Consider the following 142,327-nt stretch of genomic DNA (forward strand, 5'->3'; position numbering starts at 1 on the left):
AACCAGCATAATAAACCAACTAGATCTAACAGGCATATAAAGAACACTTTACCCAACAAGAACATATGCATATGTTTGGAAGTGCACATGGGACATTTGCCAGGATAGACCATATGTTTGGGCAAAAATTAAGTCTCAATAGATTTTAAAAGATATATATCACACAAAGTATCTTCTCCAACTATGACAGGATAACGTTAGAAATCAGTAACAGATGTAAAACCAGAAAATTTACAAATTTGTGGAAATTAAACAGACACTTTAAACAACCATTAGTTGGAAGAATAAACTAAAGGAATATTAGAAAATCCTTAGAGACAAACAAAAACAAAATCACAACATACCAAAACATGGAATGCAGCAAAAGCAGTGCTAAGGGAGAAATGTATAGCTGTAAATGCTTACATTAAAAAAACAAGAAAGATACCAAGTCAACAACCTAGCTTTACAACTTAAGGAACTAGAAAAAGAAGAACAAATGAGACCCAAAACTGCCAGGAGGAAGGAAATAATAAAGATTAGAGCAATATACAGAACAGAGAATAGAAAAAACAATAGAGAAAAATCAATGAAACCAAAAATTGTTTCTTTGAAAAGATCAACAAAGTTGACAAGCCTTCAGTGAGATGGACTAAGGAAAAAAATAGAAAAGACAAAATACTAAAATCAGAAATGAAAGTGGGGACATTACTACTGATTCCATAGAAATAAAAAGGATTATAAGAACAATTGTATGCCAACAAATTGGATAATCTATATGAAATGGAAAAATTCCTAGGAACACACCACCTACCAAGACTAAATCATGAAGAAATAAAAAACTGAATAGACCTATAACTAGTAAGGAAATTGAAGCAGTAATTTAAAAAATCTCCCAGCAAAGAAAAACATTGGACTTCATGGCTTCACTGATAAATTCTACCAAGCATTAAAGAAAAACTAACGCCAATCCTTATTAGACTTTTCCAAATAATGGAAGAGAAGGGAAAACTTCCTAATTTGACATATGAGACCAGCATTACCCTGACATCAAAGGCAAAGACACTGCAAAAAAGAAAAACTACATTATAGTATCCCTTATGAACATTGATGCAAAAATCCTCAGGAATATACTAGCAAACTGAATACAGCAGTATTTTAAAAGGATTACATACCATGACAAAGTGGAATTTATTCCTGGGTTGCAAAGCTGGTTTAACATACAACAATTGATTGATGCAATACACCACATTAACAGAATAAGGGAAACAAAAACCACATGATCATCTCAATTAATGCAGAAAAGACACTGATAAAATTCAACACCCTTTCATGATTAAAAAAAAACAAACCAACAACAAAAAAACAAACAAAAAAACCAGCCAGGCGTGGCGGCTCACGCCTGGAATCCCAGCACTTGGGGAGGCTGAGGCGGGTGGATCACCTGATGTTCACCAGCCTGGCCAACATGTCAAATCCCCGTCTCTACTAAAAATACAAAAATTAGCAGGGTGCTGGCATGCACCTATAATCCCAACTACTGGGAGGCTGAGGCAGGAGAATGACTTGAACCCAGGAGGTGGAGGTTGCAGTGAACCGAGATCACGCCACTGCACTCCAGCCTGGGAGACAGAGCAAGGACTCCATCTCAAAAAACAAACAAACAAACAAACAAATTCATCAAACTAAGATTAGACAGAAACTACCTCACCATAATAAATGTTCAATTGTTCTAGCTGAGGCCATCTTAGATCAGTCTATAGCCAGCTGAACCTCAGACATGTGAGCAAGCCTAGTTAAGATCATCTGAGCCTTCAGACAACCCACAGCTAACAGCTAATTGCAGACACATAAGGAAGCCCAACCCAGATTAGCTGAACCCCACAGACTTGTGAGCCACCTGTGGATTGTTGTATGCCAACTGAGGTTTGGGGTGGCTTTTTAAGTTAGCATTAGAGTGCCAAAAATTATCTAAAACAACCAGGCAGAAAATCAACAAAGGTATAAAAGATTTGAACAATACTGTAAACCAACTAGACCTAACATCTATGGAACATTCCCCTCAACAATAGCACAATATACATTCTATTTAAATGTGAATGGAACATTCACCAGGATGGACCATATGCTATGCCATAACACAAGTCACAATAAATTTAAACGAACTGAGATATACAAAATACATCTTCTGACCACAGTGGAATTAAATTACAAATCAATAACAAAACAAAATTCAGAAATTCACAAATATGTGAAATTTAAATAATACACTCATAAATAACCAATAAAAGAAATCACAGTGGAAATTAGAAAATACTTTGAGACAAATCAAAACAAATATACAACATACTGAAACTTGTGGAATGCAGTGAAAGCAGTGCTTAAGAAAAATGTATAGCTGTAAACACCCGTATTAAAATAGAAGAAAGGCTAGGCGCGTTGGCTCACGCCTATAATCCCAACACTTTCAGATGCTGAGGCAGGCGGATCACCTGAGATCAGGAGTTCAAGACCAGCCTGGCCAACATGGTGAAACCCCATCTCTACTAAAAATACAAAAAATTAGCCGGGCATGGTGGCTGGCACCTGTAATCCCAGCTACTCGGGAGGGTGAGGCAGGAGAATCACTTGAACCCGGGAGGTGGACGTTGCAGTGAGCTGAGATGGCGCCATTGCACTCCAGCCTGGAGAACAAGAGCAAAACTCTGTCTCAAAATAAATACATAAATTAAATTAAATTAAAATAGAAGAAAGATTTCAAATAAATAACCTAAACTTCCATTTCAAGAAATTAAAATGAAAAAAACTAAACCCAAAACAAGCAGAAGGAAATAATAAAGATTAAAGCAGAAATAAATGAAATGGGGTATACAAAGAAAAAAACTAATAAAATCAATAAAACCAAAAGTCAATTCTCTGAGATCAACAAAAATGACAAACCTTCAGCTAGACTGAGAAAGAGACTCAAATGACTAAAATCAAAAGTGCAAAAGCAAATTGTCTTAGTCTATTCGTGTTGCTGTAACAAAATACCTGAGATCCGATCGCTTATAAAGAACAGACATTTATAAAGAACAGTTCTGAAGGTTTGAGAGTCCAAGATTGAGCACCAACAGATTTGGAGTCTGGTGAGAGCTGCTTTCTCCAAGATAGCACCTTCTTGTTGTGTCCTCACATGGTGCAAGGGGACAACAAGAGACTAATGCTGTGTTCTTACAGGGCAGAAGAAATGGAAGGACAGGCCAGGCACGGTGGCCCATGCCTGTAATCCCAGCACTTTGGGAGGCCAAGGTGGGTACAGCACCTGAGGTCAGGAGTTCAGGACCAGTCTGGCCAATATGGTGAAACCCCGTCTCTACAAAAATGCAAAAATTAGCTGGGCATGATGGCGGGTGCCTGTAATCCCAGATACTCGGGAGGCTGGGGCAGGAGAATCGCTTGAACCTGGGAGGCAGAGGTTGCAGTGAGCCAAGATCGCTCCATGAAACTCCAGCCTGGGGGACAGAGCAAGACTCCATCTCAAAAAGAAAAAGAAATGGAAGGGCAAAAGGCACCCAGGCATTCCCTTTACCCTCTTTTTAAAAGAGCACTAATCCATTCATGAGGATGCAACCCTCATGACTTAATCATTTTGCAAAAGGCCTCCTCTCTTATTACCATCACCCTGGGGTTTAAGTTCCAAAATATGAATTTGGGAGGGATGCATGCATTCAAACCATAATGGGAACATATCTGCCAACCTTATGGAAATTAGAAAAAGTGTTATAAACAGCTGTATGCCAACAAATTAGGTCACTTAGATGAAATGGAAAAATTCCTAGAAAGCCACAAATTACTGAAACTAACTCAGTAAGAAATAGAAAATCTAAAGGAACCTAAAATGAGTAGAGATTGAATTGGTAATTTTAAAACTCCCCACAAAGAAAAGTCCAAGCCTAGGCAGCAGAGCAAGCCCCCATCTCTACTAAAAAGAAAGAAAAGAAAAGCCCAGGTTCACATGGCCTCACAGGTGAATTCTGCCAAACGTTTAAAAAAGAACTAACAGGTGGGGGGCGGTGGCTCACGCCTGTAATTTCAGCACTTTGGGAGGTTGAGGCAGGTGGATCACTTGAGGCCAGGAGTTCAAGATCAGCCTGGCCAACATGGTGAAACCCCATCTCTACTAAAAATACAAAAATTAGCTGGGTGTGGTGGTGCACGCCTGTTGTCCCAGCTACTCAGGAGGCTGAGACATGAGAATCGCTTGAACCAGGGAGGCAGGAGTTGCAGTTGACTGAGATCATGCCACTGCACTCCAGCCTGAGTGACAGAGTGAGACTCTGTCTCAGAAGAAAAAAAAAGAGAAAAGAAAAAAAACAAAAAACAGTAATCCTTCACCAAGTCTTCCAGAAGAGAAGCGGAGAGAACACCTCCCAACTCATTCTAGAAGGCCAGAATTACCCTGATACCAAAACCAGACAATGACATCACAAGAAAACTGTAGAACACTATCCCTTGTGAATATAGATGAAAAACCCTCAACAAAATACTAGCAAACCAAATCCAGCAACTTATAAAAAAGGATGATATATCATGACCAAGTGAGATTTATCCCAGGATTACAAGGTTTGTTTAATATTCAAAAATAAATTAATGTAATACACCATATTGATAGAATAAAGAAGAAGAACCACATGATCATCTTAATAGATACAAAAAAAAGCATTTTATAAAATCCAAAACTCTTTTATAATAACACTCAACAAACTAGCAATAGTAATGAATTCCCTCAACTGGATAAAGGGCATGTATGCAAATCTTGCAACTATTCAATGGGAAAAGACTGAATGCCTTTCTACTAAGATTGAGAATAAGATAAGGATATTTGCTCTTGCCACTATTCAACCTTGTACTGGAAGTTCCAGGCAGTACAATTAGTCAAGAAAAAGAAATAAAAGGCAACCAGCCTGGAAAGGAAGAAGGGAAACTATCTCTTTCACCAGTAAAATGGTCTTGTGTATAGAAAATCCTAAGGAATCTACTAAAACTATTAAAATGAATAAATTCAGCAATATTGTAGTTTATAAGATAAATATACAGATCTATTATACGTCCATATACTAACAATGAACAAGAAAAAAAAGTGTGTGGGCCTGGTATGATAGACAGTGGAATAAAATTAACAGTCCAGAAATACACCTTTACATGTATGGTTAACTGATTTTTGACAAAAGCACTATCACAATTCGATGAAGAAAACTCGTCTTTTCAACAAATAGTACTGGGATAACTGAATATCTATATCCGAACAGATGAAGCTGGATCCCCTACCTCATACCATACACTAAACTAACTCAAAATGGATCATAGACCTAAATGTAGGAGTTAAATCTATGAAACTCTTAGAAGAAATCATAGGACCAAAAGGCAATATTTTTTTTTACGTATGGCACCAAAAGTGACAAAAGAAAAAAATTTTTTGAGACAGGGTCTCACTCTGTCACCCAGGCTGGCATGTAGTAGCATGATCACAGCTCCCTGCAGCCTCATCCTCCTGGGCTCAAGGGATCCTCCCACCTCAGCCTCCCAAGTAGCTGGGACTACAGACATGTGCCACCACAACTAGCTAATTTTTAAACTTTTTTGTACAGACTGGGTCTCACTACGTTGCCAAGGCTGGTCTTGAACTCCTGGACTTAAGTGATCCTCCCACTTCAGCCTCCCAAAGTGCTGGGATTATAAGCATGAGCCACCACATCAAGCCAGAAAAAAAAATGTTGATAACTCAGACTTTATCAAAATACCAAGTTTTTGAGCTTCAGAGAACATCATGAGGGAAGTGAAAAGACAACCCACAAGCTGGGAGGAAATATTTGCAAATAATATATCTGATTTAAATTCAGAGTATTAAATAACTCTTATAATTCAATAGGAAGACAAATAGCTCAATTAAAACCATAGGTAACAATTTTGAATAAACATTTCTCCAAAGAAGATATACAAATATCCAACATCAGTAGTATCAATTAGAAAAATGCAAATCAAAACCACAATGAGATACCACTTCACTCTCTATAATGTCTGTAATTAAAAAGATAGACAAAAATGTGGAAAAATTAGTACACTTGTACATTGCTAGTAGGCATGTAAAATGGTGCCAACATTTTGAAAAACACTTTGGCAGTTCCTCAAAATGTTATCTTTTTTTTTTTTCTTTTTTTTTTTTTTCTGGAGACGGAGTCTTACTCTGTTGCCCAGGCTGGAGTGCAGTGGCGCCATCTTGGCTCACTGCAACCTCCACTTCCCAGGTTCAAGTGATTCTTGAGCCTCAACCTCCCAAGTAGCTGGGATTTCAGGCGCACACCACCATGCCCAGCTAATTTTTGTATTTTTTTTTTTAAGATGGAATTTCCCACTGTCACCTGGGCTGGTGTGCAGTGGCACGACCTTGGCTCGCTGCAACCTCCACCTCCCAGGTTCAAGTGATTCTCCTGCCTCAGCCTCCCGAGTAGCTGGGACTACAGGTGCGCACCACCATGCCTGGCTAATTTTTGTATTTTTAGTAGTGACGGGGTTTCACTATGTTGGCCAGGCTGGTCTTGAACACCTGACCTCGTGATCCGCCTGCCTTGGCCTCCCCAAAGTGCTGGGATTACAAGCGTGAGCCGCCGCACCTGGCCTAATTTTTGTATTTTCAGTAGAGATGGGGTTTCACCATGTTGGCCAGGCTGGTCTCAAACTCCTGACCTCAAGTGATACACCCGCCTCAGCCTCCCAAAGTGCTGGGATTACAGGTGTGAACCACCGCGCCCGGCCTCAAAATGATAAACATAGACTTATCATATGACTGTAAAATTCTACTCCTAGCTATCTATTCCAAGAGAAATAAAAACATATCTATGCAAAAAGTAGTACGCAAATATTCGTAGCAGCATTATTCATAATAGCCAAAAAGTAGAAATGACCCAAAGTTCCATGAACAGATGAAAGACTAAACAAAATTTGGCATATCTACACAATGGAATACTATTAAGTATTACAAAGGAATGAAATACTAACATAGGGCCTGGTGTAGGGCTCATGCCTGTAATCCCAGCACTTTGGGATTACAAATCCACCAAGGCAGGCAGATCGCTTGAGTCTGGGAGTTCAAGACCAACCTGGGCAATGTGGCGAAACACTGTCTCTACAAAAAATACAAAGATTAGCTGGGTGTGGTGGCCTGCACCAGTAGTTCCAGGTACTTGGGAGGCTGAGGTGGGAGGATTGCTTGAGCTGGGGGAGGCTGAGATTGCAATGAGCTGATATTGCACCACTGCCCTCCAGTTTGGGTGACAGAGCAAGACCCTGTGTCAAAAACAAGCAAACAGGCAGGGCACGGTGGCTTACACCTGTAATGCCAGCACTTTGGGAGGCTGAGGCGGGCGGATCACCTGAGGTCAAGAGTTTAAGACCAGCCTGGCCAACATGGTGAAACCCCGTTTCTACTAAAAATACAAAAATTAGCCAGGTGTGGTGGCACACACCTGTGATGCCAGCTACTCAGGAGGCTGACGTGGGAAGATCGCTTGAACCTGGGAGGTGGAGGTTGCAGTGAGCTAAGATTGCGCCACTGCACTCCAGCCTAGGCAAAAGAGCAAGACTCCATCTCAAAAAACAAACAAACAAAAAACAAACAAACAAAAACCTCATCTTGTGTAATTTTATTTATCTGAAACATTCAGAATAGGCAAATCTATAGTGACAAAAACTATATTAGTGGTTGCTGAGGACTGGGGAAATGTTGGTTTGATGAGAACAGAGAATGATCTCTAAGGGTATGGGGTTTCTTTGGGGGTTGATGAAAATTTTCTGAGTCTAGATTGAGTGATGGTTGCACAACTATGTAAATATTGAATTATGTACTTTGATAAATTTTATGAAGTGTAAATCATATCTCCATAAAGCTATTTTTAAAGAAGAAAATTGATATAATGTTGATACAGTTTGGATATTTGTCCCCTTCAAATCTCATGTCAAAATTGGATCCCCAAAGTTGAAGTCAGGGCCTGGTGGGAGGTGTTTGGGCCATGGGGGCAGATCCTTCATGAATGGCTGGGGTCCATCCCCTCAGTGATGACTGAGTTCTCACTCTCTTAGTTCTCATGAAAGCTGGGTGTTTAAAAGAGCGTGGCACCTCCTCCTCTCGCTCTTGCTCCCTGTCTCACCATGTGACAGGTCTGCTGCCCCTTTACCTTCTGCTATGAGTGGAAGCTTCCTGAAGCCTTCGCCAGAAGCTGATGCTGATGGTATGCTTCTTATATAGCCTGCAGAACCATGAACCAAATAAACTTCTTTTCTTGATAAATTACTCAACCTTAGGTTAAAGTTCCTTTATAGCAACACAAAATGAAGGAATACAACTGTCCTTCTCCTTCCTCTGCTTGATTTTTCTTTATTATACTACCTGAAATTATATGCTCATTTATTTTTTCTGTCTTTTTCTTCTCCAAACCAAAGTACAATTTTCATCAGGGCAGGTACTTTGACTATTTTTTTCACAGCTGTATCCTCAGCAGGTAAAACTATGCCTAATACATAATGGGGGTTCAATAAATTCTGCTAAATAAATGGAGTGAACAAGACAAGGAAATCACTGCTAAGTTTTACTGTTGATCGCGGACAATGACGTAAGAACGAAAGAGAGCAAAAGCGAAATTGGAAGGGACAAAATAATCACTACTTCTGGACAATATTGTCTACACAGAAACACCAAAAGAATCCATTAAAAATTACGATGACTAATAAGATAATTAAATTAGGTATCTGAGACCAGGTGTGGTGGCTCACACCTGCAATCATGGCATTTTGGGAGGCTAAGGCAGGAGGATCGCTTGAGCTCAGGTGTTTGAGACAAGCCTGGGCAACATGGTGAAAACCTGTCTCTACCAAAAATACAAAAAATTAAAAATAGCCAGGTGTAGTGGCATATGCCTGTAGTCCCAGCTATTTGGAGGGCTGAGGTGGGAGAATCGCTTGAGCCCAGGAGGTGGCGGCCCCCGGAGATTGTGCCACAGCACTCCAGCCTGGGTGACAAAGTGAGACTCTGTCTCAAAAAAAAAAAAAAAAGGTAGCTCAGTAAAAGCCCAACATTCAAAAATGAAAGCAACTTTTATCTATAGAGTCAATGAAATGTCAATTAAAATCTCAACAAGTTATTTTGTGGATATTGGCAAACTGATTCTAAAGTTTTACAGAGAGGCCAAAGAACCAGAATAGCTAACACAATATTGAAAGAGAAGAAAAAAGTTGTGTAACTGATATTACCAGACTTCAAGACTTCCTCCCATAATACTTTTTTTTTTTCTGAGATGGAGTCTTGCTATGTCCCCCAGGCTGGAGTGCAGTGGCGTCATCTCAGCTCATCGCAACCTCCGCCTCCCCAATTCAAGCAATTCTCCTGCCTCAGCCTCCCAAGTAGGTGGGATTACAGGTGCACACCACCAGGCCCAGCTAATTTTTGTGTTTTTAGTACAGATGAGGTTTCACCATGTTGGCCAGGCTGGTCTCAAACTCCTGACCTCAGGTGATCTGCCCGCCTTGGCCTCCTAAAGTGCTGGGATTATAGGAGTGAGCCACCGCGCCCATAATATTTTAATTAAGAAGTGTGATATCAGCAAAAAAAAAAAAAAAAAGCAAATACAGCAGTGGAACAGAATAGAAAACCCAGAAATAGACCCATGTAAATATAGTCAATTGATCTTTGACAAAGAAGCAAAGGCAATGTAATGGGGAAAAGATAGCCTTTTCAACAAATGATACTGGAATAAGTGGACATCCATACACACACACAAAATCTAGACACAGACTTAACAAAAATTAACTCAAAATGGACCGTAAACCTAAATACAAAAGGCAGAGCTATAAAAACTTTTAAAACTGTAATACTCCTAGATGATAACATAGGAGAACATCTAGATGACCTAGGGTTTGGCAATGGCTTTTAAGATACATCAGGCCAGGCCTGTAATTACGCTTGTAATCCCAGCACTTTGGGAGGCCAAGGTGGGTGGATCACGAGGTCAGGAGTTTGAGACCAGCCTGGCCAATATGGTGAAACTCCATCTCTACTAAAAATACAAAAATTAGCTGGGTGTGGTGGCGTGTGTCTGTAGTCCCAGCTACTCGGGAGGCTGAGGCAGAAGAATCACTTGAACCCGGGAGGCAGAGGTTGCAGTGAGCCGAGATCGTGCCACTGCACTCTAGTCTGGGTGACAGAGTGAGAATCTGTCTCAAAAAAAAAAAAAAAAAATACAACATCAAAGGCACAATCCTTGAAAGAAAGAATTAATAAGCTGGACTTTTGTTGAAATTAAAAACTTCTGCTCTGTGAAAGACACTGTCAAGAGAATAAAGACAGAAACCACACTAGGAGAAAATATTTACAAAAGACATATCTGATGAAGGACTGTTATCCAAAATATACAAAGAACTATTAAAATTAAGTAATAAAAAAGTAAACAACCCAGCTAAAAACTGGACCCTTATTTGATCATTACACATTGTAAACATGTATTGAAATATCACATGTACCTCATTAATATGTACAATTATTATTATTATTTTTTTTTTTTTGAGACAGAGTCTCATTCTGTTGCCCAGGCTGGAGTGCAGTTGTGTGATCTCGGCTCACTGCAAGCTCCACCTCCCAGGTTCACACCATTCTCCTGCCTCAGCCTCCGGAGTAGCTGGGACTACAGGCACCCACCACCACACCTGGCTAATTTTTTTGTATTTTTAGTAGAGACGGGGTTTCACCATGTTAGCCAGGATGGTCTCAAGCTCCTGACCTCGTGATCCGCCCGTCTCGGCCTCCCAAAGTGCTGGGATTACAGGCGTGAGCCACCATGCCCAGCCAATATGTACAATTATTATATGTCAATTAAAAATAAAGAAATATAAAAGGGGCCAACGATCTCAACAGACACCTCACCAAAGAAGATATACAAATGGCAAATAAGCATATGAAAAGATGCTGCTCATCGTATCATCAGGGAAATGCAAATTAAAACAAGATACCACTATACCTCTATTAGAACGGCCAAAATCAAGAACGCTGACAATACCAAATACTGACAAGGATGTGGAGCAACAGGAACTTGCATCCATTGCAGGCAGGAATGCAAAATAGTATAGTCACTTTGGAAACAGTGTAGTGGTTTCTTGCAAAACCAAACATTTTCAACACACAATCCAGCACTCACACTCTTTGGTGTTTACCCAAATGAACTGAAATCTTATGTTCACACAAAAATCTGTTCCTATGGTATAAATATGTCCCAAAGTTCATGTGATGGAAATTTCCTCCCCAGTGCAGCAGTGTTGAGAGGTGAGACCTTTAAGAGGTGATTCTTATGGACACCATTATCTAAGGAATGGGTTAGTTATCATGGGAGTGGGTTCCTGATAAAAGAATGATTTTGGCCAGATGCAGTGGCTCATGGCTGTAAACTCAGCACTTTGGGAGGCCAAGAAGTGAGGAATTGCTTGAGGCCAGGAGCTCAAGACCAGCCTGGGCAATATAACCCTGTCTCTACAAAAAATTAAAGAAAAAAAATTGGCAAAAGTGGTGGCATGTGCCTTTAGTCCCAGCTGAGTACTCAGGAAGCTGAGGCAGGAAGATCACCTAAGCCCAGGTGTTAAGGTTATAGTGAGCTATGATTATGCCACTACACTCCAGCCTGGGTGACAGAGCAAAACCCTATCTCTAAAAAAATGAAAATAAAAAATAAAATAAAAAGAATGAGTTTGGCCACCTTTCTCTCTCACTGTTGTGTGTGCCTTCCTGCCCTTTCATCTTCCACCATGAGATGATGCAGCCCTAAAACCCTCATCAGATGCTGATGCCATGTTCTGGAACCTTCCAGCCTCCAGGACCATGAACCAAATAAACTTCTATTGTTTGTAAGTTACCCAGTCTGTAGTAGTCTATTGTAGCAGCAGAAAACAGACTAAGACTCCTGCACACAGATGTTTATAGCAGCTTTATTCATAATTGCCAATATTTGGAAGCAACTAATATATCTTTCAGTAGATAAATAAGTGGACATGTCTATCAGTAGATAAATAAATGGATAAATAAGCTGTGATACATCCAGACAAGGGAATATTATTCAACACTAAAAAGAAAGAAGTTATAAAGCCATGGAAAGACATGAAGGCAACTTAAATGCATATTACTAAGTGAAAGAAGCCAATCTGAAAAGTCTACATTCTGTATAATTCCAAATCTATAACATTCTGGAAAAGGCAAAACTATGGAGAAGGTAAAAAGGTCAGTGGTTGCTGGAGGTTATTAGTGAGGGAGAGATAAATCCATGGAGCACAAAGGATTTTTAGGGCAGTGAAATGACTTTGTTTGATAACGTAATGGTAATTATGTCATTATACATCTGTCCAAACCCACAGAATGTACAACATCAAAGTGACCCCTGATGTAAACTATGGACTTTGGGTGATAATGATGTGTCAGTGTAGGTTCATTAATTATAGCCAATGTGTTACTCTGGTGGGGGATGTTAATAGGGGGTAGGCTATGCATGTATGGGGGAATGGGGTTTCCCACAGGAAATCTCTGTGCCTTTTGCTCAGTTTTGCTGTGAATCAAAAACTGCTCTAAAAAATAGTCTATGAAGAACAAAAAGGAGGAGGAAGAGGGGGAGGAGGGGGAGGAGGCCTAACTAAACTGAAGGGTGTGCTATAATAATAATTGCAAACAATAGCAAAGTCATGGAATCAACCTAGGTGCCCATCAACAGGGAACTAGATAACAAAAATGTGGTATATATACACCATGGAATACTATGCAGCAATACAAAAGAACAAAATCATGTCCTTGCAGCAACATGAATGCAACGGTAAGCTATTATCCTAAGTGAATTAACACAAAAACAGAAAATCAAATATTGAATGTTCTCACTTATAAGTGAAAGCTAAACATTGGGTACACATGGATTTAAAGATGGGAACAATAGACATTGGGAACTCCAAAAGTGGGGAGGTAGGCAGGAGGGGCAAGGGCTGAAAAACTTCCTATTGGGTACTATGTTCGCTATCAATAGAAAGATCAATAGAAGCACAAACCTTGCATTGTGCAATATGACAATGTAACAAACCTGACATGTACCCACCCCTTGAATCGAACATGATTTTTTTAAACAAAAAAGAAACAGCATGAGTATCCATCCCCTTTCTCCATACTGTGACGCCTTGTGTTGGCTCCTCTCCTGCTCCAGAGAAAGACTTAGGCCTAGTCTATGAAGAAAGTAAGACTTAGGGCCTCTAGTTTGGGATCAGATACAGTTGAGATTAAGGTTATTGTTCTGAAAACAGGATAAAGGGAATGCTTATTTGTTAAATGTTAAGACCTCTCAATCTTCCTCCTCTGCTCAGTTATCAGAAAGTTATCAACCAGGGTTATATCCTTTAGGCAGGAAAATGGAAGGTTTTTCACAGGGGAATTTGAACAGCTTAAGAGAAAAGAAAAAAAACAAATATACCAACATCAGGCGTTCTCCAACAATGGCCCAACCAGATCACCCTACAGCCGATGTTCTCAAAATCAGCTGCACATTAGATTTCCAAGGTCCTTTTGAAAACCTCTATGCCCAGGCTGTATCCCACGCCAATTCAATATGTAACTCTGGGAATAAAACTCAAATATCTATAATTCTTACTACTCTTAAACAGGATCTATAGCTATGTCCCCTTTCTGGTTCTGACTTTATTTGTGCCTCCTCTCTTTTATTCTAGATCAGTTTTATCAGTTTTTCTATCAGTCGTTTCCAAAAACCAATTTGTGCCTTTATTGAGTCTCTGTTATAAACCTGTTTTCTATTTTATTTGTTGCTACTCTTATCTTTATTTTTTATTTTCATTTTTTATTTAACTCACAGTATGTCTACTCCTATCTTTATCATTTCCTTTCTTTCTATTTTCTGTGTTTAATTTACTCTGTGTGTGTGTGTGTGTGTGTGTGTGTGTGTGTGTGTTTCTAACTTCTTGAGATGGATACTTACATCACTATTTTCAGGCTTTCTTTTTTGAACTATGTCATTATTTCTATATATATTCTATGGTTCAATTGACACGTTTTCAATTTTAAGGCTATAAATTTTCCTCTAATGGCAGTTTTTGTTGCATCTTGCAAGCTTAGCTATTCTTAACACTATTTAGTCCAAAATATCTTTTCCTGTATATTGTGATTTCTTTAATCCATTAGGTATTTAGAAGTATGTTGCTAATTTCCAAACATTCAGGGATATTCTAGTTACCTTTTTTATTATTGATTTCTAAATTAATTTAAGTGTGGCCAGAGAACATGCTCTGTTTGATTTTAATCATTTTAAATTTATTGAGTTGCTTTATGATCCAACATATAGTCAATTTTGGTAAATGTTCCATGTGTACTTGAAAAGAATGTATATTCAACAACAATTGTTGCAATGTTCTATATGTAACATTTCAGTAATATTTATTGCATCATTCAAATCATTTATATCCCTACTGATTTTTTTGTCTGATAGTTTTCTAGTTAACAAGAGAGGTATATTGAAATCTACTCTACTACTCTAATTAAGGATTTCTCTATTTCTTATTTTAGTTATGACTTTTTTTTTTTTTTGCTTTCTATATTCTGATGTCTTGTTATTAAGTACATACAAATTTTATATTGCTGTATTTTCTTGGTGAGCTGACCCCATTATTATTATGAAACATTTCTGTTTATTCCATTTTATTTTATTTTATTTTTTTGAGACAGGCTCTCAGTCTGTTGCCTAGGCTGGAGTGCAACCGTGTGATCTCAGCTCATTGAAACTTCCACCTCCTGGGCTCAAGTGATCCTCCCACCTCAGCCTCCCTAGTAGCTGAGACTACAGGCATGTGCCACCACACCCAATTAATTTTTGTATTTATTCTTAGAGATGGGGTTTTACCATGTTGGCCAGGCTGGTTATTCACTTCTTATCTTGCTTTATACATTAAAGTCTTTATGCTACATCTGCTTTCTTTTGTTTTGAATTTGTGTTGTATCTATATTTTTTTCATTCTTTTGCTTTCAAACTTTCTGTGTCCTTATATTTAAGGTGTGTTTATTATAATCAACATATAGTTGTGTGTGTGTTTTTTAAATCCAGTGTGACAATCTTCCTCTTTAATTGGACTTTTTAGTCCATCTATGTTTAATGTAATTACTGACATATTTGGGCTTAAAATCTATCTTATTGTTTCTGTATTCTGTATTTCTTTTTCTCTCCTTCTTGCCTTCTTTTGAATTTTTCAAATCTTGTTTTCTTTATCTATTAGCTTATTAGTTTATCTTCTCTTACTGTTCTTTCAATGGTTACTCTAGATTACAGCCTGCATCCTTAACTTTTTAAAGTATAATAAAAATTAGTACTTTTACCACATTTGGACAATGCAAAGACCTTAGAACTTTATATCTATTGACCCCACTCCTTTTTTTGGTAAAATTACTGTCATATATATGTAAATTTTCTATAAATTTTAATCCACAAAATATTGTTGGAGTTTTACCCTTTCCATTGCTCTTTATTTCTTCCTGAATTATTATGTTTCCATCTGAAATCATTTCCTTCTCCATAACTCTCTTCTGTATTTTCTTTACTGTGATTCTTCTAGGGATAAATTCTCTCAGGTTTTTTTTCTCTGAAACTGTATTTTTGTTTCATTCCTGAAGGATAGTGTCACTGGGTGTAGAATTCTTGGATGTTAGTTATTGTCTTTAAGTGCTTTTAAGTTAAAATTCACTGTCTTTTAGCTTTCATAGTTTTTACTGAAAATTTAACTCAGTCAGGCCAGGCGCAGTGGCTCATGCCTGTAATCCCAGCACTTTGGGAGGCCAAGGCGGGTGGATTGCCTGAGGTCACAAGTTCGAGACCAGTCTGGCCAACATGGTGAAACCCCGTCTCTACTAAAAATACAAAAAAATTAGCCAGGCGTGGTGGCACATGCCTGTAATCCCAGCTACTCGGGAGGCTGAGGCAAGGGAATTGCTTGAACCAGGGAGGTGGAGGTTGCAGTGAGCCAAGATCGCGCCACTGTACTCCAGCCTGGGCGACAGAGCAAGACTCCTTCTCAAAAAAAAGAAAATTTAACTCAGTCTAATTGTTGCTTTTGTTTTCAACAGCTTTACTGTAATCTGCCTAGGAGTAGATTCCTTTGTATTTATCCCTGTCGAGGTTGAACTAGCACTTCTTGAATCTATGGATCAACATCTCTTGACAGTATGGGGAAATTCTTAGTTGTTATCTCTCTGAATATTTCTTCAGCCTCTGCTTCATTCTCTCTCTTCTCATTCTGAAACTCCAGTTACACATGTTAGATGTTTTCACCTTGTTTCACACATCTTTTTTTTCTAGCTAGGTAGAAGATACTAGCCTTTTTTTTTTTTTTTTTTTTTTTGATAGGGTCTCACTCTGTCACTCAGGCTGGAGTACAGTGGCATGATCTTAGCTCACTGCAACCTTCACCCCCAGGCTCAAGTGATCCTCCCACCTCAGCCTCCCAAGTAGCTGGGACTACAAGTGTGTGTCACCACGCCTGGCTGATTTTTGTATTTTTTATAGAAATGGGGTTTTGTTATGTTGCCCAGGCTGGTCTCAAACTCCTGGATTCAAGTGATCCACCTGACTCGGCCTCCCAAAGTGCTGGGATTTACAGGCATGTGCCACAAACCTCTCTTATGAGCCAGCCTCAAACATCTCTTATGCTCTTATATGTACTTTATATTCATTGTCTCACCATATTTCAGCCTAGATATTTTCTTCTGACTAATCTTTTATTTCTTGTATTCTCTCTTCAACTGCTTCTAATCAACTGTTAAACCCATTATTGAATTATTAATTTCATTTATTGAATTTTTCAGTTCCAGAGTTTCCATTGATTCTTTTTTTTATAGTCTGTGGTTCTCTCCTGAAATTCTGCATCTTGTAATTTAATTTCTGGAACACATTAATCACAGTTATCTTAAATTATGTGTATGATTTCTCCAATATCTGGATCTTCCACAGGTCTCTTTCTATTGTCTGTCTTGTAACTGAATTTTTGGCAGTCTTGTCTTTTTTTGCATGCCTATTTTTCATTATCTAGATCTTCCATAGGTCTCTTTCTATTGTCTGTCTTGTAACTGAATTTTTGGTAGTCTTGTCTTTTTGTGTGTGCCTATTTTTCATTACATGCTGGACACTGTGTATGAAAAATTATAGCAATAATTTGAGGCACTGGACAATATTATCTTCAGTCAGAGAGGACTTATTCTTATTTATAAGAATGGTTAAGGTAGGGGCATGGCACCAGAATAAATCTAAAATTAGTTGCTTCAAACCAAATTTCAGTCTTTGAGAGTTAGTCAATTTTGGATCATCCTTACTCCTAGGATATAGCCCTTTAGGAATCCCAATTGAGAGTCTGGGATGTTTACCAGCTACTCAGGAGGCTGAAGTAGGAGAATCACTTGAACCCGAGAGACGGAGGTTGCAGTGAGCTGAGATCACACCACTGCACTCCAGCCTGGGCGACAGAGCAAGACTCCATCTCAAAAAAAAAAAAAAAAAAAAAAAAGAAAGTCTGGGATGTTTACTAGAACTCCTTCTTATTGATGAGCCCTGAACCACTGTTATTGTTTCCTCTGCCCAGAGAGACTTCCAAACACTCTGCTCAGCTTCTCATTTTCTCAGGTTTGACTTTGAAACTAGGAACACCTCAGTGGTGCCAGATGTTTGTCTCACCTCTGTGGAATTCCCCCTTCTCCAGAATCTTGACCCCTAAGTTCTTTTCTATCTTGGTAGTTCTCCAATGCTTCCAAACAGATATTTTAAAAATATTTTTGAACAGCTTTCCTAACTGTTCTTGATGGGAGGCTTGGTCTGGTTTGCAATGTCTTTGGGTCATTTCTATTTATTCTGCCTAGCTCAGTGAACTTGAAAAAGGAAGCCATTAACAGTACCCGGGGTATTTCTCAAAACTTCTCAAATGTAAAATTCTGCCAGTAATAACTTTGAGAACCCATTGGAACAAAACAAGACATTGTGACACATAATTCAGCACCGCTCCTGGCAGCGATGCTGAGATGGACCATTCTAAAGCCTTTTCTTTCCCTTGGCTTTCTTTATCTCTCCCAAACTATCAAGCAAAAAAAAAAAAAAAAAAAAATCTACAGGTACAAACCTCTTTTACGCTTTCCCAGTAGCCTGTTCCTCTATTTCTAATTATTCCCAATGTTAGGAATTCAAATTCATGTGTTTCTAACCTTAAATTTTGGAGATTGCAAAAAAAGGCTCACAGAAGTGAAAATACATTATAAGAGTTCATATAATAGGACTCCTTCATCAGAAATGAATTACTATTCTTGCATATCACTAAAATAATAGTGCTTTCTCCATATCTGTATCTCTAAAATGCTGCTCCTTCTTTTGAGAACATTCTCTTTCTTTATTTCTCATCATATGCCCCACTTCAGATTCTCTTGGCCTCACCTGTCTCCAGGACATTTGAATCCAGCTCCAGTCACTGCTGTTGGGAAAATAAATCTCGGGATCCCCAATCACTAAGCCAAAGAGGAAAGTCAAGCTGGGAACTCCTGAGGGCAAACCTGCCTCCCATTCTATGCCTAAAAAATGATAACTACCAAGATAAAAAACCTACACACCTCCCTCACAATTTGCCCAAGAGGAAACTCCTTGGGGACAAAGGACAGACAGAATTTAGTCATCCCTCTGCTCACTGAGATAAATGTATATCTGATTGCTTCCTTTGGAAAGGCTAATCAGAAACTCAAAAGCATTTGTCTCTTATCTACCTATGTCCTGGAAGCCTGCTTCAAATTGTCCCACCTTTCTGGACCAAACCAAAGTACATCCTACATATGTTGATTGATGTCTCATGTCTCCCTAGAATGCATATATAAAATTTAATATAGAATGTAATATAAAACCAAGCTGTACCCCACCCACCTTGGGCACATGTTGTCAGGACCTCCTCAGGCTGTGTCACGGACACACATCCTTAACTTTGGCAAAATAAACTTCCTAAATTGACTGAGACCTGTCTCTGATATTCGGAGTTCACAGGACTAACTTTGCATGGATTGCATTCACCTTCATGCAGGCACACGATGATGAGACCTTATTCCATACCAATACCACATGCTTATTTCCACCCTTCTGTTGATGCTGAGTCATCAAACACCAGGGGACACATATGTATGAGACAGAAGGGCAGGAGAGTTAACCCTCATGACAGGAAAAACAAAAGCCAGTAGAGAAATTCCTCTCTTCTTTTCCCAAAGCAGTTTGTTGAGGGATTGAAGATATCTTTAAACTATTCCCTCAAGCATAGTTTCCCGAGACACACTTAATACGACTTCTTGGAGGATAGCCCCATAGATTGAGCTGCCCAGATGCATTTAGTGGCAGCTACTTTGCAAACACATCCTCATATTAGCTTTGTTTATTTCCCTGTATATAAATCCTAACATTGCCTATGTAAAATAAAATGACAATTACTAATTTGTGGAGTTAGAAAGAAAAGAAAGAACCAAAAAATTAGACAACAGTACCATATAAGTCAGAAAAGGTAAGAAAATAATTAAAATATTCTAAATGTTTTATGCTATCTAGAAGAGAATGGTAAACATATTTAAACTTTATGCCTTGTTAGATTAAAATACATGACACATTTCTGAAGTAACCTCTAAAAAAATTAAGTATAATTCCAAATCTTTAGTGAAAACATGGAAGAGGGGGAAAGGTGCAAAAAGAACTCAGTTAATCAAAAATAAAAAATAAAAAAGCCCGAAAAAAAAAGCCAAAAAAAAAAAAAAAAAGCCCAGAGACCTAGAAAATGTAGAACAAATAGAAATAAAAAAGGAAGAATCAAAGTCTAAATATATAAAGAATCATAATAGGCCAGGGATGGTGGCTCAAGCCTGTAATCCCAGCACTTTGGGAGCCTGAGGTGGGCTGATCACCTGAGGTCGGGAGTTTGAGACTAGCCTGAGCAACATGGAGAAACCTCATCTCTACTAAAAATACAAAAATTAACCGGGTGTGGTGCTGCATGCCTGTAATCCCCAGCTACTTGGGAGGCTGAGGCAGGAGAATCACTTGAATTTGGGAAGTGGAGGTTGTCGTGAGCCGAGACCAGCGTGGGCAACAAGAGCGAAACTCCGTCTCAAAAAAAAAAAAAAAATCATAATAAATATACATGGAACAAAATTAGTAACAAGACAGATGATCAGTTAGGACTTTTTTTTTTGAGATGGAGTCTTGCCCTGTCACCCAGGCTGGAGCGCAGTGGCACCGCAATCTCGGCTCACTGCAAGCTCCGCCTCCCAGGTTCGCGCCATTCTCCTGCCTCAGCCTCCCCAGCGGCTGGGACTACAGGCGCCCGCCACCACGCCCGGCTAATTTTTTGTATTTTTAGTAGAGACGGGGTTTCACCGTGTTAGCTAGGATGGTCTCAATCTCCTGACCTTGTGATCCGCCCACCTCGGCCTCCCAAAGTGCTGGGATTACAGGCGTGATCAGTTAGGACTTTTTAATACAGCTGTATACATTAATACATCTAAAGCAAAAGAACTTAGAAAGGTTGAAAGTAAAAGGATTGCAAATATTACAAGTAAACACTCACTAAAAGAAAGCTGGTTTGTCTATGATAATATCAGACAAAACAGACTTTAAGACAAAGAGCAATGTAGGGATATAAAGGGATAACTGTGTCATGATATAAAATTTAATTCACCAAAATGTTAACACAATTCTAAACACATAAGCACCTAACAAAATGTGTTCCAAGTACAGGGAGCATAAATTGATAAAAACTGGAGAGGCTGACAAACCTACCATCATTGTGGGAGATTTTTCAACATGCTTTTGTCTGTGACTGGTAATTCAAGCAGAAAGCAAAAAGCAAAGATACAGGATATTTGAACAACAAAACTAACAATCTTGTAATAATGGACATATATCAATTTTGTACCTAACAATGAGAGAATACAAATTCTTATCAAGCTTGTATTTCTCAGATTAGATTATAAATTAACCAATTAGGCAAATATCACATTTTAAATAAAAGTATAATAAAAATTATTATTATTATTATTATTATTATTATTTTGAGACTGAGTTTTGCGCTTGTTGCCTAGGCTGGAGTGCAATGGTGCCATCTCGGCTCGCTGCAAACTCTGCCTCCTGGGTTCAAGCAATTCTGCCTCAGCCTCCTGAGTAGCTGGGATTACAGGCGGGCACCACCATGCCCAGCTAATTTTTGTATTTTTAGTAGAGATGGGGTTTCACCATGTTGGCCAGGCTGGTCTCGAACTCCTGACCTCAGGTGATCTGCTCGCCTCAGCCTCCCAAGGTGCTGGGATTACAGGCATGAGCCACCATGCCCGACCTAAAAGTATAATAAAAATTATGATAACAATGCAAATATGTCAGAAGAGACAAGGTCTCTGTTACCCAGGCTGCAGCATCAAACTCCTGGGCTCAAGTGATCCTGCCACCTCAGCCTCCCCAGTAGCTAGGACTACCATGCCTGGCTAATTTTTTATTTTTATTTTTTTAGTAGAGATGGGGTCTCTCTATTTTGCCCAGGCTGGTCTCAAACTTCTGGGCTTAAATGATCCTCCAGCCTCACCCTCCAAAAGTGTTGGGATTACAGGTGCGAGCCACCATGCCTGGCAAGAACATATCTTTTAAATAATGAGTCAAAGAAGAAACTACAATAAAAATTTAAATATTTTTGAACTGAATAATAATAAAAATGTTATATATCAAAACTTGTGGGATACAGAAAGCAGTGCTTTGAAGGAAATTTACTGCCTTAAATGTTTTTAAAGACAAGAAAAACATGGCTGAAAATTAATAAACTAAACACACAACTTTAAGAAATAACAGAATAAACTCGAAGAAAATGGAAGGAAGGGGATAATTATAAGAGCAGAACTAGAGATAGAAACGAAATAGAAAACAGGGAGAATCAACAAGGACAAAGTTGGTTCTTTGAAAAATACCAGCAAAATAAATAAACCTCTGCAATGATTTATCTAAGAAAAAATGATAAGAAGTTAAAGGCAAATAATTTTTATCAGTCAGTTTTCACTATAATATGCTTTGGTAACTACAAAATCCCAAATCTCTGTGTTTATTTCTTATTTGCTATATATGTTGACTCTGCTAGGCTCTCCTCCACATGTATTCTTCATTCTGGGGTCCCCAATCACGCACATGCCATTCTCATGGAAGAGAGAAAAGAGCAAGAAAGCTGGTAGAAACATGTACGATATCTTTTAAAGTTTCTGTTCATGTATGATGATCAAGCCCATTGACAGCTGGTTGGGTATGCATTCTTCTGTCACAAGAGTCACCTCAAGTCACATAGCATTAGGTAGAAATGTATAGTCCTCTTATAAGAAAAGGAACAAGTATTTGGAGAGCAATAACACAGTCTACCACAAGTAATATTATAAATGAAAAAAGAGCTATAAATACAGCAGAGATTAAGAAGATAATACAATCAATAACTATGCCAATGAGCTTAAACCCTTAGATGACATGGAAAAAATTCTAGAACCTATTATTTTATTAAACTGACTCAAGGAGAAAGAAAATAATTGAACAGTTTCATAACTATTAAATAAACCAAAGTCGTATTTTACAAACTTCACACAAGGAAAATACCCAGCCGAGATGGTTTTGCTGTGCTGTTCTGTTCTGTTTTGTTTGGTTTTTGTTTTTTGGAGATGGAGTCTTGTTGCTCAGTCTGGTCTTGAATTCCTTGCCTCAAGTGATCCTCCTGCTTGAGCCTCTCAAGTAGTTGAGATTATAGGTGTAAGCCACTGCACCCAGCTCCAGACAGTTTTACTGGTGAATTCTACTGATGCTTGAAAGGAAAATCACTCCAATCTTATTAAAATTCTTCCAGAGGATACAAAAAAAGGGAATACTCCTTATGTCACTTTATGAGCCTTGAAACCCAAACAGATCAAGACAGAATGAGAAAGGAAAATCACAAGTCCATATTTTTCATAAACACAAATGCAAAAATCCTACATAGAATATAACATAGACACAGAATATATAGAGCACAATAGCATATAAAATTGAGACTTTATGGTCCAGTTGTTTATCCTAGGAATGCAAGGATAAGTAGTTTAATATAAAATCTATAAATTTCATCTATCATATTAACATATTAAAGGGAGAAAGAAATTGTGTGATGATTTCAATAGATGTAGAAATAAATTAAATTCAAATCCATTCAAGATTTTTAAATTTTATTCAACTAGGAATAAAAGGTACCTTCCTTAACCTGATAAAGGAGATTTACAAAATGCCTACAAAAATATCATTCTAAATGTTTTATCATAAAATATACAAAAATAATACTAAGTTTCCCTTTCGAATATCAAGAGCATCAAGAATGCCCACTATCACCATTTCCAATAACACTGTACTGGAACAATGCACTGCCTTCTCCCCCAAACCAGTGTAACACTTTTTTTTTTTTTGAGATGGAGTCTGGCTCTGTCGCCCAGGCTGGAGTGCAGTGGTGCAATCTCAGCTCACTGCAAGCTCTGCCTCCCAGGTTCACTCCATTCTCCTGCCTCAGCCTCCCAAGTAGCTGGGACTACAGGCACCCCCCACCACGCCCGGCTAAGTTTTTGTATTTTTAGTAGAGATAGGGTTTCACCATGTTAGCCAGGATGGTCTCAATCTCCTGACCTCATGATCTGACCGCCTTGGCCTCCCAAAGTGCTGGGATTACAGGCATGAGCCACTGCGCCTGGCCAAACCAGTGTAACACTTTAAGATAGATAAAAAGCAATAAGGGTTGGGTGTAGGAAAGGGGGAAACTGGCATTATTTTCAGATAATGATTGTTTACATACAAAATCCAAAAGAATCAATAAATAAATTACTACAAACAAGAGTTTAGCATTGTGGCTGGATACAATATCAATGCACAAAAATCAAATTTATTTCTCTATGATCATCAAAAAATTAGAAAGCATATTTTTAAAGGACATCACTTATAATAGCAACAAAAACTACAAAGAATCTAGGAATAAAATCCCCAAAAGATGTGCAAGATCTGGACAAAGAGAATAATAAATCCAAATTAAAGCATTAATGAAGACCTAATAAAAAGAGAGTTATCCCTTGCTTATGGAAGACTCAGAATCATAAAATGTCAATTCTCTCCAAATTTATATGTTAGTTATTTATTATTCAATGCAATGCCAACAGGTTTTTGTTGTTGTTACTGCTGCGTGTGTGTGTGTGCAACTTGTTTGTGTGTGCAACTTGAGATGCTTGCCTTAAAATATGGGAAAACTAAAGACCAAGCATAGCCCAAAAAAAGAAGATGGATGAAGAATAAAAGGGAGATTTTGCACTACTAAATATCAAGACTTTTTATAAAGCTGTGGTAATTAAATAATGTGGTGTTGACATCAAGATAGACAAATTTTCCAGTGGAAGAGGATAGATAGATCAGAAATAGACCCATAAGTAACTGGAATGTTGATATATAACAAAGTTGGGAAAGGTGGGAAAGTTGGGAAAGGTGGGGCTAGTCAATAAACAAACCTGGGGAAAAATAAAGGTCATTTGTATGTAAAAAGTAAAATGGGATCCCTACCTCACACCATATACAAAAGTAAATTCCAGAGAGAATAAGGATTTAAAGATTTTTAGGAGTAAGAGTAAGTGAATATATATTAGGGTAAGGGGAAAAGAAAAACAGGATAAATATTAATAAATTCAAAGTTAAGAACATCTACCAAAATAGAAAATGAAAGGATACATATGGAAGGATAAATTTGCAACACATATAACTGATGAAGAATCAGTGCCCTAAGTTTGTGAATAATGTAGCAAACAATCCACTAAAACAATAATAAAAGACTCAAACTGACTGTTATATAAAGAGCCAAAGATGGCCTCTGTATCTGGGTCCCTGAGTTGTTTATTTCTTCACAGCAAGCTGGTATCTATTATCTCAAAAGCCTTTCAGCACCTAACTCAAATGTTTATACATCCAGGCATTTTAAATATAACCCAACTAAGCAGATTTTTAGGCATTTAGAGCTGCTTGCCTGCTTTGTATACCTCATGAAACTGTGCCCAACATCTGTTAGTCATGGATAAGATAAATCTGTGGTTTATGAAGACTCCAATTTGCTGCTGCCCTTGGGAGCTTTCTGAAACAGAGACTTCCCACAGGCCGCTGAACAACATCACCTGGACATGGTAAGGCCACTCCCTTCTGGAAGTTTCCTTCTCTTTTCCCCTTTTGGATGGTTCCTCTCCACCCCCAATCTCTGGATCTTCTCATGCTGCCAGGGACTTCCCCTAAATACAAACCTGTCAAAGCTCACACAAATAAAGCTTGAGTGTGCTACTGTCACCTCCTGGTCATATATTTTTTCTTGCTCAGCCCTAAAAATCCCTCAAATGCCCTACACTGACATTTCACAGAAGAGAAACTACAGATGGACAATACATATTTAAAAGAGATGCTTAACCTCAATAAGGGCAGTTTGAGACCATGCATTAGCAAAAGCCAAGAAATCTGAGGTGTTAGAGAAGATGTGGATGCTTGTAGGAGTATAAACTGGTACAACCACTTTGGATAAAAATTTGGTACTATCATATAAAGTGGAATACTGGCATTCCAAAGTCCTATCAATTTTATTCCTAGGTAAATACACCCAAGAGACATTTTTGCACAGGGGCACCAGAAAGCAATGCTGATTTCCAACACTGTTGGAAAGAGCAAAAGACTGGAAATTGCACAAAGACTTGGCAGCTGGAGAATGGATAAATTATGGTACATAATGGATTTTTATGTAGCAGTGAAAATGAACAAAATGTAACTTCGGTCAATAAAGATGAGTAAAGAAAAATGTACCAGGCCCAGGCCTCTAGATGAGAGTTTGGAAATACACACAAAACTAAGAAAAGTAAAAATACATTGCTTAGTAATATATATAAATGCGAAAAGAAATTAAAGCAATATAATAGTTGTGTAAACACAAATTCAGGATGGGAGTTACTTCTGATGGAGAGGCAGTGGCACAAGATGGGGACCACTTACAAGTTGATGAAAGTTAATTGATAATATTTTAGTTCTTGGTTAGCATGTCAAGTTAAAGAAGGTGTTCATTATATTATTTTAAAAATGAATTCGTTTAATTTAATTTAAACGGGCCATTCAAAGACTACTGGTTATAATGTATTATTGGCTAATTCTGTGGTCTATTTTTTAAAAGAGGATTGTACCTACGTATCTTCTCAGGCCTTCTGGCCCAACCACGTTATAAATGACTAAGGAGTTCAATCAAGGCCATGGGCAAAAATGCAGCATCCTAAACCCATGTACCTACTCCCCACTGTACCCAAAACAGCGGCATTAACACAACGTAAAAAACCAAGGAAGACGTAGCAACAAAAACCTTAATTTCCTAGAGCGCAAACAAAAGAGGTTGAATCACGTGGTTCTTCCTCCCACGCCCGGCGCGCCAATGATGTCACCAATCTGCGACCAGACCATTGATTCCCGACTGAAGGTAGAGAAGGCTACGTGGTGGGGGAGGGTGGGGGGAGGGTCGCGGCCGCACTGGCAGCCTCCGGGTGTCCGGCCGTGTCCCGAGGAAGTACAAGACCCGGTAAGAGCCTCTGTCCTTCTCGGCTACACCTGCCTGGGCTGGAACGCGCGGCCCATGCGGCCTCTCCAGTCTCTGGCGTTGATGTTAGAGGAAGCGCGGGGGCGCCCCGGCAGGGCACTGAGGGTGGCCGCTGGGCTGGGTGGGGACGCAGCTGGTAGGGGCACAGTGGCCGGTCTCGGCAGCCTTCCAGGAGGCGGACGCCCGGGCCGGTGTACTTTTGTGCGTGTGTGCGCGCCCGTGTGTGCGCGAGTGTGGGCGGCAGAGGCTGCGCACGGATGCTCCGGCGCTCGTGCCAGCCGGAGCCCAGCAGCTGGGTACCAAAGGCCCAACAGCTGGGTACCAAAGGCCCTTGTTTCCCTCTCGCCGGCTCCCCCGCCTCGGAGAGTGACTGGAGAGTGAGGTGCCTGGGACTCGCCGCGGTAGGCGCTTTTGCTGCGCCTTCTACCACAAACTGCGTTAGGACCGGCCCTTTATCCCAGAGATAACATCGCCGCCCTGGCGTGCCTTCCACAGGGAAGGCGTAGGAGGCCACTGTGGAAAGCTCACTGCGGGGTCACGGCCGCCGCGCTCAGCCTGTCTGGCCTGGTGCAGGAGGCCTAGTTGCGTCACCTCCCCTTCCTTCTCTGTTTAGCTTGATTTGGGGGCCCCACTAGAGGGTAATCCGGCCCCAGGTGTTTCGTGTTGGTATCAGAGTTTGGGAAACTTGCCTTCCAAAAAGGGATACCTGTCATTGGATTTTGAATGTTGTGTGGAGGAGCCCAAGTATGCAATTAGCGGAGGGAGCAGAGTCTAGGCTGCCACGGGAGGAGACTTGCAAACAGAGGCCTACACAGTGTCTTGTTGCTAGAGAGGGAGGCAGGATTGCTAGAGCGGGTCATTGGGGGCAGAGAAGGCAGGGGCGTCAAACTGTCAGCAGTTGTGATGCCAACTTCTTTCTCCACCAGAGAAGCCTTGTTCCCATCCTTTTAAAGACCTCTTGAAATATCTTGTTCGTTATTTACAAACAGTTAGTGCTTGCTATATGGGAAAAAGGGAAATAGAGTGGAAAGGGGACATGAACTTTGGAGTCAGGTCTGCCACTTAGCAGCTGTTTGACATTGAATGAGTTATTTAACCTCTCCACTCCTACTTGGGCTTATCTACAAAATGAGGATAATTATATCTACCTTGCCCGGGGTGTCAGAATTCGAAGTGTCTAGCTATTATTAGTAAGGGCCCAGTACCCAGGAGCTTGGACTTGCTCCCTTGCTGAAGGTTTCCTATTGGTACAGCTGCTTGAGAAGCAGGGGAACTTTTTGCTATTTTAGATGTTTGCTATTCTGCCAGATATGATATGCAGACTTGGGGGTGGTAGTGGAGGGGAAATCTCAAAATCCATAATCTCTCTGCTGTACACTTCATTAAATTCTAGAACTGCAAAGAGGTGAAGATCTCACTTTAGGCCGAGTGCAGTGGCTCATGCCTGTAATCCCATCACTTTGGGAGGCCGAGGCAGGTGGATCATGTGAGGTCAGGAGTTCGAGACCAGCCTGGCCAACATGGTGAAACCCCGTCTCTACTAAAAATACAAAAATTAGACCAGCATGATGGTGCACATCTGTGATCCCAGCTACTTGGGAGGCTGAGGCAGGACAATCTCTCGAACCCAGGTGGTAGAGGTTGCAGTGAGCCAAGATCCCGCCATTGCACCCCAGCCTGGACGAGAGCGAAACTGTATCTGAAAAATAAAATAAATAAATAAATAAATAAATAACTCACTTTATTAATTATAGCTTCTCATTTTATTTTATTATTTTTCAATTTTATCCCGAGTAGCTGGGATCACAGATGTGCACCACCATGCCTGGCTAATTTTTTTTTTTTTTTTTTTTGAGACAGAGTCTCACTCCATCGCACAGGCTGGAGTGCAATGACGCGATCTCAGCTCACTGCAAACTCTACCTCCCCGGTTCAAGTGAGTCTCCCTCCTCAGCCTCCCGAGTAGCTGGGATTATAGGAGCATGCCACCATGCCTGGCTAATTTTTGTATTTTTAGTAAGACAGGGTTTCACCATGTTGGCCAGGCTGGTCTCGAACTCCTGACCTCAGGTGATCCACCTGCCTCGGCCTCCCAAACTGCTGGGATTACAGGTATGCGCCACCGTGCCTGGCCTATGCCCGGCTAATTTTTGTATTTTTAGTAGAGATGGGGTTTCACCATGTTGGCCAGGCTGGTCTCGAACTCCTGACCTCAAGTGATCTGCGCACTTCGGCCTCCCAGAGTGATGGGATTACAGGCATAAGCCACCGCACCAGGCCTTTCGCTTCTCTTTAGCACTTGCTATGTACCTGACACGGTGTTGAGCACTTTACATATACTAACTTATTTCATCCCTCTAGCAACTGAGTGCACTAAATATTATCCCCATTTTACAGATGCAGAAGTGAATCTTGGCTAAGGTCCTGACATTAATTAACGGCAAAGCTGGAACTTGAAGCCAGCTGTGTGGTTTGAGTCTTGCTCTTTCTCAGTGTCTAGCAAGTCTTGCTCTTGCCCTTGCTCATCAGGCTATGTGGTTTGAGTCTTGCTCTTTCTCAGTGACTAGTATCCCAGCAATGTAAACCTGGTGCAGTGGGGGAAAGGAGGCCCAGACAGAGTTTAGTGGGCCAGGATTGGCTGCAAGAATAACATCTCAAATTGTCTAATGATACATTATCTTTTATTTTACATTTTTTACTCAGCATTGTCCAGATATGAACCAAGGTTTGGCCTTTTCACCCAGAGAAAAAGGACAGGCTCATGGGTACACTGTGCTGGGATGATGGGCACAAAGTAGGTATTCGGAAAATGCTTGTGGAAAAAAGAAATCCTGAGGCATTGTTATTTCTGCCAGAAGGAGGCCCGGTGCTTATTACACACAGGCTCCTTAAGCCAGCTATTTTTATACTATAACACACTGTAATATGAGCATTTTTCTGATTCATGGATTTAAAGATTTGAAGCCCTGTTTCAGACCAAGATTGGTAGTATTATCTGTGACCAACTGATTAGAGTTCTCAAATATGTGAACAACAGAATCTGAGCTTTTGGGCTTCTGTAGTAATCTCTTGAGATAGAGCAATTTGTTTTGCTATAACATCTGTTAGACTTGGACCTTAATGGGTACAACTGCTTGAGTTTTCTGGAGAACACTGGATGATTGTTTGACATCAGGGATAAAGAGTTCAAAATATTAAGTTTGTCTCAAAATTAAATATTTGGGAAAGACCTGTGATTGATGTGCATTCATTGTAGGAATAGTACACTAGTTTTAAACAGATGATATTCCTGGTATTTTTGATGAGCTATTCTGTGTCTTAAAGATGTTTAAAGATGACTTGTAGTTGTATAGTGAACTATTAGGAACATACAAAATTTATATAACCCATCCATATAGACTGTGACTTACACCCCCCTCAGTTCCTCCACCCAAGGAGGTCTAGTTGCTGCTTCTATACCCTCTGGTTACCTTGAAGCTACCTATTTTACCATCTTTATCAGACTTAATAGGTGAGACCCTCTGACATCAGCCTCCCTTTCCTTCTGTACCACCCCTTGCCACATGCACACAGAATGAAGCTCTTCTCCAAAAGGACTGTATATTAATCTACTTGCAAGTGGCACAAACCCAGTGTAAATTAACTTAAGCAAAAAAAGTTTTTTTCCTCCCTTTGATTATTTAACTAGAAAGTCCAAAGGCAAGCTTCAGGCATGGCTGGATCCTGGGGCTAAAATGATGTCATGAGGGCTTTCTTGGCCCTTCCTTTTTCGGCTCCGTTTTCTTTATTGACTTCATTCTCTCTTGCTGCTTTCTTTTTCTTTTTTTTTTTTTGAGATGGAGTCTTGCTCGTCTTGCTCTGTCGCCCCCAGGCTGGAGTGCAGTGGCACGATCTTGGCTGGCGGCAACCTCCGCCTCCCAGGTTCAAGTGATTCTCCTGCCTCAGCCTCCCGGGTAGCTAGGATTACAGGAGCCAGTCACTACCCCCGGCTAATTTTTGTATTTTTAGTAGAAATGGGGTTTCACTATGTTGGCCAGGCTGGTCTTGAACTCCTGACCTCAGGTGATCCACCCACCTCAGCCTCCCAAAGTGCTGGGATTACAGGCATGAGCTACTGTGCCCGGCCTTCTTGCTGCTTTCTCTATGCATATTGAAAAAGCTCCCTGTCAGCAACCCCAAGCCTATGACCTGATGGCTGTCTTTTAGCGTTGTAAATTAACCATTGCTGACAAGGAAATAGGGAGACCACAATTGGAGAGGTCTACATCATAGGCTCACTCTTGGGATGAGGAAGTAAACTGCCCGTCCATAACCTTATGGGATGGGGAAGTTCAGAGGTCCTAGGCAGGCAGAAACAGCACATGACTACTGCAGGGGTGTGTGGATGCACACATGTGTGCTTACATGTGTGCTCTTATCTCACTTCTTTGGGGTCCTTCTAGGGCCTTCCAACTGGAATGAATCCAGTGGGTTGTGTTTGTCCATCAAACTTTGACTCCCACTGTGGCATCCATTATGTGCTCTCCGTCCTTTCTGTACCTTTGCATCTGCTGTTTGGGTTGCCCTTCCCCATTGCTTCATCTGGCTGATCCTTCTAGATTCAGGTCATGCTTCTCCCAGAAGCCTTCCTTGACACCTTCCTTAATGAGCTAGGCATCCCTTCTCTCTGCTCCCATAAACACCTGAGCACAACCCCCTTGTAGATGTTATTTCTGTTTGATAATTATCTGTTTATTGGTCATGTCTCCACTAGACGGAGAGCCCCTTGAGGACAGAGTGTCCTTTGCTTCGTATTCCTTATCTCCTACCCTTAGCTAGTATTATTTGTCTTCATAGCACTCATAACTGACATTGTATATTTATTTGTTTATTTATTGCCTGTCTCTCCTCATTGACTGTCTTTCATTAGCTTCATGAGAACAATGTGGAAAGGAATTTTCTTTGTTATCAAAGCAAAACAAAACTACCTTGAGGCCTAGGACAGTGCCTCATACTGGCATATAGTATATGTTCAGTAAATGTTTATTAAGTGAATGAATGGAAATCTTCCCACAGGAAGAAAACACTGGCATTATGTTGATGAACATTCCAGTCTGCATGATAGATACACTTCTCACTGTAAAGATCTGAAAGTTGAGTACCATGGCATCCCAGGAAGGTAGCACACCTCTTCCCATATGTGTTTGAACCTGCAGAGGTCAGGCCCAAGGAGCCTCCAGCTGGAAATTCTACCCTGTGTGATGTTTCACTCCCCTCAAACTTTTCTGAACTTTGATGGGTTGTATATTAAGGCCTTCTCCATATTTTGAGGCCCTTTCCTTGGAGTATTTATTTTTAAAACATTTATTTAAGCACTTACAAGGTGACAGGCACTGTTCTTAGTCCTTTATAAATAGCAACTCACTCTTGGACTGGAGTTTGGGGACCAAGGGTTGTCAACTTTAAAACTTTTTTCTTTTTAAGTACCAAAACACTCAAGAACAGAAATAAGACTACTCTGCATCTAGTCCATCTTGCCCTCCAGAAGTAGAGCTATCTAACAGCCTGATATAGGTCTCGTCCCTGCCCTTTCCTTAGGTTTTTACAGCCATAGCTAGTAAATATAACATACTGCATCTCATCGCCTTTGTTTGGTCTTCACCCAAACGCAGCCACGCTCTGCCGCAGGATATGTGGCAGAGCCAGGTGGGGAATCAGTGGCTCAGAGCCCACTCTGCTTTTCAGGACATGGGCTGCTCAAGCATCTGTCTTCAGCCCTCTCCCAGGAAGGGCCTAAACCCACATCCTCAGGCCCCTGCAGAGCACATCCATCTTCCTGGTTACATGTTATGCCTTATCTGTGGGAACCCTAGCCACGCCACACCCACCCCTCAACACATGAAGAAGGGAAAAAATACCCCTTTCTTTCTTTTGACAACAACAAAAAAGTACTTCTCCTACAAATAGAGACTTGAAATGACAGGGTTATTATTTAACCCCGCTCTTACTCCAAACATCCAAGCGGCAGTTTCAGCCTAGCTGCAGTACTCTGTTGTAGTGCTTAGTCCTGATTTGCTTCCTAAGAAGTGAATACCAGTTTCCACTGCCATCAGCAATGCCTGAGTACTTACTGTGCCTCTCCCTCACCCTACCCTCCTCTCCAGAACTGAGTATTTTACTAAAAAAGGAAAATCTTAGCTAAATTTGAAATAGCATCTCATTTTAATTTGCATTTTTTATTATAATTAAGTTTGAGCCCTTTTTACCCATACTGAGCCATTTTTATTTCTACTTTTTAAATTTTTGGTTAATGTTTTGTCTATTCACTTATTGTGTTTAAGTGATTTTTAAAATATACAAATATTCTGAAAAACATGAGTTTATCATGGTAAAAAGCAAACAATTTTATTTGCAGTTAATTCTTTTTAGTTTATTGTTTGCCATCTAATTTTGGCTTTATCATTAAAAATACAAATCTATTTTTCATTCTTTTGTAGACAAATTTTGTTCTTTTTGATTTCTTTTGCTTGTGAGCATAAAAAGGTTTTTTTCCTTATTCTATATTCTAGTTTTTTTTATGGTTTGCATTTTTACATATGACTTTTAAAAAGCTAGCATTCAGTTTTATTTCAGATTTTAATAAGATATTTGATGAAAATAGTGTAATATTTTAAATAAAATCAGTTTTAATTAAAGGTCTATGTTTTGTTTTAAGGATGTTTATATTACTGTACTTATATTTTTTCTTTTTAAATAATTTATCAGAATAGCGAACAGCTTGCTTGACAAAACTAAGATTCACATATATAGATAATCATAATTTTAGTGTTCTTAGCGTTTCCATAAATTGCTGCATGAAAAGATATTTATGTGTGGCTGTCTGGTTTAAAGAGGCACTCGTGCTTGGCAACAGCTTTTCAGCATGTAGCCAAGATGACGAATTCAGCCTCTTCCAGTTCCTCTTCCTCACTATTTCCCTAAGATTTTTTTCATGGGAGCATAACTATGTGTATCTCTGTGCACAGATTTTATGTGTACCTTTCAATGTATTTTAACAAAAATATATCCATTTAACTATCCAAATCAAGAAATAAAACATTTTCATTACCTCAGAAAGCTCCCCTGTGGTAGTCACCACTACCCCCAAAGGCCAACACTATTGATGTCTGATATCTATCACTATAGATTAGATTAGTTTTGCCTGTTCTAAAATTTCATGTCAGTATGTGCTTTTGTTTGTGGCTTCTTTCAGTGAGGATCAACCATGTTGCATGTGTCAGTATCCATTGTGTGAATATGCATCAAGTTATTTATTCATTAGTTGATTGACATTTGGGTTATTCCAGTTTGGGGCTATTAAGAAGAATAAAGCTCTATGAACAGTTTTTTTCCTGTTTTTTATTGTAGTAAAATACACAACATGAAATTTACCATCTTAAACCATTGTTTGTTTGTTTTTTTTTGAGACGGAGCCTTGCTCTGTTACCCAGGCTGGAGTGCAGTGGCACGATCTTGGCTCACTGCAACCTCCACCTCCCAGGTTCAAGCAATTCTCTGCCTTAGCCTCCCAAGTAGCTGGGATTACAGGCACCCACCACCATGCCCAGCTAATGTTTGTGTTTTTAATAGAGACGGAGTTTCACCACCTTGGCCAGGGTGGTCTTGAACTCCTGACCTTGTGGTCCACCCGCCTTGGCCTCCCAAAGTGCTGGGATTACAGGCATGAGCCACCGCGCCTGGCCCGTAAACCATTTTTAAGTGTATAGTTCAGTAGTGTTAGGTATAGTCACATTGTTGTGCAACAAATCTCCAGAACTTTTTCATCTTGCAGATCTAAAACTATATTCATTAACAACTCCTCTTTTCCCCCATCCTCCAGCCCCTGGTTCTATGGACATTCTTGTACAAGTCTTTTTGTGGCCATTTTTCTTGGGTAAGTACCCAGGAGTATAAATGCTGGGTCTAGCCTTAGATGAAACTGCCTTACAGTTTTCTCGAATAGTTAGTCATACCATTTTATGTCCCCACAGTATACAAAAATGCTAGTTTGCTTCATATCCTCACCAACGTTAGGTATTGTGAGTCTTTTTTTATTTTAGCCATTCTGTAGCTGTGAAGCGGCATCCCATTGTGGTTTTATCACATGTTCTAGTCAGTTATTTACATGTCTGTTCCCATTACTAGACTGTGAACTTCATAAGGGAAGGTTCATGCAGTAAGTAGTTTTGTTTTTTTTGTTGTTGTTCTTATTAACCTTCCTCTTCTTATTTTGAGGGTGATACATGCTTTATTATTAAAAAGAACTTAAAAATTATAGAAAGCTATTAAAAAGCCAATAAAATCACAGGTTAGCCCACCTCTCAGACATCATCAGGAGTATTTTGGTCTTTCAGGCAGTGCTGTGTTGGTTCGTACAGACAGAACAGTTCCCATGATGGTTGATTCAGCAACCCAGCATTGTTCCAGCCTGCTGCCTTGCTATCCTCTGGACACCACTTATTCCCAGTGAGGAGCCCTTTTCTCAGACAGCCCCAGACAGATTGTTTTTGTAGTTTGCTGGCCACAAATGTATCACATGTATCACTGACAAAAGAAGTAGAATCCTCAATACTGGATTAAATTAGATTAATTAACATCCTTCCTCTGGGGCTGGGGAGGGAACCTGGCCTTCTTAGGAAAGTGGACAGAATCAGGGCACTCTCAGAAAGGGAGGCATAGTTCTAGCGTAGGCCACTAACATTATCTGCCTCTTTTTTTTTTTTTTTTTTTTTTTTTTGAGATGGAGTCTCACTCTGTTGCCCAGGCTGGAGTGCAGTGGCACAATCTCAGCTCACTGCAACCTCTGCTTCCCAGGTTCAAGCGATCCTCCTGCCTCTGCCCCACTAGTAGCTGGGATTACAAGTACCTGCCACCACGCCCGGCTAATGTTTGTATTTTTAGTAGAGACGGGGTTTCGCCATGTTGGCCAGGCTGGTCTCAAACTCCTGACCTCAGGTGATCCACCTGCCTCGGACTTCCAAAGTGCTGAGATTACAGGCATAAGCCACCACGGCCGGCCTGCTTCTTGGTGTTTTTATTTAATTTTTTTACACTTAGTCTTTCAATACATTTGCAATTTGTTTTGGCTTATTAATATAAGGCTAGACTCTAGACTTTTTTTTTTTTCCAAATAGCCATTCAGTTGGCCCAGCTCCATCTGTTGAATAACGCTTTTTCTCACTGCTGTTTTTGGTTCCTCATCATGCATTGGATTTCTGCACATACTAGGCTCTGTTTGCAGGGAGGTGATTCTTTTCTGTTAGTCTGAAGCTCTACCCTTGCTTCATACCAGTGCTGCCTTGGTTTAATTAGCGTAGCTGTCTTCTTTTTAAAAAACTGTTTTGTTTGTTCTTGTACTTGAACTTTATTTATTCCCATCCAATGACCTATTAATTGCATCTGAACTTTAGAGTAATCATTTTGTCAGGTATCCACTCCTTACTGCCCCAACCTCATAGTATTTGCAGTAAATCGTTATTTAATTTGATATTAATTAGTATTCATAAAGTATTCTACCATCACATTTGAGACTGATGTCCTTCTATTTAAGACATATATTCCTCAGCAGAGTTTTGTAATTTTCCACATGTAAGCTCTTCACATTTCTTAGGGTTAGTCCTAGATACTTCTTTTTTTTAATTTAATGTTTTATTTGCTATTAAGAATACCATATTCTTAATAGCAAATAAAACATTAAAGTATATAAAGAATATATACTTACTATATGAAGAAGGTATACTTATATATTACTATAGTAATGTATATATTACTATATAAAGAATATATACTTTATATGCATATATACATATGCATATAAAGAAGCTATTGTGTTTTATATGTTTCTCTTATATTCAACCATATTCCTTGACTGGTATTGGTTCTAAGAGTTTTTCAGTTGATCCTCTTGGATCAACTAGGGTTATGATGATATCATCTGCAAATAATCTATTTTTCTTTTTAATAGTTTATCTCTTATTTTTGTTTCATAATGTAGAATATGTAAGAATTTCCATATGTAGAAAAGATATTAAATATATATATTTAACATGTGTTAAATACCATATTTGTTTTAAGACCACTGAGCATAAAGACTTGCTATTGATTTAATAACAGATTTGGGGGGCACTATATTAAATGTATACTTACACTGTAATTCATATTCCAATATCAGAAATGTTAGGATGTAAAAAGCAGTGCATCTTAGAATTAAGGAAAATAACAATGGTAATGGTAGCCCTCCTTTTTCTCGTTTGAGTGGTAGTGTCTAACTGTTCCATTCTACATATGATATTGGCTGTTGATTTATGATAGACAGTCTTTATTATTAAGGGGTCCTCACACATCTTCCTGTTTGGAAGAGGTTTTGTGTTGGTTTAATCAGCTTAGGAGGGAAAGGTGATCATCAGGGTCACTTTCGTGCAGAATCCCACCTCTGCCCACAATTCCTGCCTTCTTTGAACTTTCTTTGTTAAAGTAAGAATCTAGACTCTGGCATCAAAGATTGATATGCTAAGCAGAAGTTTACTGCCCAGCAGAGAACCAGTTGAGTGCAAAAGTTAGGCTCTGAGATCTAAGCCTTGAGGGTGGCAATGAGGGATGAGGTAGGTTTTTAAAACTCATGGTCTCCATCCCATATTAGGAAATCAAAGTCTCCAAATGCTACTTATTGGCCAGTGTTATCTGGACTAGGCATTGTCTAAGCAACAAGCAGGACAGGACGCTTGCAGGAGTTTTTGATAAGTTATCTCTCACTATGTCTATGAGTCAGGATAATAGTGCCCCAGTCATTGTTTTGGTAGAAGTCCAGTCCACTGGCTAGGCAGCCATGTTGGGATTCATCACTTTGTAGTTTTTAACTTTTTACTGTATTCCATATTGGGAAGTTCAGCCCTCCTCTGAGATACCCATTGTCCACTAGAACTCCAGACAGAAGTGCTGGAGAGGGCAGTGGGCCAGGTCAGGAAGACATAAGCCAGAGTTGAAGTACAACAGTGGAAAGAACAAAGTCTTTAGAGCAGTGCCTCTTAACCTTCGTTCTGGGTACACAGATCTATCTGGGAGTCTGAAAGCTATGGGCTGTCTCTTGAGGGAAATGCGCATGTTGCGTTTTTCAGTAAATATTTTTGAGCACGCTGAAAGCAAAACACTTGTATAGCCCTAGCTTCTTGGAACTTGTAGTAAGAGAGACAGATATTTACCAAAAAACCACATGAAGAAATGTAAAATTACAAGTGTAAATATGCTCCAAAAGAGAGGAGGGGGTCTTGAAATCATGTGATGGGAGGGGGTAGGGGTTAGAGCTCAAGCTCTTCCTCCAGAAGTGTTGACTACCCTGAGATCTGAAGGGCAAATCATAGGATAGTGGAAAGGAGGAGAAATAATCCAGAGAGAGGGGCAAGTATGTGGCAAGAGGGAGCATGGCAATCTAGAGGGAGGAAAAGAAGGCTCAGGGAGGCTGGGGGACAGAGAGATGGGGCATGGTCCAACAGAAGGGAGAAGGATGGCAGGGCTAGGCCATGTAAGGCTTTGGAGCCATCGTGTAAAGATGTTTGCCTTTATCTTAAGAGCATTAGGAAGCCATCAAAGTATTTTTTTGTTAATAATGTAAATATTTGATATGCATAAAAGATTCCTGCAGCATATATGTATCACTGAAATACAACAATGAAACGAATGCACGTGAACCTAACACCTTCCCCTGAATGAGAACCTTATCTGTATTGCTGAAGCCTCCCTTGTCGCCTCTTGGATCCCATCTGCCTGTGTTCCCCCTCCCCCCTTAATTGCTAGTTTAGAATTTTCTTGAATTCCATGCATGACATGATCAGATTTTGGTTTTCAGAGATCACACAAGCTGTGTCGAGAAGACTGGATAGAAAAGAGGCCAAAGTACATGCGGGGAAACCAGTTTGGAGGTTGTAATCACAAAACACAATCTTACTAAAAGTTTGTCTGCATTTTATTTTATTGCCTTGGAAATTTATTTCTTTCACAGATGATTTATTTTCATCATTTAAAAAATATAAATTAATGGTATCTTCCTAGAAAAAAATAAAATCAGATAAAACTAAAAGCTCTAATTCTGTTGGACAATAATGAGAAGGCTGTACTGTTTGGCTTAACTAAAAAATGTGGTGAGGCATGATGGCTCACGCCTGTAATTCCAGCACTCAGGGAGGCCAAGGCAGGCAGATTGCTTGAGCCCAGGAGTTCGTGACTGGCCTGGGCAACATAGTGCGGCCCTATTTCTACGAAAAAAAATTTTTTTAATTAGCCAAGCATGGTGGTATGTGCCTGTAGTCCCAGCTGCTTAAGAAGCTGAGGCAGGAGGATTGCTTGAGCCCAGGAGTTTAGGAGTTTGAGATTGCAGTGAGACATGACTGTACCACTGCACTCTGGCCTGGGTGACAGAGACCTTGTCTTTTAAAAAATAAATAAATAAAGGACATCATGGCTGTGCATAAGTACATCTATGACAGCTAGTCTGTTTTGGCCTTTTCCCTTTGATGTACCCAAATGCAGAAACTCCTGTCTCGCCTAGCAAAGCCTCTGGCAGCCCTGGACTTGGAGCTCCCTGGTTTGTATTGTCCAGCAAAGATGCTGTAGTAGTTTCCCGTGGCTGTCTGCTGTAAAAAAAAAACCACAAACTAGGTGGCTTAAAACAACAGAAATTTATTATCTGACAGTGCTGGAGGCCAGAAATCCGAAATCAGTATCACTGGGCCATGTTGGCAGGGCTGTGCTCCCTCCAGAGGCTGTAGGGGAGAATCCATTCCTTGCTTCTCCCAACCTCTGGTGGGTGCTGGCATCGCTTGTCTTGCGGCTGCATCGCTCTAGTCTTCAAGGCTAGCATCTTCGAGTCATTCTCTACTCTGTCTTCACATGGCCTTTTCCTCTGTGTGTGTAGGTGGAAATTTTTTTGAACTTGCCAACACTAAAAGAAACACTTTTAAAGACCAGTGTTCACTTGAAAATGGCTCTCTGTCAAATTCCAAGAAAACCAGTTCACTGAAAGTCAGTTCTACAAAAGCCCCTCCATCCTACCCCTTTGCCTCCTCAGTTTCCTCCTCAATCTTCTGCTCTACAGCAGCAGGGAGACAGCAGAGCATATTTCCTCTAAATTCTATTAAGAAGACAGAATAAAAACTGGTCAATTAAGACTAGGGAGATTTAAGAAAAAAGTAAATGCAACATATTGGTTGTTTCGTAAATTGGTTATCCAAGGAATTGACCATTTGGCAAACTGACTTTCGGCAAATTGGCTGTTGGTGAAATCAGCCTATTTCCCTGAGAAACACTGCAGAAGTCAGGGCAGTGGCTGCCTTGAGCCTGCCCAGGACAGGACTGTGATTGTCCCCTCCTGCTTTCTACAAGCCATGGAGATAGGGGCATTGCTCTTGCATGAGGCTGGGGCTGAGAGCAGCCCCCTACAGGCTGGATCTGGATCCTAGGGAAGAAGAAGATGGGAGATCTCCCCCTTTGGGTCCCGACTCAATAGAACCCAAATGTAGGCCAGTAGCGGAACCTCTGTGCTAGCCGGAGTCAGGCCAGAAGTCAGTCAGGTGCTGCATCCAAGAACAATCTAGCATCGGAGAAGCGGCTTAAGGGTGTCAGAATATAATGTATAAAACCACAAGTTGTATAGGGTCACCCCGTGGGGTAGTTATCCGACTGAATGTACATTTATTAGTTATACATACTTGCAAAAGATTGCACACAGGCCTGTTAGTCATTATTATTAGTATTATTTTACATATGTAATATTATTGCAAATGTTATATCTTTATTATATAATACTTAAGCCTGGCACATATAGCTAGCTGATAAATACCACTTTTTTTCTTTGTTACTAGATAACTTACTGGAGTGGATAAACGCACTTAATAGCTTTTGGAGACCTTTTTCTTCTGGGGGTACCTGAGGCATTTCTTGCTTTCTTTTTTTTTTTTTTTTTTTTTTGAGATGGAGTTTCGCTCTTGTTGCTCAGGGTGGAGTGCAATGGTGCGATCTCGGCTCACTGCAACCTCCGCCTCCCAGGTTCAAGTGATTCTCCTGCCTCAGCCTCCCTAGTAGCTAGGATTACAGGCATGTGCCACCACACCCGGCTAATTTTGTATTTTTAGTAAAGACGGAGTTTCTCTATGTTAGTCAGGCGGGTCTCGAACTCCCGACCTCAGGTGATCCACCCACCTCGGTGTCCCAAAGTGCTGGGATTACAGGCATGAGCCACCGCGCCTGGCCGCATTTCTTGCTTTCTTGTAACTTCAAAAGCCAGTTTTAGCTGGGAGCAATGGTTCACGCCTGTAATCCCAGCATTTTTGGAGGCCGAGGCAGGTGGATCACCTGAGATCAGGAGTTCGCGACCAGCCTGGCCAACATGGTGAGACCCCACCTCTACTAAAAATACAAAAATTAGCCAGGCATGATAGCGCGTGCCTGTAGTCCCAGCTACTTGGGAGGCTGAGGCAGGAGAATCACTTGTACCTGGGAGGTGGAGGTTGCAGTGAGCCGAGATCATGCCACTGCACTCCAGCCTGGATAACAGAGTGAGATTCTGTCTCAAAAAAAAAAAAAAAAAAAGCCATTTGTGATTATTAACATCAATAGAATATATGTCAGCATAAATACTGCCACAGAGCACTACTCAGCCAGTTGGGCAACTCACTCTTCTCTACCAAAAGCTTTACAGGTTATCAAAGCAAGTGGGTTTACTGTGGGAGGCTACTGTGAATTTTGGAAATTAATGTTGAGGGACTAGCGCAGTGGCTCACGCCTGTAATCCCAACATTTTGGGAGGCCGAGGCAGGCGGATCACGAAGTCAGGAGATTGAGACCATCCTGGCTAACACGGTGAAACCCCATCTCTACTAAAAATACAAAAAATTACCCAGGCATGGTGGCATGTGCCTGTAGTCCCAGCTACTCGGGAGGCTGAGACAGGAGAATCACTTGAACCTGGGAGGTGGAGGTTGCAGTGAACTGAGATCGCACCACTGCACTCCAACCTGGGCAACAGAGCGAGACTCTGTCTCAAAAAAAGAAAGAAAGAAAGAAAGAAAGAAAATTAATGTTGTTAGGAACTGTTGTAGTGGAATAAAAACTCAGTGATAAAGAATTGAGGAGAAACGACGATAACAAAAAAGGAGGGCAATAAATTTGTGCCTAGCAACTCTGAATTGCTTACTATACATTTCCTAAGAGTTATTCTAAAATGATGCCCTGGTACTTAAAAATAACTGAGCAGGCTGGGCGCGGTGGCTCACACCTGTAATCCCAGCACTTTGGGAGGCCTAGACCGGCAGATCACGAGGTCAGGAGATCGAGACCATCCTGGCTAACACAGTGAAACCCCATCTCTAATAAAAATACAAAAAAATAGCCGGGCGTGGTGGCAGGCGCCTGTAGTCCCAGCCACTCGGGAGGCTGAGGCAGGAGAATGGCGTGAACCCAGGAGGCGGAGCTTGCAGTGAGCCAAGATTGCACCACTGCACTCCAGCCTGGGTGACAGAGCGAGACTCCATCTCAAAAAAAAAAAAAAAACAAAAAAAACCTGAGTAATTTATTACTTTCTTTGATAATATGTTGCAAATTGTTTAGAATACATTCACAGGCAGTACATTTCTGTCCCAGTATCACTGTATGAGCAAATACTGAAGGAGTTTGCAGACATCTGCTTTACAGTAGACAGGAGATAGATGTTCCAATTGGATATAGCCCATGTGTGTAGTAAAGTCTGGTTATAGGAAATTACAGATTAAAAAAGACTTGTTGTAAACATGTATCCCTGCACGCAGTAAGGTTAAACAGAAGATCCACAACAAACCAAATTAACAATTACTAAGTCAGACTAACAGTTACTTATAGTTAAAAAGCAAGAATAGCAGGGATTGGAAAACAAAACCAACTCAGGAGCCCTGATAATAGCATGTCCTTTCCTATAGGTGGGGAAGTCTCACCCCCTGAATGCACCTATAGAGCTAGAGCTTGGCACTGCTATGTGGAAGCCAGACTTCTGAGAATACTGAGTTTCTGAGTACTTCATTTGTAGACAGTAACTCTTAATCATTTAGGTGGTTTTTAATAAGTAGCCCTAGGTGGTATAGATACATCTGGGGTCATTTCACAGGCCCCTGGGGAGGTGAGCCATTCTTTATAGGAAGAGCTCCTCCCTTGAGAGGACTGGCCACCCATGTGTTGGCAGTGCCGTTACGCACGGGGAAGTTACGCACAGGGAAAATGCTCGAAGGGTAGGCACAGATGAATGATGAATTAACAATGGGTGATTTTTATTGTGTTTGCTTGTCTGTATTTTCTGAAATAAACCTATTATTTTTGGTTAATTTTTTTAAAGACTTTCATCCAACTCGTCAAGTTCCTACAATAGAACAGTTAAAAAAAAAAAAAAAGACATCATCACCTCACAACCATGGGGGAGTTAAAACAATTACTGAGGGGGAGGAGATGAAACGTTTATGAATAAGACTGTCTGCAGTTACTTGAGCTGCTAAGATTAAATGACAATAGGAGTTGTTGTTCTTTCAAGGCATAAACTGACCTTCTCTTGAGGAAAGTTCACTGCTTTGCCACTGTGTCCTATGTTAGATTAAAAGGGGTGGGGGGAGCAGCGGTGCAGCTTCCCTCGCACAGTAGTTGTGATTAAAGCTTTTCTGGATCATTTCTGAAGAAGGGTAAAGGCTTTCAGATTGTCTTGCCTGAAGACAAGAAAGCAGAGGTAAGATATAACTCCTGTTACTTAAACGGAGGAAAAAAAACATGGGGAAGTGGACTGGAATTGCAACAGCAAGAGTTTGTTGTGGTTCTTGTTTGTTTTTACCTTTTAAATTTGTGAAATACAGCATATATATACAGAAACATGAATAAAACATAAATGTATAATGAAATTATTGGAAAGCAAACATATGTAGCCACTACCCAAGTCAAGAGCTAGAACATCACCGGTACCCAAAAGATTTCTTCCCAGTCAAAACTCCCACCTTTCTCCCTAGAAGTGATTAACCACAATTTTGTCTTTTTTTTTTTTTTTGAGACGGTGTCTTGCTCTGTCTCCAGGCTGGAGTGCAATGGCACAATCTTGGCTCACTGCAACCTCCGACTCCCTGCTTCAAGCGTTTCTACCACCTCAGCCTCCCCAGTAGCTGGGACTACAGGCACACGCCACCATGCCCAGCTAATTTTTTGTATTTTTAGTAGAGATGGGGTTTCACCATGTTGGCCAGGATGGTCTCGATCCCCTGACCTCATGATCCGCCCACCTCAGCCTCCTAAAGTGCTGGGATTACAGGCATGAGCCACTGCGCCTGGCCTCATTTTGTCTTTTATGCAGAGCATACTATAGTTCAGTTTTGCCTGGCTTGGGACTTTCTGTAAGTGGGATCATATAGTATACATATGGCTTTTCCCACTCAGTATCATATTTAGATAATTAGCTACCTTGTTGCATGCGTAGATCTTTCATTTTTGTTGCTGTATTGTATTCCATCATGGGCATATGCCACCATTTATCCATTTTACTTTTGATGGACATTTGGGTTGTTTCCAGTTTGGGGGCTATTAGAGATATTACAAATAATGCAACCATGAACTTCTTGGGGTTTACCATTACCTTTCTAGATAATGGTAAACTGGTTTCCTGTAGTGACTAAGAGCTTCTCTGCATCCTTGCTGCCACCTGGTCTAATCAGATGGCTAATGCTGTCTGTCTGGTGAATGGACAGTAGCTCACTGTAGCTATACTGTGCATTTCTCTGATGTGATGGGGTTGAGAACCTTTTCATATGTTTGATATTTTTTATCTCCTGTGAAGTTGTCTTTCGATTGTTTTTGCCCATTGTTATACCTACTGAGGGGTCTGTTATTCTTTCAACTAACCAGCCCTCTGAAGGCGAATATAAGGATATAAAACATGCTTCCTGCCCCCGAGGAGATGACTTGACGATTCTAGAGGCAGATATATGAACAAGAAGTACATGATAATTGTGATTACTGAGGCATCCATCTTCCCTACCAGACTAGCTAAAGGATGGCGCTCTTATTTGTGTCATATCCTGGGTGCTTAACACAGTATCTGCCACATAATTAGGTGCTTAGTAAAGTTTTGTTAAATGATCGAATGGGGCGTTTTTAGCGCAGTGTGCAAGTGCCCTATTAGGGGTAGGTGCCCAGTAACTCGAGAAGCATGGAGTAAGAAACCACAAACAGCACCTGCTCCCCCTCCTCTCCCCCTACCTGCTGTGGGGAAGGCCTCCCTTGTAAATTTGAAAGGTTGATTCACGGGAAGCCGTGGAGGAGGTGCATGCTAGGCCAACGAATAGAATGTGCAAAGGCCCAGAAGGAAGACAAGAGCCCAGCCTGCAAGGGAATGTTAATTTGGAGTGACTAACACCATGAAAGGGCATCAGCTGGAGATACTGCTATAAAGGGACTGCCTTGTAATTTCATAAGCATGGGGGTAAAATTAAGATTAAACACAGGGAAAGAACATTCTCACAGGTGAGGATGGTGTTGAACCCTAGAATAATCGTTTCCCAGATACCTTGAACAAAAATCGAGCAGTTAGAGAAGCCTGACCATGAAGCAAATTTGACTTTTGTCCCTCTAGATAACAAAAGTTATCTTTTTGAAAGTAATGGTGTAATTAGAATGAGTGTAGAGAAGCGCTGAAGACTGAGCTTTACTAAAGCCTTCAGACCTGGATTTGGCAGCAGCGTGGCCTTAGTCAAGCCTCGGTTTCTACACCTGCAAAGTGGGAATAATGCCTACCTTGGAGGGCTGTTGTGAAGATTAAGGGAGATAATACATGTAAAGTACTTAACCATTTGCCTGGTGGGGTAGTTTTTATGACCTAGATCCTAAATTGTTCACTGCTGCTGTTGCTACTCTTGGTACTTTTTACTGGCTGGCATCTGCTTGCTTAAATTTATAACATAGTAGGAGCATTAACAAGGTCCCACGGTGGGAACCTTGGTCGTTTGACGAGATCTGCGCTCCCGCCCATCCCCCCCGACCTCCACATTGGAGACGCGGCCACCACCGCGCTGGCGCGGAGAGAGGGAGGACCGGGCGTCATGCTGTTTCTGGCCTGAGGTTTTGTGTGCCTTTGTTTTCCTTTTGCTCTATTCGTGTATTCCTGCCTACGGCCTGTGCGGGGAATTAGGAGCTCAGTACTGAAACGGCGGTTTTCCTAAACAGTACCGGACGGGCGCGGGGGCTGACGCCTGTAATCCCAACACTTTGGGAGGCCGAGGTGGGCGGATCTCTTGAAGCCGGGAGTTCGAGACCACCCTGGCTAACGTGGTGAAACCCTGTTCTTACTAAAAATACAAAAAAAAAAAAAAAAAAAAAAAGCCAGGAGTGATGGCGCTCGCCTGTAATCCCAGCTACTCCGGAGGCTGAGGCAGGAGAATCGCTTGAACCCGGGAGGCAGAGGTTGCAGTGAGCCGAGATTGCGCCATTGCACTCCAGCCTGGGCAAAAAGAGCGAGACTCCGTCTCAAAAAAAAAAAAAGTACCTTCCGTAGTTCTCATGCAGCGGAGGGGTTCGACTTGTAACCGGCCTGAAACCAAGCGTGGCGCAAGATTTGCTCAAGCCCCTCCTCTTGGCCAAACTTTCCGGAGGGGAAGGCTTTCCGAGGAAACGAAAGCGAAATTGAACCGGAGCCATCTTGGGCCCGGCGCGCAGACCCGCGGAGTTTCCCGTGCCGACGCCCCGGGGCCACTTCCAGTGCGGAGTAGCGGAGGCGTGGGGGCCTCGAGGGGCTGGCGCGGCCCAGCGGTCGGGCCAGGGTCGTGCCGCCGGCGGGTCGGGCCGGGCAATGCCTCGCGGGCGCAATGAATCCGCGGCAGGTAAGACGGGCCGGCCTTGGACCTTCGCCGCCGTCTGGGTTCGTTTACAACCTCACAGGCTTTGTGTTGCAGTGCGTAGCGTGTGCATCTTGTGAGTGTTAGAGTGTGTGTGTGTGTGTGTCGTCTTGCCAAGCAGCATTGCTGGTTTAGGAATTTGTGCGTCTTGTGAGTGTTTGTGTGTGTGTGGGTGTGTGGGTGTATGTGGTCTTGCCAAGCAGCATTGCTGGTTTAGGAATTTGTGCGTCTTGTGAGAGAGTGTGTGTGTGTGTGTGTGCGCGTGTGTGTGTAGTCTTGCCAAGCAGCATTGCTGGTTTAGGAATTTGTGAATTTGTATCCTGCTCATTAATTCTGCAGAATGGAGCAGTGCGTGAAGAGGGCTTGGGGGAAAATGCGCCCCCGTCTGAGTAGGAAGGCCTGAGCCCATGTCAAGGCAGACACATCGTCTCCCTTTCTGCTAGGGCCCCTTGTGAACCCCCTATCCCCGCTTTAGCCCCACTTGAACAACGTTCGGACTTTGAGCAGCGCACACTATCCTCAGCTCACCTTATCCACCTCCTGAAGGCCTTCTGGGAGTTAAAAATGGCACTTAAGCTGTAGGAGAAAGCTTGTTAACCACTTTATAAATTATAGCTAAAAACTGGGAAAACACAAATGGCCTTCAGCAGGTTAACAGATAAACTGAAATACATCCACATAATGGGATACTGCTTAGTAGTGAAGAGGAAATACTGTTACAAGTAACAACACGGGTGACTCGCAAGTGCGTTATGCTAAGCACGAGAAGCCAGACTCAAAAGGCTGCATACTGTATGAGTCCATTTATATGACATTCTGGAAAAAAAAAACCACAGTTATAGGGATGGAAAGTGGATCCGTGGGTGCCAGGGACTGGGTATCGTGGAAGAAATTGATTGTTGAGTGGCATGAAAAAACTTTTTAGGGAAATAGAAATGTTCTATATCTTGATTGTGGTGGCGATTGTCGAAACTCATAGATTTATACACTTAAAAGGATAAATTTTACTGTATCTAAATTATATACCTCAATTTTGTTAAGATATATATATATTTTTTTTTTTAAAGCACTCCTTTGAAAGGATTAAGGACGCCTGACTTGAAGGAAAAGCATTTCTGCACAGGTGTCAGTGTATTGCACTGTGGAACCTGTGTGGTAAAGGCAAAGGGGGTAGTGCTTATCTCTTGATCCTAAATATGTGAGACCAGATTAAAGTGAAATCTGGGAGGCAATGAATGTTAAATGAGTTGTTATGTGATTTGCATAGAGGTGATGCTGAGAGATTTAGAAAGGATCACTATGGGTTGCTTGCTCACTTTCTTGCTCTCCTATTCCGTAGCTTTCCAAATGGCTGTACTCAACGGTGGCTTGGTGTTTAGGGGATTTAAGGGGGGCAAAAAGAAAAATTAATAATCTCCTCCTCTCCCTCTAACCCTACTGCCCTAAGATATCCTTAGCAAACTTACATCTCCTTTCTTTTCTCTGTGTTCATTCCATTGTGCGCACACATACACATTCATGGATTTTCTCTTTTTGTTTAGGGAAAAAAATTATAATGTACATACTATTCTACAACTTTTTGTTTTATTGAACATTATATGATTCCTAACTTATCCCCAGGTGAATACAAATAGATATGACACATTTTTAAAAAATAAAATAACTGGCCGGGCGTGGTAGCTCATGCCTGTAATCCCAGCACTTTGGGAGGCCGAGGAGGGCGGATCAGGAGATCGACACCATCCTGGCCAGCATGGTGAAACCCCATCTCTACTAAAAATACAAAAATTAGCTGGGTGTGGTGGCGTGTGCCTGTAATCCCAGCTACTCCGGAGGCTGAGGCAGGAGAATCACTTGAACCCGGTGGGCGGAGATTGCAGTGAGCTGAGATCACACTGCACTCCAGTCTGATTGCAGTGAGCCGAGATCATGCCACTGCACTCCAGCTTGGCAACAGAGCGAGACTCCGTCTCACAAAAAAAAAATAACCGTGTGAGTACTATTCCATAGAATGAATGTTTCATAATTTAATTCTTCTATAGACAGACATTAAAATATTTTCCAGATTTGGGCCAAGAGTAGCAGTTTTAAAAACATTTAGCTTTTAACTGACTTTAGCCACTTTGAGACACAATTTTTTTTTCCCAAGGTCACTCAAAGAGCTAATAGGAGAACCCCTAAGTCCCATAATTCAGCTCTGGGAGCCAGCACTCACTCTGTACACACATTTGCCTCTGTCCCTAGCAATATGGTGGGCGTGAGGGTGCAGCAAGAGGAACAAGAAAGAAATGATTGCTTGCATAGTGGCGTCTTGTTCATGCAGTCATTAATTCAACAAATGTTTGTTGAGAATCAGCTTTGTGCCAAGTGCTAGGGAGGTTGAGATGATTGAAGCATAGTCCTTGACCCCCAAGAGCTCACCATGGAATCAACTGAAGCCCCTCATCAGTACTGTGTTGGGAATATTGAGAGTGGAGAGTTGAGTATAACTTATAGGACACCTAATGTTAATTACCTTTCAGACACTGCAATCTGTGTGTGCCATAAAAAAAAAAAAAAAATCCAGTAGCTCTGATACAAGGGAGAGTAAATGGTTTAACAGGTGCTGAGTAGGAGAAGCTCAAGGAGAGGAAACCCCAAGGGCTGAAGAAGGTGGGAGTCAGGAGTCTCCTGAAGCAAGTGGCATTTAAGGAGCTCTATAAGGAAAGGGTCAGAGTTGTGATAGGTGGCTGTGGAGGGAGATGTGCCACCTGGGTTGGCATGTAGAGGGATAGAAAGATTAGAGGCCTTTGCAATGGCCCAGTAAGAGGTAATGAGGGGCTGGAACTGGAAGAAAACACATTTAAGACACAGTACAGAGGTGGCAGACAAGGCGGGACTTGGCAACTACCTGATGAGATCCAGGAGATGAGGCCAGGAGGCGGGCAGCAAAGATGACGCAGGTTTCTAGCCTTAATAGGCTAGGAGGAGAGTGATGCCATTAGCAATAAGAACTACAGGAGAAGGAGCTGAGTTTGAGGGAACTATTAATTTGGTTCAGAATATGTGCTGTTTGAGTTATGGCAGGATATTTAAGTGGACAGACTGTCGACATAGTTGGAAATTCAGATCTTAAGCTCCCACACAAGGTAGTGGCTGGACATAGTAGATTTGAGTGCTCTTGCTTCAGAGGGCTAGTTTAGGTTGGGGCAGTGATTAAAGCAACCTAGGAAATAAATTATAAAGGAAGAAGAGGTCCTTAAAACCTTGGAGACTGATTATATAAAGGGTGGATCCGTTAATACAGTAGCTATTAAAAAATGATAAGGGGTGGGAAAAAGGGACAAAGAAGAAAAAAGAGGTGAAAGACCTTTGCTGGGTCACCAAACCCTGGGAGGAGAATTTTTTAAAAGAAGAGTACTCAATCCACAGTGAACTAAGGCATGTTTGTTAAACACAATTGACCACCACACAGCGAAGACCCAACTGAGGTTCAAGAGAAGGAATTTTTATGGACCCTGTTAGCACAAGTCAAGGTCCTTCTCCAGTACCGCTGGGAAGCTTTGGAGAAGAAAAGGGGGACAGTGGGCCTTGGGTGGAGAAGGGAACTGACCATGAGATCCAGGTGGGGTGAGGAGGTGTGTGAAGTCAGAGTGGGGAAGAATCAGGGTGGCTTACTGGCAGCTTCACCGGGGTCATGCGAGGAGCAGGTTCCACCAGAGTAAGGAGTGAAGTTGTAGAAACACAGGGAAGTCACCATCAGAAAAGAGCAGGAGTCAAGAAACTATGGCCCACAGGTACAAACTACCTGTTTTTATAAATAAAGCTTCATGGTAAATGAATTGTAAATAAAGTTTTGCATATTGTGTGAGGCTGTTTTTGTGCTACAGTGGCAGAGCTGTCTGGCCCTTTATAGAAAAAGTTTATCAGCCACTGGAAAAGAGTTGCAGGATTTGAGGTCTTGGTGTGATGGCCTAGGTTAGAGTCATAGTGAGATTGAAGGAGTAGCTAGACAAGCCAATTGTGTGGCAGAAAGGTAGGGATGGAGATCACTGGGTTAAGGATCCTCGTAGCCAGGACACCATGAGAGTGATTGACAAGAATGCTGAAATCCCCTAAGTGTGTCAGGATGTGGAAGAGTAGAAGGCTAGAGTTATGGAAGAAAGGGTCCCACCTCTACCTGTGCAGCCTTCAGGAGAGTCTGAGGAGGGGGCGGTGAGTGTGAGTAAATGTTGTCAGAATCCCTCCTCCCAGTCTACAAGCCCCAGGGAAAGGAAGCAAGGTGTTTACTGACACCCCCAGGCTTATAAGTACTTCCTGGCTCCATCACCCTCCAGTGAACAGCCCTGGGGAGAAGACAGTACTGGTTTGCAGGTGGGTGGGTGGGGAAAGGGGTCACAGGTGCTTGGTGTTCTGGTAAATGTGCATATGAGAACATGGGGTTGCTTGTGCCCTGTCCGTCAGGGTTCAGAAGAACGTGCGGTGGAAGCAGCTATGGGGAAGTAGCTAGGGAAGGTAGGACTGGTCTGAGGTGGTGAGGAGCAGATGCTGCCAGCTCCACACATCCAGGAGAGCCTGGGTGGTTTGGGCAAAAGTCTCTGGCATCCCTTCTGAGCCTGGGTACCACACTGAAGAGTGAGGACAGTGTGCCATTTTTATCAGGAAACCCTCCAGCTCCCTGAAAACCAAATTCTGATCCTCCTGGGATGGCAGTGAAGAGCCACAGAGATGACTCTGAGGTCCCGTGGCCTTTTCCCACCTGGAGATTGTTTTCGTTACTGCGCTGTTACAGCCTTGGCGGACTGGGGTTCAGTTTCATCCAATCACATTTCTTCTTTTGTCATAGTCATCTAAACGATAGATCTTAGAGACAGGTGGGCAGGGGGTGCACTGGTGAGCCTGACTTAAGGAGAGGTCATCTCGTCCCTTCCCTAGTCCCATCTCCCTTGGTTACTGTTATTTCATGTGATTGTTCTGGTTATTTCAGGTTATTTTGTTTTTGTTTTCAAAACAAAATAACATATATTTGTTGTTCTGATTTTAAAGGGGTAATTGTTTTGGTAACTAGAAAATTACCTTCTCAACTCCCTTAAATTCTGTCAAAGGGAAAAGTAAGTTAGGTTGCTGGAGAGGCTATGCTGAGGCCTCAGAACCTCTGTACTCCTGGAAGTTCTGCGTGCTTTGCCTCCTGCTCCCCTCTCTGTGTTCCTGTTGGCAGGCCCCTAGGCAGGATTTAGGAGGCAGGCAAGTCACCCTAGCCAAGTCATAAGCCCATGGCTCAATTGCCTTCTCAGCCCTTCAAGGGCTGTTCCACAGGCAGCAAAGGGAGGGGCCTCCACAGGTTCACCACTGCAGCCCTAATTCATTTTCTTTTCCACTGTCTTATTCTGCAGGGGTATTCCCTCAACGGATACTACACCCATCCATTTCAAGGCTATGAGCACAGACAGCTCAGATACCAGCAGCCTGGGCCAGGATCTTCCCCCAGTAGTTTCCTGCTTAAGCAAATAGAATTTCTCAAGGGGCAGCTCCCAGAAGCGCCGGTGATTGGAAAGCAGACACCGTCACTGCCACCTTCCCTCCCAGGACTCCGGCCAAGGTTTCCAGTACTACTTGCCTCCAGTACCAGAGGCAGGCAAGTGGACATCAGGGGTGTCCCCAGGGGCGTGCATCTCGGAAGTCAGGGGCTCCAGAGAGGGTTCCAGCATCCTTCACCACGTGGCAGGAGTCTGCCACAGAGAGGTGTTGATTGCCTTTCCTCACATTTCCAGGAACTGAGTATCTACCAAGATCAGGAACAAAGGATCTTAAAGTTCCTGGAAGAGCTTGGGGAAGGGAAGGTCACCACAGCACATGATCTGTCTGGGAAACTTGGGACTCCGAAGAAAGAAATCAATCGAGTTTTATACTCCCTGGCAAAGAAGGGCAAGCTACAGAAAGAGGCAGGAACACCCCCTTTGTGGAAAATCGCGGTCTCCACTCAGGCTTGGAACCAGCACAGCGGAGTGGTAAGACCAGACGGTCATAGCCAAGGAGCCCCAAACTCAGACCCAGGTTTGGAACCTGAAGACAGCAACTCCACATCTGCCTTGGAAGATCCTCTTGAGTTTTTAGACATGGCCGAGATCAAGGAGAAAATCTGCGACTATCTCTTCAATGTGTCTGACTCCTCTGCCCTGAATTTGGCTAAAAATATTGGCCTTACCAAGGCCCGAGATATAAATGCCGTGCTAATTGACATGGAAAGGCAGGGGGATGTCTATAGACAAGGGACAACCCCTCCCATATGGCATTTGACAGACAAGAAGCGAGAGAGGATGCAAATCAAGAGAAATACGAACAGTGTTCCTGAAACCGCTCCAGCTGCAATCCCTGAGACCAAAAGAAACGCAGAGTTCCTCACCTGTAATATACCCACATCAAATGCCTCAAATAACATGGTAACCACAGAAAAAGTGGAGAATGGGCAGGAACCTGTCATAAAGTTAGAAAACAGGCAAGAGGCCAGACCAGAACCAGTAAGACTGAAACCACCTGTTCATTACAATGGCCCCTCAAAAGCAGGGTATGTTGACTTTGAAAATGGCCAGTGGGCCACAGATGACATCCCAGATGACTTGAATAGTATCCGCGCAGCACCAGGTGAGTTTCGAGCCATCATGGAGATGCCCTCCTTCTACAGTCATGGCTTGCCACGGTGTTCACCCTACAAGAAACTGACAGAGTGCCAGCTGAAGAACCCCATCAGCGGGCTGTTAGAATATGCCCAGTTCGCTAGTCAAACCTGTGAGTTCAACATGATAGAGCAGAGTGGACCACCCCATGAACCTCGGTAAGAGACCACCCAGGAACTGTACCTAGGATTGGGGTCAGGTGCTTTTGCTCCTGACGCAGTCTTGGCTGATTTGTGAGCAGTGCTGTTTGGTGGCGCCTATCTTTTCCTCCTTCCCTTCTGCCTTTTAGCTAAATCCCCCTTGATTGGCCCTTTCTCCAGATATTGAGCAGGGAATATAGACCTTGGACCAGCCAGAATCTTGGCTGAACAAGGGGGAGGTTGACTCTGTTGGCTGTAATGAAGCTTCTTTAGAAATGATTGGTTTTGGCCGTACACGGTGGCTCATGCCTGTAATCCCAGCACTTTTTGAGGCCGAGGCAGGCATATCACAAGGTCAGGAGTTTGAGACCAGCCTGGCCAACATGGTGAAACCCTGTCTTTACTAAAAATACAAAAATTAGCTGGGCGTGGTGGCATGCACCTGTAGTCCCAGCTACTCAGGAAGCTGAGACAGGAGAATCACTTGAACCCAGGAGGCAGAGGTTGCAGTGAGCTGAGATTGCGCCACTGCACTCCAGCCTGGGCCACAGAGCAAGACTCCATCTCAAAAAAAAAAAAAAGAAATGATTGGTCTTGGGGGCCGGGGCGGTGGCTTACGACTGTAATCCCAGCACTTTGGGAGGCCGAGGCAGGCAGATCATGAGGTGAGGAATTCGAGACCAGCCTGGCCAACATGGTGAAACCCCATCTCTACTAAAAATACAAAAATTAGCCGAGGGTGGTGGTGCTTTCCTGTAATCCCAGCTACTCGGGAGGCTGAGGCAGGAGAATCACTTGAACCCAGGAGGTGGAGGTTGTAGTGAGCCGAGATTGGCGCCACTGCACTCCAGCCTGGGCGACAGAGTGAGACTCCATCTTGGAAAAAGAAAGAAGAAAGAAAAACATGATTGATCTCCATGCATCAATATCATGCCTGCCTCCTAAGGCAGAGGTAATGAAGACTTAATTCCCTTCTGTAGGCCTTCCCCTCCTCCCTAAGCCGTTTTCTGAGAGAGGTGCAGGAGCAGGTGGGTTGGGGCAGGCTGCATACACAGGGGGGGTGGGTTGTGCTGCTAAGCAGCAGCAGGTCCACAATCCCCCCTCTGCATAGCTCCTGGGGGGAAAGGATGGAGGAGCGTGTGCACGGCTGCCTGCCTGTTGAAGGTGGTGATTCTAATTTTATAAACCTCCTCTGCACAGATGGGTAGGCTAGCACTTGCTGCCACTCCTGAGCTGTGAAGTCAGCGATTACCTCACTCAGATAGCTGGTCAGGCCCTGCACTGTAGGTCCTAATAGGCCAGTCAGATTGAGGAAAACAGGAGCTTCTGAAGGGTATAACAGAGAGCAAAACCACTGAAGCTGAGTGGCTGCAGCTGCAGCCAGGGAAAGAGCCAGTAGGATGGGGGAGAATTCCACTGACCTTTATGTTTACCTAGCCTGGTTTCTAGGGGTGTAGATTCCTGGCTAGGGCCCTTATTCCTTGTCTTGACTGTCTTCATGACACCAATTTGGCATTTCAGGAGAGCGGTTAAGAAAAGGAGTTGTGTCTGTCCAAAAGCTGGCAAGGCCAGAGCTGGATTGTTTGGGGTAGAGACTGGATGGCCGTCATTCTCTTTTGCCTCCATCCCTCCTCCCCAGAGTTGGAGGAAAGCAGTGGATTTTGTGGTTAGTCATTCTTTGGACTCACACTAAAAGAAACATTGGTGCCATGTTCAAACATATCAGAAGACCTAGGAAATAAGAAATTTGACCTACTTTTCTACATGAAATCCCAGACTGAGCAAAGAGCTCACCACATTTGAAAGCTTGAACAAAGGGGGCCTAGGCTAAGTCCAGAGGCCTAGAACAAATGCTTTTTTATTTTCTACATAACAAGGGGAAATTCCTTGTTATGTAGAAAATAGCTGGAGACAAATGGTGCTATAGAGTGACTCATAACAAACTACGGTGATATAGGTCTAGGGACAAAAGCAGGCCACTGATAAGTGGCAGATGCCTGATCCCCCTAGGTAGTGGGGAGTGTGAGACTGGGTTATAAGAAGCCTTCACTATCTTTTAGGACCCTCCCTTGAGGAGGCCAGTCTACCACAATTGCTTTAGAATGAAGGTCTTTTGGTTGCTCACAAGATTATAATGGCAATTTTTGGCTCATCATTTTTGTGTGTGTGGGTTTTATCTTAATTCATTGTTAAAGAGATAGTGGGTTTCCCCTGAGCTAGTTTCCTATCATCTGTGCCTATGTTTGCTTCACTGAGCTATGGGGAAAGAGTCACTGGCTGCTTTGTTTACAAAAAGAAAGGACAGGCTGAGCCTTAAGGAGTAGGAAGGAGTTCCTTGGCCTACCCTTCATCTCCTCCACAAGTGAAAAGCCCCTTAGCGTAGCAGAAAATTCCAGGTTGAAGGTCTCTTTGGAGAAGGCAGAAGGAGTGACCTAGACTCCTGTTCACACATCTAATCACTTTCCGTCAAGATTTAAATTCCAGGTTGTCATCAATGGCCGAGAGTTTCCCCCAGCTGAAGCTGGAAGCAAGAAAGTGGCCAAGCAGGATGCAGCTATGAAAGCCATGACAATTCTGCTAGAGGAAGCCAAAGCCAAGGACAGTGGAAAATCAGAAGAATCATCCCACTATTCCACAGAGAAAGAATCAGAGAAGGTAGGTGTCCTCCTGCCATCTGGGAGGACATCAGTTCCCTGTCAGTGTCTGGATTGTAACTGACTCCCTTGAGGCAATCCCAGCCTAAACAATTGACACCGTCTCGGAGTCAGCTTCCCACTCTTCCCTCTACCCTATCTCGCCAGCCCACCTTTCCTCCTCTCATACCCAGCTCCTCTGTCTGCTCCTGTCCCAACATAATTGGATTTACAGAATTTCGGACTTGAAAGAGACCTGAAAGTTTATTGAAGCCAATCTCCTCTCTTGGAAGATGCGGAATGAGAGCTCCAGCAGCCCCTTTAACTTTGGGAAGCCAACCCCTTGACAGGTGGTGGGAAGAAAGTCCCCCATCCCCATCCCTTCTTCTGTGATGGACTAACCAGTGTTTTCTTAGTTTTGTTTTCTTCTTGTCTCTCATTTTCTCTAGACTGCAGAGTCCCAGACCCCCACCCCTTCAGCCACATCCTTCTTTTCTGGGAAGAGCCCCGTCACCACACTGCTTGAGTGTATGCACAAATTGGGGAACTCCTGCGAATTCCGTCTCCTGTCCAAAGAAGGCCCTGCCCATGAACCCAAGTATGTCCTACGTGTCCTCTGTCCAGCTGAGGTTTTCTCAGAAAGAAAAAGAGACACATTTTCTTCCTTGCCTCCTCAGGGATGGCAGATTGACCAATTTCTCCTGTTTCAAAATGGGGAAAGGAGGGCTCTGAGGTCCTGGTTGCTGCTTGTGAGGCAGACAATTAGGGATTAGGAATTCAAAGGGAATTCCTGGCCCACTCTCTATCTCCTCTATAAGCACTAGGGAGGTTCACGGCTTGGAGGTCACTCACTGTTGGTGGGACAGAAAGGTACAGGACCTGAGAAGCTCTCTGCCTGTGGGTCTATAGACTCACATGTTCAAGAGAAGTGTTCCTGGAAGAGGTGAAACTAGGTTGATGCTTAAATGGTGAAAGGGGTCAGCCAGGCTAAGAGACACTGGCTGTTCAAGGCAGAAGTGACTGCATGAGATGTGACTGCACAGAGGTGATGTGTTCAAGGAAATTACCAGTAGTGGAGGATGGCAGCCTGGCAGAGGCTAGGTCAGGCTCCTCAGTCAAAACCATTTTAATCCTTCTACGTGCTTCATCTCCTGTCAGGTTCCAATACTGTGTTGCAGTGGGAGCCCAAACTTTCCCCAGTGTGAGTGCTCCCAGCAAGAAAGTGGCAAAGCAGATGGCCGCAGAGGAAGCCATGAAGGCCCTGCATGGGGAGGCGACCAACTCCATGGCTTCTGATAACCAGGTAGGGCGTTTTCCTACTCAAAAGATACAGGTCATTTTTAGCAACTGAGTGGTTTAAGATTGCCAGTGACTCCCTCAACATTTCCTGAAGTGTTTACGGCTCCTCTGTTTGATGGATTCTCCTTTAGCCTGAAGGTATGATCTCAGAGTCACTTGATAACTTGGAATCCATGATGCCCAACAAGGTCAGGAAGATTGGCGAGCTCGTCAGATACCTGAACACCAACCCTGTGGGTGGCCTTTTGGAGTACGCCCGCTCCCATGGCTTTGCTGCTGAATTCAAGTTGGTCGACCAGTCCGGACCTCCTCACGAGCCCAAGTGAGTGTCCTAGTCCTGGCTAATGCATGTGTCACCAGTTGGGGATGGTCTGTAACCCAGGGAAAACAAGGGTGTGCTTTAGCTGTGTAGGACAGAAAGGGCGAGTTGAGGGAAACAAGTCCAGCCCTGTCTCCACGGCCTCTTAGAAGACAATAGACCTGCCAAGAGTGAATGCGTTCACTCTTCCAGTAAGCATGATCCTTTTTAATTTTTTGACTAGTTTTAATTTTTAAAGAAATGTATAGGTACATTAAAAAATCATTCAGGCCAGACATGGTGGCTCACGCCTGTAATCCCAGCACTTTGGGAAGTTGAGGCAGGTAGATTACCTGAGGTCAGGAGTTCAAGACCAGCCGGACCATATGAGGAAACCCTGTCTCTACTAAAAATACAAAAATTAGCTGGGCGTGGCGGCGGGTGCCTGTAGTCCCAGCTACTCGGGAGGCTGAGACAGGAGAATTGATTGAACCTGGGAGGCGGAGGTTGCAGTGAGCTGAGATCGTGCCACTGCACTCCAGCCTGAGCAACAGAGCAAGACTCCATCTTGAAAAAAATCATTCAAGCTGATTGAAAAAGTAGTCATTTCAATGAAAAGTCTCATTTCCGTCTCAGACTTCTAGTTTCCCTCCCTAGACCCATATATTACTATAGCCCTGCATTAGCAACTGGGATGCGGTCTGAGAAGCATGGTTTTGTTGTTGTGAGAACATCAGAGTGTATTTACATAAACCTAGATGGCATGGGCTCCTACACACGTACAGGCTGTATGGTATGGCCGGTTGCTCCTAGGCTACAAACCTGTACAGCATGTAACTGTAGTGAATACTGTGGGCAGCTGCAACACACTGGTAAGTATTGGTGTCTATCTAAACAGCGAAAAGATACAGTAAAAAGACAGCATAAAGGATAAAAAAAATACTACACCTGTATAGGGCGCCTGCCATGAATGGAGCTTGCAGGACTAGAAGTTGCTGTGGGTGAGTCAGCCAGTGAGTGGAGAATGAATATGAGGGCCTAGGACATGACTGTACACTAATGTAGGCTTTGTAAACACTGTTCACTTAGGCTAACTACATTTATGTAAAATATTTTTCTTTAATAAATTAACCTTAGCTTACTGTAACCTTTTTACTTTATTTTTACTTTATTTTTTACTTTATTATTAACTTTTTTATTTTTTGTTTCTTTTGTAATAATACTTAGCTTAAAACACAAACATGTTGTACTGCTATCCAAAAATATTTCCTTTGTTTATATCCTTAATTCTAGAGTCTTTTTTCTGTTTGTAATTTTTTTTATTTTTTTTAACTTTTTAAACTTTTTTGTTGAAAGCTAAGATGAAAATACATTAGCTGTTAGCCTAGGCCTACACAGGGTCAGGATCCTCAGTATCACTGTCTTCCACCTCCACGTCTTGTCCCACTGTAAGGTGTTCAGGGGCAATAACATGCATGGGGGCCGTCATCTCCTATGGTAACAGTGCTTTCTGGAATACCTGCCTGAGGCTTTTTTTAGTTACTTATTTTTCTAGAAGTAGAAGGAGTATACGCTGAAATAATGATAAAAATATAGTAAACACATAAGGAGCGTGTAGCCTAGATCCCTCGCATGCACAGTTCACAGTCGAGTTCACACTCCTACAAGAATCTCATGCTGCTGCTGATCCGACAGGAGGCGGAGCTCGGACCAGAATGCTTTCTTGCTCGCCACTCACCTCTTGCTGTGTGCCCAGGTTCCTAACAGGTTACAGAGCCCTGCACTTGGTGATAAGAATTTTTCAGCTCCATCATAATCTTACAGGGCCCCTGTCATATGTGTGATTTATCATTGAACAAAACGCTGTTATGCAGTACATGACTATACCAGTTTCTTGAGTCCTTCTAGAAATTGCTGTGCATAACTAGCACATTTTCCCTTTTGTCTTTTTAAACAAATATATCTTCTGTTTTATACGTTGACTCCTTTACTTACCAGACTTCTTGCATAGCTGCATAGTATTTCATTGAATAGAAGCTGACAAATTCAGTTTCTCAGAAGTAAACATTTAATAGGGACTTAGGAACAGAAATGATGTCTTGGGTGGCTGCAAGATGGTGGATCCCTGCACTTACCCTCCAGAAAGTGTGCTTTCTATAGAGGCTTTTTTGGTTAAACATGCAGCTGGTCACACATTATACTTTCTTGTGAAACTTATGAGCACTAGCTGGTGGGGAGGCTTGGTAGACATCTTTGTGTGGAATTATTTATGCTACCCAACACCTTGGGATGCGGGAGTCAGATATTGGTGGTCATAGTGGTTTTGCATCAAGATGGCATCACTCTTGCCATGCAACAGGCATGTTTTCTTAATCTCTAAGGTCTATCACAAAGTGGAAAAGCAAGGTGTAAAGTGAGGGGAGAGGTGAAGATTGTCTGTATATGGCTAGAATATTTTCTTGAAGGATCGAAAAAACTGGCAACTGTGTTTGCTTCTGGGGAAGGAGGGACACTTTTATTGTACACTCTTAACTGTTTGAATTTTCATATGTTTGGCATCCAACTTGTCCATTTTAAAGTCATTAAGGAAAAAAGCTTATAAAAATGCTATCTTGTTACTTTAAATTTGTCTCTCCTTAATAGAAGTAATGTCAGCCGGGCGCAGTGGCTTACACCTATAATCCCAGCACTTTGGGAGGCCGAGGTGGGTGGATCATTTGAGCTCAGTAATTTGAGACCAGCCTGGCCAACATGGTAAAACCCCATCTCTACTAAAAATACAAAAAATAGCTGAGCATGGTGGTATGCCCCTGTATGCCAGCTACTCTGGAGGCTGAGCAGGAGAATTACTTGAACCCAGGAGGCGGAAGTTGCAGTGACCTGAGATTGTGCCACTGCACTCCAGCCTGGGTGATGGAGTGAGACTCCGTCTCAAAAAAAAAACAAAAAAATCAGAAGTAATGACATTTCATTTATTCATATTTATGTGTTATTTGCATTTCCTTTTCTGTGAACCACCTGTTCTTGTCCTTTTCTAGTTTTCTTTCAGATTGTTACTCTCATGGATATGTAAGAACTTTTAACATAATTTTTAAAAGTAGCCCTTTGCCCAACATGACCCAATTTAGAACACACATCTGCCCACTGTTTAAGCCATCTGGAAAAGGAGAGGCCCAGTCTCCCTCCAGCTGCTCTTCTACTAATTCATATCCTTCACTCTCAATAAGCACCTCCTTATCTTTAAGCACAGTCCTTCAGATGATAGGTTCAGTGCATGTCCTCTTTCTCTTCTGTGAAATCTTCTATGAAATCCTTTCTAGGACTTCAAGTCAGCCATTCATTGAGAATGTAAGAATTTACTATGAACTAGATGGAAGATACAAAAAATTGCTGCCCCTGAGTGTGTAGCAGACATATAGCCATAGCAGTATTGAAATGTGCCATTGGAGGTGAATGCAGAGTGCTGTGGGGACACAGAGGACACTGCTGCCACTGTCTGCCAGGGAGCTGAGGAAGGTTGCATAGAGAGGGGAAATGCTAATTGAGTAACTACGTTTATTAACTATCTCGTACAATAATATACTCTAGTTGCTTCTTAATGTGAATTATGCTGGGTCTTTTTTTCCTTTCTGTCTACTCTTGTTGGTGATGTTAACTAATTTTATGACTTCTTTTTTTTTTTATTTTTTTATTTTTTTGGAGATGGAGTCTCACTCTGTCACCCAGGCTGGAGTGCAGTGGCGCAGTCTCAGCTTACTGCAACCTCCGCCTCCTGGGTTCAAACAATTCTCTTGCCTCAGCTCCTCGAGTAGCTGGGATTACAGGCATCTGCCACATCTGACTATTTTTGTATTTTTAGTAGAGACAGGGTTTCACCATGTTGGCCAGGCTGGTCTTCAACTCCTGACCTCAGATGATCCACCCGCCTCAGCCTCCCAAAGTGCTGGGATTACAGGCATGAACCACCGCGACAGCCATGACTTTTAATATCTAAATGCTGGAGACCACTCAGAGCTCCCGATTCCTCCATCTAGTTGCTTACTTGTCACCTCTGTTTGGATTAACATCCCTAATATGACATGTCCAAAGCAGAACTCTTGGGTTTTGCCCCCTTCGCTTCATTTCCCCCAAGTCTTTCCCAGCTTAGTAAGTGATACCACTGTCTACCCAGTGGCTCAAGTCAGAAACCTGAGGATCATCTTTTCCTCTATCTCCTTTACCTCCTTCGTCAACTCATCCTTAAGTCCTATTGGTTATACTTAGAATTTCTACCCCAAATCCCTTCCTCTTCTTTCCACCTCCAGCGTCAGCACTCTAATCCAAGCCACTGTCTCATCTAGACTGTCACAATAGCCTCCTAACTGATCTTTCTACTTTATTTACTCAACACTTATGGAGTATCTTCTATTTTTTTTAGAACAGGAACCAAACGTTAACCAATAGTCACCTAAAGAAATGTAAGATCTCATATTTGATAAGTATTCCAAAGGGCTGGAGTTGCAGCGAGAATCAATTATAGCACAGTTTGACTTACGAAGGAGAGGGGGAAGGGCTTCCCCAAGAAGTACTGCCTGAGCTGAGACTTTAAGGATGATGAAGAGAGAAAGACTGAGGGTTCTAGGCGAAGGACACTGTTAAATCCTGTGGTGGGAGAAGCGCAGAGCTGGCAAAGAGGCTGAGAGGAGGCACTTATGGGTGGAGCAGAGAGCACGAGGGAGGGCTGGCGCTAGAGGATATTAGAGAGTTGATCAGGGTGGCCCACCAGGGCCTTCCTTGTTAGTCACATTAGTGCTTTTACCACAGAAGCAGTGGAGAGCCATTGAAGGTTTTTAATAAAGGACTGTGACGTTCCCTCTCTCCACACTCTTATCCCTTTCCCAGCATTTTTCTTCTTAATTTTCTTTCCTCTGCTGAGAGAACCATTTCAGATCTTTGCCTCTTTCTTCAGATTTGCACCCATACACCTGTTCCTCACTTTAAACTACCTTACTTCACACTTAATTGAAAAAATAGCAATAAGCATACAAGAAATACCTTATCTTCCCATTACCAACTACCCCCTACCTCCGTCTGTACCAGCAAGAGTGAAGGACGTATCCCTCCTCTCATCCCGGTGTCCTGGATCCCATCCCTCTCATCTGCTCTAAGACTTTATCGCTTTGGTTGTCTCCCCTCTCCTTGTCTGCAGCTCCTCCATCTAGATCATTCCCACCAGCCTTGAAACATGCCCATGACCATCTTTTAAAAACCTTCCCTCTACCCCATATCTCCCTGCAGGTACCATCTCATTTCTTTGCTTCTCTTACAGCCAAACTTCTCAAAAGAGTTATTCATACTCATTGTCTTCACTTGAACTCATTTCACTAAAAAGGCCAACCACTAGCCACATGTGGTTATTGAGCACTCGAACTGTGGCTAGTGTGCTGAGCCACTGAATTATTAATTGCATTGTAATTAACTTAAATTCAGTAGCCCCATGTGGCTAGTGGCTACCATATTGGATAGCACAGCTCTAAAGGATTCTAGTTGCATAATTAACAAACTTTATCATATATGTAAATATATCAGTATAAAACTTTGCACATAAGAGTTCATATTCTTTTCAAACACATAGGGCAGTCATGAAATTCTCCTGGATCCCTGAGGTAAAGATACTACACAATCTGTCCCTCCTGACCACCTTCACCATCTTCTTTTCATGCCACTGTCCCTCTCATTCTGAACTTAAGCCCACTGGCCTGCACGGGCCTGCCAGCATGGACAAAGAAAGGAGTGAAGGCATTCAGTTGCTTCGGATCATCAAGGAACAGTGAGAAACTCCATGTGGTTGAACATAAACGTTGATTCCTTTTACTGCCTGAGCTGCTAAGTCTTGAAACTGAAGCCTCTGTTGTATGCAGTTAGAGTATCCAAAGCTGGGTTCTCAGCCAGTAGATTAGGATCTGGTTGAAAGCTAGGATTCTTGATGCCTTGTCTGGTACATTTCCAAGCTGTTTTGCTCCACCATGCTCTTCCCTCTGTGTTTGGAAATTACCAGCCGGAGCGGTAGAAGCCACCTCCCTGCTCCACTTGGGCACTTTATTGTCAGCGCAGCTCATGCGCCCAAGATCCATTCCTTACCCCAGAGTTAGCTTAAGCCTGCCAGGAGTCAAAAAAACAACTCCCAGCAAAACCTGGGTCCCTGGCCTAAGGCCGACCTTGACCTAATGACCTCTCCAGGTCAAGTCGCCTTGAGCTAATAGGAAGTAAATGAGGGAATGGAGTTGGGCGCTTTAAAAATCAGACAGTGTATGAAGTAACAGTGACTTGTGGGGAGAAAGGTAGTCCCTTCTGATTTCTGCTTAAGAAGAGAGTCCAAGTTGGTGCTAGCATTTCGTTAAGCCTTCCTCATACTTCATAATCTTCCTTTATAGTAAGGACAGGCTCAGAGCCTTTGCAGGTAACAGTATCTAGTCAGAATTTTATAACATGATTTTATCATATTCTGTTTTACAGCCACCTTCAATATGTGGCAAGTGATACTGGTTTTCCATTTACAGTAGTGAAACAAAGTTTCCTATTTCAGTGTGTTTACATTTTTATCTCTTTTTTCATACCTAGTATTACAGATATTTACATTTTTAGAGTCTGTTTATTTATTTTAGAGATGGGGATCTTGCTGTCTCGCGCAGGCTGGAGTGCAGTGATATAGTCATAGCTCACTGCAGCCTTGACCTCCAGGGCTCAAGTGATCCTCTCACCCCAGCCTCCCAAGTAGCTGAGACTATAGGCACACACCACCGTGCCCAGCTAATTTTTTTTTTTTTTTTTAAGAGACAGGGGTCTCACTATGTTGCCTGGGGGGATTACTATGTTGCCCAGGCTGGTCTTGAACTCCTGGCCTCAAGTGATCTCCCACCTTAGCTCCTCGAGTTGCTGGGATTACAGGTGTGAGCCACAATGGCTGGCTCTAAGAAGTCAATTTAGAGAAAAATATTAATTAATAGTCCAAGTAATACCTGGATCTGGCACAAATCATGTGGTGATTCATGAATGACCAAAATCTAGGAAATGCTGCCTTAGAAACAGCTTCTGTTTGACGGGTCCATATGTTTGCAAGACTGGCCACATCTTCAGCAAAACTAACCCTTCCTTGGAACAATGTCAGGGTCTGGCACTTGTCTTCATTCTCTGTTTCTCATCCCAAAGGTTCGTTTACCAAGCAAAAGTTGGGGGTCGCTGGTTCCCAGCCGTCTGCGCACACAGCAAGAAGCAAGGCAAGCAGGAAGCAGCAGATGCGGCTCTCCGTGTCTTGATTGGGGAGAATGAGAAGGCAGAACGCATGGGTTTCACAGAGGTAACCCCAGTGACAGGGGCCAGTCTCAGAAGAACTATGCTCCTCCTCTCAAGGTCCCCAGAAGCACAGCCAAAGACAGTTAAGACGTCTACTTTTGGTGCCTTTTTTTGGGGGTGGGGGGTCCTCCTAACTCCTAAGTGGAGGTGGCTCTTGCTGTCATGCGAGTTATTCCTAGGCTTTACTCTTAGCCTCGAGAGAGCATGTAACTGGGACACTAGATGTAAGAAGGAAAAGATGACTCACACGACAAGTAGAGCTTGATCTCCCTGCCCACAGTGAATATGGTGGACACAGCCTCAGCTTTGTGGTGCTGACACAGCCTCTTTTCCCCACAGCTCCCTCTCACTGGCAGCACCTTCCATGACCAGATAGCCATGCTGAGCCACCGGTGCTTCAACACTCTGACTAACAGCTTCCAGCCCTCCTTGCTCGGCCGCAAGATTCTGGCCGCCATCATTATGAAAAAAGACTCTGAGGACATGGGTGTCGTCGTCAGCTTGGGAACAGGTGAGTGAGGCTCTGAGACATGCCGCCTCCCATGGCGCCTGAAAGCGGGTCCCTCTCATCCTCCCCTGGAGTCCATGCATGTAAGTCCAAGGCAGGGAGAAGAGACTTCATTTTAGCTACAGTCAATTCAGAGTGAGGAATGAGTTCTTAGTTCCTAGAGGAGAGAATATGGGAGTCTAGGATCTGAGAAACTGAGGCTGTTTCTGCCTTGAAGCTTTCAGAACAAATAGCCTTCATCCTGTTTTCCATCGGTTTCCTTCCATTATTCTATTTCTGTTTTAAACACCTTCCTAGGGAATCGCTGTGTGAAAGGAGATTCTCTCAGCCTAAAAGGAGAAACTGTCAATGACTGCCATGCAGAAATAATCTCCCGGAGAGGCTTCATCAGGTGAGTGAGGTCAGAGCTGTGGCCCGGCTGTGGAGAGCTCCAGTTCCCTGCCCCACATGGCTCCGACACGGCCTCTGAATCCCCCTCAGACAGACGGGTCATGATGTGGCAGTGGCAGCCTTTGCTTTTCACCCGTCCATTTGAACCTGTCTGATGGAATCCATCCCCTCTGTGACCTGAGCTGCCTCCCACTGCTCGGCCTGTTTTTAAATGCTGTCCTTTTTTCTGCTAACTCTGCTGCTTCATGTTCTTTTCTAAAAACACAAAATGACCTTTTAGTCCTCAGGGCCTTGGGGATGAGGCAGCTTTCCATTTCCGTTTGAGGACCTACACAACCTTGATGCCCCTGCCAGCTTTCTCCTCTAGCTCACCTTTTCTTTAATTTATGAAGGGAGAGACTTAGAAAGGAGCAACAGCTTCCTGTAGTCCTTGAATCAGTTTGCTCTGCTCTAGAATCCCTGTAGCCACCATAGCGAGGAGCCCTCAGCAGAAATGAAGGAGACCCAAAAGGCTAACTATGCTTTATGAAATGCTGGGGTCTCCCCTGGAGAATTTCCACCTGATAAACTGTGAAAGGTCTGCAACATTGAGACTTTTCCTTACTTGCTCATTTGGAGGTCAGATTATAGAAACAACTGCTTTTCCCAGAATTGAACCTGCCTTCCTAACCAGACTTTCTTTTTATAGGTTTCTCTACAGTGAGTTAATGAAATACAACTCCCAGACTGCGAAGGATAGTATATTTGAACCTGCTAAGGGAGGAGAAAAGCTCCAAATAAAAAAGACTGTGTCATTCCATCTGTATATCAGGTCTGTACAGTTCCTGTTGCTGCCAGGGTGGGCCCTGCCAGGCTGTTAGAATTGGGTATCCGAATGCTCTCCTGGCCTGTAAATCGAACCTGATACAATAAGCCACACTCCACTGTGGGTTTGAGGTCCATATTCAGGTGTAGATGACTCACATGTACTGCTGTCCACCTCCAGTCTCCCATGGTAGGCCTTAGAACACATCCCTTGCTTCTGTCACATCTGACTGTTTTGGAGCCCCACGAAATTGCAGATTTCCCACAGGTGAGTTTTAACAGCCACCCCTGTTTTTCAGCACTGCTCCATGTGGAGATGGCGCCCTCTTTGACAAGTCCTGCAGCGACCGTGCTATGGAAAGCACAGAGTCCCGCCACTACCCTGTCTTCGAGAATCCCAAACAAGGAAAGCTCCGCACCAAGGTGGAGAACGGTGAGTGATACATGCCCCCGCCTCCTTTCCTCAAAAGGCTCTGCAAGGTCCAGGGACCCCAAGTCTCTACAAGGCTGCTAGGATTTTACCATTAGTCACTGGGCACAGAGGTGCTGTTTACAGGAAAGGGAAGACCTGGGTCAGGGAGCTGTGTGGTAAGATCAGGGTTCTATTTTGAATGTGTTAGTTTGGGAGATCTGGGAGATCCCCAAGTCAAATAGGAGGTGGGGGTTCCCATGTGGAACTCAGAGGAGGGAGCTTGGCTGGAAATAGAAATATGGGAGTCATCCCCCTATAGGGTCTTCATGGCCATGAGAATGCATAGGATCACCTCAAGAAAGCGGGGAGGAAATGAAGAGTGCGGCACAACCAAGCCCTGAGGAGTTGACAGATGAGGATGCCAAGTGCCGGGGTCCCCTCCTGTCTAGCTGGCAGTTGACTCTGCCTTGTCCACTGGCTCCTTCTCTCCTATCCTCTCCTGTCTCCTTACTGTCTCTTCGCATCCACTCCATTGCATTCAGGCCACGTCAGCAGTCATCATGGTGGTCCTGAAACCTTGCTAAATACCCTAAAGTATAGACACAGTTACCATGGAGCCGGTGCTCCACTCCTAGGTATATGCTGCAGAGAGATGGGAGATCTGTGTCCACACGGAAACTAATATGTGAATGTTCATGGCAGCATTACTCACAAGAGCCAAAAAAGTGGAAACAACCCAGACGTCCATCAGCTGATGGATTCATAAATAAAACATCAAATATATCCATAAATTGAATATTATTTTGGCGATAAAAAGAAGTGAAGTGCTGATACATGCTTACAATATGGATGCACTTGAAAACTTGATGCCAAATGAAAAAAGCCAGTCACAAAAGATCACATATTGTATGATTCCATTTATATGAAATGTCCAGAATAGACAAATCCATAGAGACAGAAAGTAGATGAGTGGTTGCCAGGGCCAGGAGTGGGAGAGTTGGAGAGATGAGGAGTGACTGCGCCAATGGGTTAGAAGGTTTCTTTTTGGAGCGATGAAATGTTCTAAAATTGACTGTGGTGACAGTTGCAGAACTCTGTGAATATACTAAAAATGACTGAATTGTATGCTTTAAATGGGTGAACTGTATGGCATATGAACTATATCTCAGTAAAGCATTTTTTTGTTGTTTTTTTTTAAACCCGATAGTGGTTTCCCACTGCACTGCATATACAAGCAAAACCTGCTGTGATCACCCGGCCTCCTCTCATGCCACTTTCCCCATCCCTCGCATATGCTCTGTCCACACTGGCTCTCTGTCAGGCCCCTGAACAGCCAATCCGCTGGCTGCCTTGGGGCCTTTGCTTTTGTCCTGTGTGCCTGAAACACTTACTCCAGCTGTCCTCCTCCATGTCTGGGCTCCCCTGCTGCTGCTGTCCCAGGAGGTGTCCCCTGTGGTCCTCCGTCATAGCTGCCTCAGAGCCTTCAGAGCACTGTCAGCATCTGGAATTCTTCCGTATGTACTGGCTACTGGTTTAGTGTCTATTCTCTTCCCTTTCAATCTCCTCACTACCATAGATGTTTTAAGAGGACAAAGATCTTACTTGGTTTTGCTCACCGTTCTTTCCCAGCACCAAGCATAGTGCCTGGCGCATAGCAGGGGCTGTGAAATATGTGAAGAATGAATGAATGTAGCCTGTGGCCCAAGCTTAAGGAGGATAAAAACCACGCCAGGGAGTGCTTTGGTCCATTGGCGCCTGTGGGTCTGACCCAAGTCTCTCACACAGGAGAAGGCACAATCCCTGTGGAATCCAGTGACATTGTGCCTACGTGGGATGGCATTCGGCTCGGGGAGAGACTCCGTACCATGTCCTGTAGTGACAAAATCCTACGCTGGAACGTGCTGGGCCTGCAAGGGGCACTGTTGACCCACTTCCTGCAGCCCATTTATCTCAAATCTGTCACATTGGGTAAGGGGCCTGCCTTGGGATCTGGAACTGGTCTGTCCTTCTTGTGCCCAGATCCCAAACTGCATGCTTTATTGCCAGGTGTTTTGTCTCCCTTATCAAAGTAAGCATGCTTCACTCCTCAGTAATTGATTGAGTGTCCAGTCTGCTGTGGTAGGAAGATCCTGGTAGCCCCAGTCAGAAGGTGCTTCCTAACAAGGCAGCTGTTTCTCTTTCTTGACAACTATATCTTGTACTTCCAAAATCCCCACATGCTTCTGCCTCTTAACAGCATTTGGTGCAAACACAGGTATATATGTTTCTCTTTTTTGTACTCAGGTTACCTTTTCAGCCAAGGGCATCTGACCCGTGCTATTTGCTGTCGTGTGACAAGAGATGGGAGTGCATTTGAGGATGGACTACGACATCCCTTTATTGTCAACCACCCCAAGGTGCTATAACCCCCTTCTATTTTCCCTGACATTTTCCTCCTTTTCAAGCAGTCATGTAAACAGAGGGAAAATGTACACTGTGGGCAAGGGGAACATTGCCCACAGTGGTAGCCCACAAGGGAACATTGCCCACAGTGGCCCACCACCAACATTGGTTGGTCTCCCAAGAACTTAAACTTTCTTCCTTTTGGATGCCAAGGGCTTTTCTTCTCTTAGTCTAGAATTAATCTGAATCGAGGTGGAGTTAGTATGTCTAGAGTGTGCTCAGTCTTAGCCAAACAGAACCCTAAATACAGGGGAAAGATCATGACCCCACACTTCCTCTCTCCTATGAGTCTTGAGTCCCTGCTTCAGAATCTTACTCCTGAAAGGTTTCCATCTTTCTCCCGTTGCTTCTGGGATTCCTAGGTTGGCAGAGTCAGCGTATATGATTCCAAAAGGCAATCCGGGAAGACTAAGGAGACAAGCGTCAACTGGTGTCTGGCTGATGGCTATGACCTGGAGATCCTGGACGGTACCAGAGGCACTGTGGATGGGTAAGGAGACAGGAGAGCGCAGTGAGGACCAAGCCTCTGCCCTGACTTGCAAGGGTGCATCATACCTCTGCAGTCTCAGGGCTTGAGAGCCGCCTCCCCTCCCACGGTGTCTCCACTGTGAGCTCCTTATCTTACAGGTCCCAGGTGAATAATGAGTGCTTTTGTTTCTCTAGGCCACGGAATGAATTGTCCCGGGTCTCCAAAAAGAACATTTTTCTTCTATTTAAGAAGCTCTGCTCCTTCCGTTACCGCAGGGATCTACTGAGACTCTCCTATGGTGAGGCCAAGAAAGCTGCCCGTGACTACGAGACGGCCAAGAACTACTTCAAAAAAGGCCTGAAGGATATGGGCTATGGGAACTGGATTAGCAAACCCCAGGAGGAAAAGAACTTTTATCTCTGCCCAGTATAGTATGCTCCAGTGACAGATGGATTAGGGTGTGTCATACTAGGGTGTGAGAGAGGTAGGTCGTAGCATTCCTCATCACATGGTCAGGGGATTTTTTTTTCTCCTTTTTTTTTCTTTTTAAGCCATAATTGGTGATACTGAAAACTTTGGGTTCCCATTTATCCTGCTTTCTTTGGGATTGCTAGGCAAGGTCTGGCCAGGCCCCCCTTTTTTCCCCCAAGTGAAGAGGCAGAAACCTAAGAAGTTATCTTTTCTTTCTACCCAAAGCATACACAGTCACTGAGCACCTGCGGTCCATTTCCTCTTAAAAGTTTTGTTTTGATTTGTTTCCATTTCCTTTCCCTTTGTGTTTGCTACACTGACCTCTTGCGGTCTTGATTAGGTTTCAGTCAACTCTGGATCATGTCAGGGACTGATAATTTCATTTGTGGATTACGCAGACCCCTCTACTTCCCCTCTTTCCCTTCTGAGATTCTTTCCTTGTGATCAGAATGTCTCCTTTTCCCCCTCAGAGGGCAAAGAGGTGAACATAAAGGATTTGGTGAAACATTTGTAAGGGTAGGAGTTGAAAACTGCAGTTCCCAGTGCCACGGAAGTGTGATTGGAGCCTGCAGATAATGCCCAGCCATCCTCCCATCCTGCACTTTAGCCAGCTGCAGGGCGGGCAAGGCAAGGAAAGCTGCTTCCCTGGAAGTGTATCCCTTTCCCCGGCAGCTGGGAAGTCTAGAACCAGCCAGACTGGGTTAAGGGAGTTGCTCAAGCAATAGCAGAGGTTTCACCTGGCAGGATGACACAGACCACTTCCCAGGGAGCACAGGCATACCTTGGAATATTGCCAAGCTTCCAGCTGCCTCTTCTCCTAAAGCATTCCTAGGAATTTTCCCCGCCAATGCTGGGCGTACACCCTAGCCAACTGGTAGGAAAAAATCCAGGACAAATCCTAGAGGGTATAAAATCATCTCTGCTCAGATAATCATGACTTAGCAAGAATAAGGGCAAAAAATCCTGTTGGCTTACGTCACTGTTCCACCCGGTGTAATATCTCTCATGACAGTGACACCAAGGGAAGTTGACTAAGTCACATGTAAATTAGGAGTGTTTTAAAGAATGCCATAGATGTTGATTCTTAACTGCTACGGATAACCTGTAATTGAGCAGATTTAAAATTCAGGCATACTTTTCCATTTATCCAAGTGCTTTCATTTTTCCAGATGGCTTCAGAAGTAGGCTCGTGGGCAGGGCGCAGACCTGATCTTTATAGGGTTGACATAGAAAGCAGTAGTTGTGGGTGAAAGGGCAGGTTGTCTTCAAACTCTGTGAGGTAGAATCCTTTGTCTATACCTCCATGAACATTGACTCGTGTGTTCAGAGCCTTTGGCCTCTCTGTGGAGTCTGGCTCTCTGGCTCCTGTGCATTCTTTGAATAGTCACTCGTAAAAACTGTCAGTGCTTGAAACTGTTTCCTTTACTCATGTTGAAGGGACTTTGTTGGCTTTTAGAGTGTTGGTCATGACTCCAAGAGCAGAGCAGGGAAGAGCCCAAGCATAGATTTGGTGCCGTGGTGATGGCTGCAGTCCAGTTTTGTGATGCTGCTTTTACGTGTCCCTCGATAACAGTTAGCTAGACACACTCAGGAGGACTACTGAGGCTCTGCGACCTTCAGGAGCTGAGCCTGCCTCTCTCCTTTAGATGACAGACCTTCATCTGGGAACGTGCTGAGCCAGCACCCTCAGATGATTTCCCTCCAAACTGCTGACTAGGTCATCCTCTGTCTGGTAGAGACATTCACATCTTTGCTTTTATTCTATACTCTCTGTACTTTTGACCAAAAATTGACCAAAATAAGAAAATGCAAGTTCTAAAAATAGACTAAGGATGCCTTTGCAGAACACCAAAGCATCCCAAGGAACTGGTAGGGAAGTGGCGCCTGTCTCCTGGGGTGGAAGAGGCCTGCTCCCTGGCTCTGGGTCTGCTGGGGGCACAGTAAATCAGTCTTGGCACCCACATCCAGGGCAGAGAGGTCTGTGGTTCTCAGCATCAGAAGGCAGCGCAGCCCCTCTCCTCTTCAGGCTACAGAGTTGTCACCTGCTGAGTCCTCAGGTTGTTTGGCCTCTCTGGTCCATCTTGGGCATTAGGTTCTCCAGCAGAGCTCTGGCCAGCTGCCTCTTCTTTAACTGGGAACACAGGCTCTCACAAGATCAGAACCCCCACTCACCCCCAAGATCTTATCTAGCAAGCCTGTAGTATTCAGTTTCTGTTGTAGGAAGAGAGCGAGGCATCCCTGAATTCCACGCATCTGCTGGAAATGAGCCGTGTCAGATCGCACATCCCTGCGCCCCCATGCCCCCATGCCCCTCTGAGTCACACAGGACAGAGGAGGCAGAGCTTCTGCCCACTGTTATCTTCACTTTCTTTGTCCAGTCTTTTGTTTTTAATAAGCAGTGACCCTCCCTACTCTTCTTTTTAATGATTTTTGTAGTTGATTTGTCTGAACTGTGGCTACTGTGCATTCCTTGAATAATCACTTGTAAAAATTGTCAGTGCTTGAAGCTGTTTCCTTTACTCACATTGAAGGGACTTCGTTGGTTTTTTGGAGTCTTGGTTGTGACTCCAAGAGCAGAGTGAGGAAGACCCCCAAGCATAGACTCGGGTACTGTGATGATGGCTGCAGTCCAGTTTTATGATTCTGCTTTTATGTGTCCCTTGATAACAGTGACTTAACAATATACATTCCTCATAAATAAAAAAAAACAAGAATCTGAATTCTTAGAAAGTTTTAAGTCCTGGTTTCTTGGGGGAGGTGAAAATGGGAACAAAGGGACCTGTGGCCCTGGGGTTTCTGATAACAGCACCAGTGGCATCTGACATGAACCTGTGGGGGACAGGGCTGTCCCTCAGCCTTTGGAAAGGAGCCATTTCAAAGAACCTCCCTTTGTGGGTAAATTTGCGTCTGGGTGGGGTGGGGTTCATCAGGCACCTTTTGATTACGTACCCAGCGGGGCCCACTACTGATTGATTGATTGATTGATTGATTGATTTAGAGATGGAGTATCACTCTGTCTCTCAGGCTGGAGTGCAGTGGCGCGATCTCGGCTCACTGCAAGCTCCGCCTCCCGGGTTCACGCCATTCTCCTGCCTCAGCCTCCCGAGTAGCTGGGACTACAGGCGCCTGTCACCACGCCTGGCTAATTTTTTTGTATTTTTAGTAGAGACGGGGTTTCACCGTGTTAGCCAGGATGGTCTCAATCTCCTGACCTCGTGAGGTCCACCTCGGCCTCCCAAAGTGCTGGGATTACAGGCGTGAGCCACCGCTCCCAGCCAGAGCCCACTATTAAATATCTTGTCCCACGGGACTTGAGACGCAAGATTTCAAGGCCCAGAGTAGGAAAACATCCCTTGAGAGAGGATCACCTATTAGGTACATAATTCCAGCTCTCCTTCAGGGGTGTTTTCTACCTCCTCCAAACCCCACTACTACCAGCTGTTTGACTTCCAGGAATGTGCATATTTGGAGTAAAGTTGCAGCCAGGACCAGGACAGGCTTGGTTGTAGTTTTAGGAGACAGACCATTTTCTTTTTACATCATAGATGACATCCAAATTATCTCTCCATCTTGAATTTCAGAGAGAATGTACCTTTTTTCACATTGTAATTTACATCAGAATTTCTAGAAGACTCATCCTGGACCCTTTAATAATATCATAACCAGAGGATCTAAAGTACCTAACAGTGAGGCTAAGTTCCAGTTAAACCTGCCTCATCCATTACACAGAAGGAACAACTGAGGCTAGAAGGGCCAGTGACATGTTGTTTGTGGGCATATTTCTTGAGGACCAGAACACCACAACACCACAGGTGTCATTCATCGTCTACTGAGCTACATTGCTGGGTAAGCTGAACGGTTGGTTTTTTGTTTTGTTTTGTTTGAGACGAAGTTTCGCTTTTGTTGCCCAAGGTGGAGGGCAATGGCACGATCTTGGCTCACTGCAACCTCTGCCTCCCGGGTTCAAGCGATTCTGCCTCAGCCTCCCGAGTAGCTGGGATTACAGGCATGCGCCGCCACCACGGCCAGCTAATGTTTTGTATACCATGTTGGCCAGCCCGGTCTCAAACTCCTGACCTCAGGTGATCCACCTGCCTCAGCCTCCCAAAGTGCTGGGATTACAGGCGTGAGCCACTGCACCTGGCCAACACTTTTAAGTGGAAAGACAGTGAAGGCTGTTGTCTCTGCCTGCTGTGATGTACCAGGAACCTTGAGTGCCTCTGTCCTCTCTGTTCTCAGACAGCTCCGGTTCCACATGGACAGAAATGTAGTGCCAGGTCTTTTAAAAAGTGGACAGTTTCCTCATAGCCTGAGGCAAGTGCCCAGCCACTTTGTGTCCAGAGGGAACAACACTGTCCTCCCACGACGCTCCCTGAGTGGGCTGGGAAGTAGGGCTGCCCTGAGGGAGCGCAAGAGGGATTTTCTTCAGCTCATTTCAGTTGCTGTCTACCTTGCATTTCATTTAGGGGGCTCACAATTTAATACTGTTTCCAGGATGTAGGCCCAGATCTGCAGGCCTGGCCTTATGCAAACTGCAGCCTTGACTTCCCAGAGCACGGGGGCTGTGAGAGGAAACCCCCGCCATCCCCGCCTCAGGAGAGAGGTCCTCACCTCCGCCCAGCCCTTTACAAAGGACTCCCGGGGGCCTTTTCTGGACTCTGCCTACTCCAGGCCCAGTCATTTGGCCATTTCTTTTCCATCTGAGTGGGTTTGTAAAGCAGCAAATCACAGTGATTCGGCAGACTGTCACCACTCACTTTTTCTTTGGATTCTTGTGATGTCTTTAAGCTCTCACGAGTCCAGTTTCTCCAGCATTTTCCCTTTTTCCTGTATTCGCCAACGCTGGCCCCCACGGGCTCTCTCCCAACCCCCAAATAGAGTGACAAGACAACTTTGGAAACAACTTTCTTTACGAGAAACTTGAGTTCCTAATGAGTCTGACCTGGAGTAGGCTAGACCAGTGCAAATACTCCAGGAGTGCAGAGCGGGGAGGCCAAGGGCAGTGTGGGGAAGATGGGGGCATCGAGGGTGGCTGAGTGAGTGTCCTAATGATTCCTAGACCTACAGTCCCTTAGGAACTGCGTGGCTATCACACTGACCGCCTGGACCTGTTGGGATGAATACTAAAAGGTGGCTGTTCGCTGTCTAGTCAAGGTCGGTGAATGGGAGTCTGGCCAGCACTGGTTGGGCGGGGAGGGATGGTATGACACCTGCCTGACTCTGCCGGGAAACGGGGGGACAACTGGAACCAGGTCTACTCTGGCTTGGGGAGTGATTCAGAGAAGGCCTTGAATGCCCCTTACTTTCCTCCCAAGGAGCTCTTCTGCCTGCCTCAGCGGCTATAGCAAGAGTGTGGACTTCGGGGTTCAGGCCCAGCACTACTCACTAGCTGTCACTTGGTCTTTCTGCGCCGCATTTCTGTTATGTAGGTGGAGGCCCCTTCCCATAGGATTGTCACGCGGAATAAAGACAACGCATGCTGAGGACCTGGCGCAGAGCAGACCCTTAGTAACAGGAGCTAATACTGGAATACAAACAGCCCCAGGTCCCCAAACCATCCAAAGAGCCCTCCCTGTTTCCTCTTCCGTTTCAAGACCATTGGGGGAAACGGTCTTGCCCTTCCTCTGCCGTAGCCTTCCTCAGCAGAACACACCACCTGGGGGCTGCTGTGTCTTGTTTGCTTTTAAATTTTCAATAACTTGGTACCAGCTGTTCTAGTATTTCTATCTCCCCGCCAGGAAGCTGCCTTCCTCCCACTGCAACGCCACCTGTCAAAAGCAGAGAGCCTGTGCATGCCTTCTTTTCAGACAAAAATAGTTCTCAGATCACCTGTGGCCTTGCCATCTCTGATGGAGATAGTCTCAACCTGTTTCCTCACTTCCCCTCCCAAACCCTTGCTCCAGGTTTCCATCCAGTATCTCTGCCGCCTCCAGATCTGGAGCTTCCTCCAGTCCTTGCCCAGCATTAAGCTGGGCACCCGATTCTCTGCAGATAGCCCCACCACGGAAAGGAGGCATAGGGGCTTCCCTGACATCAAGAGAAGAGGACGACACACGACCCAAGGGTGGAAGAGACTGTGGTTCCCCAAAGCTTCCCAGTGCACTTGAGGGTTCACACTCTCCCACCACATGGTAGCACCTTGCCTGGGCAGTGGAGCCTTCACCTCTGCCCTCACCTCTTCCTTATTGTGATGGTTCCCAAAGGGCTGCGTACAGAGATGGAGGGAATGACACTGCCCAGGTAACCCTTTCATGTACACTGACCCCTTTCTTCCTTGCTGAAGACCTCGGCTAGCTCTGTCATCTTCATTTTGTAGATGCAGCACAGCCGGGTCTTAAAAGAGGTCAAACAGCAGACAACCTCTAGGCCTGTTTACTCGTGTGTTAACCGGGTCATGGAGAGGAGCTGGACAAGCTGCTCTCTGCCATCCCCTCTAGCACCATTTGGTGACTTAACTTGGACAACAGCCATGTATGGGAAATATTAAAAGCAAGTACAGCCACAGCAGCAGCTGCTGGGGCCTCGGGGTAGCCCAGGCCCTGGGAGAGCCAAGAGGGAGGGCCTCAGGCCGGCATCCTACCCTTCAGAGGGAGGCTCCTTTCCTGTTGCTGTTTGGTTCCAAGACGCCTTCCCCAGGACCATGAGTTCAAGGACGGTTCAGGCATAATACAGGCAACTCCCAATCTGCTCTAGAAGAGGGAAAGTTTCCATAGTGCAGAGACACTCCCTGCTACCAAGAAAAGGTGTCCGTGAGCCCATCCTGACAGACGAGGAGATGCGCTGAGGCCTGTCTCCTGCAGCCACTGGCTTCCTGTCCCAGTGATATGCTTCCACAGCCAGTACAGGACTAGAGCCTGGGGTCCCCGAGCACACACCTGTGTCAGGAGGTGCTGACCCAGAAGGGAGGCAGGGCCAGGGCAAAGGTTCAGCCCAGGAATGGAATGAAACTGCTGAGGGGGCTGCAGAGAGAAGCCTGCCCACCCGCTAGACTCCCTCTGGTGTTCCTGTAATGTTCCTCCCAGCTCCCCCAACTCTTCCTGATAAGGGAGACTTGGTTTCCTCAGGGAAGAGGGGGGAAGAGTGGGCCTGGGAGGGAGGCTGGCATGACAGTCAGGGGACCCCATTCTCACCAGCTCCAGTTGCCTGTCAGACTCAACATTCATGAAGCATCTACTCTGTGCCAGGTACAGCGCTAGACTTTTTCACAAGCACTGCCTTATCCTCACAGCAACCTCAGGAAGAGGGCATTGCCACCTACGTTTTATAGGCAAGGAAGCTGAGCTCTAGCAAGATGAAGGGACTTGCTCAAGCTGGCTCACATGAGTTACTAGCAGGGCCAGGACTTGAATCCAGACCCGGGGGTCCCTGTCCCATGCTCTATGCCTGTGCTGTGTCTCCTCCCTCTGCCCTGCTTAGAGAAGCAGGAGTCCCAGCTGGGCTCGAGGGACAAAATGGCTTGTGTCAGGTCAGGTCCCTCAGGTGCACTTGGCAGGCTGACCCGTCTGTAACCCACCATCTGCTGGCCCAGCGTTGAGCCCAGGCTGGGACCACAAGCAAGCAGGAGATCCCTTAAAAGGTCTGTTCTCTGGGCTACCCAGCCAGGTGGCCTCCAGCTGGCCTCTGGAAGCAGAGTCAGGGTACAGCTTCCAGGGACACATGGGGCAGGAAGCCGAGGCTATGCTTTCTGAGGTGTCGCTGGCAGCAGCAGCCCTGTCCTTCCCAAGTTCTGCTTCAAAGCTGCTCAGGTTTGGTTGGGAAGGGGAAGAGGAAGAGTGACAGCCAGAAGGATGGAGCCATGAGCAGAACAGACTGGAGCAGCACGGATGTAGCAGGGTTCCAGCTGTTCACCTCAGCTCTGCTGTGGACAAAGAGGCTGGGTTGGCTTAAAGCTAACATCCTTAGTTCACTTCCTTAGAGTAACCAGTCAGTTCAAAGTGGGGAAAAAACAGGGCACTCGACAGATGGATCTCAGGGCAGGGAGGAAGAGTCAGACCCACCTGTGCTTGTCTCACCGTGTGGGTCAGTTTCTTCATCTGCAACATGGCTTATGTTGGAATCCATGGCTGTACAAAGTTCTTCCAGTTCCAAAAGCCCATGAACTTGGACTTCTCACAGATTTCAAGTATTTGGACCTGAGACTCCAAGCAGGTCACCCAAAGATTCAGAACTCAGAAGCTCCCCTAATACTCAGCCTTGCCCCCCACACCTTGAGCCTGAGAAAGGAAGGAAGAAGAGGGAAGTCCAGAGGGTGCAGAATTCTTCAGTGGGGAAAGAGGATCTGGAGCAGGTCTCTGGATCCCTTAGAAGCAAGGGGCTGTGGGACTGAGCTGGAAGCCTCCCCCAGGGGTCTGTGACCATGGAGCCAGGCTAAACCCTACTTGGCAGGAATCGCTGACCACTGTGGGGCCCACCCAGTCCAGCTGCTGTCCACTCAAGCAGCGGCAGGTGTCAGGTCACACCCAGGCCTCTCTCTTCACCTCCCTTCAGAGCTACCATTGTGTCAGGCCAGCCCGGTGCGGTCTGAGCTCCTGCCCTTCCACCCCGTGTCCTATACCCCTCTTCTCCCATGACTTGGAGGCAGCAGACAATCCTGTCCCCTTCCTGGCCCCTTGCCCATCACTCCTCAGGGTGGATGGCTCTGCCATCTCTGTCTTCCACTTAGCAGCCTTGCTCCCCTCCTCAACACTATTGCCTGGGCTGGTACAAGAGATGGAGAGCAGCCAAAACAAAGCAGCTGGTCCAGCCTCCAGGTTGGAGCTGCTGTGTGTGGATGGAGGCGTGGGGGAGGAGGGACTCCAGATGAAGCAAAAGGATGGGTCTGTGGGGGCAGCACCCCTCTTCCTGGTAGCTCACTCGTCCATCCTCCACCCAACACTACTGTGCAGCAGAGGGTGGCAGGGTGAAAGAGCATGGAGATGAGGAAGGGCCTCACTTGGAGCTGGGGGCTGAGTGGTCTGAGTGGAGGAAGGTGGTGGTGGTGTAGTTCTGGAAGAGAGGCTGCAGGAACATGCCGATGGTGCCAAAGACACAGACAAAGACAAAGATCCAGAGGAAGAGGCGGTCGATCACCATGGCGACGTACTTCCAGTCCTCACTCACCTGGATGGAGGAGACGGAGGAGGCCCAGGTCACATGATGCAGGATGGGAGACAAACGAGTATAAGCGGGTCCCACCACACAGACACACACCCCACTCCTCTCCTGCAGTGATCCCAGAATGATCTTGTTAAAGCATGGCTCTGATCTTAGTAAAAGCCTCCAGTGGCCCCACTGCCTTCAGGGCCCATCCAAACTCCCCAGTCTGGAATCAAGACCACCCATGACAAATATGAGCCTATCTCCTCCTTCTCCCACCCCATAACATAGCCCTACCAAACCCTAGTGTGTCCTCCCAGATCTCTGTGTCTTTGGGTTTCCTTTGTGTCTGGAAATCCTGAGCTCCCTTTCTCTACCTGGTGCACTCCTACATATCCTTCAAAGCCCAAATCAAACATCACCTTCTCTGAAGGCTGCCTTGATCCCCAGATCAGCATGAACTGCTGTCTGCTCTGGGTTCCCTCTGCACTGTGTACACGTCTCCATCACAGTATATTTACTGTACTGTATTGTTTCAATTTGCATGCCTGTCCCCCTACTAAGCTACAAGTTCCTAAACAAGGACCCTGATTCATCTTTGTCATCTCAACATCTGGAACACAGAGTGTTGAGTAAATGGCTGATGCTTTAGTGAGTAAGTGGCTGCCTCAGCCGGCCTGGCTCCTTTTATGATCACACACTGAGCCCCATCCAACCACACTACGTCCCCAGAGGGTGAGACCAGGTCCCAGATGTGAACAAATCGGTCAAAAAGATAATGCTGTCTGTGGGTTTGAGAGCCAGTCACAAGGCTTGCACAAACGGCCAGCATCTCCTCAGAGCTGCTCTACTCCAGCCTGAGTCTGGGCCTTTGTGCACGTGTTTATCTGGAGCCAGGCCAGCTCAGGGGGTGGGGAGACAGCCACTGAGCATCTTTATTTAGTCAGCAGCTGAAGAACTCACTCGCGTGGCAACTGTGCCTGTTATATACCTGGCACCATGCTACACACTGGGGATGCAAATGAGCAACAGAAACGCAGCCAGTGGTTTACAGTCTACTGAGGGAGGTGGAGCAAAAATAAGCACAAATTTAAAAATTCCACACTGGCAAACAAAGGATTGAGATAAAAGGAGGAGATATCATTTAGAATGTGGTCTGGGAATGCCTTTTTGAGGAGGTGAGATTTAAGCTGAGGTCTGATGAGTGAGAGAGAACCAGCTGCATGAGGAAAAAGTTAAAGAAACAATCAGACAAACCCACACGGAGGGACATTCGGCCGGCCTGGTCCCTTTAAAAACGTTTATGCCATGAAAGACAAAGCTGAGGAACTGTTCCAGATTGAAGGAAACTAGAGACATGACAACTAAATGTAATTTGAGACCCTGGATTAGGATGAGGGTGGGGGGTGATGCTACAAAGGACATCACTGGGACAATTGGGAAAATTTAAATGTTGAATTTATATGAGATACAGATATCAGTGCTAAATTACCAGCAGTCGATCACTGAACCTGGGTTATGCAAGAGAGTGTCCCTGTTCTTAGGAGAGACACACTGAATTATTTGGGATAAAGGGTCACAGTGTCTACAATTTACTCTCAAATAGTAGAGTGAAAGTTAATAATTGTAATAATTTTTTTTTAAAGAAAAAAACAGGGCATCCCAGGCAGAGGGACCCATGTGTGCAAAGGTCCTGAGGCCACGAAAGAGCTTGACTTGCTTAAGACAAGATAAGCCAGGCTGGGCGCAGTGGCTCATGCCTGTAATCCCAGCACTTTGGGAGACTGAGGCGGGTGGATCACCTGAGGTCAAGGGTTTGAGACCATTCTGGCCAACATGGTAAAACCCCGTCTCTACTAAAAATACAAAAAATTAGCTGGGCGTGGTGGCGGGAACCTATAATCCCAGCTACTCGGGAGGCTGAGGCAGGAGAATCGCTTGAACCCCGGAGGCGGAGATTGCAGTGAGCCGAGGTCGCACCACTGCACTCCAGCCTGGGCAATAAAAGCGAAACACATATCAAAAAAATAAATAAAAGATAAGCCAGTGACCAGTGACCTGGGCAAGGAGGGAAAGGCATGAGCCGAGAGGGAGACATCTATTTGGATGCAGGAGCACAGGAGCTGAATCAGGGAGACTATTAGGAGACTCTTCTGCCCTAGGCCAGGCAAGAGCTGATGATGTCCTAGAACCAGGGTGTTAGCATGGAGATGCTGAAAAACGGATGAAGCTGAGAATGACTTTGGGGTTGTGACAGGACAAGACTTCTGATGAATTGGACAGAGAGGGAGGTGAGAAAGGACAGGATCAAGGATCCCTCTGGGTTTTCAGTCTGAGCCATTGAGTGAATGGTGATGCCGTGTACTAAAAACTGGTGGAGGAGCAAGTTGGTGGTTAGGATGTAGACCAAATACTCAGTTTTGAGCATGTTGAGTTTGAGGTGCCTGTGAAGCATCCAAGTAGGTCACCACATCCTCAGCACCTAGCTCGGTAAATGCACAATACATGCGTGACTGCAGCAGGAGAGGTGGAGGCGGTAACCACAGCCTGCTGAGTCCCTGAATCCCAGCATCTCCCACTTGGCCTCAGCTGGCTCTAAGGTTCCCACCCCATCTCCTCTAGTGTATGCTCCCTGGTCCAAGCTTCAGCTCCAACCCATCTCCTGCTGTCCAGGGAAACAGATCTCTGAGGCCCACACCGCAATGCCCTTCTTCATCCCCCAGCCAGAATGGCAGCTGTCCTAGAGGAACCCTGGCCAGTCACCATGGCAACAGCTGAGCCTCAGCCTGGAACCAGCCAGGTAGCCAGAGACTGACCACAGGGTGGGGCCGGCCCCTACCCAAAGTGCGGGGTCGGGGGGATGTCAGCCTATCATATCTCCCCCAACTCTTGGCTCAGTCTCAAAGAAGCTCTCAGGGAACCCTGTAGAAGAAGCCAAAAGCCGGGTGTGCAGAAAGCCTGAGGAAGGGACCAAGGAGCCCTCCCCTTCACCCACCCCCATCTCCATAAATATTTCAGGAGGCCATCCCCTGGGACTCAGAAGAGCACGGATATTGATTTAGGACTCCATGCTCTCCACCACAAGCAGGCTCCTGGAATCTCTAACCCCGCCACCAACGCCACCCCTCCCCCAATACACACCACTCCTACTGTCCTCAATTTTGCCCCCTCCTGCCTGTGCGGTGCACAAAAGACTCATCACTTGTGCTAAGAGCTGCAGGTTAACAACTTGGATGTGGGCATGCAAGCAGCGGGGGGTTGGGGGGGGACTCTCGGGGTCACGGCCACAGGCTGGCTGCCAACCCTAAAGGGCCTCCTCGTGTTTCAGGCCTCCCTGCCCATATAACGATGCCCCAGCTCAGGCATTTTGCCCTGGGTGCTAGCCCTCAGGAAGCAGCAAGGTCATCTTCCACCGACTCCAATTTAGGCCGCACAATCTCCCGGAAGCCAACCCAGAAGGGCCCTAGCCAGCACCCAGGCCCGCAACACAGGCCTGACTCACATTTTCCTCCCCTACACTCCTACTAGCTCTGCATGTCTATAGAACGCCGCTGCTTTCCAGATACCCGGGCCCTGGCAGACCCCATTTCTCACGCCCGGGGTCCCAGCTTGCGGCACTCACGCTCTGGTCATCGTCCTCGCTCCGCATGTGGTCTGCGATGAAGCGCACGCCGTCCACCGCCTCCCGGAGGCCACAGCCACACGGCTCCCCTGAGCGCCCGGGGCCCGCCACCGGTGCAGGCTCAGCCCCGAAGGCCCCGGCCAACCCCTGCACCGACGCGCGGTTGACGAAGCACGTGCAGGAGTCGGCCCCTGGGGCTTCGCGGAAGAAGAGGGCTCCAGCGCCCTCGCGCTCACGCTGGCGTCGCCGCAGGCGCAGGCGCTGACGGGCGCAATGATGGCGTGGCTGCTGCATGAAGAGCAGCGCGGGCAGCTTCTCCAGGAAGACGACCTTCACCCAGGGCGCCATGGTGTGCGTGGTGGGCGAGCGGTGGTGCACGTTGAGCACGCACACGCTGGTGACGATGGAGAAGGTGACAAGCACCATGGTGAACATGAGGTACTTGCCGACGAGCGGCACGTCGAGGGAGGTGGGAGGCACGATCTTGGAGATGAGCAGCAGGAAGACCGTGAGCGCCAGCAGCACTGAGATGCACAACGTCATCTTCTCGCCACAGTCGGATGGCAGGTAGAAGACAAGGATGGCTAGCGAGGTGATGAGCACACAGGGGATGATGAGGTTGATGGTGTAGAAGAGCGGCTTGCGGCGAATGATGAAGTCATACGTGATGTCCACGTACGTAGAGTCGTCGGGGTTCTCGTTGCGCCGGCCCGGCAGCGCCACGATGTCCCACTCACCACTAGGTGTGAAGTCGTCCAGGCTGGCCACCTCACTCTTCAGCACCAAGTCGATCTCTGTGCGGTCGTAGGTCCACGAACGGAACTTCATGGTGCAGTTCTGCTGGTCAAATGGGAAGTGCTTTACTTCAATCTTGCATGCGCTCTTGTAGATGGCAGGCGGCAGCCAGAAGATGCTGCCATCATAGGAGACCACGGCATTGGAATAGAAGGAAACCTCGTACATGCCGTCAGCACTGCCAAAGGATGGGCACAGTCAGCCCTGGCCTAAGCGTTCCTTCCTCCTTACCCATCAACCCAGCCCCTAATGGGAGGAGAGCAAAACCAGAGGGAGACATGGGGAGGGGACACCCAGATCTGAGAGTAACCATCCAGGAGTATAGAGAGGTGGAATTGAGCAAGAAGGGGATATGGGGAGGGGGGGGGAAGGTTAGTGACCAGAAGAAGTGTCCTGGTCAGAAGGCCTGTGTGACACCTTGCAGGTAGAAGGGGGTGGTGGGTGGAGGAAGGGGACACATCTGCTACTTGTCACACATTGTATAAGCTGGTTGATCCTCATGAGGGTGGAGAAGTCAGGGGAGCCAGGAGGCCAGAGTGAGGAGCCCCAAGCAATGGAAGGGGACAGGGCATGGTCCCATCAGTTGAGGAAGGTGGCTTTGTACCTTAGAGATAAGATGGATTATTGCAGGAGACAGGATAGAACCTGGAGGAGAAACTGGGAACTTAAAGTTCTTTGATCCTTCCCAGACTTCCAGGAAAGCCTGTTCCTGAATCAGTTGAGGCGCTGGGGGCTGTCAATACTTGTTTGTATCCCCACCACATCATCAAATACATACTGGGAGTCCTAACCGGCTGGGAGTGGGCTGGTCATTGCCCAGGTCACCTTGGCTGTCCACACTGTACCTCACTGGTCTGGGTCTGTCTGTCTAGGTAGTGACTACATATCTATTATAAGTCCCTCCCCTCCCATAGCATAAGTAATTTCTCTTATTTTCCCCAGAACCCCTTCCCTCCCTGAGCCCTCCAATGGTCTCCCCCAACCTTCCCATTGCACCTACTTGTTGTACAGGACCACATCTGGGAGCCAGATGTGTTTGGAAGGGAGCCGAACTTTCTTCATATTGTCAAACTCTTCAGGCTTCCAGGTGAGGCGATAATCTTCCCACTCCTGGGAAATGAGAGAGGGAGGCAGTACCAACTTGTGACCTGGGCGGGGCTCAAGGTTAAGGAAACGAACTAGAGGGGGCCCATATGGCTTGAGGGACCTTTTAAAAGCCAGCCTCTTCCCCACAGTGACTTCTCTGCCCATCAGGTATGGCTCATGTGGTACTTTCTCATTTAATTTGCACAGCTAGGCCAAGGTACAGTATTAGAATCTACATTTACAAATGAGAAAATGAATCTTGGAGAGTTTAATATGTTTAAAGTCACAAGGCTGGTGAGTGCCAAGATTCAAATCCAATTGTTTAGGACTCCAAACTCTATACTTTTCTGCCTGTTTTGAGAGATTAAGAAAGAAAAAAGCACATGGGGAAAAAGGAAGAGAGAGAAGGCCAGGGGTGTGGGTGGAAGAGAGCACTTACGCTTACCTGGGTCAGCCAGACATTGGTGGTCATGATCTGCTCCCGCTCATGCTGCAGGGAGGAAGAGAGGCTGCCGAGAAGGCCCCTAAGCCTGTGGGGTCACTGCCACCACCCAGGGTCCCTCTCACACCTCCCCAAGCCTTGGAAACACGAGGGGAGGAAGCACACAAGCATTAACACATTTTGGCGGGGCTGATTTCAGTAGCTGGGCAGAGAGCCTGGGACCCCTACTCACCACACTGATGAGCTGGGCCAGTGACACCATAAGCTGTACTGTCACCAGCTCAGAGCCATTGGTGGCTGGGCGGATAAGCTTGTTGTAGCGGGAAGGATCCAGGAGATGCTCCACCAGCCGCTCCTCTGTGTCCGTACCCCACACCCCTGGGCAGGGGAAAGGCAGGACGAAAGTAAGCAGGCAAGGAGAGCCCACCCAGCATCCCACCCTCCCCAGGCAAATGGGAAAATCCAGGCCCAACCAGTATCTCCCTACATCCCAAAGTATACTGCAAAATGCTTAGATTAACCCCAGGGAGGCCCCAGATTAATGTCTTCATAGAAAAGCCCCTCTCTGAGACCACTGACCAAAGAGTCTACACAGCTCCACAGAGATGACTTGAGACTAAGAACCCACTCTGCAAGGATTCATGGAGACCTGCTCTTCCCCCAAAGTCTCAGAGGGCAGTTTGAGATTTCTGCTTCCATGGCTTCCCCAGCAAATACCTATGACTCAAGGGAGGTTTTGCAGGGCGGTGAAGGTGAACAGTTATTTGTCCCAGTTATTTGTGTCCCACCACACACATCCTTTCTCCTGCTGATTGAGGAGGAGAAAGTGTATGTGTGGTGGGACACAAATAACTGTTCCCGTTCACCATTTACATGTGCAAATGACATTATGTGCCTCACGTAATGACACGTGACTGTGGTCACGACGCCATCCTCCCCTCTCCCTAAAGGCACTGGGTTGGAGTGGAATAGCTGGGCTGCCTAAGCTGTGGGTCAGGCATATATCTAGCCCCAAGTTTCACACACACAGCAGCCCACCCCTAGAGGTGGCCTGTAGGTGTGGAAAGCTCATTCAGTTGTGCATTCCCTTTGTACCTGCCCCTCCCCGGCACACTGCATCCCCCTCTGCAACTCTGCACGAACACACCCCTCCCCATCCCCTCAGAGAGTTCCTTCCTAGTCCTCAGCCTGGCAGAGCTTCTTCCCTTCCAAGCCTCCTGTCCCACCCTACAGGAGGGTTGAAAAGTCCGTTCCGTTTTCTCCCCTTCTCTGCCCCTGAGGGGTGACGAGAATCTGGAGCCCAATGTGGGGGATGGGAAACAATGGGGAGCCCAGGGAGGGGTGCTGGTCCAGGTACCTTTCTTGAGATAATGTTTCACAAAAAGTCAGATGGCATCTTAGCGCCCTCAGAGCTGGCCTCCTGCCACCCCAGGACGCCTGGGGAGATCCCCCTAGGGCCTCCTTGCTCTCTGTGCCTGCACCACCCCTACCACCGCTGGCCAGGTTTCCATCTCTTTCTTGCTTCACTTACTCCTTCGAGTATGTCTCCTTCCCAGTCCAGCCTCCCAGGTGCTCTCTGCAGTCCCGGGGGGCTCTCCCCTAACCCCCAGCAGACTCCCCCACCTCTAGGGAATCCCTTCTTCCACCTTCCGGCCTAGCAGGGGTGAGTCAGAGGGCGGCGAGTCTTGGGCCGTTGGCTGGGGTAGGAGAACCTGGCCAGTGCCCATCTTTCCCTTACCTGAGCACAGCCGGAGGAGGCCGAAGCCAAGGAGCAGCGCCACGGGGCCGCAGCGCCGGGCCATGCCGCGGGCATAGCTCGCTGCCTCGCCTACACCGGCTGGAGCGCGCCGCCGGAGGGAGGGCCGCGGGTGGGGTGCTGTCCGTGGTGCTGAAGCCGCGCCCGCCTGGAGCTGGGTCCAGGTGGTGCCGGCCGCCGCGGTGGTTCCTGGGCCTCAGGGAGCCGGCTGCGAGGAGAAACCAGCTTCTTGCCTATCCTGGTATGAGCAGGCGGAGGCTTTTCCGGCTGCTCTTCCAGGGAATACAATTGGGACGGTGAGGGGGAGGAGTCTGCGCCCCGGAGGCGGAAACGCTGGGTCCCAGGAAAAAAAAGGGGGGTCCCGGCTGGGATAGTCTTCGATTGGTTCTGCCGTGGTAGGGTGTGCGTGAGGTGGAAGAAGGGCTGTTCCTCCACGGCACGGTGGAGGAGTTCTGAAGTCCTAAAGTTGGGGCAGGACCTGCAGCATGGTCGGAGAAGGGGCAAGAGGCCCGGCGGGAAGAAGCAGCAAGAGTAAGACAAGTAGGTCAGGGCCTGCTTAGTACTGAGGGCCAGAGGGCCAGAACGAGGGTCGGGAGACAGGAGGAGTGTCCGGGGTTTTCGCCCTCCTTTTTTCTCTTACCAAACCCAAATGGTCCTGCTCCCCAGGTAGGCTGAGGATACAGCAGAGAAAATGTGTTTAGCCCCTTAAAGAGATAGGGGGCTGTGGGTTTGCTATTTTTAAGAAAGCAAACGGCTTTGGAGTCTAAAAGGCTAAGCTTCCTGCCCTCCCACTGAGGGTCTACCTGAGGAGGTCTAGACTTGCCTGCAAAGAAGGTAGACTTGAGGGTAATAGTGGAAAGACAAGTAGCCCCTATTCATCGGCCTTCCTCACCCCCTTCTCTTGACTCCAGCTGTTGGCTTCTGTGTGACTAGGGAGATCAGAGACCACTCACAGAGGCCTGATCAAGAGAGAAGCTAACACAAAGGAGACCAAAGATGAGAACCCTGAACTCTTAGCCCCTTTTTTTCCTTCAGTGGGTTCGTTGTCACTTTCAACCAAAAGATTCCTGACTAAAGCAGACTTAGCATACAGCAAGGCTCTGTCCTGTTTTGTCCCTGCTTACTTCAACCTCATCTGGGTCACACCACCCCCAGCTCCACATTCCAACTATTGGCAAGGTCTTCAGGATCCTTGAACATCTTATCCGTCCCATCATCCCCCACACTTCAGGGACTTAAATGCATGGTTCTCTTGGGCTCTTTTATAACCCAGGTTCCCCTCATCACCTTCTACTTAACTTTGAGCATTTGGCAGGAATGTCAGTTCCTTAAGGAAGCTGCGCCTGACCAAGAACTAGATCAGATACCTTGTTATATGTTTCCAGAGCATGTCCAATGAATAAATGAATCCACCTGAGGCAGTGGCTGCCTCTCTAGATTATGAATCAACACAGTGCCTGGCATATTATTATAAGGGCTCAACAGGTAAGGAAAAGGGCTAGTACTGGACTGACACTTTTTAATGTGTAGGGAAAATTTCTCTCTAAAAGCTCAGCTAGGGACCAGGAGAGGTGACTTAAGCCCGTAATCTCAGCACTTTCAAAGGCTGAGGCAGAAGGATCACTTGAGCCCAGGCGTTTGAAACCAGCCTGGGCAACATAATGAGATCACGTGTGTACAAAAACTTTAAAAATTAGTCGGGCATGATGGTGTGTGCCTATAGTCCCAGCTACTCGAGAGGCTGAGGTGGGAGGATCACTTAAGCCAGGGAGGTCGGGGCTGCAGTTTGGGGCATGATGGTGCAACTGCACTCCAGCCTGGGCAATGAAGCAAGACCCCATTTCAAAAACTAAACAAATAAATAAATAAAAGCCCAGCTAAAAGCAACTTATTGACCATGTCCCCAGGTCGTGGAATTAAGGGAAGAAGCAGAAAAGTTCTAGAAGAGGACTGGAGAAGTAGAAGGACTACAGACCCCATGATGCACATGGAAATGGACGTAAATCTGCACCACTTGTTCCGGGGCATGCGCATGTGTAAGCGCACAATAATCTCTTAAGAATTAAAGAAACCTTGTAACAAAGAAAAGGAGTGAAGAAAAGCCTTAAGGAAAAGAGAAGGAATGTGTGTAGTCCCTCTACTTAAGGAAAAGATAGAGGGTGGGAAGATCTTCCTTCAACAATTTAGATCAACATTTGTTAGGTATATGTGGTTTGCCAGGAAACTGCATGTGTGTTGTGGACCATATGTGTTGAAGATGCAGTGATCAAAAAGACTTAGTCCCAGCTATTAAGGAGATCACAGTTTGGCAGCAAATTATTATAGAATGTGATGGCTGTTCTAACAGACATATAAAGGAAGTGCTATGGATGGAAGCACAGAGGAAGAAGAGGTTAATAGTGTCTAAGAACCTAGAAGGGATGAAGATGAAAATTGAGATTTGAAAGGTGAGAAAGTCATTAAGACAAGGATGACTTAAAGGTATTCCAAACTCCTAAGAAATACAGGGAGTTTTGGTGGATGCAGAATGATTGAGGAAGGCTGTGAAAGTCTTCTCTTAACAAAAATCTCTTTCTGTAATGGTTGCTTGTTTATGGGATGAGAAACTAGGGGGTCATTTGCTTGCTTAAAGCCTCTGGCTTCTCCTGATGCAACTTCCAGGCCAGTCTACCTTCTCTTCTCAAATCCCCCAGCTTTTGCTTCAAGTTTACTTCCAGCCTGGCAAGGAGTGAGTCTTCTGAGCACAACCACCCAGTGTCCAAGCAGGGCGGGAACACCTCCTTCCTCATCTCTCCCACACATACTCCTTCCATACCCACCAAGAAGAAAGGCAGCCAGGAAGAGTGGACAGGTCCAGAACCACAGAGGGTGATGAACAGATGCAGAAGTATCAATACTGAGGCTAAAGAGTAATTGGGCAAAGTTTTGGTGAGACACTCCCATTGCCTCTGATGATAAGGAATGTTTTCTCTTGAAAGGCTTAAAATTGGTGGAAAGCGGTGGCTCACGTCCGTAATCCAAGCACTTTGGGAGGCTGGGGCAGGTGGATGGACTGAGCTCAAGAGTTCAAGATCAGCCTGGGCAACATGGTGAAACCCTGTTTCTACAAAAAATTTAAAAATATTAGCCAGGTGTGGTGGCACGTGCTCCCAGCCTGGGCAACACCTCCCAGCTACTTGGGAGGCGGAGGAGGGAGGATATCGTGAGCCGTGGAGGTGGTTGCAGTGAGCCGAGACTGTGTCACTGAACTCCAGCCTGGGCAACAGAGCCAGACCCTGTCTCAAAAAAAAAAAAAAAAAAAGGTGGGGGGGAAAGGCTTAAAATCAATGTTATTGTCCTTTATTTAAGGCGTTTTAGGCTGAGTGTGGTGGCTCGCACCTGTAATCCTGGCACTTAGGGAAGCCAAGGCAGATCACCTGAGATCAGGAATTCAAGACCAGCCTGGCCAACATGGTGAAACCCGGTCTCTACTGAAAAATACAAAAATTAGCCTGGTGTGGTGGCGCATGCCTGTAATCCCAGCTACTCAGGAGACTGAGGCAGGAAGAATTGCTTGAACCTGGGAGGCAGAGGTTGCAGTGAGCCGAGATTGCACCACTGCACTCCCAGCCTGGGCCACAGAATGAGACGCCATCTCAAAAAAAAAAAAAAAAAAGATGTTTTAAATTTTAAAATTTTTATTACAAAAGTAATACATGTATTCGTCATGAATACCAATTGGAAAACAAGTCAGCAAAACATAGTAAGTACAAAATGGATTCATACTCCTACCTCCCAGGAAAAAAATCAGTGTTAGCAATAATATATTTCACACACACACACACCCCTCCAAATTTATCTATATATACTCAGATATAACATTCATACAGCAAAGTATATACAAGTGTATAGCTAGATTTTCACAACATAAACACAGCCATATAGCCGCCATTTAGATTTTTTTTGTTAAAGAAACACACATAACTAATATCCAGAAGTCCCCATGATGACCCTTCCAGCAGTTACTCTCTCTTCTTCAAAAGTAACACCTTGGGGCCAGGCGTGATGGCTCACACCTGTAATCCCAGCACTTTGGGAGGCTGAGGCGGGTGGATCACAAGGTCAGGAGATCGAGACCATCCTAACACAGTGAAACCCCGTCTCTACTAAAAATACAAAAAAAAATTAGCCGGGCATCGTGGCGGGGACCTGTAGTTTCAGCTACTCGGGAGGCTGAGGCAGGAGAATGGCGTGAACCCGGGAGGTGGAGCTTGCAGTGAGCCGAGATCGCACCACTGCACACTCTAGCCTGGGCGACAGAGCAAGACTCCATCTCAAAAAAAAAAAACACCTTGGGAGGAGGGAGGAATGGGGGATGGTGACTACTTACCTGGAACTAGACAGTAGTAATGGTTATACAACTTGTGAATGCACTGAATGCCACTGAGTCATACACTTTAAATTAGTTAAAGTGGCAGATTTTATGTGTAATTTTACCACAATTTTAAAAAAATGACTGAAGGTAAAATAAATAACTACTGTCCTGTCTTCTAATAGCATAGATCGACTTTGCCTGTGGAACTTTTTATAAATGGAAAAATGGAATCATCATCTTCCGTGTGTGTCTGGTTTTTTTGTTTGTTTGTTTGTTTGTTTTGAGATGAGAGTTTTGCTCTTGTTGCCCAGGCTGGAGTGCAATGGCATGATCTTGGTTCACTGCAACCTCCGCCTCCCGGGTTCAAGCAATTCTCCTGCCTCAGCCTCCTGAGTAGCTGGGATTACAGGCATGTGCCACCACACCCGGCTAATTTTTTTGCATTTTTAGTAGAGATGGGGTTTCACCATGTTGGTCAGGCTGGTCTTGAACTCCTGACCTCAGGTGATCCACCTGCCTCGGCCTTCCAAAGTGCTGGGATTACATGTGTGAGCTACCGTGCCTGGCCTGTGTCTGTTTTTTTAAAAAACATGTTAGTGAGAATCGTGAACACTGCTGAATATAGTTGTAGTTCATTCATCTTCATTGCTGTGGACTATTCCATTGTATGAATACACTATCATTTATCCATTTCACTATTGATGGATATTTTGGTTGTTTCCTATTTGGACTATTAAAAAATAATACTGCTGTGAACACTCTTGTTCATACTTTTGGTATACAAATACAGTCATGTACCATGTAATGACTTCTCAGTCAACAACAGATTGCAATATACAAAGGTGGCCCCCATAAAATTATAACACTGTATTTTTGCTGTACCTTTCCTGTGTTTAGATAGATACATGAATACATATTATTGTGTTTCAACTGCCTACAGTAATTGCAGGAATTCTAGTGAGCACGGGGAATGCAGCGACTGTATTCAGTACAGTATAACATGCAGTACAGGTTTGTAGCCTAGGAGCCATAGTCTAGACCCTATAGGCTATGTGTGTAGTAGGCTACACCATCTAGGTTTGTGTAAGTACACTATGATGTTCACACAACAGAAAAACCACTGAGACACATTTCTCAGAATGTATCACACCATTAACTGACACATGACTGTATATGCATTTCTGTTGGGTACATAACTAAATCGCATATTTTTTTTAATGGAGCACACTGTAACATAGCTTTGTAACCACCTTTCTTTTTTAAATCTTCAGCTCACTTCAGTCTAATCTTTTTTCATTTACTATTTCTCAACTCTCCATACCAATAAGTATTTTTGATAACTACTTTTCACAGCTACAGTTTTCCCTTTTAGGCAAATTTGTGCACGTACCTTTTCTTTCCAAGTGTAATTGCTGGGTTAAAGTTTTAATGTGTTTTGAATATTAATTGCTAAACTGACTTTCAGAAGCATTGATACTACCAGGCTATCAGGGTTACCCTGGGATCTCAGGCGATAGCCCCAACGACCAACACCTCTACAACTCTTGCCTATGCTGAGCTCCCTCCTTGTCTCTTTCCCTTCCTTTTATTTGAGTCAGAGTCTCACTGTCACCCAGGCTGGACTGCAGTGGCACCATCTTGGCTCGCTGCAACTTCCGCCTCCTGGGTTCAAGCATTTTTCGAGCCTCAGGCTCCTGAGTAGCTGAGACTATAGGCGCCTGCCACCACGCCCGGCTAATTTTTGTATTTTTAGTAGATACAGGGTTTCACCATGTTGGCCAGGCTGGTCTCAAACTCCTGACCTCATGTTATCTGCCTGCCTTGGCCGCCTCCCACAGTGCTGGGATTACAGGCGTGAGCCACTGCACCAGCCCCCTTCTTAAGTCATTCTTTCTTTGTTTTAGACCTTTCTTCCCAACCTCCTTCTACTTTAGGGCCCAGTTCTTTCAGAATGTTCTCCCATTCCACCTAAGAAACTCTTACTTTCACATTTTTTTTTGGAGTTAATCCTATTAATAATATCACCCTTCAAGGCCCTTCCCCTTCTTGATCCCTATTATTGTGTTCATCGTATTGTATTACTGTTGGTGAGATTTGGCTCCACTTCATCCATCACTGTGTGCTCCTAAGGGCTGGAGCAAGAATACAACAAAACTAATGAGTAGGAACTGTCTGGTAAGAAGCCTCTCCTCTGTACCACAAATCATGTTCTCACAGGGGCCATTATCTTCTTTATCTCTGCATCCCCAGTGCCCTCTACAATTCCTGCAAAGACTAAGTGCTCAGGACATTATTTGTTGAGTCAATGACAGAATTCTATGCTCAGGGAGCAAGTCAAAGGAGAAGGTTGCTCACTCTACTCCAAATATGGGCACCCGTAATGAATGATTTTTTGGAGGAAAAAAAAATCCCTACAATCCATTTTCCACAGAACAGCCAGAGTGATCTTTTAAATTTGTTTTTGTTTTTGAGACGGAGTCTCGCTCTGTCGCCCAGGCTGGAGTGCAGTGGTGCGATCTCAGCTCACTGCAAGCTCCGCCTCCCGGGTTCACGCCATTCTCCTGCCTCAGCCTCCCGAGTAGCTGGGACTCCAGGCGCCTGCCACGACGCCCGGCTAATTTTTTATATTTTGTTTAGTAGAGACGGGGTTTCACCGTTAGTGAGAATGGTCTCAATCTGCTGACCTTGTGATCCGCCCGCCTCGGCCTCCCAAAGTGCTGGGATTACAAGCGTTGAGTCACCGCGCCCGGCCGATCTTTTAAATTTTTTAATCAGCTCATGCCACTCCCTGCTTAAAATCCTCCAGGAGTTTCCCACTGTGCTTTGAATAAAACCCAAACAATGTACTGTGGTCTCCATAATCTAGCCCCTGCTTTCTTCACTGGACTCATCTCCTACCCTTCTCTCCTTTCACTAGACACAAGCCTTGCTGAGCCCCAATTTTTAAAAAAATGTTTGAGTTCTTACCATGGGCACTATTTTATGCACTTTACGTGTGTTCTTACATAATCCTCCTAACAAGTAAGTACTATTATGATCTCCATTTTACAGGTGTGAAAACTAAGGCACAAACAAGCTAAGTAATTTCCCCACAGTCACATCATTAGTAGTTGGCAGAGCTGGGGTTCAACACACTAAAAAAGGCAGAGTAGGGTACAAGGGCATGGACTTTGGAGACAGGCCTAGGAACTCTGTTTACAGACTGTATATCCTTACAGAGTCACTCCTTTTCCCCAGTTGTAAACAGGGGTAAAAATACTTACCTTGCAATGTTGTTGGGAGATTTAAAAATATTTGCACCTGGGCACAGTGGCTCACACCTGTAATCCCAGCACCTTGGGAGGCCGAGATGGGCAGATCACTTGAGCCCAGGAGTTTGAGACCTGTCTGGGCAACATACCAAGACCACTTTCTACAAAAAAAATACGAAAATTACCCAGCTGTGGTAGCATGCGCCTGTAATCCCAGCTACTTGGGAGGCTGAGGTGGGAGGATAGCTTGAGGTCTCCCGAGGCTGCAGTGAGCTGAGATTGTGCCCCTGCACTCCAGGGCGAGAGAGCAAGACCCTGTCTTAAAATAAATAAATAAAAAAATATATATATATATATATATATATATTTGCAAAACACCTTCGCTCAGGAAATAATTAACAGGAATTCCCACCACAGCCTTTTATGCTATCAGCTTGCACACACAGACACAAAGTCAACATGTAGCAAACTGTTCAGGCTGCCTAAACCAGATAAATGGCCCCAGGAAGACCAGGAACAGACTATAATCGTCTTTAAATACCCATACCCCAACTTGACCAAAGGAGGCCTCTGCAGAGGCAATTGAATAGTCTTCCAGCAAAGGCTAGCTCATTTTAGTACAAGTGGGAGAGAAAGGGGGCAATCTGACCAGTGGTTTAAGGGCTGAGTTGGCCCAGCAGAATTGACTAGGCCTTACCACAGGCTAATAACACCTGCCCTCGGCAAAACGAACGCCAGCTCGGGATTTCTGTAGCTTCAACCAGCTTTGTCCTTTGTCATAGTGCCACCTAGCGAGGGTCCGGAGGCACTACCTACTCCTGGCAGCTGCCAAGACCACTGCGACAAGGTGTTAGCCATTTAGGCCTAGGAAAGGGAATGGGAACCACCCGAGTCAGCACTCCTTCCATGACTCCGTGGAGGAAGCCCATGCTGTCCTTCCCCCAACCTCGTCCAGACCCATGGGGTCTGAAAAGCGCGAAAGGCCTGATATTAACTAACACTTGTACATAACACAGCAGTGATCTATTATCATTCCTCATTTTATGGTGTCCTCGCATCGAATCCCTCCCTGGCAATAGGAAAAACAGGCATCATTCTCATGAGAGCCATTGTACAGATGAGGAAACTGAGACTCGGCGGGAAAGTGGTTAACCCAAGGTCACAAAACGCCATCAGAGCCAGGGCTGGGAGGAGAATCCACGCCTCTTCCATTCCGGTTCCCGGCTCCTACCCCGACCACCCACCCGAGTGTGAAGACACAGCATGCCCACCCCCACGGGGAGCAGAGGCTCCAGGATCCTGCGCCGAAGACCAGCATGTGGGAGCAGGATAAAGACTGCACGGGGAAGACAGCACTTCTTTCTTCTCTGTCCATGGAGTGCCGGGCACGCTCGCCACGGCTCGGGGGCGGGGGAAGCGGCGCCCGCGGCAGGAAACAGCGTCCTGCGCGGGTAGCCCCTGGGAGCACGCGGCACCGAGTCACGTGAGAGGGGAGCGCAGGCGAAGGGGCGTCGCGCGCAAGCACGCACGACGTACGCAAACACGCACTGAGGCGCCCACAGAGGCAAGCCCCAGGCCCCGGGTCACATGTGGAGGGTGGCAGGCGAGAACAGGGGGGCGGGAAAGACGGAGAGATCACGTGGAGGAGGCCAGAGCAGGGAAGTCACGTGAGGGGGACGGAGGCGGGGCCGCCTAGGAGGAGGAGGAGGGGCGCGCGGCTTCCGGCGGCTGGGGGGGCCAGCGAGCGGAGGGGGGGGCCTGTCCCGGAGGTGGCGGCGGCGCCATCTTGGCGAAGGGGGGATCAGGAAGTGCGGACCGCGGCGGCGGCGGCGGCGGCGGCGGCGGAGCCCGGAGCGCAGGCCGGAGGCTCCCGGCCCGCCGGCCCCGGAGCGGAGCGGAGCGGAGGATGCAGCAGCCGCAGCCGCAGGGGCAGCAGCAGCCGGGGCCGGGGCAGCAGCTGGGGGGCCAGGGGGCGGCGCCGGGGGCCGGGGGCGGCCCAGGGGGGGGCCCGGGGCCGGGGCCCTGCCTGAGGCGAGAGCTGAAGCTGCTCGAGTCCATCTTCCACCGCGGCCACGAGCGCTTCCGCATTGCCAGCGCCTGCCTGGACGAGCTGAGCTGCGAGTTCCTGCTGGCTGGGGCCGGAGGGGCCGGGGCGGGGGCCGCGCCCGGACCGCATCTCCCCCCACGGGGGTCGGTGCCTGGGGATCCTGTCCGCATCCACTGCAACATCACGGTGAGGACCCCCTCGCGTGCGCCTCTGTGGGGGCCCCTTGTCAGGGACCCAGGATCACTCCATCCAGCTTTTTGCTCTCGAAGGACCTGGGAGGCCGAAGCCCCTCTCAGGGCTCAGTTCTTTCTCTCCAGGTTACATTTGTTTCTGCTGGTTGAGGTTATGCAGTGCACCCAGAATCTCTACCATTGACCCCAATAGCAAGGGACACCCCGACATATGGCGCCTAGACTACCCGTTTCCACGAACCCACCCACATCCCAAGGTTCATGATTTTGGCTCTTTTTGGCTACTCCTCCACAACTTTACCTTGCCACCTAGGAATGCGTCTTTCTTCCCCTTACTCTTATTTCAAGGTTTTAGGCCTCGGCACTGACCCTAACTGCAAAGACCTGGCCTGAAACTCACTGCACATTTCAGCGATGTCCCCTTCTCAGTAGTACCTCTGACTTAGGAGGTTGCCACCTGTGGGATCCCCGCCTAGGCATCCCTCATGCAGACCCTCTTGCTCTCTCAACTTCACCAAGTGATAGTTTGCAATTCATTGACTCCTCTTCCTTCTCTCCTTTGGATTCTTTTTCTGGTGTAACCTCTAACTCTCCTCTTTTTGCCTCAGCTGGTAGCAGTTCTGCCACTCCCCTCCCTGTTCCCTATGGATTTGTCCATTTGCCCTGGGTTGTTGCTTTTCCTGGTAATGATAGTGATGTGATGTGCGAGGGCTACCCCCATTTATTCTAAGCAGTAACAGTTGCATTTCTCCCCTGTGAGCGTCATTCCATCCTAGGCATACACCTTACATGTCTCCTGCCTGGTCTACCCTCAGACATCCCTTGAACAGAGAATTGGCTTCTGCTAATTTGGGAATGTCTGGTACTGCATGCTATAGCACTTATATTGGTTGATGTTACCTGCTGTGATGGTATTCTCTCTACCGGAGCAGTAGCTGAAATGGTAGCAGACAGTACTTTATCCAGGCAGGCAGACCTAATCGGAGTAGCCTGGGGAAAGGCAGAGTTGTGAATTCTCTGCTACTTGGGGGCCTGAATTCAACTTACTGGTGTTTTCTGTCCGTTTTCTCAATCAAACCAAGTTAAGATTTGGTGAGGTAAAGCCTCAGTTTGGATTGATTGGTGCCCCACCAAAACTCATATGTCCCATTTCTCTTTCATTTCCTTTCTTTTTTCCTGCTAGAAAGTTAAAATTGAAGGACTAGGAGTGGCTTAGTTAAGACTTGGGCATCTTTGATAATTATTTTTCCTCCAGCATTGAGGATTAGAGTCATGGCAATGCTAAGATACCCAGTAGAGGTGGATAAGGTTTCCCTGGCTTGTGTGGGAACCTCGAGTTAATTTTGTTCCTGAATTAAGCTTCTAATTCCTTAAGGGTAGGTTTGCCCCTATCCAGCTGCTCTTTCTGTTGCCAGAGGCCATTTACTGTGTTTGTCCCTGGCAGGAAGTTAAATTTAGGGGGTCCTCAGCCAGACTCCCCATGGCTATAAAGGAGACTTGGCCTAAACTAGCCCCCTTGGTTTGGGCAGAGAGGGAGTCTGGTCAGGCTGCATTTGGCACCGTGGCTCAGGAATGCTGGGAATGTCAGTAGCGTAGGCTTCTTTCTCCCAGCCTGCCATGTGGAGCCCTACAGCCCACGCCTGGACTGAGAAGGTGGCAGGTTCCCAAGGGAGAGGTGGGGAGAATTGGTTTTTGAGGGGCTCTTCTGGAAGTGGTGTGGGTAGATTCTTGCCAGTACCCTTTTACTCTTGGGTTCTGGAGATACAGTCTAGTTTTTATACTTCTTCCCTACTGAACTCTGCTTTTTTCACTTCAGTGTCATTGTGATGAGGTGATCCCTTCCTCAGCCGATTCTGGAGTTTGAAAAGCAAGCTTGGAGGACTGTTCTGGGTCCAGGGAGAACTTGAAGTCTAGAACTTGTATAGGCAGTGCAGGAGATGAGGAGTCCCCCTTCGCTGTTAGCCAAGTTTGGCTGTGCTAGGTTTCCTGGTTTGTACTCTCGAGGAAAGAAAGAAAAGGTTTCAGTCTGCTTCTCGGAAAGGGTCTTCCCAGGGACTGTTTTTCTTCCAGTTTAGAATTTGTTGTGAAGCTGCTTGGTTAGATGCTGACCTAAGTTGGGCTTTTATGTGTGTGTAGGGGGTGGGGGTGGGAAGCAAAGGGGCTAGAAGTCTTGGGGGGAAGAGGACAGGCAAAATCTGGCTTTTCCCAGAGTCACCCATTTTGATTGCTCTTATTGCTCTTTTCCCTTCAGGAGTCATACCCTGCTGTGCCCCCCATCTGGTCGGTGGAGTCTGATGACCCTAACTTGGCTGCTGTCTTGGAGAGGCTGGTGGACATAAAGAAAGGGAATACTCTGGTGAGGGGGCCACAGGGTAGGGGTACATTTTGTTCTTATGAGGCCCATGCCACAAAGGCATCCTGTGAAAGGGATCCTGAAAAGTGGACGGTACACAGCTAAACATTTAGGGGATGACCTCTCGGGGGAGTTGCTTACTGAAGCCAGAGGGAGACCCTGCATCGGCCCTGGGATTGGTCCATCAGGAGACTCATTCCCACAGCCACATGGCCCATAAGGCTTAGAGAACTAGTTATTGGTGTGGGGCCCGAACTAAGAGCTCATCCATGCACTTATCCAGATTGGAATGGGGAAGGAATTGATGTCTCTGTGCTCCCCTACCTGTAGCTATTGCAGCATCTGAAGAGGATCATCTCCGACCTGTGTAAACTCTATAACCTCCCTCAGCATCCAGATGTGGAGATGTTGGATCAACCCTTGCCAGCAGAGCAGGTGAGCAGCTGAGGAGCCTCGGGCCCTGTTGTGCAGAGTTGCCCCACAGGGTACTCAGTAAATAATTGAGACAAATCAGTAGTTTCTCTCCATCCCCACCGGCTTCCAAAAACATACACGTCTTATGACTCTCACCCTCGTTCTTCTCCAGATGGGAATCTTCTTTTGCTAAATGGGGCACTGGTAGCTTCATCTCTGATATCAAAATTCATTCTCATGGGCAGCATCCCAAATGTTGAAAGGGAGCGGGGGAATTTTTACCATTATCTTAGCAATAACAGTTGGTGGCCACTGGGGACCCAGGCCCCTTGGTGAGAACCAAGAATGCAATATCAGTCTAAAGAAGATCAAGTAAAGGAGGGGCTCTTAGGAAAATTAAACTAGGATTTAGGAGGTGGGTGACAGAGACAGCCATTTTGCTTTTCTTTTATTCTTTGGCAGTCATAGGTGAAAAATAATGGGCTGGTAGCAAAGCCATTCCCTGGGCTGTTGCTTCCACTCAGATCTGGCTGGTGGAGAGACTGGCAGCATTACAGGCAGGCGCACAACTTCCAGACCTGGGGGCTCAGGGGAGTAGGTTGGAGGCTGCATTCTAGCAAGCCACTGGGGCTCTGATCTCCATCTTTCCCCTCCTTGCTGCAGTGCACACAGGAAGACGTGTCTTCAGAAGATGAAGATGAGGAGATGCCTGAGGTAGGCTTGCCCCCTGAGGTGGCATTGGCTGGAAGCTCTTGCAGTCAGCAACATTGGTACCCATATCCAGAACTCCAGTCTAGAACTGGAGAGAGAAAAATATCAAAGGAATAAAGACAGATTTACTGACCTGGAGGAATAGCCAGTGTAGTAGAGGAGACAGGGCACCCATATCCAACCACTGAAGACAGGTGCAGCACAGTTCAAACCAAATACTGGGTAAGTTAATTTCAAATGGCTTTGGAGTCCAACAAACCTGTGTTTGCATCCTAGCTATCCTAATTGAGGAATTTTATGTAATCTCACTAAGCTACAGTTTTCTTATCTATAAAGTAGGATTATAATACCTACTGCATATGGTTGTCTTGAGATTAAATGAGGTGTTATATATAAAATGCTTCAGATGATACATGATAAATGCTGAACAATCTATCTGATATATTCTCTAAAAACATACAGAATATAAAATCATGGTTAGGAATTTGAGCTTTAGAGCTAGACAGAACTTGACTGAATCTTAGCTCTGCTAAGAGCTGTGACTTTGGGCATGATAATTGATCTCACTAGACTCAGCTTCCGCATCTATAAAATGGATAATGATAGAATAATGAGTGGTGGTGGTAAGAATGAAATGAGCTAGTATCTGCGGCACCTAGGACAGAACCTGGCATGTAATAAACACTCAGTAGACATTACCTGCTGGTGTGGTAATTAGGTATGTCCTGCCAGATATGGGGAGATCACTGATTACTTTTATTTCCTAGCATTAGACTAATATCCCAGGTTCTATAACCCTGTAAGGTTCTTGAGACTGGCAAAGGGCTGACGACATGAAATTTACTCCTCCCAGATAGTGGACAGCCCTCTGGGCCACACCCCCAACATCTGGCTGAGGGGCTGAACCCTACATAGGTTCTCCTCCTTCCCTATGCTCAGTGAGCTAGTTGCTTGCTCACTTAGAGCAGGATGAATAAGGGGCTAATTCTGTTCTTGACCTCTTCCATATATCTCTCTGGACATCCTTTCTCATTTTCATCTGGCAGTGCGTGCCTCTGCATACCTGATTCATGCCCTGCATTTGTAGCGAGGAGAGGAGATGTAATGATTCAGGTTTCTCCTTTAGGCTTGGGGCCCTGAGAACTCCCGGGTGCAATAGTCACCTGGTGAAACATGAGCTTTGAGTCACAGGGTCAGGCCCAAGTCATTTCTGCTAGGAATTAGGGAAGAGTTTCTGCTGCCAAGGGAGTTTTAGGAACAGTTGGAGCAGGGTCAGTCCAGGAAACAAGAGGGCTAAGTCCCTGCCTCGATCTCAGCTGCAGCTCTGCTCGTTTCCGAAGTCCTTGCTGTAGCTTGAGAGCTGAAGATTTAGACTGTGGAGGGAATGGGGCTGGAAATTGTTCTAAAAATGGAAAGCACGTTGCGTTTATAAGACTGCTAGATGGACTGCTTCACTTTAACTTTTGGCTCTTCGCCATATGGGACTGGGAAGGTGATGGTCATTCTCTAACCTGTGTCGGTTTTTTTCCTTTTCTTTTCACTCCCACCCCACACCTCCTCCAGGACACAGAAGACTTAGATCACTATGAAATGAAAGAGGAAGAGCCGGCTGAGGGCAAGAAATCTGAAGATGATGGCATTGGAAAAGAAAACTTGGCCATCCTAGAGAAAATTAAAAAGAACCAGAGGCAAGATTACTTAAATGTACGTGCCTTCTAGAGAGAGGCTGGTGAAGGGGTTGGTGGGAAATGGCTGGGAAGTAGTAGGCCGTCGCATCTCAGTATGGAGAGCAGACTCCTTTTTTGTGCCTAATCCTTTCTTAAATCCTGGGCAAGCTGCCAGACTGCCCCTAAGGTCTAACGTGTGTTTATAAACCACACGACCAAGGAATGTTCCTGTCATCCGTCCCTCACAGGGTGCAGTGTCTGGCTCGGTGCAGGCCACTGACCGGCTGATGAAGGAGCTCAGGGATATATACCGATCACAGAGTTTCAAAGGCGGTGAGTTTGCCCCAGAGAGGGGCCTGCACAAGAGTCACCCATAAAGAAGGGTATGGTGGCAAGGGGCCCAAGAGGTTCTGGGGTCCAGGAGTGCTTATGAACTTTTCAGGCCAAGAATGGAGCTCCTCAAGCCAGTGGCTTGGTTGCATGTCCATCTGTGGTGAACCTAGAGCTGTTGATCTTTTTCTCTCAGTCTGGGAAAGGGGTCTGCATTAGAGACCACTCACCACCTGGACCATCCTACTAACACCTGTTTTTTCCCTCCTTCCAGGAAACTATGCAGTCGAACTCGTGAATGACAGTCTGTATGATTGGAATGTCAAACTCCTCAAGTGAGTGGGGACTCTGGGATTGGAGAGGAAGTTGAGGAGGAGTGTGAGTGGGGCTACTGTGGTGGGATCTCCAGGGCAGCCCCATCCAGCATTTTCATTCAGGGTCCCGGAGCGGGTATGGGCAGTGGTTTGGTAGTCTGCTGCCAGCCAGGGCAGGGGAGCCCTTATGAAGCTCCTGAGGTGGAACCAGGCATCTGAGCCCAGGCTTGTTGCTTCTTAGAGTTGACCAGGACAGCGCTTTGCACAACGATCTCCAGATCCTCAAAGAGAAAGAAGGAGCCGACTTCATTCTACTTAACTTTTCCTTTAAAGTAAGACTTTTCTTTTCCAGTCTCTCCCTCTGGCCTAGGCTGCCCAGTCTGCCTGACAGTCCTGTGGAGGATGCTGGCCTCCCTCCCCTGATTGTCGTCTCTCTCTCTCTCTCAGGATAACTTTCCCTTTGACCCACCATTTGTCAGGGTTGTGTCTCCAGTCCTCTCTGGAGGGTGAGTGGCTGGCATGCGGAAGAGGGCATCTCCTCTGGCAGAGGGCGGGGAAGAGACTTGGAGATTTTGTCAGGCACAGCTGACTAACCTTTCTCATGCAGGTATGTTCTGGGCGGAGGGGCCATCTGCATGGAACTTCTCACCAAACAGGTGAGCCTGTCTCTCCTCCTTGGCCAGGCCGGCCTGGGCGGGGATTGTCTGAGCTTTACAGCACACACCCCTACGGGCTGGGTGATAGACATGATGTGGCCCTTTCATTCTGCTGGGCTGGGTCTGCACCCACTGACCTAGACAGACAGGTGGTGGCAGTGCTGGGAGCAAAGGGCAAGGGCCCTCCTATAGACACAGCTGATTGCCCAGAGGACAAGCATGAGGGTTCTCTGGAAGCTCCGTCTGGACCTGCTTGCCTTGTCCTTCCCTTCACCCAGGGCTGGAGCAGTGCCTACTCCATAGAGTCAGTGATCATGCAGATCAGTGCCACACTGGTGAAGGGGAAAGCACGAGTGCAGTTTGGAGCCAACAAAGTAAGGATCCTGGTCCTGGGGCTGGTGGGGCTGGGTGGAGCCAAGTACACTTGGGGCCACTAGCAGGCCAAGGCTGCCTTCTTTAGAGGAATGAGCATAAGGCCCCCGGGCTGGTGGCATTGGATGAGAGGGCCTAGGGTGCCCACAATGGAACAACTGTGCCTTGGCCCCTAGGGGCACCCCTAGGACTTTTGGGAGGTTTCGGGTCTGGAAAAGGAAGACTATGGGATTATGCCTCCAAGGGACCTCGAAGGTGGAGGGTACTTAGTGTTTTACTAGACCACAGTGCTGGGAGCTGGGACTCTGGGGTCTCTGGGTGACAGCCTGCAGAAGGTGAGGGGCAGTAAGGCCACAGCTAGCCATGGCCTGATCTGGTGGCTTCCTCTCCCCAGTCTCAATACAGTCTGACAAGAGCACAGCAGTCCTACAAGTCCTTGGTGCAGATCCACGAAAAAAACGGTGAGGCTGGAGCCAGGACTCAGGAGATTCGGACACTTGCCACACCCAGGTTTTCACTTCCAGCCACAGAGCAAGAACCCCTTCTTTTGGTTTCTGATACTCAACCACCCATTAACACAGCACCTGCCCCAGTTCTCCCAGGAGGGACTGGCGGTGGCTAACATTCACAACCTCTTCCAGAAACACACCAAAATGATCATATCACCGATAAACTTGGTGCTACCCCCTTCTCGACCACCTTTTGAAAAAGCTCATCTAACTCTCCCATCATCTCAGGTTGGGCACATCATTCCCCCTTCTCATCTCCAGGTATGCAGGCTCTCAGCTTCCCATACACCTCTCCCCACACAGCATAGCCCTCCCCAATATCCTCTTATCTCTGCCACTGGAGACGTCTTCAGGGATTGGGGCAGGACAGGGAGGGTGGGCCTGAACCTTCACCTCACTGACCATTCCATTTCTTTGCAGGCTGGTACACACCCCCAAAAGAAGACGGCTAACCCTGGAGTATCACCCTTCCTCCCTCCCCAGGCACCACTGGACCAATTACCTTTGAATGCTGTATTTGGATCTCACGCTGCCTCTGTGGTTCCCTCCCTCATTTTTCCTGGACGTGATAGCTCTGCCTATTGCAGGACAATGATGGCTATTCTAAACGCTAAGGAAAAAAAACAAACACAGAACTGTTTCAAGTACTCAAGACTGACTTACAGACCAACCAACCACCTTGCTGGAACCCTTGCTAGCAGGCATTCTTATAAAAGAAACTTTCGAGCCTCCTTATATTGCTGGAAACTCAGCTGTGCTCCAGACTAGAGCCTCCTTACCTATGCTATGGATTTTTAATTTATTTTCTCTTATTTCATGTACACTGCTTTTTTTGGTTACAGTGTATGATGGATGTGTATGAAAAAAATGTATCTTTGGGAAAACAATTACAGTTTGTTAATTTGAAGATGCTGGTCTTGACTCATCTTTATTTTTATTCGCACATCCCACCCCATCCCCTGAACTACTTGGGAGGTGGGGAGGGGTACGAGTCCACTGTTGCTTTGGTAGAGATGAGAGGCCGCATTTTGCTGCTAAAGCAAGAGAAACTTGGAGCTGAAGCACACACCTGGTCTGCCCCTAGATTTCTCCTCAAGGCCTCTGGAGCAACCAGCACTTGCCCCCTTGGAATGCAGAGCCTGGCCTGCCAAACTACAGTGTGGTAGGCTGAAACGATGGTGTTAATTCTTAGGACTACTTTTCTAGTCACAGATGTTTTCAAATTTCTAAGAAAAAGAAAGAAAATGAGGCTCAAGAGGCTGCTTCGTAGAATTCCTTTTGAATGAATTGAGTGGGGATGGGGACACAGTCTCCAAGTGTGTATGTGGTCTTTTCTGATCTCAGCTGTGTGGCTGCAACTCTTCGCTGTTCATTGGTTCCTCTCCTGGAAAGTGGCTTCTAACCAGCACTGGATGGTGATCATTGGTAAGCTTTGCTCACCTCCCTCTATCTTGCTTCATTTGGCTTTATCAAAAAGAACAGACCTAGCTCTGAATTTGTTTGGCTTGGGAAATTATGGATTCTTTCAAGCCACTCCCACAAGGTGGGTCCTACTAGAAAGGGTTAGCATTTTAAGGGGGGTTGTTCTATACACCTGTGTCCTTACCCCAGGCTCAGGAACTGCCAGGGAGGGAAGATGAGGTGGGGAGTCTGTACTGAGATGGAACTGTCAGTGCTGTGTTGTATGTACTTGCTGTTGTAAAAGTTTGGGCATGACTTTGCATCTAGCGGGTGCTGCCTGCATCTCTTTGTCTGTAAGCTTGCTCTGGGACTCAGCCTCTTAGGACCTACGATGGCCAGCAGCTCTCATTAAGAGTGAAATGACAGAGGCCAAGGATGGCCAAGTGAAGACCCAAGTCTCAGAAAACCCAGACTTGGGACAACTGCCTGGGAACTAGGATGCTAGAGCAGTTCTGTAATGCTTTGAGACACAGCAATTTTCACATTGGCCATTCTTTCCCCTCCCCTACCCCTTTTCTTTTGAGGGACTTTTAATGTTTGCTGCTTTAGGTGGATGGAGAGTCCACCAGTCCCACTCAATGCTGCTCTAACTCTACCCACACCCACCTAATTAGGGGTGCTAATAAAACATATGCTGAGGTTGAGATAAAGACGGGACATAAGGGGAAAATTCATTCCATAGAGCTGAAATCTGGTTTTCAAGGCCTCTGTGGCTTTCTTCTGAACTTACCACCAGCCCTGGCTGGAATGTAGATTGTGTTTTTAGTAATGTGTACTGTGAGCTGTCTTCTGTATAATGTATTTTGTAATGTATTTTTCTCATCTACCAAAGGATGAAACAAATAAAATTATTTAAATAGTTTGGCTCTAATAAAATTATTTGAAGAAACAGTGGGGTTCCTGTTCACTTGACATAGAGGGAAGTGCCTGCCCCTGTGAGTTGCATAACACCAACTAACTCTAAGAGAATCCTCCATTTTTCTTGCCAAACCCAGCACTCCCTTTTATGACCTTAAGTTTAGGGTTCTAATAAAGTACAAAGTATAAAAAAGAAACAAGGCCATATCATCATGAAACAATTTTCTTCTCCCACTTAGAAGGCAAGGAGAAATGAAACTAACTCTTAGGTTGTTCCCCTACACTTCAAACATGTATCTATATCCCAGGCAGGGTTTGCATGGCCCAGAGCCCACACTGGCAGGCTCTAATCTCACTGCAGCAGTTTTAGAGGGCACGGCAGGGCAGTGGAAGGGTGGCTGGAAAGAAGTATCAATCACTCCAAACTCATGAAACATGCCAACATTTATTTGCTCATTGGTTAAATATTCTCTACCTATTCTACATGGAATGCCAGGAAAACCAGCAGAGGGCTTCTCCATTATCCAGAATCTGTTAGGACCACTTACATCATGCTCTGGGGTGCAAAGAAGAGACACAAGAAAGACCATCCCAGCTGCCTCAGGCTTTCAACCTAATGGTAGTTTCCTATGTTTGGTTCAAATGTTCATGCCAAGTTGGGGAACTGAAGACACATGACAAATGAGACTTCACTCTCTTTTGAGAGGGAAGCTGGGAGTAAAAGCAAAATTGAATCAATCCTGGGCACAGTCTGGTCTTTTTCACCTCCCAGGCCTCAAGAGTGAAAGGGGTACGAGAAGACAGGGCAGGTGGCCTCTGGATCCGTGGCAAACAGGAGAGGGAACATGCTGAGGGAAGCCCCGTTATTTAGACTCTTCAAACTTTAGGATGTGCGACTGGAAGAGAAAGACAAAGCCTTGGTGGGAAGGAAGGCCCACCCCAGCCAGTTCACCCAACCCCTCAGATAACCAGTTCGTTTGATCTAAAAGAATGCCAGGTAAATACTGTGTCCAGGCCTAGGCAGCAGCCTGCTGCAGACACCCCAAGGGCACGAGTGGAGGGACAACAGCCAAGTTAGATGCAGGAGCAGTTACCGCCGAGTTCAAAGCACCAGTGATTTTCCCTTTGAGGATTCGATGGACAACCTCATACGAACTCAAAATGTCTGCAAAACAAGACACAACAACAAAACCTCAGTGGCACGGGGTTGGGCAGGAGGAGCAAAGGAGGGAAGCAAAAGGCGGGGGCTGCAGGGAAAGTGCTCTGGCCGCCAACCAGCTCCAACCAGCAAGTCTCTGCTAGTTCCTGCTAAATCCCTGCTGCCAGGATCAAATGAGATGATAAATGCTGAAAAGGTAGCATAGGGGGAGGGCAAAATAACAGCAGATAAAGGGAGGAGGCACTTGTTAAAATAATTACAGGGATCTGGGATTTTTAATGAGAAATTCTACTGGGGACAGAAAATCACGTTCACTGAACTCTGCTCTGAGAGTTCCGGCTGGATAGAAGAAGGTTAAAACCAGAGAGGTTTTCACCGTGAGACGCAAGCACTCTTACCTGCTGGAACCAGGCAGGGAGCTCACCAAAAACCCACCTTTCCCCAGGATGTCATCCCTCACGCAACTCCCACCATCCCACCAGAGTCCCCAAACTCTGGGACTGTTTGTATGTATGACACTGAATCACTAAGAGTCAGACCTAGGTTTCATCCCCAGCTATGCCATTTTCTTGCTATTAAGTATGAGTTCATTTCACTTTTCTGAGCTGTATTTTCCTCATCCATAAAGGGAGGAAAACTGACGCTTGTCTGACTTATCTCTGGGTTGGGGACTCTGGCCCTTCTGACAGGCTGGGAGCTGCACTTTGAAACAGGAAGCTCCTCTTCCCTGGGTCACCTGAAGAAGCTCCTGATGCCTGGCTGTTCCCAGCCTGGGCAGCAGGGACCCTCTTCATGCAATGACCCAAGACAACCTCTGGGTGGTGCTCCCTGCCCACTGGGCACAAGCCCCACCAGCCTCCCAGGAAGCCTTGGCCCTGCACAATTGGGAGATGCCTTTCCATCTTTAAATATATATATAATATATATTACATATTATATATTATATGTTACATAATATATTATATATATTACATAATAAATATAATATATACGTAATATATAAATTACATTATATATATTATATATATATATATATATATTTTGGCCGGGTGCGGTGGCTCGCACCTGTAATCCCAACACTTTGGGAGGCCGAGGCGGGCAGATCACGAGGTCAGGAGTTCCAGACCAGCCTGACCAACACAGTGAAACCCCGTCGCTATTAAAAATATAAAAATTAGCCAGGCATAGTAGCACATGCCTGTAATCTCAGCTACCCAGGAGGCCGAGGCAGGAGAATCGCTTGATCCCGGGAGGCAGAAGTTGCAGTGAGCTGAGATCACGCCACTGCACTCCAGCCTGGGCGACAGAGCAAGACTCCATCTCAAGACTTAGTTTGTCTGAGGGCTGGGCACGGTGGCTCACAGCTGTAATCCCAGCACTTTGGGAGGCCGAGGTGGGCGGATCACGAGGTCAGGAGTTCGAGACCAGTCTGGACAACATAGTGAAACCCCCTCTACACTAAAAAAAAAAAAAAAACAAAAAAAAAAAACTAGCCGGGTGTGGTGGTGCGTGCCTGTAATTGGGAGGCTGAGGCGGGAGAATTGTGTGAACTTGGGAGGCGGAGGTTGCAGTGAGCCGAGATTGCGCCTCTGCACTCCAGCCTGGGCGACAGAACGAGACTCCATCTCAAAAAAAAAAAAAAAGACTTAGTTTGTCTATAAAACGTTTCCATCTCAGCTAAGCGCGGCAGCTCATGCCTGTCATCCCAGCACTTTGAGAGGCCAAGGTGGAAGGATTGCTTGAGCCCAGGAGTTTGAGGCTGCAATGAGTTATGATTATGCCACTGCACTCCAGCATGAGCAACAGAGTGAGACCCTGCCTCTGAAAAAAAAAGAAATTTTTTAAATAAAACTTTTCCATCTTACTTCCTGTGTATGTGTATGTATGCTTCTTCACCTCCACTTCTCCTGACTGCCCCCTAAAACATTCTTTCATCCTTTTACATTTCACCTAACTTCGATCTTGAGAAGGGGCCTCTTCATTTCCACCTATGGAGAAATCCACAGGTGTCTGAAGCTAAATGAATCACATTAGGAGAGTGCAGTGCTAAGTGCTGTGCTCTGGCGTCTAGCACTGGCATTCGAGTGCTAGTTTTCTTCTATGGCAGAATCTTTTTCCAGTGAAATCTGAAGCAACACGCCAAGTATGTAAAACAGATGAAAGCTGAGCAGCTCTGGTGGAAGCAGGGGTGGGAAATCTGCCCTCTTCTCTCCCCTTCCAGAGAACTCAGCCTTTGGGCAGCATCTGAGGTCCCTGTTGGGATCTTGGGCTCCAGATCCCAGGCATGAAAACCAACACTTGAGAGGCAGCTTTGCAGGGGTCATATGCTGAAAACTGGGGTTGGGTGGAAAGAGAGACTGAAGCACCTTGGCCACCCACTATGCTGTTTCCTGTTCAGGACCCAGAAGCAACCATGGCTTCTCCTGTCCCTGAAACCCTTGGGAGGAAGATAGAAGATGTCTCACCTTTCTCCAGCATGAATGGCTGAGTCAGGGGTGGGATGGTCCAGAAGTCGTCGCTGTCTAGGCTGCGCAGAGACTGCACAGGGATGGTGGCCAACTGTCCAAAATCAATGAACATGACCACAGCCCAGGTGTCCACCCTGTCCAGCACCCAACACCTGGCAGAGGAAAAGAGAAAGAGGACAATCATTCCGCCTAGTGCCATGCACAGCAGTCCTCAACAAAGTGGATGTGAAAGTGGAGGTAGGAGGGAGGAAGAGCGAGTTTGCTCTGTTTCTCCCCAATCCTTGAGTGAGGAAATAAGGATAAAGATGATTTTGAGAGAAGAAGCCACAGGAAAAAAAACCAGAGCCCAAAGGAAGAGAATGCAAGAAGGGAGCATTTTCCCTGCACACCTCTCCCATAGACTCTACCCCTGCCCAGGCACACACCTGTTCCAGGCGTGTCCATAATCCCCCAGGTGGTACTCTGCCAGACAGCGAGTCCCGCGCGTAACGGTGGAGCCCTCCAGGTAGGGCTGCTGCTCCTCCGCCTGAGCCAGGGTGCTAAACAGAGCCTGCATGTTCTGGTGCAGAGCCTGCGGGGTGCAAAACGCAACGGCCCCACTGCCTGCACTGCATTACAAATCTGCCTCTGTAGACGTCACCTGTTATGTTAGCACCGCTAATCCGTCCCAAGGCCATCAGGTATGAGGTGGGAGAGAGAACGAGACTTAACCCAGGATCAGACTGTAGTTACCCTGCATCTCCACCACTGACCGGCCCCGTCGCCATCCCCACCCTAGGGAGGCCACGCAGGAAGGCACAGGAGCCTGAGGGGGCCAACAACCAGTCCATACCTCAGTGATGTGCATGGCCCAGAAAAACGGGGTCTTCGGGACGATACTCGTCACCAGCAGCCCCGCCTCCCCACGGACGCTATGGATGAGTGCCAGCCAACTCAGGTCTCGGAAGCATTCCCTCAGGAGCAGCACCAGGAAGGACCCTCTGCGGGAAGAGCAAGGGGAGCAAGGAAAGGAACGACTGGACCAACGCCTGTCCTCCAGGAGGCTGAACTGCCTGGGGGATGAGTCCCCTAAGCAGAAGGGCTGTGCCCACCCCCTCTAGGGTGGGAGCTAAAGCCAGTTCCCAAGTAATCCCAGTCCACGGCAGAGGAAAGGAAGGGCCATTCTGGGGGCGTAGGAGTTGAAGAGTTCAAGAAAAGGAAGCAGCAGAGGGAAACAAAAACACATTGAGAAACTCCGAGAGAGGTGGACAAAAGTCCTCAGTGGGTAGATTTGGGGCCTCCTAAGTGATTCACGAGCCTCTAAATGATGCAGGTGTGGACTGTCCACCATGCAGGATATGCCTTCCATCCCAAAGCTGCTCCTCCCCTGCGTCTACACACATTCCAAATGTCACCCTGCTGCTCCACTAACTCAATTACCTGCCTAAACCACACGGGGCTAATGACACCCTACAGCATTTCAAGTCAAACTGAGTATTCTGGCACTCTTGACATTAAGAACGGTATCCGCTGTTAAAGCAAAGCAGGGGACATGGTGGGCATGATGATCTCATGGCATCCAGGGCAGGGGACGGTCACAGGCCTTTGCTGTACATAAGTGGAAGCTGATTTTATCATTTTGTTTTATTTATTTATTTATTTTGAGATGGAGTCTCACTCTGTCGCTCAGGCTGGACTGCAGTGGCACAATCTCGGCTCACTGCAACCTCTGCCTCCTGGGTTCAAGCGACTCTCCTGCCTCAGCCTCCCAAGTAGCTGGGACTACAGATGCCCACCACCATGCCCGGCTAATTTTTGTATTTTTAGTAGAGATGGAGTTTCGCCATGTTGGCCAGGCTGGTCTTGAACTCCTGACCTCAAGTGATCCACCCACTTTGGCCTCCCAAAGTGCTGGGATTACAGGCATGAGTCACTGTCCCCGGCTGGGAAGGTGATTTTATAAGTCAGTGTGGGTCACAGCCTTACAGCCTGGGTCTGACACAGGAGTTCCCGAAAACTATCCCCCACCCCAGTACTATCCTTGTCCCCACTCTCTGGGGGACAGAGGATGTCTGTAATCGCCATTTGCCCTGGTGGTCTTTCTATACCTTGCTCACCTCATTTCCAACGGGACTGCAAAGAAGGCTGCCCTCAGTTTCTCTGTCTCACACAGGTCAACAGGAGCTTTAGGAGCGAGCTGTATAATAGCTAGAAAGCAGAAGACTAAGTCCTGGAGGCACCAGAACTACCCAGAGAGGAATTGCTCCCCTAACCCACAAGAGGCCTTGGCCCTGCCCTCCAAGGAAGCATAAAATGGGCCAAGAAGCTGCACCCTCCCACTTCTCAGTCTCTAGATTCTCATCTGGGCGGGAAGGGTCAGTCGGATGATATTCTTTAAGAAAGCATCCTAGGGCTGGGTATGGTGGCTTGCACCTGTAATCCCAGCACTTTGGGAGGCTGAGGTGGAAGGATCACTTAAGGCAAGGAGTTTAAGACCAGCCTAGGCAACACAGCAAGACTCCATCTCACAAAAAATTTTAACAATTAGCCAGGCATGGCGATGCACACCTATAGTCCTAGCTACTGTGGAGGCTGAGGAGGGAGGATGGCTTGAGCCCAGGAGTCTGAGGCTGCAGTGAGCTATGACCATGCCGCTGCACTATAACCTGGGTGACAGAGGAAGATCTTGTCTCAAAGAAAAAATGAAAGCAAGCAAGCAAGCATCCTAGAGGAAGAAAGGGAAAAGGGATATTTCTACACTAAGGGTCATCAGGGGACTGAGCTGGAAGGGAGGCTGCAGAAGGGGCTGGAAGAGGTCCATTAGGAGCTGCAAAGCCACATCCTGGGAAAGGATGGCAGCGCAGAATCTCACCGGCGGTTTTGCCAAATCCTTCACCAGAAGCCTTCTCCAACACCTGGGAAGAAAAATGAAAGGTCTCACTCAGCCATGGTGGCATTTGTTTTATTGATTTCTATGTTGAATCACTCCAGGTAGACTGGGAGACAGAGCATCGGCAGCCCCTGTTCTGACTCCGACTTTAGAGCTGACTTTTGAGATATCCGTCCACTCTCTCCATCCTCACGGCATCCTGAGCCAACCCAAAGAAAAGACGATCAGAAGCAGGGAAGGCAGGGAGCAGGGCTGCTGCCAGGGAGCACTCATCTGGAGCTACCGTCACAGAATGAGCTGCCCAGCAGCCTTCCCCAGACAGGGGCAGAAAGCACCACCAGAACGCTTATCCTGGTGCCCTACTGGCACTACCTGCAGGGAGGAAAAGAAGTAGTAGCGGTCACCTGATGCAGGGCTGGGTGGGGACAGAAAGGCCTGGGTGCCCTGCCACTCCCCACAGCCCTGCAGCCCCCAACCCATGCTGGTCTCCCTCTCTCCGCTGTTCTCACCTGAAAAACCCCCAAGCCTGGGGAAACCCAAGTATCTATCCCCCTTCCCACTGCCCTGCATCCAGGCCTTTCCATCCTACCACCACCACCCACGCACCTTGACTTTCCTTCTCTCCAAAGGACCTCATGTCCTCTCCTTTCTTCAAAATGCCCACAACCCCTGCCCATTAACTTGCCTCTTCATCAGAGGGCAAACGGGAAGCAATGAGACAGGACGCCCTCTTCTCCCCACCCCCACCACCAACCCCTCTCCCGCTCCTGCCCTCCCCGCCATCCCTCCCCTGCATGGACCTGCTCCCTCCCGCTCTGGCTCAAGCCCTCACCCTGCAGACCCACCCTGCTGCTCCTCCAGCACTGTCTCCCTCCCGTGTGAGCCTTTTCCACAGGAAACAAGCAGGCTCTGACACCCATTTGGAAAGACTCTGACTGACCTCACAGCTCCCCCAATTCCTGCTTCTGTGCTCCTCTCACTGCAACTCCACAGTTTCACGGTCTCTGTGCTGTTTACCTCCACACTCTCATCTCCTCTCAGGCTTCCCCAAAATGGCCCTGCACAAAGTCAGCATGAACAGTCACGCTGCCAAATCCAATGGTCACTTCCCTGTTCTGAATCCACCTTCAGTATTCCCTCTGCTCCCTCTTTGCAGAAACGCATCTCTTGGCATCACATGTATCTGGTTCTCCTTCTCTTTCCCTGGCTGGCCTTCTCAGTTCAACTGCTCAACACTGGCACATCCCAGGACTTGTCCTCAACCCATCCACCTTCTCTCCAAGGCCATCTCCAGTGCAACGGTTTTAGGTATCAACAATGTACCATGGACTCTCGAAGCTGCAGCCCCAGCCCTCATCATTCTCTGGAATTCCACTCACATGTGATGTCCACTTGACAGGACAGTGAAGAGGTACACAGACTTAGCATGTCTGCAACAGACCTGCCCAAGGAGCCTGCAATCATGAACAAATAAAGCAGACCCTCCCCAGCCTAGCTTTCTCCATTTGAGTGAACGGCATCTTTTTTTTTTTTTTTTTTTTTTTTTTGTAGAGATGGGGTTTCACCATGTTGCCCAGGCTGGTCTTGAACTCCTGGGCTCAAGCAATCCGCCTCCCTCAGCCTTCCAGAGTGCTGGGATTCCAGGCATGAGCCACTGTGCTCAGCCTACCGCATCACTACCTACAGAGCAGTTCACCCAAGTTCTCTCTCCCAAGCTCCCTACGTCAAATTCATCAGCAAGCCAAGCTACCTCCTCCTCCAAGACACACCCGAGCCCATGAACATTTTTCTCTGTGTCCATACCCACCACCCCAGTACTCGCCATCTCTTACCAGAATAACAGTGACAGCAAACAGGGAGCTCTGCTGTGGCACCTGCCCCCACAATCCAATCACCTGAGGACTGTGATCTTTTTCAAACAAAAAGTAGATCACATGACATCACTGGTTAAAATCTTCCAACATCTCCCCATCGTGCTTACAAATAAAACCCAAAGTCTTGACCTTGGCTCTCAAGGCTGTACCAATGGATGCCCCTTCCCAGTGACCTCTCTGCCTACTCCCCTCCCCTTCACCCACCAGGCTCATACCTTGGGCCACTTGCAGGCCTCCCTCTGCCTGGAATGTTCTTAATCTGGTCTTCCAAGTGGCTGGCTCTGAGCTGGCATTCAGATCTCAGTAGAGATGTCACTACCCCGCAAAAGAGGCCCCCCTAAGAACCATCTAAAGAAGTGACCTCTCACTCTTCATCACATCATCATATTTTAGTTCTCCGGCTGCTACTCATTATCTGGTATTTTCTTGTTTGTCTCTTTTACCACTGGAATGTAAACATCACAAGAACAAGAATGACAAGTGTCTTTCAACAATTACCTTGATCGTGGAGGTAACACCAGGGCCTAGGAAATGCCTGGTGCATATTAAGCTCTCAGTAAATATGTGCTGAATGAAAGAATCAAATAAGAAATGACCTAGGGGCTGGGTACTGCGGCTCACGCCTGTAATCCCAGCACTTTGGGAGGCCTAGGTGGGCAGATCACATGAGGCCAGGAGTTCGAGACCAGCCTGACCAGCCTGGCTAACATGGAAAAACTCTGTCTCTACTAAAAATACAAAAAATTAGCTGGCCGTGGTGGCGGGTGCCTGTAATCCCAGCTACTAGGGAGGCTGAGACAGGAGGATTGCTTGAACCCGGGGAGGCGGAGGTTGCAGTGAGCCGAGATTGTGCCATTGCACTCCAGCCTGGGTGACAAAGTGAGACTCTGTTTAAAAAAAAGAAAAAAGAAAAGAGAGACAAGAAAGAAAGAAATGACCTAGGGCAAATTCTTCACTCTCTAAATCTTGGTTTCCTCTTCCACACCAGGAATCCCACCTGTCTTGATGTGAGGATTTAGTTGGGCTCAGGACAATGACATGCAGTTGGTACTAAGAAACAGAAGCAGCACAACACAGCAGTTACAAGTACGGATTCAAGAGTCAGGCTGTCTGGACCCCAATCCTGGTTGGGAGATTGGCTGCTTAAGTCTGGGTGAGTTACTTGGTGTTCACATCTGCAGAACAGGAGAGTTAACAGCACCTACTGCTGTAATTAAATGAGTTCATACGGTAAAACAATTAGAGAGTGAGTCCTCAGTGCAAGTTAACTACTGCTGTCAATCAATGAGACCCAAATTGAACCTTTCCTCGCTAAACCAACCACGTTCTGCCTCTCTTCTTTACCCATAACAAAGCCAAGCCACGGTGCTAAAAATTGGTCCCCTGTAGGCAAGCACATAAGGTGCCTTTTTATTCAGAATCTCCTAAGGCAGTTTTTTGTTTTTTTGTTTTTTTTGAGATGGAGTCTCGCTCCGTCACCCAGGCTGGAGTGCAGTGATGCAATCTAGGCTCACTGCAAGCTCTGCCTCCCAGGTTCATACCATTCTCCTGCCTCAGCCTCCCGAGTAGCTCAGACTACAGGTGCCCACCACTATACCCGGCTAATTTTTTGTATTTTTAGTAGAGATGGGTTTTCACCGTGTTAGTCAGGATGGTCTCCATCTCCTGACCTCATGATCCGCCCGCCTCAGCCTCCCAAAGTGCTGGGATTACAGGCATGAGCCACCGCACCTGGCCTTTTTTTTTTTTTTTTTTTTTTGAGATAGAGTTTCGCTCTTGTTGCCCAGGCTGGAGTGCAATGGCATGATCTCGGCTCACCGCAACCTCTACCTCCCAGGTTCAAGCGATTCTCCTATCTCAGCCTCCTGAGTAGCTGGGATTACAGGCATGCGCCACCATACCCAGCTAATTTTTTGTGTATTTAGTAGAGACGGGGTTTCCCCTTGGTTGTCAGGCTGATCTCGAACTCCTGACCTCAGGTGATCCGCCCACCTCGGCCTCCCAAAGTGCTGGGATTACAGGCGTGAGCCACGGTGCCTGGCCTCTCCTAAGGCAGTTCTAAATACCAACCCCACAAACCAATTATCACTAGTGGTTTCAAGCTAAAAATGATTATTAATACAGAAGCATTTCACATCATTTTTGGTCTAATTATTATTCCCTAATGATTTAAGTGATAAATATAACAAGCCCGTTTTGACAGTTTGTAAAATTAAGTTCCAGAGGAAAATCTACATAATTATCATCCAACAGCCACAGCAGGCACGTCACCTAAACACAGACCTCCAATTTCCGACGTGTCTGTAATACAAAGGTGGCCACACGGAAGCCACAGACATCAAGGCAGCACCTCAATAGCTGCAAGAGCAGCTAATTTTAATTAAGTTCCATTGTTGCTACAAGCATGGTCACCCCCATGCCCAGATCAATCAACAGCTGTTAATTATCCCTTTACTTTGTTCTGGGACATTTCTACCAGGTGGTCAAGTGTTCTAAGAGGTGCGCCTGCTCCAGAGTGATGCTGGGGAGTCCGTGCAGTGGGAGAGGAGAAACAAAAATACAAAGGTTGGTGGCCAGAAGGCTTGGAGGTGGGACCATCCATCCAGTCCCCTCCACACACCAGGGAGAAGTTCTTGCATACACTCAGCAGGGTACAGCCTCATGACACCCAGAACACAGGCAGCGTCCCAACCTGCAGCCTCCAAGTCTGCTTGCTGCCACAACCCTGGGCCATCTCTCTTTAAGCGCTGTCTACACCCACCCTCACCTCCACCAACCTGGGGAACTGCACCTGGGAACACCTGAGGGGCCCATCCTGGTGGAAATTTTGCATGTGCAGCTTCAACCTCAACTGCTTCCTTCTCATTCTTTAATCACTTGCACTTCTATGTGCCAGACACAAAAAGACAAAGATGAAAGACAAAGACCTCTGCGTGGGCTCCTCAGGGAGCCCCCCTTTAGTCACCCACAAATATAAAACGCCACCACAAAGCTCACGTTCTGGTGGGGGCAGCAGACACTAAATAAGTATACAAAGAGGAATAATGTCTTTGGCTGGCAGTAAGAGGGATGAAGAGACAAAAGTCAGAGACAGAGGATGAAGGGTGCCAGGGGTGGGTGCTGTCTCATGGAAAGTCCTCCTGAGGTGGTGACTGCTGAGCGGAGCCCGGAATGAAGGGAGACAGCAAACCCTATAGACACCTGGGAGAAGAGCCTTCTGGGCTGACAATAGTAGGTCCAGAGGCCCTAATGTGGGGATGTACTTGGCTTGTCTGGGGGGCCGCCCCAGGGCTGGTGTGACAAGATATTTTCATCTCTTCCCCGGACTGCCAGAAACAGGTCTTCCTGCCTCCATTCTGGCCTCCTCCAGTGGTTTCTAAAGGGTCCCTTTAAAAGTTAAATCTAGGTGCAAGGACAAATAAATGGTGGCACATGATACAACAGAATATCACTTAGCAATAAAAAAAGAACTGCTGATGGTGCAACCACATGGATGCATCTCAATAACATTCCACTGAATGAAAGAAGCCAGACACAAAGAAGCACGCACAGCCTGATGCCATTTACAGGACATGCTGGAAAAGCTCCATCTCATCGAAACGATGGACAACAGCTGAGGGCTGCTGGGGGCCCTGAAGGGGGAATCTTTTGGGCGACTGAAATGTTCTCTATCTTGATTGTGACAGTGGTTACATGCTGCACGCACTGGTCAAAATTCGTCAAGCTGTACACTTAAATGGGTTCACTTTAAGTAAATTATACTTCAGTAAGTATATCGAATACTTCAACAAAGTTGATTTTCTAAAATATGTGAATGGGTTCTATCTGGCTATGTCACCCCCTGCTCAAAGCCTCCAGTGTTCTCATTATTATGTGACTGCAAATCCTATTGAATCAAGTTATGTGTTATTTTTATTCTTAAGCAACTTTGTTAAGATGGAGTTTCGCTGTTGTTGTCCAGGCTGGAGTGCAACGGCACAATCTCAGCTCACCGCAACCTCTGCCTCCCAAGTTCAAGCAATTCTCCTGCCTCACCCTCCTGAGTAGCTAGGATTACAGGCATGTGCCACCACGCCCAGCTAATTTTTGTATTTTTAGTAGAGACGGGGTTTCACCATGTTGGCCAGGCTGGTCTCGAACACCTGACCTCGTGATCCACCCACCTCGGCCTCCCAAAGTGCTGGGATTACAGGCGTGAGCCACTGCGCCCGGCCTGCAACCTTTTCTTAGGAATTAACTGCTGCTTTTTCCCCAGTCCATTTACTTGGATTTCCTTGAATCTTTGGCTAAGTTTTCCTATAACCTCCAGTGGCTCTTCATAATACCGCTCCTCTCAATTTTACATTTTTCTTCCTGCCAACGTCACCGCTGGAGTCTCACCCCGTCCTGCTCTGCCCTGGACTGCCTGCTGCACAGCAACTGTTCCAAGACTGCCTTTGGCCAATCTGGGAAGCCTCTCATCTCTCTCCTCTTGGATCTGGGTTGGATACCAGATCCCATCTTGTTTTGGCTTACTGATTCATTTTTGTTGGAACACACTCCTTCGTAGCTTTCTGAGAACAGGTACATGGGGCACACATTTTTTGAGACCCTATCTTTCTGAGCAAGTCTTTTTCAACCTTTTTTTAAAAGTGACAGTGTCTTACTTTGTTACCCAGGCTGGAGTGCTGGCACAATCATAGCTCACTGCAACCTCAAACTCCTTCAGCTCAAGTGATCCTCCCATCTCAGCCTCACCAGTAGCTGGGACTACATGTGTGTGCCACCACACCCGGCACATTTTTTGTCGATAGGGTTGCCCAGGATGTTCTCAAACTCCTGGCCTGAAGCAATCCTCCCACCTCAGCTTCCCAAATCCCAAATTCCAAAGCACTGGGATTACAGGTGCACACCACTGCAGATGGATTACCCTTATATTCTCTCTCTTTTTTTTTTCTTGAGATGGAGTCTCACTCTGATGCCCAGGCTGGAGTGCAGTGGCATGATCTCAGCTCACTGCAACCTCTGCCTCCCGGGTTCCAGGGATTCTCCTGCCTCAGCCTCCCGAGTAGCTGGAATTACAGGTGTGCACCACCACACTTGGCTAATTTTTGTATTTTTAATAGAGATGGGGTTTCACCATGTTAGCCAGGCTGGTCTCAAACTCCTGACTTCAAGTGATCCGCCCACCTCGGCCTCCCAAAGTGCTACCCTTATTCTTGACTGACTTGTTTGGGCTTGGATATTATTTTCCTGAAGAATTCAATCACACCACCTGATTCCATATCCTTCAATGTGGATTCTCTTCCTAAAGCTTTATCCCTAGTATTCTAAAATACTTCTGTAAAGTGCCTTCATGTAGGTTTTTATTTTCCCATTCATTATCCTGGGCACTCATTGGCTGCTTTATATCTGAAAACACATCCTTCACCCATGGGAAATTATCTTATATCATTTGATAATCTCTCCCCCACGCTGACCTGAACACTGCCTGGATGTGTGTTGTGCCACATAAGCTTATCTTCTAATTTTACCTTTTCTTTTCTTTAAAACAATTTCACTACAAAATATTTCAATCAACAAATCCTCTCCCCAAAAAGCAATAACAAATTTTGATAAATTGTCAAAAACAATCACTTCAGGACTCTGGAAATTGACTGAAGCATACAAGAAATTGAAAACATCTATTAAAAAGAAAACAGTAACAACAACGATTGACCTTTGTACGAAAACAGTGAGCATCTGGGGCTTCCCCACTCCCTACTCCTTCAGCGGATAGTTCTACCAGGATGGGCAAAGCCATGGAAACCAGGAGCATCAAAGGTGGCTGACTTGATCGGAGCAGGCTATGGAAAACCACCAGGTGTTGTCAGAAACTGCCACCTCGTGGTAAGCAACGGGAAAGTTGCAGCCTGGCTTTTATGCATCTTCACCTACAAAAGGTGCCTATTCCTAGCTCTTGCCCATTTTTCTATTAGGTTGTTTCTTTCTTGCATTGATTTCCAGGCATTTTCATCCTGTTTATTTTTGTTTTTTAAAAAATAGCCTAGATCTTAACCCAGGAACTGGCAAACTTTTTCTGCAAAGGGCCAGATAGTAAATATTTTAGATTTTGGGGGCCTTACTGTCTGTCATGAGTCCACTCTGCTGCTGTAGTGAGGAAGCAGCCACAGGCAATCTGTAAACAAATGGCTGAGGCTGCATGCCAGGAATGTTTCATGGACACAAACTGAATTTCATACAATTTTCATGTGTCATGAAATATTCTTCATTTTTTTTCCCATTTAAAAATATGGCTGGGGGGTCTCACGCCTATAATCCCAGCAGTTTGGGAAGTGGAGACACAAGGATTGCTTGCCAGGAGTTCAAGACCAGCTTGGGCAACATAGTGGGACTACATCTCTACAAACAATAGAAAATTTAAAAATATATATATATATATGGCTGGGCACAGTGGCTGCCCTGCAATCCCAGCACTTTGGGAGGCTAAAGCAGGAGGATTGCTTGAGGCCAAATCAGCTGGGCATGGTGGTACACGCCTGTAGTCCCAGCTACTCATGAGGCTGAGGCAGGACTGCTTGAGCCCAGGAGTTCAAGGCTGCAGTAAGTTCAGATCACACCACTGCACTCCAGTCTGGGCAACAGAGCAAGACCCTGCTCTAAAAATATAAATAAATAAAAACCATTCTTAGAACCTCCACTCTGAGAAGATGAAATATACATACTTCATCTTAGTTTTGTTAAACACAACTAGGAGCCCAGGACATTACATGTAAAACAAACATAAGAAGACTCTGAAAGATGGAGAGAAGGGAACAGGCTGACCAGAGACCTTGGAACCCAGGGTACAACGTAGTGATGACTTCTCTGGGTTTTCCTTTTGCTTTATATATTCCAAACTTAGAACTGAAGAGGCCAGCAACCCAGAAACACCAATAGGTCCAGAAAAAAAAAAACAAACCCCAACAAAAGCCTGCTCTTTCTAGCCAAAGCACCAGAAGAGACAGGCTAGGAAGACAGAAAGCTTGTAGATAATAACTCCTTTACTCCAGCTAAATGCCACCAACAAGGCGATCCCACCTCCACGCACGCCAACAAAGACAGCATGCAGGGCCCAGACTTCTGCCCTCATGGGGCTGGGATGAGTCGCCCAATACCCCCACCCTGATGGTGTCACAAAGGGCCAAGCAGGCAGCCAGGAATTTCATCCCCTACCCAATAAAGAAACCGGTCTCTCCCTACCACCACCCTGCCTGGGTGTCAACAGAAACCACTTGGGAATCCTGGACTTCCATACCCACCTCACAGAGAGAAAGCCCCCTCTCTCTCCCTATTGGGGGGGTGTCAGAAGAGGTGTAGTGGAGAGTCAAGACTTTCCTCAGCGGTAATGAAGCCATCCACGCCAAGATGTCAGTGGAGACCACAAACTAGAACTGGCAGTAACAAGGGGCTCGCTGCCGCCTTAGAGGCTGAGTAGGGAGCCTGACTTCCATCCTCACCTGGCAGCAGCGAGGCAGTACCGTGTTCCCCTGTGGGAGCAGCGTCAGAGGAAGCCAGTTAAAACACAAGGTGTACACAAAATCTAGTCTAGCAACGTAACAAGAAAATGTCCAAGTTTCCAGTGAAACTCACTCATCATACCAAGAACCAGGAAAATTTCACATGGAATGAAAAAAATGAGAGGCGACAGCGTGCTGGCAGCCCTCACAGCCCTCGCTCGCTCTCGGTGCCTCCTCAGCCTCGGCGCCCATTCTGGCCGCGCTTGAGGAGCCCTTCAGCCCGCCGCTGCACCATGGGAGCCCTTCTCTGGGCTGGCCGAGGCCAGAGCTGGCTCCCTCGGCTTGCAGGCAGGTGTGGAGGGAGAGGCACAGGTGGGAACCAGGGCTGCGCGCGGTGCTTGCAGGCCAGCTAGAGTTCTGGGTGGGCGTGGGCTTTGCGGGCCGCACTCAGAGCGGCCCCGGGCAGTGAGGGGCTTAGCACCCGGGCCAGCAGCTGCGGAGGGTGCACCAGGTCCCCCAGCAGTGCTGGCCCACTGGTGCTGCGCTTGATTTCTCACCAGGCCTTAGCTGCCTCCCCACAGGGCAGGGCTCGGGACCTGCAGCCCGCCATGCCTGAGTCTCCCCACCACCCTGCCATGGGCTCCTGCGCTGCCTGAGCCTCCCCGACGAGTGACGCCCCCTGCTCCACAGCGCCTGGTCCTATCAACCGCCCAAGGGCTGAGGAGTGTGGGCGCACAGCACCCACCTGGCAGGCAGCTCCACCTGTGGCCCCGGTGCGAGATCCACTGGGTGAAGCCAGCTGGGTTCCTGAGTCTAGTGGGGACTTGGAGAACCTTTATGACTAGCTAAGGGATTGTAAATACACCAATCAGCGCTCTGTGTCTAGCTCAGGGTTTGTGAATACACCAATCGACACTCTGTATCTAGCTAATCTAGTGGTGAGGTGGAGAACTTGTGTGTCTAGCTCACGGATTGCAAACGCACCAATCAGCACCCTGTCAAAACAGACCAATCAGCTCTCTGTAAAATGGACCAATCAGCAGGATGTGGGTGGGGCCAGATAAGGGAATAAAAGCAGGCTGCCCGAGCCAGCAGTGGCAACCCACTCGGGTCCCCTTACACACTGTGGAAGCTTTGTTCTTTCGCTCTTTGCAATAAATCTTGGTGCTGCTCACTCTTCGGGTCCACACTGCCTTTATGAGCTGTAACACTCACCCCGAAGGTCTGAAGCTTCACTCCTGAAGCCAGCGAGACCGCGAACCCACTGGGAGGAATGAACAACTCCAGATGTGCCGCCTTAAAAGCTGTAACACTCACTGCGAAGGTCTGCAGCTTCACTCGTGAGCCAGCGAGACCACGAACCCACCAGAAGTAAGAAACTCTGAACACATCCGAACATCAGAAGGAACAAACTCTGGACACGCTGCCTTTAAGAACTGTAACACTTACCGCAAGGGTCTGCGGCTTCATTCTTGAAGTCAGTGAGACCAAGAACCCACCAATTCCAGACACAAAAAGACAATACCTGCCAATGCCAAGACGACACTGGTGCTGGCACTACCTGACAAACATTTTAAAGCAGCCACGACAAAATGCTTAAAACAAATGAACCAAGTCTCAGCCAAAAACAGTGTTTAAAAATGGAAATTTTAGGCCAGGCGTGGTGGCTCACACCTGTAATCCTAGCACTTTGGGAGGCTGAGGCAGGCGGATCACTTGAGGTCAGGAGTTCAAAACCAGCCTGGCCAACATGGTGAAACCCCATCTCTACTAAAAATACAAAAAAATTAGTTGGGCGTGGTGGCAGGTCCTTGTAATCCCAGCTACTTGGGAGGCAGAGGCAGGAGAACCGCTTGAGCCAAGACCGTGCCAATGCACTCCAGCCTGGGTGACAGAGTGAGACTCGTCTCAAAAAAAAAAAAAAAAATTTAAACTGAAAAATACCATAACCAAAATAAAAAGCTCAGTGGGTAGACTCTACAACAGACTGGAGGCCCAGAAGAAAGAACCGGTGACTGGAAGGCACAGCAATAAAAATTATGCAGTCTGAGCAACAGAAAGACAGTAGACCGAGAAAACCTAGATTCAAACAGGCAAGTGAACCCACAACAGTAAAAATACAAAGAAATGCCAAGACATATCACAATTAAACTCTGAAAACTAAAAACCAAGCAAAAATCTTGAATGCAGAGAAAAACCATTTGAATGACAACAGATTTTTCATCAGAAACCATGGAGGCTCAGCTCAGTAATCTCAGCACTGTGGGAGGCTGAGGCAGGTGAATCACTTAAGTCCAGGGGTTCAAGACCAGCCTGAGCAACATGGTGAAACCCCACCTCTGTTTCAAAAGAAAAAAAAATTTTAATGAAAAAAACTTAAAAAAAAAAAAAAAAAGAAGGAAACCATGGAAGCCAGAAGAAAGTGGTACAATTATGTTTCCAGCGTTGAAAAAAAAAACTGTTTATCTAATGAAAATGTTTTTAGGCCAGACACTTCATGCCTCTAATCCCAGCACTCTGGGAGACCGAGGCGGGCAGATCACCTGAGGTCAGGAGTTCAAGACCAGCCTGGCCAACACGGTGAAACCCTGTCTCTACGAAAAATACAAAAATTAGCCGGGCATGGTGGCAGGTGCCTGTAATTCCAGCTCCTCAGGAGGCTGAGGCAGGAGAATCACTTGAACCTGGGAGGCGGAGGTTGCAGTGAGCCAAGATCGTGTCATTGCACTCCAACCAGCCTGGGCAACAAGAGCAAAGACTCTGTCTCAGAAAAAAAAAGAAAAGAAAAAAAATATTCTTTAGGAATGAAGGGGAAATTAAGGCATTCTCAGATGAAGGAAAAGAATTTGTTACTAGCAGACCTACCCTAAGAGAACAGCCAAAGGAAGTTCTCTAAACAGGAAAGAAATGATAAAAGGTAGAACTCTGGGACATTACAAAGTAAGAAAGAAGCTGGGCGCGGTAGCTCACACCTGTAATCCCGGCACTTTGGGAGGCCAAGACAGGCGGATCACCTGAGGTCAGGAGTTCAAGACCAGCCTGGCCAACATAGTGAAACCCCGTATCTACTAAAAATACAAAAATTAGCCGGTGTGGTGGTGGGCGCCTATAATCTCAGCTACTTGGGAGGCTGAGGCAGGAAAATCACTTGAACCTGGGAGGCGGAGGTTGCAGTGAGCCGAGACCATGCCATTGCACTTCAGCCTGGTCAACAGGAACAAAACTCCGTCTCAAAAAAAAAAAAAAAAGAACACAGAAAAAATATGGGTAAATATTAGGTTGGTGCAAAAATTATTGCGGTTTCTGCTATTACTTTTAATGGCAAAAACCACACTTTTGCACCAACCAATACAATACATCTTCCATCTTCTCTTGAGTTTTTGATGTTATATTTGACAGTTGAAGCAAAAATTATAATGTTTTCCAGCCAGGCATGGTGGCTCACTAATCCCAGCACTTTGGGAGGCTGAGATGGGTGGATCACCTGAAGTCAGGAGTTCGAGACCTGCCTGGTCAACATGGCAGGGTCTCTACTAAAAATACAAAAGTAGCTGGGTGTGGTGGCACATGCCTGTAATCCCAGCTACTTGGGAGGCTGAGGCAGGAGAATTGCTTGAACCTGGAAGGTGGAGGTTGCAGCGAGCTGAGATTGTGCCACTGCACTCCAGCCTGGGTAACAAGAGCAAAACTCCGTCTCAAAAAAAAAAAAACATTATAATTCTTTCCAACTTGGATCTAAATGTATATAGAGTAAATACTTAATTTCAAATACAACTGCATTATTAACAGGGAAAGGTAAAGGGAAGCAAATAGATGTACTCAAACTGATAAAACCAACAAGAGTAGGCTATAAGTTATGTGTATATAATGTAATTATGTAACATCTAGCACAACTATTTAAAAAGGTATACAAAGAGATGCACTTAACACTGTAAATAAAAATGGAATTCTATTTATCTTTATTATTACTTTTTTTTGAGACACAGTCTCATTCTGTAGCCCAAGCTGACCTGCAGTGGTGCAATCTCAGCTCACTGCAACCTCTGCCTCCCGGGTTCAAGTGATTCTCCTGCCTCAGCTTCCCGAGTAGCTGGGATTACAGGCATGCACCACCACACCAGGCTAATTTTTGTATTTTTAGTAGAGACAGGGTTTCACCATGTTGGCCAGGCTGGTCTCCGCCTGCCTCAGCCTCCCAAAGTGCTGGGATTACAGGCGTGAGCCATTGTCCCTGGTCTATTTATTATTTTTATGTTAAAAAAAATTTTTTTGGCAGGGTGCAGCATCTCACACCTGTAATCCTGCACTTTGGGAGGCTGAGGTGGGCGGATCACCTGAGGTCAGGAGTTCTAGACCAGCCTGATCAACATGGCGAGACCCCGTCTCTAGTAAAAACACAAAAAAATTTGCTGCGCGTGGTGGTGCACGCCTGTAGTCCCAGCTACTAGGGAGGCTGAGGAAGGAGAATCTCGAACCCAGGAGGCAGAGGTTGCCCAGTGAATGAAGATCACGCCGCTGCACTCCAGCCTGGGCAACAGAGCAAGACCCCATCTCAAAAAAAAATTTTTTTTTTTTTTAAGAGACGAGGTTTCCCTATGATGACCAGGTTGTTCTCGAACTTCTGGCCTCACCTTGGCCTCCCAAAGTGCTGGGATTACAGGCATGAAGCCACTGCACTCAGCCAAGAAATGGAATTCTAAAAAATGTTCAAGTAAGCCTCAGGAAAACAAAGAAACAAAAACTATAGAACAAACAAAAGACAAAAAGTAAAATGTTCTGTATCTGGACTGGGTCAATGTTACTATCCTGGTTGTGATAGTTTTTGTAAGATGTTACCACTGGGGAGAAACTGGATAAAGAGTATACCAGATCTTTCTGTATTGTTGTTACAATTATATGTGAATCTGCCATTAATCTCAAAATAAAAAGTGTAATTAAAAAAAACATTTTTAGCTTGCCAGCAGTATAAAAATGGGCAGTAGGCCATATTTGAATCACTGGCCAAAGTCTATGACACCTTTCCTGATCCTTTGTTAGTTATATTATTGCAAATATCTTCTCCCAGTTCTTGGCTTGAATTTATCTTTCTTTATACATCAACTTTCAAAGAGGTGGTCTTTATTTTAACTTATCCATCTTTTTTTTTCACCTGATGCTTTATGCCTTGACAAATCTCATCCTATCTGAGATCATATCCGGTAGGACATCTGATAAGATCATCCTCACTGAGATCGTAAAGATATTCTGCTACGTTTCTTCTAAAAGTTTTTAAGTTTTGCCTTTCACTGCCAAGTTTATAATCCACCTAGTATTTTTGTGCGTGGGATAAGGTAGGGATACAATTTCACAGTTTTCTACATGAATAAGCAATTGTCCCAGTTCAATTTACTGAAGTGTGTATCCTTTCCCCAGAGATCTACCACTCTACCTGAATAATAGTTTCTGCGTACGAATGAGCCTCTTTTTGAGTTCTCGATTATATTTTATTGGTCAAACTGTCTGGCCTTAAGCCAATACAATTGGTCTTCCGTATATGTGGTTTCTGCATCCACAGACTCAACAAATATTTTAAAAAATTCAGGGCCAGGCGCAGTGGCTCATGCCTGTAATCCCAGCACTTTGGGAGGCAGAGGCAGGCGGATCACCTAAGGTCAGGAGTTCTAGACCAGCCTGCCCAACATGGCGAAATCCTGTCCATACTAAAAATACAAAAACTAGGCGGGCGTGGTGGCAGGTGCCTGTAATCCCAGCTACTTGGGAGGCTGAGGCAGGGAGAATTGCTTGAACCCAGAAGGCGGAGGTTGCAGTGAGCCAAGACTGTGCCACTGCACTCCAGCCTGGGTGACAAGAGCGAGACTCTGTCTAAAAAATAATAATAATAATAAATAAATAAATAAATAAATAAATAATTCAGGCCAGGTGCGGTGGCTCACGCCTGTAATCCCAGCACTTTGGGAGGCCAAGGTGGGTAATTACTTGAGGTCAGGAGTTGCAGACCAGCCTGGCCAACATGGTGAAACCCCATCCATACCAAAAAATACAAAAATTAGGCCAGGCGCAGTGGCTCACGCCTGTAATCCCAGCACTTTGGGAGACCAAGAAGGGCAGATCACAAGGTCAGGAGTTTGAGATCAGCCTGGCCGACATGGTGAAACCCTGTCTCTACAAAAATACAAAAATTAGCTGGGCGTGGTGGCGTGTGGCTGTAATCCCAGCTGCTCGAGAGACTGAGGCAGGAGAATCGTTTGAACCCAGGAGGCAGAGGTTGCAGTAAGCTCTCGTTTGAACCCAGGAGGCAGAGGTTGCAGTAAGTTCAGATCGCGCCTCTGCACTCCAGCCACGTGACAGAGCAAGACTTTGTCTCAAAAAAAAAAAAAAAAAAAATCTGTGAAAGTTGTTTTAGGTTTTGTTTGCTTGCTTGTTTTAGAGAAAGGGTCTCACTCTGTTGCCCAGGCTGGAGTGAAGTGGCATTATCATAACTCACTACACCTCCCAGGCTCCAGTGATCCTACCACCTCAGCCTGCCAAAGTGCCTGTAGGCCTGGCTAGATTTTTTTTTTATTTCAATAATGTCAAGTTTCTTTTTTTTTTTTTTTTTGAGATGAAGTCTCACTCTGTCACCAGGCCAGAGTGCAGTGGCGCAATCTTGGCTCACTGCAACCTCCACCTCCCAGGTTCAAGCAATTTTCCTGCCTAGCCTCCCAAGTAGCTGGGACTACAGGTGCACGCCACCACGCCTGGCTAATTTTTGTATTTTTTTTTATTAGAGATGGGGTTTCACCATATTGGCCAGGGTGGTCTCAAACTCCTGACCTTGTGATCCACCTGCCTCAGCCTCCCAAAGTGCTAGGATTACCGGCGTGAGCCACCACGCCCAGCCTCTTTTTTTTTTTTTTTTTGAGACGGAATCTTGCTCTGTTGCCCAGGCTGGAGTGCAGTGGCGCAATCTCAGCTCACTGTAACCTCCGCCTCCGGGGTTCAAGCAATTCTCCCTGCCTCAGCCTCCCAAGTAGCTGGGATTACAGGCACCCGCCACCATGCCCAGCTAATTTTTGTATTTTTTAGTAGAGATGGGGTTTTGCTATGTTGGCTAGGCTGGTCTTGAACTCCTGACCTCAGATTATCTGCCCACCTTGGCCTTCTAAAGAGCTGGGATTACAGGTGTTAGCCACCGTGCCTGGCCATTAATGTCTACTTCCTATTTGGATTTTAAAATGTTGTTACCTACTTCTTCAATCAACTCTTAGCTCATTAATATTCAACCTTTCTTCTTTGCTCATCTAAGATTGGATGAACCTCTAAATATTGCCTTCACTATATCCCAAAACTTTTCAGGGGTAGTATTTTCCTCATTATTCAGTTCTAAGTGTTTTTAAGTTTCTTTATAAATTCTTCTTTGACCCATGTGTTGTTTACATAGGAATGCTTTTAAATGTCCACATTTATGGGGATTTTATGTTCAGCTTTTGTGTACTTATTTCTAATTTAAAAGCAGTGGGAATACTGGGAAATCATCTTTATCCCAAGAGAAAAAAGGTGAGAGCCATGATTCTCTTTCCCAGTATCTGGTTCTGGCATGACACAACTTAACTCTCACCCCAAACAACTCTAAAACTAGACAAAATACAGGAACTCACCATTTCCAGCACAGGACTAATGAGAGTGAATGGCAGAGGGCTGTTTCCTGAGCAAAGGAAAGCATGTGAGCACCACATTCACCCTGACCTTCTGCCTGGGGGCATTTTCCCAAACCACAGCAAAGGGAAACGGAGCCCAAGCAGAAAGTGGCAGTCTCATTGGGCAGCAACAGAGTTTAGGTGACAGGAATTTGGGGACAGAGGACCAGAGAGGAAGGAGCCACACAGAAGTCCAAGGAATCTAGGTGTCTGCCTCAGGTCCTTGGTTGAGGCCTAAGCTGTCCGTGGTGTGGGACAAGTACCGGGAGGCCTTAAAGAGAACAGTCACTGTGAAGGTGGGGGAGAGGGCTCTGAGAGAGACACAGATGCCAGAGGTCTCACAGTGCTGGAGACAATGGAGTTCCAACCCAGCAAGGGGGACAGACCTTGGCAAGCACCCGGAGCACTCACCTGAGACCCTACAAAAGCCAAGTCTTAGGAAAAATGATGTTACCCAAGAAAAAGACTCACAATGGAACATTCCAATCCTAACTATGACACACACACAAAAACCCTTAATAGGGTAAAAGATCTGCTAGTAATTTAATCTTTGCTAGAAAAATTTCAACACTATTTAGAGGACAGTAACAGAAGTCTCCACGATATAGCATCCATAATATCCAACATACAATAAAAAATTACTATAGGCTGGGTGCAGTGGCTCAGCTCATGGCTATAATCCCAGCACTTTGAGAGGCCAAGGTGGGCAGATCACTTAAGCCCAGGAGTTCGAGACCAGCCTGGGCAACATGGCGAAACCCCATTTCTACAAAAAATACAAAAATTAGTCAGGCATAGTGGTGCATGCCTGTAGTCCCAGCTACTAGGGAGGCTAAGGTGGGAGGATGGCTTGAGCCCAAGAGGTGGAGGTTGCAGTGAGCTATGACTGAGCCACTGCACTACAGCCTGGGTAACAAAGCAACACCCTGTCTCAGGAAAAAACAGAAAACTATTTGTAAAGGGGCCTGAAAATTTTACCCATAATCAAGGGATAAATGTCAACAGAAGCAGATCCACAAATGACTCAAATGTTGGAATTAGCAGAAAATGATTTTATAATAACTATTATAAAAATGTTAATCTTAAAAAAGAGACAAAATAGGTGAAAAGATGAAAAAGTCCAGCAGAGAAATGGGAAAAAAGAATAAAATGGAAGTTGAAAAATATCTAAAATAGAACATTCATTAGATGGGCTTAAGAGCAGATTGGACATAGGAGGAGAAAAGATCAGAGAATTCCAAAACAGGTCAGTTTGGAAGAGTGGGAAAGCCTGTGACCATGCACAAATACTGAGACCAGTTAGCAAGGTTGTGTGAATGTCTTCAGGGGCTCCGAGGGTGAGTTCAGAACAGGCAGAGGGCTGGGTCCAACTAGGATTAGTGTTCTGCAAGCTATAACCTAGTGAGAAAAGGGCAATGGAGTTAAAGATGTTTGAACTAAGGTAGTTATTGACTATAGAATCTAGGCTAAGAGGGAAATGAGAGAACAAAGAGAATATTGAATAATGAAGAAATGGTGGGGTCAGCAGACTTTGTGTGCCTACGTGAGCCAATGCATCAACTGTTGGACTGAGGCTGTAGAGCCTTGCTACTAAAATGTGGTCCCAGGGCCAGGAGCATCAGCACCACCTGAAGCTTGTGCTAATTCCCAGGCCCTACCCTACATGTACTGAGTCAGAATCGCTGGGGCTAGGGCTCAGAAAACTGTGTTCACAAACCCTTTTGTTGATTCTGATGCTTGTTAAAGCTTGAGAACCATTCTTCCAGAGTAAGAGGGCTGCAAAGACTGGGGGACAGCGCAGAGTGGGATGCTTGAAATGGTTACAGCAATGACAAGGTCTGAAATACAGCTAGGGGGATGAGAAACTGTGACCAAGTGGAAGAAAAAAAATCATTAAAGACACAACAATCCAGGTGGGGTGCAGTGGCTCATGCCTGTAATCCCAGCACTTTGGGAGGCTGAGGTGGACGGATCATTTGAGGTCAGGAGTTCGAGATCAGCCTGGTCAACGTGGTGAAACCCTGTCTCTATCGAAAAAATATAAAAATTAGCCAGGCATGGTGGTTCACACCTGTAGTCCCAGCTGAGGTGGGAGAATCCCTTGAACCCAGGAGGCAGAGGTTGCAGTGAGCTGAGATCACTCCACTGCACTCCAGCCTGGGCAACAGAATGAGACCCTGTCTCAAAAAAAAAAGATACAGTGGTCCAGGAAGTAAGTGACTGGACTCTTAGTCGAATCATCCACATGGATGCTAAATTTGCATGATAATAAGACAGAAAGATAATGAGCCAGAAGCTGAAGTTTTCAGTGAAGGGCATAACACAGAGAAGAGCAGACAACTGCTGCCAGGAAGGTTCCTAAGCAGTATAGTCTGACAGTCTGCCCTTTCAAAGAGGGCTTAAGAGAGAAAGGAAGAGAAAGAGTTTGAAATTAGCAAACGGAGTCACCTCTGACAATCTTTTTTTTCCTGTTTATAGAGATGGGGTCTTGCTATGTTGGCTAGGTTGGTCTCAAAGTCCTAGCTTTAAGCCATCCTCCTGCCTCGGTCTCCCAAAGCATTGGGATTACAGGTGTGAGCCATTGCGCCTGGGCCACCTCTGAAAATCTGACTGTAGTCAATAATTCCAACCCATCTCTCGGCTTCCACCTCCAACCTCTCCAGCTTTGTGGCTGACCTTGTTAACTGCCAGCCATATGCATGCTCTGCTTCCTTGCTGACAGAACCCCAAGTTTAGCAACAATGTGTCTACCTTTTAAAACTACATCTCTCAGCATCTGTGCACTTAAGGCCATGAGTTACGGGGACATCCAGTGAAACACAAGCAGAACTGTGGTCAGGGCTTCTGGAAAATGCACCTTTTAAGAGGACACAGGCCCCTTTTGCCCTCTGCTTCTCCCCTTCTTCCTGCCTAGAACCCTGATACCACCATATAGCAACCCTGGACTCCCTACCTCCTGACTTCTATAGGAAAGAAAAACAAATCGCTAACTTGTTTAAGCTACTATTGTTCAGATTTCCTCGTATGTGCAGCCAAGTCGGCTTCTAGCACTAACACTTCAGGCTCTGGAATGGGATCTTTTTCTCCTGGTTCACCTCTGCATACGGAGAATGGGCCCTCCTCCTTTTGAGGGAAGCTCCCAGGGGTTAGTTATGGACCTTATCTTCTCTGCCTGCAGAGGCAGCCTCCACCATTAACTGCCCCCCATACCTCATATTTGGCAATGTTTATCTTCCTGCCAGGAAGAGCTGGATTTTATTGACTTTCGTCTTACACTTCACACCAGCAGCCAGAACAAGGCTGTACAAACAGTAGACACTCAATGTCTGCTACATTAACAATGAAAACCTAAGTTTCAATATTCCAGGTTGAAAAAGCCCTGACTGAATTGCCTAATGGCCCTTTTTATCCTTGCCAAAAATATAGTCTCCTTAATTTACAAATTCCAAGTTTTCCACATCTGACCTTACCTCTGACTGTTAAAGGTCATAAAAGTTCCCTGACTTCACCCGAGACCCTGCCTTCTTCTCCACAGTCAGACTGGACTGGAGGAGGATGAAAGCACTGAAAGCAAAGTCAGCCATGCTCTAAAGGGTGAAAATGGAACGCCCCAGAGCAGAAAGGCCAGAAGACATACCAGCGGGGCCCGAGGCTGCTGGATCATATCAGGGGTCCTCTTGGGGGGCCTTTTGCTTGTATTCACGAACAGTTTTCGCTTGTGGAAGAGTTTACCATTCAGCTCCTGGATTGCAAGTGTCACTTTCTGCATGGAGCCCAGATCTACAAATGCAAAGCTGAAAAGGGAAGAGAGAGAGGGCGGCTTTGAGCACATCTCCAGAGAAGCCCAGAGCTGCAGGGAGGCACCAAGCCCGAGCTGGAAGGGCAGTGTCCTTTCTCTCTGCAGTGATGGAAGATGAACTGTTCACAAGCAAGCTACAAGTATGTCCAGACTTGGGGCTGGGCCAGTGTGAGATACTGTCATGGGCCTCTAAGGAGCAGAAGAAATGAGCTGACTTTCACTATGCATCGTATGTCTATGACTTTGAGTTTAATACTACTGCCCCAAAAGTTCAAAGCAAGCCAGGTGTGGTGGCTCATATCTGCAATCCCAGCACTTTGGGAGGCCAAGACAGGCGGATCGCTTGAGCCCAGGAGTTCCAGACCAGTCTGGGCAACATAGCAAAGCCCCATCTCTACAAAAAAATACAAAAATTAGCCGGATGTGGTGGTGTACACCTGTAGTCCCAGCTACTTCGGAGGCTGAGGTGGGAGGATTGCTTAAGCCTGGGAGGTGGAAGTTGCAGTGAGCCGAGACTGCACCACAGCACTCCGGCCTGAGCGACAGAGCAAGACCCTGTCTCAAACAAACAAACGTTCAAAGCACTTTTTACTGCCTTGAAAATAAGAAAGGGAAAATATAAGTAGGTTTGGTTTTCAGGAACAACTAAGGCTTAGGGTGGTATAGTAACTTATCTCAAGTCAGAAAATACAGCAAGGACATGACCAAAAATATACCCAGGTCTCTGGACTTCTAAGCCAGGGTTGTGTTGATAAGACAGTATTCGCTGCTGGGTCACAGGGTTAAATATGGAAAGGGGGTTTCCCAAATGTTCCTTTGCCAAGTCAGAGTGGGTGTGGACGTGGCAGTTGCTGGGCTAGTCTGCAACATGAGTGCATCAGCAAAATGGACAGGGAGGAAAGGAGCTGCTTCCCAAAGAAAACAAAGAAAGAACAGTCATTACCATTTGCAGCCATTCTGGATTTTGTGGACATCAAGAGGGTTGAAGTCCTTTAGAAGGTACAGAATTTCCTCCTACAACAGCAGGGTTTAAAAGAGAGAGACCCAGAGACATAACTTACAACCACTTCTCAAGGTTTCAGATCCCCAGCCAGCTAGTCTGGACCCAATTTAACTCATACTTAATGAGGATCTATTATGTGCTGTACGTGCCATGTTTTGTAGGATAGGCAAGAAAGGCCACAGCCCTGTCTTCAGTGAAGCTCACCAGCCAAGCAGCGATGCAGACAAGACAATTAAGTAAACACACCATTTCATCACTGCACATACAGCTGGCTATGGGCGCACACGGCCTGTCATTTAATCCAGATTTGGAGGGAAAGGAGGTGGTCAGGGTATGCTCCCAGGAAGAAGTGACTTCCGCAGCTTTGCGAGTACCTCCTCCTCACTGCTTCTCAACCCTGCCTGGCCTCTGCCCAGGGATATGGTTCCCTTCCTCTTCCCCGAACATTTCCCCACACCCTTCTCCTCTCCTAGTCTGCCCTCAGGCCGTCTTCCTCACCCCATCCCCTCCTCCCCATCCTGCTCCGCGGGCTTGGGTTGGTGTCTCCACAGAGGCACCAACCTCCCCCGCTTTATGATAAGGTCTATGCCACCCTGAGGCCTTTTTGAACTACACCCTATTTTTTCTCTTTTCTGCCAAACTTGTAGAAAGAGCCGTCTCCACCTAATGCCTCCATTTCCTCCCTGCCCACTCCCTCCTGACTGCCTGCGCTAGGCTGGTTCCAGCCCTACTGAAATGCTTTCTTGCAGGTCACAGACATGCACTCGCTGCCCACTGTGATGGCTTCACTTCAGGTTCAGCTCTTTCACCTCCTGCCTGCACCCCTCAATACTTCCTCCTTCCTTGGCTTCCCCACAAGAGTGTTAATGATTATAAAATTTCACAACCATGATGAAAACCAATTTTTCTCTGGAAAACCCTATTTTGGAAAAAAATGATATTTATACCATCTTCCAAAGTCACTTTGTTGGCTTAGGAAAATAGAAATGCATTATGTATAACTCATTTTTCTCAGTCTTCATGTTTATATTACATTTACATGCAAATTTTCTAATTTGCTTTACTCTTAAATATTTAATGTTTATTACACATGAATCTAAAAGATGCTGAACAAGCAATTCGTGAGAACGAGCAATGTGTGCTTAGCATTTTCAGTTTACCAAGCACTTTCATATCCTTTATTCCATTTGGTTTTCACAACCACCCTATAAAGTACACATTATTACTATACTCATTGCACAGAGGCATAAAATAAGGATCAGAGAGGTTAAATGACGTCTCTATGGCTATATAGCCAATTTAGAATTAGGACTTGAACTCCAGACTCTTCAAATCCTACATTTTTTTTCCATTATATTGTGCAAAGCCATAGTTTTCTTCTCAGGTTTTACCATTACTAAAATAAAATAGAAAACTAGTATTTTGGCAGTTATCAGGAAACCATAACCTTGGGCCAAATCCAGTCCACCACCTTTTTTTGTAAATAAAGTTTTACTGGAACACAGCCATGCACATCCATTCACTCATTGTTTACAGCTGCTTTCAGGCTGCAGTGGCCTTCAACGCATGAAGTACTTACTATGTGGCTGGGCACAGTGGCTCACCTGCCCGTAATCCCAGCACTTTGGGAGGCTGAGGCAGGCAGATCACGAGGTCAGGAGATCGAGACCATCCTGGCTAACACGGTGAAACCCCGTCTCTACTACAAATACAAAAAATATTAGCCGGGCGTGGTGGCGGGCACCTGCAGTCCCAGCTACTCAGAAGGCTGAGGCAGGAGAATGGCGTGAACCCGGGAGGTGGAGCTTGCAGTGAACCGAGATCACACCACTGCACTCCAGCCTGGGTGACAGAGCAAGACTCCGTCTCAAAAAAAAAAAGTTTTGATCAATTATAGATTTGAAAGGAGGCTTGGTACATTAAGCTAAAATTGCCTCGTGCATATCTCATTTTAAATCATAAAAGTAACTTATTAGGATTTTTTAAATTACAAAGACATTGAATGTTTGTTGTAGAATATTTTTAAAAACACAGATAAGCAAACTAGAAGTATTGTCCATAATTCTGCCACCAAAATATGAACACTGCACATCTACTATAAATATCATGAAATCATACTGCACCTTCTGCTTTTAACCTATTTCACTTAAAGACACATCCCTTCCAGTCAATCACCGCCAACCACATGGTTTAAGGGATCGATAGCCTGCTATTAGTTAAGGCATCAGCATTTATGGACCACTGACTTTGTGCCAGACAGGCAGGAGGTTACTGCACTCACCTATGTGCTAAGTAATTTCATGCCCGTCCAACTGGCAGCAATTTAACAGTTGGACAACACCAAACATTCATGATAGAGGAACCCTGTGCTGCTAGTGGGAGTGCAAGTCAGTCCCCTTCCTGGTCCAGCTGTGAGGACCGTGTGGCCCTGATGCCCTACACCTAAGTACAGGTCCCAGAGGCACTCGCACCTCGCACACCGATATGCGTACAAGCTGGTTCACTGAAGCTCTGCTTGAGGAAGCAAAAGCTAGGAAAATATTAGTGTGAGCCATGTGAAATTGATGATTTTGCAGATTAAAAAAATGGTCCAAGCTGGGCGCGGTGGCTCATGCCTGTAATCCTAGCACTTTGGAAGGCTGAGGTGGGCAGATCACCTGAGATCAGGAGTTTGAGACTAGCCTGACCAACATGGTGAAACCCCGTCTCTACTAAAAATACAAAATTAGCCAGGCGTGGTGGCGGATGCCTGTAATCCCAGCTACTTGGGAGGCTGAGGCAGGAGAATCCCTTAAACCCCAGGGGGCAGAGGGTGCAGTGAGCCGAGATCGCACCATTGCGCTCCAGCCTGGGCAACAAGAACGAGACTCCGTCTCAAAAAAAAAAAAAAAAAAAGGTCCAATACCAGCTATTTCATAAGGTACAACCTAAGAATTGGAATGTCTATTTGCAGGTAAACACACTGTGGTAGGTTCATACAAAAGAATATTGTAACAGCCAAAATTACTGCCTAGAGCTGCACATGCCAACATGGACATGATCAAAGCAAGCCACAGACAAATATGCAGACAGAAGGTAAGGGATCAACAACCACCTGCCCAGCACCTCAGCTCCCTGATTTCCAGGGCATACCCCAGACATGGTCATTCCCAATGCCTACCCCCAAATGACAGCTTTGAACCCCATGCTCTCTGACCCCCTCCTATCTTTCCCGCTCACACCTCTGGTTCTCCAACTACACTCCCCAGTACTGTGACCCTTCAGGCTCCACCACTTTCCACCCTCCTGCAAACTCCTGACTCTGACCCTTTTCTCCTAGCCGTCCTGTCCCACCCGAACCTACAATGTCCTTGCTGTGCCTTTTTTTTTTTTTTTTTTTTTTTTTGAGTCAGGGTCTGGCTCCGTTGCTCAGGCTGGAGTGCAGTGGCATGATCTTGGCTCACTACAGCCACTGCCTCCCAGGCTCAAGCCAACCTCCCACTTCAGCCTCCCAAGTAGCTGGGATTACAGGCATGTGCCACCATGGCTGGCTCACTTCTGTATTCTTCGTAGAGATGGGATTTTGTCATGTTGCCCAGGCTAATCTGAAACTCCTAAGCTCAAGCAATCCACCCACCTGGGCCTCCCAAAGGGCTGGGATGACAGGCGTGAGCTACCGTGCAATGCTCCTGGCCCCTGCTGTGCTCGTTAACCAGCTTAGGTGCCAGGGTCTTTCACTGCAATCACTACCTGATGTCCAGTACTTCATGGCATTCCTACTACCTATTCCTCATCATCAGCCCCCCAGTCTCCCAGAAAAAACTACCGCACACACTTTGCACATCCTTTCTATTCAGCAGAGAACCCTGATTTTTACTTCACTGAGAAAAGAGAAGCAACCAAAGGAGAACTTCCATTCTCCCACCACCCCCATATCTGTACTCATCCCCCTATGTGGAAGACTTGTCCCTGCCCCGATCCCTTCCTTCCCACCTTCTCGAAGCCTCTGCCGCTAAATCAGCTCCTCTCTTTCCAGCACCAGTTTCCCTCTCCACTGGATGAGCATACAAACTCGCCATGTTAATACTTATTACACATAACGCCTTGGACCCCATACACCCCTCCTGCTACCACTTCATCTTCCTACTCTTCTTTTTGACTAAAATCCTTGAAAAAGTCATCTATGCTGTCTTCACTTCCTCTCACTCTTTCATTAAATAGATACTTATTAGGTGCCCACTCTGTGCTAGAAATGTGTTAGGTGCAGAAAGCAGAGCCCTGCTGGGCTCATCTTTTATGGGGAAGAGATCATCACTAAGGGGAGTAAGTAGCAGGTGGCCAGGCACGGTGCCTCATGCCTGTAATCCCAGCACTTCTGGAGGCCGAGGCAGGCAGATCACCTGAGGTCAGGAGTTTGAGATCAGCCTGGCCAACATGGTGAAACCCCGCCTCTACCAAAAAAATACAAAAATTAACTGGGTGTGGTGACAGGTGCCTGTAATCCCACCTACTTAGGAGGCTGAGGCAGGAGAATCGCTTGAACCCAGGAGGCAGAGGTGGCAGTGAGCAAAGATCATGCCATTGCACTCCAGCCAGGGTGACAAGAGCGAAATTCCATCTCAAAAAATAAAAAAGAGGAGTAAGCAGCAGGTGTGGTGAGTTCGATGGTGGAAAGTATTAAGGAGACACAGAGCAGGAAGGACAGGAAGAATGGGGGCTGCAACTGAGGGAGAAGAGCTGGGGAGGGCCTCTGAGAAGGCCACCTCCGAAGCAGAGCAGTGCCATAGGTGCAAGGCCCTATGGCAGGTTCTGGGCTGAACAAGGAGGCCAGAGAGCCTGCTGTGGAGCAAACAAGGAAGAAGGCAGGAGTGAGGCGGGCACAGGGAGTGGTTCACACAGGGCCGCAAGGGATTCTGCTCTTCCTAAATAAGAAGGGAAGCCACTGGAGGCTTCTGAGTGGAGGGGGGCCAAGACCTGCTTGCCACTTTATGGGGTCACTCTGGCTGCTATGTTAAGATTAGACTGCAGGGGAGCAGGGAAGAAGCAAGAAGAGCTGGCTGGGTGCGGTGGCTCATACCTGTAATCCCAGCACTTTGGGGGGCCGAGGCAGGCAGATCACTTGAGCCCAGGAGTTTGAGACCAGCCTGAGCAACATGGCGAAATCCTGTCATAAAAATTAGCCAGAGGCTGAACGTGGTGGCTCACTCCTATAATTCTAGCACTCTGGGAAGCTGAGGTGGGTGGATCATTTGAGGTCAGGTGTTCGAGACCAGCATGGCCAATATGGTGAAGCCCCGTCTCTACTAAAAATACAAAAATTAGCCAGGTGTGGTAGTGCACGTCTGTAACCTCAGCTACACAGGAGGCTGAGGCAGGAGAATCGCTTGAACCCAAGAGGCGGAGGCTGCAGTGTGTCGAGATCACGCCACTGCACTCTAGCCTGGACAACAGAGTAAGGCTCCGTCTCAAAAAAAAAAATAAAAATAAATAAATAAATAAATAAGCTGGGTATGGTGATGTGTTCCTGTGGTCCCAGCTACATGGGAAGCCGAGATAGGGGGCTTGCTTGGGCCCGGGAGGTCGAGGCTGCAGTGAGCCATAACTGCACCACTGCACTCCAGCCTGGGTGACAGAGCAAGACCCTGTCTCAAAAAACAAACAAACAAACAAAAAAACAAATGAACTAAGATCCCTGGCAGTAATACAGATGGGACAGCAGTGGGTTGGCCGGGGTGCGAGCAGTGGCGTGACAATAGGTGCCAGGTTCTGGATGGAGGTAACTTTTTGTTATAAAATAATTCCAAACATACACAGAAGTAGAGAGTACAATGAACTCCCACAAGCCCATCACCATGCTTCAACTAGCACCCCCATTCCGTGTGTTTCCCCTGTCTCTCCACCCCTTGTTCACCGGTGTCTTACAGAATCCTGGGCATTCTGTCATCTCACCCTTAAATACTTTAGCCTACTCCTCAAAGAGGCATTTTATCAATAGACCATTATTAAACTAAGAAAAACAATAATGTGTTACTATCAACAGGTAAACCTCACCAATTGTCTCAGAAATGTCTTTTTGTGGTTGTTTTATCCAAAACGGGATCAAGACAAAGGCTATCATTGTATTTCGTTATCATTTCTAAGTCTCTTCTATGTTATTTTATTTTTGAGACAGAGTCTTGCTCTGTCACCCAGGCTGGAATGCGGTGGCGTGACCTCAGCTCGCTGCAACCTCCGCCTCCCCAGTTCAAACAATTCTCCTGTCTCAGCCTCCTGAGTAGCTGGGATTACAGGCACCCGCCACCATGTCTGGCTAATTTTTGTATTTTTAGTAGAGACGAGGTTTCACCACACTGGCCAGGGTGGTCTCAAACTCCTGACCTCAGGTGATCCACACGCCTTGGCCTCCCAAACTGCTAGGATTACAGGCGTGAGCCACCAAACCCAGCCCCTAAGTCTCTTCCGAATCTCCTTAAATCTCTATCAGATCTACTTTAATTTTTCCGTGACTGAATTGTTCTAGAAATCAGGTCAGCTGTTCTATAGACAAGAGTGCTGCTGCTTTATGGCGGCATTATTTTGGTCTTCTATTCCCTATATTTCCTTTTGACTACAAATCTGCTATAGAGCTTGACTAGTATAGGTGTTTTTTAAAGTATAGGAATACTTTAAAATGCTGTGGTTGCCTTTATCTTGCATCACTTTTTAGGGGGCTCATATCTGGTTATCTCATTTTTAGTGAGGCTAAAATTAGTCAGCAAGTTCAAATGGTAACATCCTAATCCATCCATTGTAAAACTGCCCATCAATACTTTACCTAATGAATTAAGCAAGCTCAGATAACCACTGTCTGAAACAGGTATCTTACTGGGGTTTGCACAATGGTCATTTTCTAATTCTATCATTTCTTTTGCATTTATGAGCTAGAGTTCTTCTGTAAAGAACTTTCTCTCATTCACTAGGGTTGTTTGCTCTGAAAATGCTATTACATTGGTGTTGGAAAAGCAAGATAAATACTTCTTCCTTCTCTTTAATTATCAAGTTTTATGTTAATGAACCATTATCTTTCCATTTTCAGTTGTGTCCAGTGTTATTTTTCTTTAGACACCACTACAAATTAATGCTTTTTAAAATCATTGGTGAATTTTAATCAAATGTAGTACGTGATGCTCAAATTGCTCCGTCTTTGGTGCATGGGACACCCTCTTTGCTTGCTCTTGTGTCTTTTTATTTGGAAACTTTCAAATCAGAACAAAAATAGATAAAATAGTATTACAAATCCCTATATGCCTATCACTCAGCAGCC

At 45.9% G+C, this 142,327-nt stretch overlaps 4 protein-coding genes across 10 annotated transcripts in view; 2 read left to right on the forward strand and 2 right to left on the reverse strand.

Annotated features, from left to right (window-relative positions):
* Nucleotides 1-23,535: 23,535 nt before the first annotated feature.
* On the forward strand, nucleotides 23,536-73,175 carry ADAR (adenosine deaminase RNA specific). Of its 4 annotated transcripts, none has more exons than XM_034936477.3 (15): nucleotides 23,536-26,592; nucleotides 51,977-53,415; nucleotides 55,869-56,052; nucleotides 56,480-56,628; nucleotides 57,189-57,333; nucleotides 57,461-57,651; nucleotides 64,816-65,041; nucleotides 65,299-65,470; nucleotides 65,765-65,858; nucleotides 66,546-66,668; nucleotides 66,961-67,094; nucleotides 68,859-69,041; nucleotides 69,357-69,469; nucleotides 69,878-70,005; nucleotides 70,179-73,175. In XM_034936477.3, the coding sequence occupies exons 1-15, from the start codon at nucleotides 26,548-26,550 to the stop codon at nucleotides 70,414-70,416; spliced, it is 3,564 nt and encodes a 1,187-aa protein (XP_034792368.2). In that variant the 5' UTR covers nucleotides 23,536-26,547; the 3' UTR covers nucleotides 70,417-73,175. The 4 variants fall into 4 exon arrangements, with proteins under 4 accessions (XP_034792368.2, XP_054957122.1, XP_063461101.1 ...); XM_055101147.2 differs by having other exon boundaries at nucleotides 26,533-26,691; XM_063605031.1 differs by lacking the exon at nucleotides 23,536-26,592 and adding an exon at nucleotides 45,973-45,991.
* A 2,172-nt stretch (nucleotides 73,176-75,347) lies between these two features.
* CHRNB2 (cholinergic receptor nicotinic beta 2 subunit) lies at nucleotides 75,348-87,495 on the reverse strand. Its single transcript, XM_003817109.5, has 6 exons — nucleotides 87,214-87,495; nucleotides 85,708-85,853; nucleotides 85,479-85,523; nucleotides 84,948-85,057; nucleotides 83,153-84,125; nucleotides 75,348-79,554 (listed from the first exon to the last, which is right to left on the reverse strand). The coding sequence occupies exons 1-6, from the start codon at nucleotides 87,275-87,277 to the stop codon at nucleotides 79,384-79,386; spliced, it is 1,509 nt and encodes a 502-aa protein (XP_003817157.1). The 5' UTR covers nucleotides 87,278-87,495; the 3' UTR covers nucleotides 75,348-79,383.
* Nucleotides 87,496-96,614: 9,119 nt separating this feature from the next.
* UBE2Q1 (ubiquitin conjugating enzyme E2 Q1) lies at nucleotides 96,615-105,307 on the forward strand. The gene is made up of 13 exons (XM_024925528.4): nucleotides 96,615-97,069; nucleotides 99,326-99,430; nucleotides 99,758-99,862; nucleotides 100,505-100,555; nucleotides 102,116-102,256; nucleotides 102,468-102,552; nucleotides 102,824-102,884; nucleotides 103,105-103,195; nucleotides 103,311-103,369; nucleotides 103,471-103,519; nucleotides 103,798-103,893; nucleotides 104,286-104,352; nucleotides 104,821-105,307. The coding sequence occupies exons 1-13, from the start codon at nucleotides 96,743-96,745 to the stop codon at nucleotides 104,850-104,852; spliced, it is 1,269 nt and encodes a 422-aa protein (XP_024781296.2). The 5' UTR covers nucleotides 96,615-96,742; the 3' UTR covers nucleotides 104,853-105,307.
* A 1,837-nt stretch (nucleotides 105,308-107,144) lies between these two features.
* TDRD10 (tudor domain containing 10) overlaps nucleotides 107,145-142,327 on the reverse strand; it is a 45,621-nt gene continuing 10,438 nt past the window's right edge. For 2 of the 4 annotated variants that reach the window (XM_055101172.2, XM_055101165.2), the window contains 8 exons: nucleotides 134,986-135,056; nucleotides 133,881-134,037; nucleotides 113,198-113,240; nucleotides 112,443-112,533; nucleotides 111,179-111,326; nucleotides 110,772-110,917; nucleotides 110,344-110,498; nucleotides 107,146-107,884 (listed from right to left, as the gene is read on the reverse strand). In XM_055101172.2, coding sequence (XP_054957147.2) covers nucleotides 107,736-107,884; nucleotides 110,344-110,498; nucleotides 110,772-110,917; nucleotides 111,179-111,326; nucleotides 112,443-112,533; nucleotides 113,198-113,240; nucleotides 133,881-134,037; nucleotides 134,986-135,056 — 960 coding nt within the window. In that variant the 3' untranslated portion in view covers nucleotides 107,146-107,735. Of the gene's footprint in view, nucleotides 107,885-110,343; nucleotides 110,499-110,771; nucleotides 110,918-111,178; nucleotides 111,327-112,442; nucleotides 112,534-113,197; nucleotides 113,241-133,880; nucleotides 134,038-134,985; nucleotides 135,057-142,327 lie in introns of all 4 variants that reach the window. The other 2 variants (XM_055101169.2, XM_034936453.3) reach the window with 2 other exon arrangements.

This window comes from Pan paniscus, chromosome 1, assembly GCF_029289425.2.
Source record: "Pan paniscus chromosome 1, NHGRI_mPanPan1-v2.0_pri, whole genome shotgun sequence".
Lineage (NCBI taxonomy): Eukaryota > Metazoa > Chordata > Mammalia > Primates > Hominidae > Pan > Pan paniscus.

What these genes read in the sequence shown, in the direction of transcription:
- ADAR (XM_055101147.2), top strand. Translation starts at nt 26,548, where the DNA reads ATGATGTCACCAATCTGCGACCAGACCATTGATTCCCGACTGAAGGTA. An exon ending in CCGAGGAAGTACAAGACCCG is followed by an intron (nt 26,692 to 51,976) that starts GTAAGAGCCTCT and finishes CTTATTCTGCAG; the next exon opens with GGGTATTCCCTCAACGGATA. An exon ending in CAGAAGCACAGCCAAAGACA is followed by an intron (nt 65,042 to 65,298) that starts GTTAAGACGTCT and finishes TTTTCCCCACAG; the next exon opens with CTCCCTCTCACTGGCAGCAC.
- CHRNB2 (XM_003817109.5), bottom strand. Translation starts at nt 87,277, where the DNA reads ATGGCCCGGCGCTGCGGCCCCGTGGCGCTGCTCCTTGGCTTCGGCCTC. An exon ending in CCTCCTCCGGCTGTGCTCAG is followed by an intron (nt 85,854 to 87,213) that starts GTAAGGGAAAGA and finishes TCCCCTGCCCAG; the next exon opens with GGGTGTGGGGTACGGACACA. An exon ending in TGGCCCAGCTCATCAGTGTG is followed by an intron (nt 85,524 to 85,707) that starts GTGAGTAGGGGT and finishes TCCTCCCTGCAG; the next exon opens with CATGAGCGGGAGCAGATCAT.
- UBE2Q1 (XM_024925528.4), top strand. Translation starts at nt 96,743, where the DNA reads ATGCAGCAGCCGCAGCCGCAGGGGCAGCAGCAGCCGGGGCCGGGGCAG. An exon ending in ATCACAGAGTTTCAAAGGCG is followed by an intron (nt 102,553 to 102,823) that starts GTGAGTTTGCCC and finishes CCCTCCTTCCAG; the next exon opens with GAAACTATGCAGTCGAACTC. An exon ending in GCAGATCCACGAAAAAAACG is followed by an intron (nt 104,353 to 104,820) that starts GTGAGGCTGGAG and finishes ATTTCTTTGCAG; the next exon opens with GCTGGTACACACCCCCAAAA.